The sequence below is a fragment of the Rousettus aegyptiacus genome, unplaced genomic scaffold (assembly GCF_014176215.1).
Source record: "Rousettus aegyptiacus isolate mRouAeg1 unplaced genomic scaffold, mRouAeg1.p scaffold_m13_p_13, whole genome shotgun sequence".
Lineage (NCBI taxonomy): Eukaryota > Metazoa > Chordata > Mammalia > Chiroptera > Pteropodidae > Rousettus > Rousettus aegyptiacus.
The window spans coordinates 44,210,509-44,354,687 of NW_023416288.1; positions in this window are offsets into that span (position 1 = coordinate 44,210,509).

The window sequence follows — 144,179 nt, forward strand, 5'->3', positions numbered from 1 at the left end:
ACTTGAAAAACTGCTATTTAAGTTGAGAACGAGCATATTCAATGGGCTAGTAACTCATAGCCTGTGTATTTCCTGGAACGGGTCTCACGCATGCTTAAAGAGACAGGAAGGAGGATTTTCATGACACCAGGGTTTGGAGTAGGGAAAGATGGAAACAGCCTTTTCATCTAGCAGAACAACCACGGAATGAATGGAACGGCAGGGAACATCTCAAATACATGGTATAATTCCATATAAAACAGTGCAGATACATCCTACAAGCTCAGAAACTACGATTTGACGAACTATATGATATACTGTATGAAATACAAAAATACGGAACTAGACTAAGTTTTTAAAATAGTTGTTAACTTTAGAGAGAGAATAGTGAATTAGGGAAGGATCCACTGGCATCTCACACGGTAAAAATTTCATTTATTTAACAATAGAAGTCTGAACTAATTATTTGCAAAATAATTATGAAATCGCAGTATGGCCAAATAGTTGCTAATTATACACTCCATTGGACTTTTCTATATAAGTGAAACATTTCGAGATTCAAAATAAAGAAAAAGAGTGAGAACTGGCAGATTGTTGGGTTAAAAAAATGTTCGAGGCTTGAATTAGATGGAGAAGTATATTTTTTACAGTAAGGGATCAATTTGTTAGTTTTGTATTTCCTTTGGTTTAAAGATAAGGAATTATCGAACATTGGAGGCTGATGTTAGTTAATGAGCCAGGAGGTAGATGTGGGATAAGTTTGGAGGCTGATGATAACGAGCCAGGAGGCAGATGTGGGAAACGTCGGGGAGGCTGAGGCATCCCCTGAGGAAGGCTGAGGGAGAGTGGGCGATGGAAGGGTGCTGCTCGCGGGCCTGGGGCTGGGGGACCTCGTTCCTAACAGACTGAGGCTCTTCTCTTCCAGGGTAGGACATGCTCTCAATGAGGAGGGGAGGATAAATGCACATCTAAGTTGTTTATTTAAATGTATTTATTTAAATTAGCTTCAAGTATACAGTACCTTGGTCGGACATCTATATAGTTCATAAAACGATCCCCTCAATTGCTCCCTCCCTCACCTAAGTTTTGCAGATGTAGTGGCCAGAAGACAAAGGAGATCCTGACTTAGATTTTATGGTTTTCTTTGAAATATAAGTGAGACTGTCTTCCTAAGAAAGAAGTGCAGGGCAGTTGTGTTCAATTATACAATAGCCACCGAAACTTGTGGGAGAACGTATTTGCAAGTTTGCAAGGCGGCACTGAGTGCAGATCTGCAGTTGGAATCATAAATTTACAGTGTCGCCATCACTGTATTCTTTAGAGTAATAGACAGACAGGCAGGAATGAGGCCAATGAGTGAAAATATGTATCGATTTTTTTTTTGACTAGGCTCTTTATTTAAAGTAATAGATGTACATCCTTTATAATTAAATTTTAAATCCTGAATTTTCTAGCTTTCTGTATATCTCCCCCTGCTCAAAGTCATTGTTTATTCGCATGTGTATTTATTTAATGGCATCTGCCTACTTATCCTTTTGAAAGTGTGTGTATCTTAATCTTGTGGACTTAGATATTAGACTAATTAATTTGCTTTCACATCGCTACTACTTTGGTGAGTGATTAGCCTCAATTACAGTGGATTAAGCAATGAAGAGTTTGGCTAAGTAACATGCTTCCTTGTTTCTCACGTTATGTTTTCGAGTAAAATGCGTGTGTAGACTTCCTTAGTCTTGCAGAAGGGGTGTAGCCTCGGCGGGCTGTGTAGCAGATGAACCAGGAAAACTCTTGTCTAAAGAAATAGCGATACCTACTTGTTCTTGATAGTTATACATGAATGCACTAAAAGGTGCAGGTGAAAACGCGCTTTCTACAAATAATCCTGAAACCGTTGCCTGGCGTTGATGAGTCTTGATGTCACTTTTGTCACTGCATTCTGATTTCGTTTTTTATGACTGTCCAGCACAGACAAGTCAGTATCTCCCTTCTAAGACTCAGTTTCCTCACCTGTAAAGGGGGCTGACTCATTGGGAGACTTGAATTCGACAGCTTAGGGCTTTTAGGTATAAAGGAATTATTGTATATGAAGTATTTCTTAAGGGAAAAGTTATACGAGTAGAATAAAAGTCATCCATGGATGCTAGTATGTGAGGCGGTATTAAACATTGGCAATAATTGAAGGTGAACTCTCTCGTACGGGCTAAAGAACTCCCCACATTTTACAAACTATGGTCATAGAAGAAGTACAAGAAACAAAGAAAAACGTTAAATGCGCTAAAATTTAGATGGTAGAGTTATTGAGTTTAATTTTCATCTTAATTTTTCTAAATTTTCTACAGTTAACATGTAATAATACTCCAATGGACAAAAAAGTAAGTTTACAACAAAAAAATAAAAGTTATGGCGGCATTCAAGGGACCGAATTAGCTTTATATGAAAGGAGCTTGTTGACTGGATTCTCACCATAGACACGATTTGAGATAATAGTTGTTCAATTCAGTCCATTTTAATACAAGAAGCAGCATGTGAAGAGACGAGGGAGCTCCCCCGCCCCCGCCCCAGCAGGAGCACACGCCCTCGGTGCGAGCCCCGTTTTAAGTGTTTCCATTTGCTCAGACACCTGCGGCACGTCGAGGTAAACAATCACCAGTGTGGAGCCCACCAGCCGCTACCGTATGGAGCTTGCAATCGAGTGAATTTTTATTTTTTCTTTTAAAGAGGAATTTCAAAGTTATGAATCCAATGAAGACCCTTATTCCATTTTCAAGAAGGTTGTATTGACCATACAAGACATAATAACTGCCGAGCCAATGGAGGTTTTCAGAACCCAGGGGAGAAATCAGACATTTCTAGAGAACAGCCCAAAGTTAGACACTGGGAAGAGAAAAAAAAAATATCTCTGACCCTAGGGGACCAGACTGAAAAAAAAAGAACTTATGTTTTGCAATAACTTTAGACATTAAAGAGATGGTGCAGGGCCAGTTTCAGGAACTTCGCACACGCCCTTGACCCCTCGTCTCCTGGTGACCGTAGGGCAGTCGTCAGAGCCAGGAAATTGGCGCAGCGAGGCGGTGTTTCCCCTGCTCATCTTCACGATCTCTGCGGGCCGGCTAGTCCCGCGGGGCCTTACGGACTTCGTAGCTCAGCCATATCTTGGACCACACTTCACTTTTCTGTAAGGTTGTTTATCAATCGTTATTTTTCCTAAGATTAGACGCCCGACTAGACCATCTATGCTCTGGAGTTTTCAAGCCAGGTTTGCAAAGGGAGAAAGCGCCCTAGACTTCAGGAAGCACGGACAGGAGTGGTGACGACTCGTTCATTTCCTCTGCCTCCGGCCCCTGTCCCCTCTACGGCCCGCTTTACATTTCGCGGAGCCGTTTCAGCTCTGCGGGTCGGCGCGAGGTCACCCTTCCGCCGGCTGGCCTGATCAACGAATGAAGGAACGACCCCAGATCAAATAATAGATGCACGAAGATGCTTTATCGTTCATCTTCGAATTGTTACTCCTTTTCAATACATGATCTTAAGTGACGGAGAAATCAATTTCAGACATTTCTCACAAGGTAAAATTGATTTGAGGTAGAATGTATACAAAGCAATGCATAGTTACGGTCATAATGACAAAATGTATTGCTGCACTGCATTTTTATATAGATATGACATATTGGCCCAATTCTAATCCCAGAAGCTTGACAGAGTCCATGCCACCGAAAAGGTGCACAGTGAAGTCACCAGGATGATGCACGCGAAGTCGTTTCGTCATGTGGGAAAGAACCTCGACCTCACATGGAGCCCGCATCGCAGAAGGAGGTTCTCGGCAGCCACACTCTTGGACGCTTATTGTAAAATAGAACATTTTGAGACCCAAAAGAGTCCCCTCTGAACACGGACAGCATCTGCAAAGCGGCTGAACATCAGAGCTGTTTCCTGTTCTCTAAGGTAGACTCAGCTGATGCCCACGGTTTCTGGCTGGTTTGTTTATTTCTATTTGTATGTATGTGTGTATGTATGTATTTCTTGTTTTATGATATAAGGAACTAGTCAAGCGAGCGTGGAAATAACATAAGGGACTCCTCGATGACGCACGTGATGGCTGGTTCCAGGTGGCACATGTGCCTCTGCTTCCTGATCGCAGAGGCCATCCTCGGAAGAACCTGCGCGGGGTCTCACCATCTATGGTTAGTTCACAGTCTCAGCCTCGAGTTCCTCCCACACTTAGTAAACCTGAAGAATGATCAGACCGAAAATGTGCAACCGGCTGTTCATTTATGTTGACAAATTTTTTGATGATGGTTCCTCTGCCCTGGTTATGAAACGAGGCTTAAAGGATTTAAACCACCCAAAAGCTGATGCTAGAGACCCGTCCCTCCTACTCACAGAAACACAGAGAAACAGCTGGTTATCTTTAACGGCCTTCTTTCCACCAGCCTAGCATAACCAATAACCCTGGCGATGGTTTTATTCTGGGAAAAGTAGTTAGTCGCACACAGACACAGCAGGGAACAAGAATTAGGCAGGAAACCCATCTTCTCAGATGCTTTTGAGAGAATGAGCCTTCGAGAATCTTCTCGGATTTTTGAAGGTCAGAGTTATAGCTCTTCTTTATATTTTTCTTACTAAAATATGTTTGTTCGGTTCCTATCCAGTTTTGAGCATAGTACAAATGACTAAGTATTTTGTACATACGCTATTAAATATAACGCTTTGAAAAACAGATAAAAATACTGTTACGACAATTAAATGTAGAATTAGTAGACAATATTAAGATTGGACATGACAATGGAATTATTTCATAGGATAATTCTAAGTTCTTGTTTACATGGACAAGATCTTTGGTCATCTGTGTTCCTTGGTCATCAGTGAAGCTGCAACTTCCACCAACAAAGGGAACATGTTCCTTCTCATTTTGATTATCATTGAATTTTCTACTTCTTTATGAACACGTAGTGGGATACATATTAATATTAGCCTTAATCTTCACATCCAGTATAACATTGATCCTATCCTTGCCTTCTATCTTTTTGAATATATCTAATGTATCTTCTGTGTAATATGTGTCTTTTACTTTTTTCTTAGAATGTCATAAGTAATTTTTAAGTTTATCTGTTGAGAATATTTTAGAGTCAATCTCTCCTCTGTGATTTAATCTTTCTTTCCTTCCTTCCTTCCTTCCTTCCTTTCTTCCTTCCTTCCTTCCTTCCTTCCTTCCTTCCTTCCTTCCTTCCTTCCTTCTTTCCTTCCTTCCTTTTTTCCTTCCATCCTTCTTTCCTTCTTTTTGCACTTTCTTCATACTTTGGACCATATTTCCATGTAGCTAATCAAATTCCTGAAACTTCTAAGTACCATTCACTTCTTCACTTTTATAATGTTACCTCATGTGTAACATAATTTTATATCACTTGTGTATCTGTGTGTAAGTATGTCTGTGTGTAATAATGCATTGTCTGTTTTGAAAATCTCTAAATCGTGTGACAGCACATTGCATTCAGATCTTGTAATTTGACAAAAATAATACTTTTTTTTTGAGATCTATTCATGACAAGTCTTGTAGTCGAGTTCCATTATTTTAGAAGCTCTCCAACAGCAGTGATCAAACTGTGCTCTGTAGATATTATATAAACATAAAAAGCGTTTCCAGATTCTCAACATCAGTATATGTTTTTTCTAAAAGTAATCCTCCTGGGAATAAGTCCTTGGTTAAGGTCAAGGTGTTCCTTCTCTCTATCGCCTTCCTCCTATTTTACAGAACAATTCTAAATGACTGTGTAGAATCAATACTCCCGAATCAGTTTCTTTTCTTTTTTGCTTTCGATAATGTTGAAGAAAGAACCAATGTGATCATTAAAAGTCATGAGTGGTGAGAGATCAGTGTGTCATTTTTGGCACATGACTCAGAATGAACTCAAAGAATCGAATGACAGGACTCCTCGCCTGTTTGTCTGGTAATTTGTGAGGATGTAGTGACAGCACCTGCCCCTAGAGCAACGATGCCGACCTTTGACTCTTTCAGGCAGCAAGGAGTGTTCCGTCAGGGACGCAGGAACGGAATTGAGAATAAATCATGGTTTTGCTCATTTAGACGTGCAGATGAAGTTAAATGATATTTCCATTTTTTGCGTTTAAATTTATTAAAATTTATAATACATTTCCATAGTATGGTCAACTTTTAACACTAGTCATTGTCATAACTCGATGCTGACTATTAACTTGGAAAAATACAGATATAGAGACTTTTTAAAAAATCTATTTTCATATATAACTCTTCAGGAGAGACATGATGAAGTGATTATTAAAATAATTTCAAGTATAAAATATGTCAAGATAGAATTCTGTGGGGAAAATGTAATGGAATTACATTAGAGGAGAAAAGATAAAATGTAAAATTTCTGACTTATAAGGAAATGCCTGTACGGTACAGGGAGTAGAAAATTGCTGCACCATTCAGATTCTTCTGGAAAGATTTCAAAGAGTAATGCAGCAGTTTTATTTTTAATGTTTTAGAAAGATTTTAAATTTTGCATATGAGGGGAGCAGGAAGGTATTTTAAGAGTGAGCAGATACTCAAAAAAAAAAAAAAAAAAAATTCATCCAGTAGAGAGACCCGAGCCTATTTTTCGGTTTTCTGGATGGAACACATCCTGATTTCTGAACTTATAGGCCAGAAATGCTGGTGAAGTTTAGGTGTGGAGTTAAAAAAAAAAAAGTGCTGTTCGTGCTCATTGCCGAATGCTAAAGATCCTCGTCACGCTGGTTGCGGCCTGTGATTTATTTTCCGTTGAATGTGCCGTGCGTTTATGGGAAATTCGTTCAGAGTTTATGACTTGGTTGCTACTTTGCTTTGCTGCTATGGCTTTTCATCTGTCCCTCCCCCAAATTTCAAAGCGTTTTTGTAGAAAATCGGGAAAATGTAAGCTAAAGACTTAGATACCATCGTAAACAGGTAGTGTGTACTGACATTTGCTGGTTCAAAACCAGCCAATATTCACACCTAGAACGATCCTTTACATTTCTAGAATATTTTTAATACTTAATTTTAATACAATAAAACCTTGAAAATATTTTTCTATATTACTGTCAATTTGAAAATACACTACAAGCATATGTAAAACATCTCAGATAATTAACAGTCATTATTTTTACTTCCCCAATGAATATAACGTCTTAATCTATCTTTCGTAGGAACAATTCAAAGTTAATTTCATGGTTGTCCATTCTTAAATGCTGTCATTATTATTATATTTTTATTAATGTAGGGCGAACTGCTCGGCTTAGGTTGTAACAAGGGCTTGAATTACTGTTGGAACCATAGAGAATTTAACAGTTGGAAGTCACAAGCTAAATGGCTGGGGAAAAATAATGTCATGTTGCTTAACTAGCTCGTGCTGCAAAATAGTTTATTTAGCTTTAATTTATACAGATAAATACCGCACACATGTATTTAATTTTCAAGTCAGATTTCTAAAAAGAAATGTTTACGAATTATTTATCAGGAGCAGAGCTGGGGAGGCACGAAGCCAATTCCAGAGAAGTGACATGTTGCGGTCACCGGGAAGTGTCCCCGCGGATCGGTGCTGGCGGCGCCAGCCGGTCCCCTTCGACGACACCCCGTTAGGAGGCGGAACGGAGCCTCATCCCGTGAGCGGCAGAATTAAAACGGAAACGGAATTACTAGCCTCTCAGGGTGTCTGCCGTTGACGTGAAGGCGTTGGCTGGGAAGAAACGGGCGCTGGGGATCGGAACGGGGACGCGCAGGCAGGTCCCGACGACACCAGTGTCCGCTGACCTCCGAAGATCTGCCTCCTCCCAACGCACGGTCACCTGGGGGAAGCTGGGGCAGAGGGTAAGACTACGAATGATTGGCAGCGTGGTGGGGTCCGCGCGGGGACCCCGCCTCGCTTTCATTCCAGCACTCTGGGTCTGGACGCCGGTTCAGGTCTGGGGAGTTAGTTACTGGGGGCCCAAACTCCCGGTTTTGGAAATTCGGGTTAGACTTTTGTTCCTTTGATCTAGAACTCTGTAGCTGATGCGGGTTGAGTAAGAATTCGGCAGAGGGCAGGTGTTCCACTCCTGGAGGCACTGGGTTGCTAAGCAACCCCGCAGGTCTCTGTAAATCTCTCCACCTGATAATACTGTCCTCCCCCAAGGTAGCCACGCCCACCCGCCCTGGGTGAATGGGTGTCCCCTGGGGCCCCGCCATCTCGGACCCTGTGATCCCCATTGCATTTAAAGATCCCAGCCCTGCTATCGCTTCTGAATGATATGATGAGAAAGGGCAGGTAGAAGATGCTAGAACTGACTCTACCTGAGCAACGGCAAATCGAAAGCCCTGCTGGATTCCTGGAGAACCTGTGTTTTAGGGGTCCGGACCCCAAGTCGCAGCCAGATCCCACGCCAGGAACTTTCTCTCTCATGTTTTCCTCTAAGAGTTTTATAGTTTTCGCCCTCAAGTTTAGGTCTTTGATCCGTTCTGAGTATTCACTGCCTTTGATCTCAATGGTTTGCAAAGTTAATTTGAAATTTCTGAGTGGAAGAAGCCTGTAAATTTTTTAAAAATGGATTATTTTATTTAAAATCTTACTAAACATGTCATGGTGTTTTGAAATGAAAAAAAAAATGCCGAAAAACATGAATAATTTTAATTGTTAAAGAATATTTATAAATTAGTAAAAAAAAAAAAAAGGAGGGAATTCATAAGGAGATAATAAAAATGTCCAATAAACTCATGGGCAAGCTGAATTAAAGAAAGAGATAGTATTTTCAGTTTTCTCTTTACTTAAAGAGAAAATTCTGTCTGCTTCTCCCCTGCAGTAGGCCCATAATTCTACAGCAGGTCAAGGTAGTTATCCGGGTCCGTTTATGTATGCATTAACTACCAGTTCTTAGAACGTCAGCTAGCCCACGGGGCAAATCCAAAGTCTATGTATACGAAAAACTCTTGGATGCAGCGTGAGCCTTTAGCCTGGAGGCCCAGAAAAAAGGCGGTGCTCAGAATAGGTTTCATATTTGCTTAACAAATGATAACACGCTTTTAAAAAAATTCTGCTTCAAACTTGTCCAGTTTCTAAGCTGTCATGTTTCAGACCCAAATTTCTCACCAAGGCGGAGTTATTTGCCATTTTTGAAGAAAGGACCTGGAGTAACATTCGGACTCCAGGTTTCTGAGACCTGTTTAACTCAGAGGACCAAAAAACCCCTCGCTAGGAATTGCCCTAACTGAAAACAGGTTCTGGAATATTCGGTTTCTTCGTATCATCACTCTGCCTTCCAACTTTCTCACTCCTAGATTTTTCCACTTTGTAAATGCAGGTGTTTCCCACTTGCCAAGTACAACATCCCAACTCTGACTTCATTTTCACCGCCCTGAAGTTCTGGTACGACGATCCGGCTGCTTTCCCGTCAAGGTGACAACTTCCTCGACCTGGAGTTGGGTCCCTGCGCCATCTGCCTTTCCGGCTTATGCACCTGGAATTCTGGGTCGAAGTGGTAATCAGGATAGTGCGATTTCCGGCGGGCTGAGGGAGCAAACCACGTGACGCAAGCCAGCCGCCTTTCCAGATGGACGGCGTGCTGTCCGGGCCCTCTGCCCTCGCCTGCGACCGCGCCGTGTGAGCTCACCTGGACGCGCCTTTCTCATCCTACAGAAGCCACTCCAGAGCGTCTCCTTCTCAAATCCAGACCCGTTTCCCCAGCTTTTCACTCAGCAAATCATCGAAAACAGAAAACAATAAAGGTGCCTCGCCCTCCCTTCTAGTCAAATTAATTGTAAAGGCGCAGGAATTAATATGCGTGTAATAGTAGGGGAATAGAGAGATAAATTGAGTTGACAAAATACAGGACCAACCACAGGAGGATCAGGTGGCGTTTGCAGCAGTGGGGACGGAGACGGATTGATCCGTGCACACTGTGACAGGGGCTGACGTTTGCAGGACAAGCTCATATCTGCACCCAAAGGAATTCCCCCTGAGTTTGGATTTCTTGAAATAACGAACTACTGTGGTTCTTGGGAAATTACTGTCCATGTCACATTTCCAGGCCCTAAATATTTTAATTCCTCTGCCTCGACTTCCCTTGCACGATTTTATCGTAAACCCCGCCTTAGCGTTCATCGCTGAAGTTATTCCCAGCTCCCTCGGAACAAGGTGCTTTTCCCTCCGATCTGGATGTGCCGTGTTGACGCTGCATCTTTGCCCCGTACGTGACAGGGGCTTAGCGATGGATTCATTTTGATTTGGAAAACTTTCATTCTACGAACATTTATTGAGTGTCTACTATAAATGGAGAGGACGGTGTGAGTTATGAGAGACAGAGTTTCGATGCTAAATAAGATCAAGGGCCTGCCTTGGGTGCCTTCATAGCCCACTGGGTGAGTATGCTTGATCTGCAGAAAAAATTTATTATATGTAAAAAAAAAATGTGGATGCGCTTACCCTGAAAAACAACCATTAGGGATGATTTAATAACAGAGTGTGGTCATGTTAAGGTTGGGAAAAAAAGATGCATTAAACATCTCTGTCTCCCTGAACACCCAAAAGGATGATTAAATGTTAAATGAAGAGTATGTTTCTATAAATACCTGCTATAAAAAATAGGTTAACTCAGGGTGCATGATGATCATGTTTGGTGCTATTTCAAAATAAGAATGAACTGACTTGCATATAAATTTTTCCTAACCAGGAATTGTGTGAAAATACTTTATTCCTTTGCATGTTATTTTATGCACATTTAATAATTTTAGTTTTATTAGTGCTTGACAATCAGTTCAAAAGGATATTTATTTGGCTTAATCTTGATATTTAATGATATCAACTTGAAAGTGAATGATAACACATATTATAAGACTCTCTTGTATAAAATATTTATGGAATTCTAAAATAGCTCTTAGACATTTATGAGTATTCAAATGTTTCTGTTCAGTTATTATACTAAAGATAACTGGAGAATGTCATTCTTATTCCAGGGGATTATATGCATACTATCTTCGATACAAAGTCACACTTCAACAAACTAGATGAATTCAGACCTTTAGAAATTGTGACATTTGCATATAAATTTAAACTCTGCCCCTGAGCTATAAGAATAAATTAATAATCCAATTTAAATATTTGACAGATACGTCTTATAAGAAATATGGTATTGAAAGATACATTATACTGGGAATATAGTAGGAAAGATATTCTTCTTAATGACATTTAATTTACTATCACAAAGACAAGGTATATGGAGTCCGTGCAATTTGTATTATAGATCCAAAATACACATATTTAATTAAGAAATTTGCCCTAAGGCAGAAGTAATACTCTCATTTACAGCTAAGGTTAATTCATAAATTTATTGATAGAGAAAGAGAATCATATTGTTTTTAATAGAAAATTAGGTCAAATTAAAAGAAAAAAACAACTATGTCCCTTTAGGTAGGACATCTATAAAACGTACATGCCTTAGTCCAATTTTAATTTGATACAAACATTTCTAGACTAGTAAGTTAAAACTAAGTTCAATTTTAAATCACCATTTAGGATAAAAAAAAGCACTGAACGTTCCTGAATTTAGATTCACTCAAAATGGTTGCATGTAAGAAAATGCTGTTTCATTGGTTATATTTGAATATATGTCTAATTCTATGTTGATGACATACATAGATTAGAAGAAGTACTCGACCTACATATGCGTACGGTGGGCACTCCAATCCCCGCATCGATAAATTGGTTTACCTTGAGATTTATTTCACTCGGTTCATCAACCACTGAACCCATATGTATGATTCTTCTGTAATATAATTGTAATCACATTAGTTTCTTGATATTTTACTTACATTTAATTGATAAATCATAGCTCAGTTTTGCATAATCATATTATAACCTCTAATTGAGAAAAGAGAAGAAAAAGAAGAGTTTATGTCAAATACTGGAATATTATTTGAAATTCTCCAACATTTTTATATTCATAATTTCTGTATATATTTAAGAGTATATATTCATATACTCTTGGATGACTGGGATATTATGTCTGTCTATCTATCTATCTATCTATCATCTATCTATCTATCATCTATCTATCTATCTATCTATCTATCTATCTATCTATCATCTATCTATCTATCTGATCTTGTTCCCTTGTGTTAAACTCCATTTGTTTATTTGACATAGTGAAGCATTGCTTTTCTTGCTTGTTATTTTGTGTTTATGGGAAGGAGACTTGCCTGCATGATGATAAAGCTGATCATTTGTTTCTTAATAACGCTTGTTCTTTTTTTTCTCTGTATGCAGGCAAACTGTCTGGAAGATTAAAAAAAAATTAAAGAAGCGTTCATTGGCTTAGGTATCTCCTGGAAAAAGGAAGTTACTATTCAAAACTGTTTCCAAAATGCTTGCTCTTCAACACTTAGGTTAATATTTCCTTTATATGTGCAAAATGATAGAAATTACATTTTATTCTTATCACGAATTACTTTACTGAAGTCCTTGGCCATTTTCCAGAGCACTTAGTGATACGCCACTGGACGGTGTGGGCTTTGATTAGTCCTTGAGCCGAGATGTCAGGACAGCTGTGGAATCAATGACGTGTGTGGCCGACTTCAGGTGGGCTCACACGGGAACGGTTACACTTGCAGGAAGGATATGAGCTGCTTTTAAACACAGCCATTGTTGAAATAAAATAAGAAACATAATTGACTAAACGATATGAAAAACAAAATTCATACTATTCAAACTATTTTCTTTCTAAGTCATGTTATATTTTACTATCATCTATGCTGTCGAGGTTACATACGTCTCTTGAGCCCGTGTGGCGGAAACAACTCACAACAGCTTGTTACCGCACGGCAGGTCGGTGGCTTGGAGTCAGCCACGGGAGGAACCGCCACACCACGGAAATCAGAACATTCTTTAAACCAGGCTGATGTATAGTTCTGTTGACTATATAGTCTTAAAAAGTGATAGAAAAATGCAATTACGTAGAATAAGCTTAAGAGTGTGACATGTCTGTAGTAATTATGTCATAGACAGCACAATATTATTTTCATATTAGAAAACTAATGTCCAATTTACCAACTCCTATTAATGACAAATAAGTGAAGTCGCAACATATGTATGTCTTCGTTATTTTACTGTTATTTTTTTCGTTGCTGTATGAAAAAAGCATTGACCAACATTCACGTCAGAACTACAGCTTTGTGTCAATGTCAACCATAATTTTGGTACAGATGTAAGAGCCTGGCAGTCACTAAAAACATTCTGTGAAAAGCAAATGGATAATTGGAATGATCGGAAGTATTTTATGTATCCCTTATGTTAAAATATTTATAATAAATATATATAAATTTAAGAATGCATAGAAATTTGAAACTTAAAATTATATGAATATTTAAAATATATCTTTTGTTAAACAATTTGCCAGTACACCATTGTATGGATAGAAAAAGTTATGTTCCAGGAATTTATCTGTCTCCATAGTCCTGTCAAGTATAGCCAATATTGTTCATTAAGACTTCCGTCTCTTTGACCAATCCAAGATCTTTCTCAAATAGAAAATCAGAAAGATATTAAAATAATACCCAATATCATAAACTCCAGCAAAAAGTGCATCTCAATGTATACAGTGAGATTTGCAAACAAGCTATTCTGAAGATATCTGGAATGCAATTTTTGTTAATCATGTGGCACTGATTCGTCTTTCTCAATCTCTTTGTTAAAATTAGCACCCACACGCAAAAAAGAGCAAGTGTTGAAATAGTGTTGTCATCATTCAATGAGGCACTGGATCTCATAAAGGATCACCACCAATTACGAAGAAGGGGCCACCGAAAGTGACATTTGGTACCTAGCTCAACTCTAACTATTTGAAAAAAAACAAAACAAAACAAAACAAAAAAACTTGACTGGAGAGGGAGATGACATGGCCTTCTCTCCCATGCCCATCCTCCAACTTTGTATCAGAGAATTAGACCTGAAAATGAAGCAGAAAGCATTGAATTCATCTCCCACAGAGTTTCTTGCCAAGAAACTCTAACTCATTTCCCACATCCACTTAGAAGATTGTAGCTTCAGGTAACAGAATAGTTTCAAGGGAACAAGAAGCAGAATGTACTACATGAAAGAGCGATGTGTAGGGTAAGATCAGAAACACAAAAAGCTGGAGTCTTCGAGGCATAGTTGTTGGCAAAAACTAACTGTGATGCAGCTTGTTTAATGCCATGGTGGACTAACATAACCCTTGATATGCAGGGGACAAATTAGTGTGACATGTGAAAACTGATACTCAGCCTAAGACATATAAAAAGCAATACTTATAATGCAAATGGCTTTCGCGGTTAAAAAATAAAGAAGATGTGAATTGAAAGTTTCATTAAGAGGATTGAAACTCAAAAATAAAATAAACTTTGGAAAATGAGAAAAATGACAGTAAACTTAAAAACAATTAGAAAATGGAAACTTGGTGGCAATTAATGATCAAATCAAAGACTATTTTAAAATAACAAATAAAATAAACAAATAAAACTTCAAAACATTAAAAGAAGGTAAAAATAAAGTATATTGGAATAATTTCAGTTAACTGAGACAAAATTTTACGTTGTACATTGGTGTTTTGAGAATTTGATTTTCTGTAGTAAATCATAAGAACTAATAATTCCTAAATTTATCTCAAGATGTTGGAAGAATTGAGTAGACAAACAAAACATAGTTATCAAACTGTCTCAGAAAAGGACTGGTTAGATGGTGTCATGAACTAGAAAAATATTAAAGCTTTTCATGAACAGATAATTTCCATTATGATAAACTTAAGTAGATGTTTTTTAGATTTTTGGGGACACAGAAGCTAAAAATTTGTTTTGTAAGACTAGCACAGTCCTGGCGGCCACAGACGAAAAGCAGAAGCACGAGAGGAAAGTGGCGGCCCTCAACGGTGACAGATACGCACATGACGAAGAAGGACTCTGCGTATCTAAATTTAACAGGTGATGATAACATTATTAAAACATGACATGAGTAATCATGCAGTATTAATCTATTAATACATTTAAAACACAGTTTCAGTTTACCATATGTAGAAAGTACTTGAAAATTTAACATCTCATAAAAAGTCAATATGAACGATAATAACAGAATTTTACTTCCTTAGTATGGTATTTTGTCAATAGCAACTATCACAGAAAATGCTGACACACTGTAGTCTTCACCATTAAAGCTTTAAGAAGACAAGTTCATTCATTCTCATCACTGCTACAGAACTTTTTTTTTTTTGTTTGGTTTTTGTTTTTGTTTTTGTTTTGGATGTAAGCCATTACAACAGGGTAGAAAAAAGTAATTAAATGTACTCAACAAAATTGAATAATCACCATTATCATTATTTGCTAGTGGAAATATTTTGTAACTGAAAATTCAAGCAAATCTACTGAAACACATTGGAATTCAAAAAAACAAACCACAAACAATTCATTTCGAAAATGACAAAATGAAGAGTAAAAATTATACCTTTTGTAGTATATATGAAAAAGCAGATTATAAAGTAAGAATCCTATTTATAGTAGTATAAAAATATTTTAAAAAATTAGGACCAGTTTTTTTTACCATATAAGACCCATGTGCAAATATTACGAAAAATGCCATTGGGAGTCATAAATAAATGTTACATAAAAAGACAGATAACTTTGACTAAATTTGCCCTCCGTGACACAATATTTCTGCACAAAAGAGACAAACTATACAATTACATTCTTCATAGAGATAGTATGAATTATATAATATGCGATTAACATTCATACATAATACATACCTTTAAAATAAAAGTAAATAAAAAGATTATTTGTTCAATATTGTAACTAAAATTAAACACAATTCACACTTGCTCTTAAAACAGTCTCTCTGAAGTGAGGAGGACTCTTAATTCTGTTCCCTCTTTGAAAACATATGTGAATAAACTGAGCAGGAAACCACCAAAGTCCCCACAATTGTATACCGTGACGCAGATCAGGTCACCAAGGGGAAAAACCATGTACTTACGGTTCTAGTTTTGGTTAAGAGTGTAAGATTGAAGACATTTCTCCTATGTTTTGGAAGAACTGACAAAATATGTCACCTGGGGCTATAGTTTTATTTGCGGGAAAACTTTTACCGATGAAATTGATTTCTTTCATTGATATTAGATTGTTTGGCATTTTTACTTATTTTTATTTCACGTTGGGAAGGTTGCATTTATTTTTGAAAAACTATGTTATCCGCTTTTCCTAGTTAATTATTATACAGATGTTCACCATAGATTCTTGTCTTTTTAACATATTGCATTTTTTGTATTCATGATATCGGTCATTGTGTTTTTCCACATTTTTTTCTTTAATAGTTTCGCCAGGAGTCTAACAAGTTTATCAGTCTTTTCAAATGGCCAACTTTTCAATTATTATTTTTTCTCTGTTTAACACATTTTAATGCAATTAATTCCTGCTTTTATATTTATTATTTCCCATTACCTATTTAATTTTTAGGTTTGATTCATTCTTTTCAGTTTCTTCAACTGGACATTTAAATCACTGATTTATTTAATGTTATAATTTCTTTTCAAATACATGCTTTTATAAATTTGCACTCTGATCACTACTTTTTCTGGTTCCCACAAGTTTCAATACTTTTCTATTAATATTCAATTTAAAATATATAAGTACATTATGATATCTTATTCAAATAATGGTTTATTTAGTAATCTCTTATCTTATGTCTAGAGAGTCGAACATTTCTTTGCTTTTATTTTTTATTTTTTGTTTGTTACAATTACTTGTATCATCTACCATCTTATTATTTCATCTCTGTCTTCCAGTGGCACCTTTTATCCTCAGCCAAGCCTAAGTTCTCAGACTCCAGCCTTGGAGTCTGACTTGGTAAATGTTAAGGATAAAAGATACTTCTGTGAAATGTTATTCGGTCCTTGTTTCTTCTGAGTTTTTCTGATGCCTTTAAACCTCTGATTTCATAATTCATCCAGCTTTTCTTGCTAGCACTTGAGAGATCATTGTTTCCTGTGGAGTCATCCATTCTACTTATAATCGAAAGCTTAGTTAACATTTTTATGCTACTCGTGTTAATTTGAAAATTGTGTCTGTCTTCTTATTTAAGAAGACATCCCGCAATGGTATTCATTTGTCCTTTTTTGTGATACATTCCTTGAACTAACCTAACCATATTTATTCCTTTCCTGACTGTAGGTTAAATTTGTCAATTTATAAATAGCTTAGAGTAAGGATATTAAATGGATTTATAGAGTATCTTTACTTTTGTTCACACTAGCAATCATTTTAAAGTTTCTATCTCTAAAATAAATTTTGGAGGAGATCATCTTATTTCTTCATAGGTATGAACGATTGATTGCTTGCTTTATCTACATTTTTTACTTGTACTTGGTGCATATCACTGACTAATGAAGGCTCATTACTCTTTTTCTTTTTCTGTTTTCTTTTTAAATAACATACATTTATTATTTTGCAGTGCTCCGATTTAGAAACGCCACACCAGTCACCAGGGGCTGTCATCCAGGAGCAGCTGTGGCTGCTGGACCCTTTCCTGGGTCTCCAGTGGAGAAAGTCCTCTTTTCTAGTCTCTAGAGGTGGTTCACGCCCACCTTCCATCTTCAAAGCCAGCAAATGAAAACAGTGCTTCCTTAGAAACAGCTGCCTCTCACCCATGACTCTTCCCCACACTTCACCTCAAAGGGATTTGCGTTCGTCAGTGGTCAATGGCGGTGGCAGCCTGGCGTGGGGTTGGGGGAGGGCCGTGATGTGGCCTATTGTATACGAAACCCTACTGTGCATCCAATTTAACAGTTTGCTCTGTCTGAACCACTTCGCAGCCCTACTATGTGTACCCTGAGACATTTCCACATTACGACCCTTTCCAAATGTTAACTTTTTCTGTTCTTTTCTTTTTTTTGTAAACGCATTGTCTCATCCCCAAGTCTCTGCTTTGTTCCATCATCTTTTTTCAGATCCTACTACGTGCTTTTCAGAAATTGCTCTTGTGAATTGTTCACCCTCTATCAGTTCAAAGATGTTCCTTCCTCAATTAAAACGTAATAACAATATATATTTTTTATTCCCACAAGGAGGCGTGGCTGTCAATAATTGTGAAAAAGGTGAGAAGGTGAAATTTTTACACTGCATGCAGACTGAAAAGCTAGCCTAGCAAACAGTGTTGCAGAGAAACAAGAGTTCTGAACGAGAGACGAATGCGCTTTATCGCTCCAAGTACAGCGGGAGCTGGAGGGTCAGCCTGCTTCTCCTGCTGGGTCCTCAGTCCCCGACAGCGAAACGAAGGGTCTCAGACCCTGCACACCTGTTGTCAGTGTCCCTGGAGAGAAACACGGACCCAGGGGGTCACCTCTTTCTAGTGAGTGAACACAAGGCTGCCCTTTGTCACCTAACCCCTCAAGTCTGCCCTATGGAAATACAACCTTGAGATCTGGGCCGGACCCAAGTGACTGGGTCTTGTCTTCCTCGAGCGCTAGCCAGGCACATGCAGAGATACTCAGGCTCACGGCAGGTGGCGTCTCCCAATGGTGTCCTGCAAGTCCAACAGACTGGGGGGTGGGGGGATGGGAGAGGGTGCCTCTCCCTGAGCTACAGCTTGTTTTTTCTCTTAAACTTCAAGTGTGAAGGTTTAGGGTATAAAGTTCATATTTCCATAAAGAAAGAAAGTCACTCCGTGTCCCTGGATTCAGTGTGATTTGGCCGCTGGCCTCTTCCTCGGGCTGGGGAAGGATGGCTTGGTCGTGCCTCGCCTGCTCATGCACCTCTCAAAGTTCCACATTTATTCTATCCGAATTGTTCATAGTTATGGATTAAAAATGTGCTTACCTTGAAACTCAAAGGGGAAGCTCATAAGCTTCATATAAAAATTATATATAAAAAATCCTTTCAATCTTTGATTCTGAAGAAATAGAAATTTTTTGCATTTTCAGAGAAAAATGAATCTAGCGAACCGATTACAAGGAATCACTCAGCAAAATGGAGGGCCCACTTCTGTGAAGAAGCATAAATAGACGTTAGCATCATAAAATGCTACCTGTTAAAAGATTTTCAGTCACTGAAAATCGTTGACGTGACGTTCACAGAAATGGTTACGAGGTACACCAGCTCTCGGAAAGCCCCTCCAGTTAGGTACCCACTTCTTTAAAATTAGGAGAATTAAGTCAAGGAATGGCACCGGAAGCCCGCGTTTCCGCAGTCACCTTCGCTCCTATTGGAGCCGTGACGTAACTGTCCTCGCATCTGCATTTATTAATAGCCGTAACAGGTAAGCCAGGAGACTCCCACTGGGATTCGTTCTACTCAAGATTTCTCGACGAAATAAGATGCTTTAAAAGATTTAACTGCGTATATTTCTGGACGGTTTTTCCATGGCCTACTTGACAAGCTTCGTCACCACAGGCATGGCACAGTTAGGGCATTTTTAACCTGTTAGAAATCTAAGGACATTCCTCCGACTCGCGAGCGACCTGCCGTTACTGAGGTGGACAGCTTAAATGGCACCAAGAATCCTCTCATGCCGCCCTTTCAAAGTCAACGATAAAGGAGTTTTCCTCTTTCTTTTTGAATCCCCCACAAAGCGTCAAACGTAGCAAAAACAAATAATTGACTTCAGTGAAATCAGGGAACAAAGCTCTGTATCAAAAACAGTAAAACAAACCCCACGAAATACTGATTAATTTGCGACAGGGCCCAGGAGGAAACTTGAGCTGATGGCGTATTATCTTGAACCTCAAGAAAAATACTGACATTCTGAGTGTTATTGCTTTAAAAGTCCTAACAGTTTGTTAATTGGAACAATGAAATACATAAACGGACTTATCACATGCAAAGCAGAGAATGGTTCAAAACTGAAATCAAAGTAAGTCCAAAGCACATTTCTTATCGATTACGACCACCAAGGGGCAGAGGTGAATTAAATAAGAATGGACCGTCTCACACAGAGTAATGATTTTAAACGCCCACGGGAACTAACAACACATGTGGCTTGAAGTTAGAACTGAGAGACCCGAATAAAAGGTAAAACCATGAAAGGAATCCAGGAAAAAAGCGTAATCTCATCCCTCACGAAAGACCCCTTGGTGATTTTATTTTCTGTCTGTTTTTACATCTACTTGGAATTTTTCTGCACTTACTGCCAAGAAATTAAAAAAAAAAAAAAAAAAAGAAAGAATCCGTCTCTCTTTAGCAATAGTTCTTTGTCTTGTTTCTCTTCTTCTACCATAAAGTTTCCGGTAGCCTCTCTAAATCGGTTAAGATGACATATAAAAACAAAATCACTTATTGAAAGTTTTTTCAGGGAACATTAAGTATTTTGACCAACTTCATTTAAAACCAGAAGGATTACCGTATTTCCTATGTATAATAAACATTTTCTGGGTTAACCCCTTCGAATTTCAATTTTTAAAAAAACATTTAAATAGGTTTTATTATGCACCTTAATCTCAGACTTGTACCTGACGGAACTGTGAGCATATAAATTTCCTTTCTCACGGCAGCCCCAGCAAACACACAGTATTTAAAAAGCTCCAATAGTCCATAAAATGCAACATTTTAAATAAAGTCATTAAAATGCATATAAAACGCTTTGGAACAAAAATAGCATCTTAGATGCCTGCGCATTAAAGCAATTTCAGGAAAAAAATACTGAATTATCCAAATAAACAGTGAAATATAAAAATGTTATTACATTAGGAAGACTGTTTTTTTGGAAAATTCTATATTTCACTGTTTAATGTTTTTAGTAACTGTTAGTTTAATAAAAACAGTTGCTTAATGTACTCCTTATATACTGTGATGCTGGCTCAGGGGATTTGGGCTCATTTTTACCAACAGAGAGAATGTCACCACTGCTTAGCTAGTTAATGTCGGTGACATTAAAGACAGAATCAAAGTTTAATTGCTTAGTGCCACAATCAGAAAGAAACTTCAAGGAATAAAGGACAAGAATGACATTATTCCACGTGAGGAAACAAACTTCAGCAAAGGCAGATTTCTGGCTCATCACACCAAGCACTTTTCGGTATGAGAAACTTAAAATTTGGGGGAAAAAGAAGAGACGCACATGCAGAATTCGACAACTCCATCTAAGATTCCGATAAGCAACGCCACTCATACGCGCTGCTAGAACTGAAACTGGGCACCGAGCCCGGAGCCTCGGGGACAGGTTTAGTGGCGGAAGACGACGAGATGGCAGACGGTGGTGGCTGCTGAGCAATCGCAGGAAATGAGGATGGAAGAAGCACGTGACTTACAGAGGGGAGGAGTGGCGAGGATGACGGTCGCACCTGATTTACGTTACACTTGCCACGGGCGCCGACGTGGCGGGGTGAGGATGGGGGCTTTATCTCTCATTGTGAGTACCATTTCCTCCCCTCAGAAAGGATTTGGAAGACCCGTCTAAAAGGGGGTGTGCATTTACAACCCTGCAAGAAAACCTACAAGAATAATATTTCAGTGAAACTGGTTATTTAAAGTATGATTATCTGCAGAAGGCCAAGAGAAAAGAAAAAAAAAAGGAAGCAAACCGTTGTTCCAGATCTCGGCCCCCCGAGAAGAGCAATTCCTGACGCGTGGGGTGGTGATGTGGACCAGACCGCAGTCCGGAGGAACCAGCCAGCGGAGAACGATCTGGTGTGAAAGGGTCACCATCACCTGAGGGCGAATGACGAACGCTTGCCGAGGAATCGCGCCAGGAACTCCCGTTGTATTTACCACGTACAGAACGGCCGCTCGCGTCTCATCAGGCCACACTGGACCCTCCGGCGAGCTGAGCGTGGGGACCAGCGTTGCGCGTGCCCGGTTGGTTTTGTCTCTCTGTTTTTGAGAATGAGTGTGGATGTCTTTTTTTATTGTTTTATGATTCACGGCATCGTCACAAAAATCGACCAACTAAAAATTCCACCGAGAGACATCAGTGCAAAACTGTGCCCGTGACCTAATTTGATGGATACGTATTTATTCCAAAGTTGCCTTCTCTTTCCTTAATAGGGAGGGTGGCGTGGCGATCGGCAGGAGGTTCACAGCGACGGCTTCGGAGTCAGAAGAGCTTGGCTGGGGGTCGAGGTCAGTGAGTCCCCAGGGGGGCGTCGGACAAGTTATTTCGTGTCTCGGAACTTGTCCCTACACCTCTGTAATGGGAGGGCCGCCGGCGCCGAGTGGCCCTTTTCTGCCCTGCACCGAATACCGTGCCGCAGTGAGCACATCTAGCAAGCTCGAGGACGTGCGGGGGGCTCCTCGCTCCTCACTGCCGCCCCCCGCTGCCGGCTGTCACAGCCTGTTCCCAGGCTGTCGATCCCGCCTCCTCAGTGGCACCTGCAGACTCTCCTTTAAGTACTGGTTTTTGTTTTTACTTTTTGTCTTTTTCCCTGACGCATCTGACTTGTTCCCCGCTCGGCGTTATTACATGCCGGCGAGACTCTGTTTTGACAACGAATTCAGCCTTCCCCTCTCCAGCAAATTAATCTGAAGCTGTTGACACGCTCTTGTCTCGGTGTTGTATATTTGCCCGATTTTGGTCGACAACCAAAATCTGTAGTGCAACATGGCCAGAAATTCCAGCAGCTGAGCTGTCGCGTGGACAGTTATAACTTCACCCGCTGGAGATCGGGCAAAAGGCTGCGGTAATCTTGACTGCCCTAGTAAAAGGGAAAGTGAGAAGCAGGGGTCACGTGAGGCAGGAATGGGCGTAAAACTAAACAAACCAATGAACAATGAAAGACGAGTCTACTGAAATTACAAATCCTGATACAGGCAGTGAGGATAATCCTAGTCACATACGTAACACCTAATAAGCTTGGGATGCTTACTCTGCAGCAGGCCCCTGGCTACCCCTGTATGATCTTGTTCTGTTTAATCTCCATAGTAACCATGTGAAGTCAGACTTGACTTTCTACTTCTCCGTGGGTCAACCTGTTTATCTTCCTCAGAACAGGCATACAATTTGATGGAATCTCCTCACTTTGCCGTCTTTTCTCCTAGCATTGTTTTGAAAGCTCTTAAATTAAAGTTGTCTTCTGTAAAAATTTCTTGTTACTCACTGCAAGAAGACCTCTGGAGAGACCAGATCTTTACCCTAAAAATCACATTTACTCACATTCTTAGAACGTGCTGAATGCTGCCTGCTCCGTGTCTGGCCGCTGTGCAGCTAGCTGATTTGAATTCCCTCACCCTAAGTGAGTTGACTGGATCACCTCAGCACCCCTACTGCCAAGACCATAATCTCTTTGCCAAAACAATTTACTTCCTTGAATCATGCACTTGGCTTTCTCCTTCAGCAACCCTTCTGAAGCTCTTTCTCGTTGTCACCAATTTTATTTTCATTAAAAAAAAAAATTAAAAGAAAGGGAAAACCAAAATGAAAATGGCAAACCATCTCAGAGCTGTGCCTGATTTTGCAAAATGGAGCTAACCGGTGTCTTGATTGTGGAAGAAAAGTCAATTTGGAAAGCATTGACTTGGAAGAACTTAATTGCTCATAAAATTAATTTATGGATAACTTTATCTGATGTTTGGAAACAGGAATACAAATGAACCGACCATGGTGTGTATGAATTTCCATGGCTAGCTGAAAAAAGGTAACTGACAAGAATAGAAAATTGAAACAGATGAGAAAGTAACGGTCGATCTCTCCCCTGAAAAGCTCCCATATTAGGTCATCGCAACGGACAGTTACAAAATAGTTCACCAATAGGAATCATAGACAAGTTTAAAATAAAAAAAAAAAAAATTGAATTATTTTACGAAACTCAGTGATTGATATAGCTTAAAATCAATATAGATGCATGTGAATTTATCAACAAAATTAAAGAAAATAATAGCTTCTGAAGAACGTTACGAGATGAATAATTTGAAATTTGCTAAAGCCCCAAGAGCCATCGAAGCAGAATGTTCCCGCTGAGACAGCAGATTTGTACTGAAAATCATCGTGCACGCAGAGAAGCGAAGTGTAGGTGAGTGTGCGCATCCCTCTCCGTCATCCTGAATGCTCCGAGGCAGGCATGGATTGACATCAGTAGGGAAATGAGCGCAATTGGGGACACTTCTCACAATGCGCGGGTATCGATAACATGGCCGTTGTGAATATCATCCTCATACACGATCGACGCCTATTTGACTGGTTGAGTTAATTCTCGTAGCGTCTTCTCCCCATTGCCCCAGTTGAAGACACTTTTCCCCCCGCAATGTGATTGGATGCTCTCTCCCCATGACCCCTGGACGTGGAGGGTCCATGTCTCACAGTGTCCTGGAGGTCTTTGGGGATGGCCATCCAACGAGAGGTGAAGCTGCACGCACCGGGCACCGCTGCCTCTCGTGAGGGATTGGACTGTGACCCGCAGGTGCTCGGGGTGCAGATGGCGTGAGGCTCAGGGCTGCGTGGGCACCGGCTGGAAGGGCTGCACACACGAGCCTCTCTCTGGGTGTTCCCGGGGCATCCACGCCAGGCGGCTCTGGGTGGAACGCTTACCCTGACCCCCTGGGGACGGGGCCCTCCCGGGACGTGTGCAGACGACGCCGGTCACCAGCCTCAATCCTGTCCCCATCATGAAAACGCACACACGCTTCTTCTCATCCCAAGGGCTGCAGGTCGCTTGGGAAGCCTTGCTCTCACGCTGGGTGGATAGTCGCCGCTCAGTTACACACGCCTTTCTCCCTGTTACTAAACGCGCACTTAAATACATGCGCACACATGTGCATGATGACGGTCACGCTGGAAAGCAGATGAGAAAATACAGCAGGGAGGGAGCATTTATTTGTGCAGCATCTGCCTGTGGAAGGCGCCCTCTAAGCGCTTACGGCAATCCTGCGCGCCCAGGACCATCCCTTCCGTCCCACGCATGAAAACAGTAGGATTTCTGAAGTTAACTTAAGGGAAAGTGAGCCGCAGAGTCGGGCTTCGAAGACGTCGTGTCCGGATGCAGGGGACGCGGGTGCGTGCGTGGGTCTGCGTTTCTCCTGTCTCTGGGGGCTGGAGTCCGGAAGGTACTGCGGGAAAGTGGTCCTTATCAGCGTTTACACCCAGCATAATCCGCCTAGCACGTCAAGTACAGCTGACCTTGAACGACGCGGGTTAGAACTGCCTGGGTCAGTGGAATTTTTTCAGTAAACACCTGTACTATTTTCCATCAGCAGTTGGAAGCCCACTGGAGCTGAGGATGCTGAAGGCCCCCTGTGCGCATCCCTGTTCCGGTTTGAACAGGGAACATGAGCATCTGCAGATCTGGGTGTCTCCAAGGGGTGCTGGAACCAAGCCCCACTGGATACCGAGCAGGGTGTGATGATCAAGTGGTATTTGTCCTTTATTTTTACTACTGTGTATTTCATTAAGTGATTGTTAAGTGTGAAATCAATCCTGCTTTCTTAAGATGGATCCCATTTGTTAATGGTTTATAGCAGTTTTTGTAAGATGTGGGTTTTATTTGCTAATATTGTTAAAAGATTTTTAATTTATTTGAATTAGGATTAGGTGTCTGGAGTTTTCTTATAAAATATTTGTCTTGCCTCATAGAATGAGTTAAAAAGTGTTCTCTATTTTCTGACATAATGCGAAGAATTGGTATCTCTTCTTTAAATATTTGATAAAATATAGCGGTGAAACCATCTGGACCTCAGTTTTTCTTGTGGGAAGAATTTTAATTGTTAATTAAATGTCTTCGCTTGATATAGTAGTCATACTTTCCATTTCTTTGTGAATCAATTTTGATAATTTACATCTATTGTAATTTACAAATTTTATTCTAGATGTTTAATTTTTGGCATAAATTAACATTCAAGATGTTAATTTATAATTATTTTAAATTTATAAGGTCAGTAATAATATCCCCTTTTTGAATTCCTGATTTTTGGAAAATTATATTTTCTCCTTTGCTTTTTCTTGGTTGAGGTAGCTGAATGTTTGCCAATTTTGTGTATCTTTCCAACAACATGACGTTAGGTTTTATTGATTTTTGTATTGTTTATAGTTCCTATTTCTCTGTTTTCTGCTCTAATTTTTGTTATTTTCTTGCTACTACTTACTTTGGTCTAAAGCTGTTCTCGTTCTAGTTTCTTAGAATGAAAGGTATCGATTTGAGACCTCGCTTTCTGATGAAGGTTTTTCGAAGCTATATATCTCTCTCTAAGGACAGTTTTAGCTACATACCATAAAATTTCATATTTGTGTTTTTATTTTATTTCAAAATGTTATTTAATTTTCTTTTTGATTTTTTTTTTACCCACTGGTTATTTTAAAATGTGTTGTTTGGTTTGTGAACTTTCCATTATTTTTTCTCATTCTTTATGTAGCTGTGTTATGGATATAGTTATTTAAATTGTATATGCTTTGGTTAATTTTTCTGATCCATTCTAGTTATTTTGTTTTTAACTAGCAGCAATTAGTCTATTTACTTTTTTCTTTTTATTTAAACAGAGGTATAATTGATATACAATAAAATAAACATTTTAGTTTAAAACCAGGTGAGTTTTGACATATGTATGTACCCACGAAGCCGTCAGAATGATCGAGATGATGAAGAAGATACCGGTCATCCCGAGAGTCTCCCCACAGGCTGCTTCGAGTTCATCCTCCTAGTCACTGGTCCCGGAGACCAGCATTGGCGATCTGGGTTTCGTCACTATAGAGCAGTTAACTTTTTTGAGGATTTTAGTTAAATGGAATCGAAACCTATGTATGGTTTTTGTACGGCTTCTTTTGCAAAGCATAATTATTTTGTGATCGATTCACGTTATTATGCGTGTTAAGACTTCAGAACCTCTCAATGCTCTGTGAGTAAGAAGAATCGATTATCTGCTCCCCCACCCCCACCCCGCAGGTTGTGGCCGTGACACAGTAGGGCTGCTATGAGCGCTTGTGCATAAGTCTTTGTGCGAACATACATTTTTCGTTTCTCTTGTTTGAATAGTTAGAACTGAAATATCATGGTTGTATTGTAATGTCTTGATCTATATGTTTATTTATTTGGTATCACGCTACAACTTACTGAGTTTCGATGCTTTTTAAAGAAATGGCAAAAATATTTGTATCACTTTCAAATTCTAACCCGCAGTTGATGAGAAGTTTAGTTGCTTCATATCCTCGGGATTGCGAGAAACATACACAGATTTAAAAATGGATGAAGAAAGACATGCCATGCGAATACTCATCGAAAGGGAGGCGTCGCAGCTGCGCTAATTTTGGACAGCGGGGGCGTCAAGGCCAGGAAAGGGCTAGAGGGAGGGCTGTGTAACAATAAAGGGGTCCAGCGTGCAGGAAGACGCAGCGGGGCTTGAAGTCTACCAGCCCATGGGGCTGCAGGAAGAAGCCGATGAGCCCGCCGTCCCCGCCGGAGGCTTTGGGATCCCCCGTCAGAAATGGATGGATCCGGCAGCAAAAACTCAGTCAGGACATGGCAGGAAACTCCAACGACCCAGACGAGCCAATTTCAAATATGTTCCCTTCTCTTCTTGTGTCCTTGAGAAGCTTGGGCTGTCATTATTCTGCTCCTTTTCCTATTCCCACTCCTGAGGTTGTCACTAATAATTACGACGGCAGCTGATGGAGAGCATGGACTACACGCCAGTCGCCGTCTGAATGCGTGAGATACCTTCGCTTAATGGATTCTTACACGAGGAAACTGAGACTCGAGGAAAATGGGTAGTTTGTTGAGGTTTACTACCTACTTACGGTAGATTTTGGTTTTAAGTTGTAGCAGCCTGTTACCAGAGTCCAATCTTGGAATTAAATAACTTCATCTGGAAAGTTTTTTTTTTTTTTTAAATGAAATTGAAGAAGCATACAAGAAGGGTACAGGCATGTTTTTTCCTATGAAGAAAAGATTGCTAGAAACAGACTTAAATTTTGACAAATTGTTCTCTTCTCGCCTTGTCTCTCAGGTTTCTTAGAACTACTATGGGAAATCTTATCCTAAGGTTCTCACGTCCGCTCCCCGGATTCTGCACAGGGTCAAGCTCGTCCCAGCCTCCCCGCCTGCCACCAGCTCTCCATCCCCCTGTGGGCATCTTCTCTTCAACAAAACTAAGACAGAACAAAACCATCAACCACACACTTAACGCAGAAAATACATCTGCTCGATCATCCTTACAAACGCTGCACAAGTCAATTTCTTTTAAATTCATGTCTCTAAAATTAAAGGAAGTATATCGCACTAGTAAGTGACAAGTTTGAAAACATCTCTGGTCGCCCCTAGCCACGGTTTTCATTTTTGCCTCCCTCCCTGTATTATCTGCTGTGCGGATTATAAATGGCTTCTGCATACGCTCTCTCTGTGGTAAAATTAATGCTGGTTCGAGGCAGGACTTTATCACTGATGGAACATGGTAATGAACTGGTTCTGTAACCTTGGGCAAGTAATGTAGAGTCTCTGCACTTTCATTTCCTCACCTTTAAAATAAAGGTGTTGCAACAGATGATCTTAAATGTCCCTCTCGGTTCTACCATTCGGTGATAAAGCTGTGAAATAAACTACCTCACTGTCCATTTACGCATGGCTCCTGTAAGATGACACACGTGACTTCCATTTACGGAGGACGTGACCTTGAATGGTCTTGAGCTGACGTCTCCAGACTCACACATTACAGCTAATAGATGTGTGTCCACTTAGCTCCATTTAACATTATGGCATCAGGGGAAAGAAGAACTGGCTTTGGGTCCAATTCTTGATATTTTATAATCCTTACTTCTAAAAATCTATCCCTAGCAATAACAATGCAATAAACACTTTTTTTGTGCCGCTCAGTTAAAAGTTAGTTCCGAGGGTGCTACAACGATGCCGTCTGTAAAAATAAATTTGACAACGAAACTAAAAAGATCAGAGAAAATGTCTGTTGGTATTTCCTTGGGGGTGAATCTGCCTGGAAACTGTTCCTTCTCTCTCAAATCTGAAAAGGCAGATAAACACCGTGAGGTCTTGCCAAGGAGAGAGAGCTCGTGGGTCCTTGGGGAGTGCGAGACGGGGCGTTGCTTACACCAGAGGCGTCCATCGGGGCTGTCAGCATCAGCTGCGAGCGTGGACCAGCCGCGAGCAGGGACCTGCGTACCATCTGCAACAACGACCCTTTTTTCCTATGATCTAGCTGGACAGAAAAAAAGGAGTACCTGTAGCTAAGTAAACCTGGGCTTTGCTTCGGAATAAAACAGGTGGACCGGCCTCCATGAGGGTCACAACGTGAGGCAGGCAGAGTGACGGCAGACCAGCAGATGAGGCAGCAGATTTCTCAGAGTGGCCACGAGGAAAACGCTACAGGAGAGAGCCGGACCGCGTGGGCACCTGCCGGGGACAAAGTCCGAGCTGGGGCTGGGGCACGTGGCCTTCGTGCCTGGATGGTGAAGGAGAGGAACATGGGCCTGAAACAGAAAGGACCACGCGGACCCAGAGTGGTACACAAGGGGCCACCGAGTCCTCGTAAGGGGACACAGGGCAAAATCTATCCAAGAGGAAGTCGCTCGGTAGTGGAGCTACGCCATCAGTAAGGACAGCTTTCTGTAGGGCAGGGTGATAAATTTTTACAAGGTGATTGCTGTGTGCAGAGCGAATTCGAGAACCACTGCAAACTGTCAGAGGGACTGAACCGAAGCCACAGAATGTGACAGTTTTAGGAACAAAATCTGACAGAAAAACTCTTTCCCATTGTTTAGGGTCCCTATTGAGAGAATAATATTAAACACACACACACACGCACACGCACACACACAAGACAGTGTCTGGATAAGACAGAGGTTCACAGAGTTGGGCGAGCAGCAGCAGCAGCAGCGGCTCCTGAGAACCTGCTAACGTGCCACGCCGAAGCCTCGCCCGCGGAGATGCTGGCCTCGCGGGCGTCCGGGTGGGTCACCTGCATTGCTGGGGAGGGTATCTCCAGCCTGTATTCATAAGTTGCTTGCATTCGCGTACCGTTCTCACACATCCGAGTTCATGCTCGTAGCGGCTGGTTTCTTCTGGACATCAAAAGGGGGACCCTGCATGAAGGGATTAAGACGAGGCTGGATGCATCGGTCACTCACGAGTGTGAGCTAGGTGTGCTGAAAAACATCACCCAGAGACAGACAGGCGTCATCGGGGATGTGCGTATGTGTGTAAACAGATCGGCCTCATTGGTCTACATCAACAGAATGAGGCAGAACTTCCTGGCTTCTCTCAAGCAATGTTCTGTTGTTCTTTAAGGCTGCGAAGTTTGAATATCCTGCCCTGAGCCCAGACAAGGACTACAGCGCAACCGGAGGTCATCGAGACGTAGCCCGGGTGTGGAGCCCAACGAAATGGAGCTGGGTCTGCAGCGGCTACACAGAGTGCGTTCTCCCTGTGTCCCGACTCGCATGATCCTGATGAAGCTATTGAAGTAGAAGTGAAGACGAGATCAACTTTCTGTAAGAAAAATGGCTGTGCGTTGGGGGCCTTCGAGAAATTACCTCCCCATAGCATAGTAGATCCGTCCTTTTTATCATTTTCATCAATTCCAACCACTGTAATAATCCTCGTGCGCCGTTTAACAGCAGCATCAATGAAGCTGATTGACCACATGCAGGGTCAGTTTTATCGCCCTTAAAAACATCCGAATTAAGGTATTTTTATCCCAACCATTAAACAAAAGGACTACTTCAATGTACGTTCCCAAAGGAAAAAAAAAATGGAGAAAGTTAACCTAATTAAATTCTTGATAAGACCTTTGAAGCTTGAAAGTCACAGGACGTAATAGAAAACCTACTTTTTAATTCAAATTTCCCCCAAATTACTGTAAAACCTCTGCAAGTTATACAAGTGCGATTCTTCCACGGCAGTAGCTATTTCGGGGAAATAACGTCCTGAGAGATGTTAACTCAGGTCGCTGAGGTATTAAAAAGCGTGGCCTCGCGGAGAACCCACGGGGCAGGCGTTACAGTGGGCACTCGCCGGCGTGAGGAGCCTGAGATGGCGGTAGCTCGAAAAATAAGACATTGAGGAACTAGTATCTGTTTAATGACAGGACGAGGAGACCGAGGCTGTAAAATCGCTTATAAACCAAGGAAAATCTGTGTACAAGACTAATGACAGCTTTGATAATAGAAAGGCTCTCTCTCAGTCGCCCGGTCCATTTCTGCCCCTGGACTGGTGAGTGCAGACACCTGTGGGACGTACTGAGTCTTTTAAAACTGTTTATTATTCCATTAGAGTTGGCATTCGATGTTATTTTATAATAGTTACAGGTGATGTTTGAACAACTGTATCGAAAAACTGAGATGTGCCAACTCCGAAAATGAAGGCAAAAAAAAAAAAAAAGGGCATGCCTACCATTCATTTAGTTCCTTATTTTTAGCAGAATATTCTGTTTGCAAATCATATTTTCCTTTACATATATATATATGTTAAATTATTTTCAAGAACCTACACTCTGAGTATTCTCTGCTTTAGGCACATTATGCTGCTTATTTGCCCTGAATACTTGGGTATTTCTCCATCTTTCTGTCGTCTGCGATTCTTTCATTTCTCTTGAATATCTTCCTCTAACTTTTTTTCCTGGCAAATACTCATTTATGCAAAGCTGTTTTTTTCCCCCAGAGTAAATTATCCAATCTCTTATAAATCAACAGTAATTTGTACAGCGTACATTTTAAAATTGTATTTTAAAATTATTATTCTCATGATTTTCCCCACTAAATATAATTTCTAGAGTGCGAGATTCCTACCTTATATCTGCTTGTAACTATCAACATTCTAAAATATATTAGCTGCTCAAAGATCAAATGGAACATATTTATCTTGAGGAAAAGATACCCATTAAATATATGCAGAAGCATTATTAAATGTGAAGAATATAACTAAGTGACATAATAAATGAGTTTAATTGTTGTATTTTTGGCTTCTTTTGAAATTAAAGAAAAAGAAAGAAAATTTAGTGGAGAACTCTTATTACCAGTCAGAAACGCAACAGAAAGCTGAGTCACCGCGTATTATAACGTTAACATCTCATGCTGCAGAACAATTTGGCAAAAGGTTTGAAGCCAGCAGAACTGTTGGAACATTCCTGCTAGCTGGTTACTATGGAAATAAAAGCAAAATGAAACAGAATGTTAAGCAGGAAAAAATCAGCAGGAATTATTTGTAGCTTAAGATTTGGGCAAAGATAATAGCTAAAAATCACCGTAAGGAGTCGTTCTGTTTTAGAGTAGCGTGTTGACAATAAGACCTGTAAGCATTCCTGTTTAGCATCTTGACAATCTTTAAATAACTTCTATGCAACTATCTAATCAATCAGGACTTTTATTAAGCATCAGTGCATTTATAATCTTAAAAAGTGAGTTTACTCGGATATGAGCCTAATAGTCACCTTTATATGAAAAAACACACACAGAGCACTGTAAATCAGTTATTTAAAATCTAGTCATTAAATCCATGCTAAATTACTTTTATCCATTTTTTTTACTTGTGTAAGAAAAATTTGTATTACACTTAACTAATGCAAATGGAAACTCTAGAAACCTTTTAGAAAAGTACCCACATAATACCTGTTATGTACTTTGAAAACATTTTATTTCTATCTGGTAATTAGATTAGATGCCGGCATAGAATGTCAGACTGTAATATTTGAGAAAGAAGTTCTACAGAGACAGTCTTAAAAGAGATAAAATATGAACGGCAAAGACTGAGCAACTACATAATTAGGCCGTGTGAGAAGATTATGCTACTTTTCCTGTACTTTGCTGGAATGATTTACAAATTTCATCTATTTCTTATTTCAGTTTGAGTGAGAAGATATAATCTAAGCACACCGCTATGGCAATTCTCTAAATAGTTCTAAAAGTTATTAAGATGTCTTCTTCTTTTAGGTTTTAATTTGCTGTGGAATAATATCTTAAGAAAATAACATTATAGCCCAATTTGTCATGATTCTGACCTGGGTTGACTTAAATTATATGTACAGCTGAGTTTGAATCATCGTGTAGCACAGCGTCAATATTTGTTTCTGTCATATTGGTGAACGGCTTCGAGTTTGACAGAGCGTGTAGTTCACAGCTCCACTTCAATCTCTACCTTACCTTAAATCTCACCTCTACCTCCCCCTCAAATAATAAAACGACTGAAAATGTGTTTATAGAAGTATAACAAAAGGAAAAAAAACACATAACAACAGACAGTAAAGTTATCATTTAACCTGACGAATACCTATGAAGGAAATCATCGAAATGCACGCTCCTACGTACTGCGTGAGAGTGTCAGAGGACCACGTCCAGGCTGAGTCTGACCAAGTGAGAGTGTGTCACACGACATGGCAGGATGTGAGTAAACCCAACTGCTTCCTACGCTGGATTTAAGAAGAAGATTCTAACAACGACCAAAATACAAGAGACAGGGCCCAGCACAAAGCAATCGTCACCGGCGACGATGAATGCCAAGTATGCAGGCATCCGTATTACAGGGTCAGTGAGAGAAAAACAAAATCACAACATTTGAAAATGAGCAAGGGGATCTCTGAAACACAAGTGAAATCCAAACTTCATCCTGGATAGTCAGAGGAAAATATGGCTTTGAATTTTTTCTTAGAAAAATGAGAATAAAATTGACAAAGCGTCCTAGTATGTTGGGTGGCATCATTTATGATAAAACAGCCAGCGTTCCCCGGCCACGGTTCTTGAGATTTGAGAACTGGGTGCTGGGTGGACAGACTCTTCCTGTTCTAGAACAGTGACAGTTTTGACAGGGAAGTTTGTGCAGTACGGAAAAAAGTCAAGAAGAATCTCTAGAATTTCCTCCCACAATGGAAAAGGGAAAAAAGCATGACAAAAAAAACCCAGATGAAGTTGACAGAATTGAACTTCACCTGAACTCTGAGCTCCTGGAAAACAGGTGTGATTAAAAAGTGCCCCTCCCCCATCTTTTTTTTTTTTACAAAGACCAATAAAGGAAAATTCAATCTAAGAATTTCAGATACTCCTAAGGGAAGTCTTAAATCAGAATAGGTGTGATATAAAAGCAAAACAAAACATCTGTAAGCTAAAAGAAAAGGAAACTGACTTCATAGATCTTTCTGCTGCACAAATACATTTCAAATAAGAAATATACATTAAAAAGAAAAGTCAGGAAAGCACTAGAAGAAAATGCGAATGAATGGCATACAAAGAGGACTCATTGTCAGGTCCGTCCTCTCCCCTGGCACACAGTCTCTGTATTCTATGATTTTCACCACGTCAGACAACTTGTGCGAATACAGCTGTGGAGCGGATTGTCTTCTTCAAAGCAGATTGGTTAGGAATGAAAGACAGAAGAGAAACTGAACAAAGAAAAAGAAAAGACCCAGCCGCGAAGGGGATGGCATCATTTACTTGACGGTCAGATAAGACCTTCGAAGGTCAAAAGTATCAAATGACACTAGTAAGGTGCGCTGAGGTGTTGGGGGACAGGCAGAGCCGCCATGGCTCCCCGAGGGCCTCTGTGATCTAGACACCGGAGGGTTCCCCCCCGTTATCTGTCCGATGACTGAAACTGTGCAAACATGTCATATAAAGCAGGTCTGCAGACTGGCATTCGTACTGGCTTGAATAATTTCTAGCAAATATTTAATTCCATTCTTCCCACCGACATAACCTCTGCACCAAGCAGAGTGCTTTCCACGCTCCAGTCGAGAACAAAAGCGAAGAGTCGTGCGGCTGACTAATCTGAACCAAGATGGTTTGAGCCCACCACCTGGTAGCTGCCACCACTTTATCTGGACGATTCACCTTGTCACGAATATGACTGGCGGAGGGTGACTTGATGGTTCTTTGGACTCTGGCTCAATACTGAAGGCCTGCTTTGTTCTTCTCTCGGGGAAAAAAAAAAAAAGAGAAAAATGTGATGCCTCCCGTTAGGTGGTGGCTTTGGTGACCCCGCCCCCCGGTCTGTTCGCATCCCAACTCATGTCACTCCTGCTCCTTTGTCACTCTCCCTCTGGAAAGGTCAGCCCTCGAGCACTGAGTTATCCCCCACCGGTTTCTTTCCTCCTGAGAGCCAGTCACAGGCCGTGGAGAGAGCGGCCGCTCACGCCTGCATCTCGGATCACTGATTAGCGAAGACAGATTGTTTTTGCTAATATTAAAAAGCAAACTTTCCCTCTGGCTTGGTTTGGTCGATTCGAAAATAATCAATATCTAATCTAAACTTGTTACAATGTTTGTATTTCTTCTTCCAAGAGGAGGAAATCATAACGATATTACGCAGGAAAATCCTGACGCTTCGGCTGACAGCTGGGTTGATCTTCGTCCCCCTGAACTTGATGTTTTTCTGATAAGCTGAGAGTGAAATTTAAAAATGCTTATGCAGTAGCCTCCTAAAGATTTCTTTTTAAATTAAAAAAGAAAATCAAAACAATTTTCTTGGGAAAATGATGCATGTACATTAAAAACAAGCACAGAATAAGCTGAAAATAAGGAGTTGATATACTCTTAGCAATGAAGGAAAGGTTTGGGCTTAAAGAAAGACGAGTTGTGGGGGGCCCTGGGAAAGGTGTGGGGACTCGTGGAAGCGAGAGCTGTTTTAGCGAGATGCGTCCACGCGGCCTCGTACCTGTGCCAGCCCCTCACGTCCCGTGACGAGGGTGGCCCTCCTCAGCCTGGCACAGGACACTGGGGAAGTGCATCCCCCTCTATGAAGGGGGATTTATGCCCTGTTTGGGGGTCCGCAAGGGGAGAAAAGAAAACATAGCAGAAGCAAGAACGGCCCAGGTCGGGGCGGCTGGCTTGCAAACGGCTGGCTGAGGGCCGTTCTCTGAGAGGGAGGCTCAGTCCAGTGGCCTGAAGTCTACATGGTCTGAGAATGCACGAGGTGACGCCTCACACAGAACAGTCACCTGTCCAGGACCCAAGACGGCAGAAGGTAGGACTTGCTCGAGGCCTTCCCCAGAGTCCCTGCTTCTCTAAGGCAGCAGAACCAGCCCGAATGCAAAGAAGAGGCCTCTCCCGCCCCGCACCCCCATTTCCAAGGGCCCAACCCAGCCATTAACGAAACAAGGGACAGCAGCCTGGGCCACGCGCAGGAGTCAGAAAATTAAGTTCGGAAAACTAAGTTTGGAAAGTTGATTCAAGAAAAAGGGAACAAAAACTTTGCATGTTGTTATTTTCGTTCTTAGTTCTCAGAAACGGAACCTTAGCAATGTTTTGACAGCAAGGAAAGCAAGCTCTGCCTGACAAGCATCCTGCTCGGTTTGGCTTCTAAACGGAATCGGCAAAACCCTGCTCCGTCCTGAAGAAGGGCGTGGCTTCCCGAATGCACTCCCAGAGGGCACAGCACGGGGCCGGGTGCCCGGCAGAGCCCCAGAGCGGAGTGGCCGACCCCGCCGTCCTCCGACTCAGACTCTCCAGTCTCTGCCACAGCAGTTTTTACACAAAGTTCAGAGAAAATGCCAGAGGATGTTTCACGAATGCAGGTTCAGGGAATAACTTCTTGAGATGATGAGAAAAGTAAATGAAATAAAAGATTGCTTTGTCTGACCACATTAAAAATTAGTGTCCGTGCCGTACAAAGACCCCCCAAATGGATAAAAACCAAGCAAAATGTGCACAGAGAATAAATAAACCATGAACACGTGTTGAGAAAATGGAAGATATATGAACCCTTAAAAAATTAGAATTAACTAGAGAGTAAAGTGGGATAGATCATCGATAATCTGGAGAGCAGAAACCCGAATGGCTATAGAACAGATGAAACGTTTCTCAACCTTAACAGTAAGCGTAAACATAAAAATAAACAACGGAACATGATCGGTAATATTTTTTTAAAGTTTGATTAATACCGAGGTAGGAAGACGAGAAGGAAATAGAGTAGGGATCACATTTCTGGTATATATGACCAGCAGCTCCACGTCTAGTTATAAATCCTAAAATCCATGGCTCCTGAGCGTGAAGGGGAGTGGATAAATCTGTTCCTGGAAGCATGATTTGTAAGGCAGAAAAATTAGAAAAAAAAAAAGCACTCGTCCATGAGTGAATGAATGAGTAAATAATTTGAGCCAGATTTCTAAAATGGAATTGCATATAGCAGGGAAAATAAACTAAAATTGCCTGTATTAACATCCGTCAATGTCAAAAAAAAAAAAAGCAAAATGACCATTAAATAATGTGAAGTGTATGGTGCGATCTTTATAAAATAGTAATAGCACATATTATGGACATGTAGTAATAATGTGTGGATATATAGATGGACGATACTATTTTTCTTCGAGGTTCTGGAAGGGGTAGAACACGGAGGTCTCTACCTGTATTTGTGCTGTTTTTATTTTTTGAAATGTAAATGTGGTAAATGGTAAGGTTAATAAACTAGATGATGGGGACGGAAAGATTTATTCATTCCTATGAAATATAAATACTGCATAACCAAAATGGCAACGGCACGTGATTACTACAGGAAGCCAACTTCTGGAGCAACAGTGCGGTATTCAGGCACCTGCAGTCGTAACGGCCGTCTGTGATACAACACTTGTGCGATCACGGGAAGGTCTGTCGGGAGCTGCTGCTCTGTCCTGTGCCCAGGGCTGAATGGGACTGAACTGGAGTAGACTCCTGACCTGGGAGCCAGCTGACTGACCCTGGGACATTTATTTGCTTTTCTAAAAAAACAGTGACTTAAAGGCCACACAGACTTGAAGAGTGATGTGACAAGGGCCGATAGGGGTAAATGCTCTATTATCACAGATGCCGAGCTCCCCAGATCTATCCGGGAACCTCGCTCCGTCACAGCCTGGTTTTAACCTCTCCAGGTAATCGGTGCCGTACCCGAGCATCCTTCTAGCAACACGGGTGTGTCCTGGTGACATCTATCACTCCTCTTCTGACCTATGTCCCTCTTTTTCGAAAACGGTTCCCCGGATCAGTGCTACAAAGACTCTGTATCGTTAGCTGCTGCCGCATAGCAAACGACCCCAAACTTTGTGTTTGCGAGACGACACTCTTCTATTCATTTATAATTATTCAAGTTAGTAATTTGGTCTCATCTCGATGGGAATTTCATGCACCTGCACGCAATCGAGAGCACACAGGTGGCTTTCCGGACCTGCCCGCGCCCCTCGCACGCCGCCGGGGGCTTCTGGTCTGACTTGGTTCTGGGTTGCACGGTTCCTCACTGTCCACAAGGCTGGCCCCGGGCTGGTGTCCTTGCGGGTATAAGCGGGATTTCCACGAGAGAGGGAGGAAAGCAAACCCGCGTCCTCCGTGCTGAGGCGGGGAACCTGCCACCTCCACTCCCGCCCCACCCACGCGCAGGGATGTCACAGGGCAGCCCGGACGCGGGAGGAAGGGGAACGGAGGGCACCCGGCGGCCCGAGAGGGGTCTGCAAACCGCGCGGCCGTGACCTCTGCTCCTCGGCCCTGTCCCCCCGATCCGCGTCACCGCCTGGCCAAAATCCCAGCACCGTTCAGATTAACCCCACGGCCCGGTGCAGGCTGCCATTTCCCGCCGGGCTTTTCATCATCCTCAGAAAGTCTGGCGGGACTTTCTCCAAAGCCCCTCGGCATCTGTTCCGAACTCCCCCGTCTCCCCGAACCACGCCTGCACCTAGCTTCCTCCGGCGGGCGACGCCGTTCACGGGAGGCTTTGGTCTGTGAACGCCGTCGCCGTTCCTCATCGTTACAGCTCGCCTATGGTACACGCCTCGCGACGAGAAAGCTATGCCAATTTTTATAATAAATGGAGCGTAATCTAAAAAATGGCATTATTTATGGTGCCAATCACCCGAAACTCATAAAACTAATGTATCATTTCAATAAAGAGGGAGTCTACATGCTTAGTGTAGGAAAATGGGGAAAACCCAGGAGTTTCCAGCTTTATAGTTTCCTCTCTCAATTATCTGCTGTGAAATGGGGACAAGGCATTATCTTCTCTTGGCCTCTGTTTTATTAATCCGCAGAATAAACAGGTTGAATAAACAGTAAGAAATATATATTCGACTAGGGAATTTGATCCGGAGATATAAAAGAAAACATAAGTTTAATGTTCTGCAGAAATAAAACAAAACAGACCATTTGATGTTTAATGGATAAATATTTAAACACACTCTTCTTAGAGATATTTTATTCATGTATCTTTAAAACTTCATTTCTTCCTTTTACTAAAAGCGCATTTAAAGAAAGACAAAATTCTTCTATAACAAATATCCATCTGTCACTTCTTTTAAACTTTGTTACAATCACATATTCTTATAGTTATAGCGTAACTGCTTCCCTGTAAACAATGACAAAACCACATTGAGAACTGCAGCAATTCGAAGTGGAGAGGGCACGGAGACAGCAAAAGTTCCAAATATGTAGAGTATAAAGACTGAGCTGTAACCACCTCTGAGCTTTCAGGGCGGTTCAAAGCTTATCTCACATTTTATTTGCGATACGTCACTCAGCTCTGTCTGAGAACCGAGTGCCAGGCCAAAGCCCAGTGGGAAAGCCCCGGGTGGGGTTTTCCTGCATCCTCCGCATGGAGCCTGACATGGACCCTCACACCTCCAACCCTCTGCCCGTGGCCACCCACACCTGGCTCAGGGGCAGCCTCCTCTCCCAAGCATGCCCTCACGTGGGGTGCGGCCGGGCAAGTTCTATCAATGATTTATTCCGTCCATGCTGCTGACTTCAGTTATTCATCCAAAATGGGGTTCAGAAACGGCTACCTTTCAGGATTTTTACCTTTATTGTCAGAATAAGGACTATATTTAGACACTTTTATTTAACAAGTGAACTCCTGAAAGTAAAATGACAAGTAAATATTTAAAGCGATGAAAGTCAAATGAATTCTAACCTCTCTTTATATAGCTACACTAATTTATCTTCGAAGGTAACAAGGCTTCTACCGAAAGCGTATCACTGGCTCTGGGACGGGCTAGCCTTCTCCAGCCTGTCTCCGCCTGGGGTAGAGACGGCTTTTCCAACAATTTCCATTCATTTGGATATTTCTCGGGGCGGGGGGAAGAAAATAATGTTGTTCTGGTTACTGTCAAACAGCTGATAAAATTTGTGTAGATTAATAATGTGAGAGCTGTTGTTTTTAGTAATGATTTATTAAAAACATAGGTTCCTCATCAAGGTACATGGTTTCATTATGACAATGAAGACACAGCTCTGTGATAGGAAAGGGAGGTTTTGCTACATCCAGTAATTTCCACAAGGGACACAGCTGGTGACGATGACCACAAAGGAGGCTCTAGGACCGTCCGAATCATCCCTAAGAGGGTTGATAGTGGCGGACGAATGAATCACGATTCCGACTTGTTACTGAGCTTGTTTCGATGTGAAATCAGAGGTGTCAGATTTAGTGATGTCTCTCATTTCTTCCGGCGCTGACCCGTCCACCCACAGACGCGAAGACACGCAGACGGGAAGACAGCAGGGCGCTGTCCGGCGAGCCGTCGGGGGGGACCCGGCCGGCTCCGTTCCTCTATTCTTATACCCAGTATCATCGACTCTAATGAGGAACAGCTTAGTTACTAACGGTTCTCACAACCGCGCCTCAAGGTTAAGTAACCCAGACTGGCTTCTAATTCGAGACGACCATAGGACATTTCTTGATGCACTCATTTTTAACTTTCCGTTAAATACGCGATCAAACACACACACACAAGAGGCGGCTCTGGGGCTGTCGCGTTCTGTTTTCCAAAGTGAATCCGGTGAGCTCCCCGCGCAATGTGTTGTGACAATTCTATGCGTGAACACGCCTCTACCCCAAATGCAGGACTGTTATGGAAAACATGTCAAAGGAAACAACGAGGAGGAGGCACAGGATCGCCTTCGCCCTCACTGTCCCGCTGAACAGTCACGGTTCCTAGAGCGACAGAAAAACGGCTCAGCGCCCCGGCCACCCCCCGGCTTCTGCCGCCTCTGCGGGCGCGATCTGGGGCAGGCTCTGCTTTCCCGCTGCCTGCGCTCGGGCTCTAAATTCCTCCACCGCCATCTAGTCACAGGGCGGTGTCAGTCCGGCCCCCGATGAGTTCGGGCCCACGTCGCAACCTGAAGCTTAGCTGCGATCACACTTCTGCCTGTCGCTCGCTCGTGTGGCTCATTTCGCCGCAGGAAAGACGAGGCCGGGGCTCCGTCCCTCTCCCCTCGCCGCCCTCCCCCCTTCCCCTCCTGAGCTGCTCCTGGCCGGTCCCCAGCGGGACGGGGGCAGGGCAGGAGGGAAGAGCGGGAAGCGACCACCCAGAGAATAACGGTCACGAACACATGTATGAATATAGAATTAAAAAGACCACATTCTGTGCACATACAACAAAAAAATGAATATTTCCACAATGAAAAGGGGGAGATTTCATAAATTTCTCTTAGAATTTGATTAATCAGGCAGGCAACATATTAGTAAGAAGACGGACACCTTGAAAAAGGAAATAAAGTGTTAAATTTAATGCACATTATATACATACACACAATTGAAACAGTAGGGCATTTTAAGGCCCAATTTTGAAGTTTGTGGTAAAAATGCATGTGTTAGTATTGAATAGGATTAAATCAGTTATTAGGATATACGTGGCTGTTAAGTATTTACACATGTATTAGGAGATGCGTGTATCTTCTGATGCAAGTCCAACTATAAGGAACATTCCAGTAAGCTGTGCTTGTATTTTCTCAGGCTGCGGTCAAACCAATCTATTGTGTGTCTTATGTTTGTGGACGCTCATTCCGCAGCGAGAGCATCAGGATTCAAGTCTCATTTTAAAACAAAGAATTTCGTGCAAAGCTGATTAAAATCTTTAAAAAAACAAAACAAAAACAAAGAAGGATGTTCAAGTGTCCTGGAAACAGATGCTCAGCATGATAGGAAATGAAATGAAAATTCTGGAAGCCTTATTTATGCCGTCACATTTAATTTAAGGGCCAGAGATGAGATAATTGCTGAGATAATGAGAAAGACAAGTCAAGTTTGGTCAAGAGATGGTAAAATGGATAATCATAGACAAAGCAAGAAATTGATTGATAAGGCATCTCTGTCAAAAAAAAATCCCACTGTACAGAATGAAATTAAAGATACAGCCAAAAATTTACATTTGCTTTTGCGGTTGTAAATATTAAAAAACACTCAGCATTATCTATTTTATACATTGATGAAATGACTCTTGCTGTGAACCAGAAAATCTTTCAGTATTCACCAGCGTGGGGGTGCAAAAGAACCCTTACATCATAGTACTCTGCAAATATTTGTGGATTTGTAGAAACGGATATTTAATTCTTAAGCAATAACGTAAACTGGAAGCAAATGCAAAGATCTGTCCAATAAGGAAGAGGCTTTCGTGTGCGTTTTATACGTGGCGTGGTATAAAGAGGGTCTTCTGGCCAACGACGTACGGATGAGCAGGGTGTCTGTGTGCCGAGGCGAGGTGACCGCCAAGCGCGTGAAGCACAGGTCACTGACTGTTTTTATTTCTTCTTAGCTTCATAAAGGTGAGGGTAAAGATTGAATCGAGTACTGTTTCATTTTGAAGTTCATAGAATTTTACTAAGGGAAAGTCTCTTATTTTATTGATACTGGAGACCTTCATTGACTTATTAATTAATCCTTTCGATGTGAGAGGCTTATGCCAGGCACGATATGAAAGATTGTTCTAAAAAAAAAAACCACATCTTGAAATAAAAATTTATGCAACAATCATTTAAATTATTTTGTGTAAGAGTATTTTGTCTCAGACCTCCCAGGAAATTCATTAAATCTTTTTGTTTGTTTTTGCTAATCTTCACATCTGTGTTTGAATTCTCTACATGCAGGCTAACATCAAAAAGTTAAAAGAAATCAACAATTTTCTCTGAGACACGGAATCACTGTGGCATGTTTAACAGAGCAGTGTGGAGCCAAATATCCTTTTATTACTGAATATCGTAACTATTTCAAGACTTCTCATTAGAAACTTTTCTAATGAGCTTTTTTGCAATGTTTAAGTGTGCTTTTACAACGTATTTATTTTTATTTCACAATTTAATTTGTAATTTAATAACGTTTTGTTACCTTTTATTTACGGCAAGTGCTACTGGTTTTACATTAATGCTAGAGATACCAAACTTTCATCTTAAGTATATTCATAACTATATAAAGAAAAATAATCTTAGGTAAATTATAATATATAAAGTCAGCAGTTATTGCAAGATTACATAATTCATAAATAAATAAATGAAGCTTGGGAAGTATTTTGCCATATCAAACTCTTAGATATTTTAATATTCCTGTTATATAAGAAAGCACGTAAGAAAAAGAACTTTTTAAAAATATATTAATTTTCTTATCTACGTTGGTGCTGTAGTTGGCATTTTATGTATGCTATTTCATTTCATTCCTATGACAATCTGATATTTATTTCTGTACCTCTAGTTTTAAGATGAGAAAATCAAGCCCAAATTAGCTGGTAACTTAGCCAAAATGACATTAATAATGAATCATATGGAACATGTTTGAATTTCAGGCTTTCTTGTGTACTGTACGTTGACGGGATGGTAGACATAAACAATATGATGTCTTTCTCCAAGACGTTATAAAATAATAATAAAATAAAGTTATTTTAATGATCTAGAAACATCTAAATGTCTAGAGGGAGGGCTCCAGGTACGTGCTGCAGTAAAGAAACCACCGTCTGGTCCAGGACTGGGGGTGAGGCTGGGGCCCTGTGCCTGCCAGCTCCGGCTTCTGGAAACTTCCTGCTGGGCCCCAAAGTGCTGGAAGTATTCTGCAGACAGTGACCTGGCAGCACCGCCTTTGTAGCAAAAATGTGTCCCACCGCGCTGAGAGAGAGGATAATAAATTGCCATTTTTGTCATAAACACATGACCGAGAGAGAGAGGAGTCGCGTCTTGAGTGAACTTCACACATTGCAAGTGTCAGGAGGGAGTTTTCTAGCAGCTGTGGAAGCTGCAGAAACAGATTAAATTCTGGCACAAGAGAGATCACTACAGATCTCATAAAAAAAGGTGGAGATGGGAACGGCGCCGCCTAAGCCGAACGTCTGAGATCGCTCGAGGTTCAGGGAACGGCAAAAAAACGCGAAGGGTCCCCAGCAGCAGCGAGGACAGCCCCCCGGGGAGCCCTCTGCCTTCCGGGCGGCGCGTGTCAAAGCCCCTCCATCCGCAGGAAGCTCCCTTCCGGGCGGACTCACCTGGACATGCCCACGCGTCTCCTGTTATAGGTAGTTCATTAAACGCGGCTGCTTTGTGTGTCCCACCCGTGGAGAAATTCTGAGAGAATCACTGAATATATTTCTATTCATAGAAATCCTAAGCTATTATTGGTTATGGGAAATGTGTTAATCCTCAGATTGACGAATAAACTCAGTAAGACATTCGTGGAGGCACCATACCAATTACGCTTCCAAAATGTGGTTGTTGTCGTCAGGGGCTGTTGGGGGTGGGGGTCGGGCAACACATCGCTTATTTTTATACCAACAGCTAAACATAGTTATGGCTTTTTTAAGTTGTTGGAAACAAAACAAAGCAAAACAATGCACAACAAAATTATTATACTTTGTGACATGTGACAGTTCTGTGGAATTCAAATTTAAGAGGACAGAGTGAAGATAGGGATATGTAAAATGACGTCATTTCAACCAAGCTGCTAAAATTATTAACATTACGAAACTTGAGGCATGACGAAAGTCTCTGTTCTTTTTCTATCTGGCCCAGAAACTTAAACTTTTTGAACTTTCTAGTCCTGCATCAGTGCCCGAATGTACATCTGGAAATGCATGCACCAGACCGCCAGAGAGCCCTCTGATTATCGCCCTGAAGGACTCAGGCCACCTGATATCCACCCGACATCCACCATCCAGACCCCCATCGTCTGACTGACTGATAAGCATCCTGGACCAATCTAGGGCTAACAAGACAGGACTAACCGTTCTCCAGAACGCACTTGTTACCACGAGAACTCACAACTTTCTTTTCTTCTTTGGCATACGTCTGTGTTTTTGCCTAGCTGTGTTTCCCGTTTATAAACTTTCAGACACTTGAAGAAATCTTTATCATTTATTCCTAGCCAGTATTCAGAATCTTTTTTGAGTTTATTTGACCAGTGTTTGCAAATAAAGTCTTGATGGGACCCGGTCACACTCACCCTTTGTGAACTGTCTATGGCTTTCACTCTGCAATGTCAAGGTCGAGTAGTTGTGACATTATGTGGCCTGAAAAGCTGAATCCCTTGCCATCTGGCCCTTTATTGAAAAAGTTCGCTGCATCCTGAGCTACAGCACTTTACCTGCAAATACTTTCATTTCATAATTGTTTCTTTTTATAAAAGAGAAAATACTTTTCCAATGACTTAAATAACTTTTAACATTTAATAACAAATAACATTTGACTTAAATAACTTTTATTACTTTAAGGGGGTATTTTTTTCTGATTCCTAAAGCTTAATACATTTAAATTAAAGATTGCATTTAAAATCAAGATTAAATGTTAAATTGTAATGTGTTATTTTTCCTTGGTTTATTTTCTGTACACGTGATTAAAAAATTAATAATTTGAATGATTTGTGAATTGTGTCTATAAACATTAATATCTCTGTACCTCATTTATTGTTTCATATTTTTTCCCTTAGATTATTTTTATGTTACTCCTTTTAAATGCTAAGTTGCTCTGTTTACAATCTCTACCTAGTTGACTGTATATAATTAAAGGTTTGTACTTTAATGAAATACAATAATTTTGTTATTTAATAAGTATAAAGCATTTTAATCTATTTAAATGTATTCTCATAATTAAACAATATCCATACTCTATCATCTTGTTTCATAATTTTTGTATGCTTTTTAGTTATTTTAAAATTGTTATTACTTCAATATACTACTTTTATTTGTACATTTCTATATGTATACACATATTCATAGAACCTTCATAATAGTCAAAAATTGGAAACCAGCTGAATATCAATTAACTGCTGGACTAATTAATACATTTCAGTATATTTATACAATGTCGTATCACATGAAACAAGCAAACAAAAAAAAACTGGAAAATAAACCAACTCATCTAAGATACAAAGTTAACTTAAAATATCCTGCTTTCATTTTAATTTATTCCATAGTTATTGGTTGATATATATTATCACTTTGAGGAAATTAAAAATGTTCTCTTCGTTATTTTCAGGAGGACATTTATATTAATGTTATCTAAAAATCTTAGTAGGTAAATAAAGAATTTAGAAATTGAAAACCATTTATTTTCCATTTGTGAGAAAATTTATAGAAGTTAGACATTGAGGGAACATTATTATGACATGAAATATATTTCTCAAGCAGATTAATTTTGCTTTAAATATCCATTAATTTATTAAACAAATATTTGTGAGCAAAATCTGTGCTCTTCTGGAATTTATAATTTAGAGGAGGGAGATAGATAATAAGTAAATATTTAAATCACGTATTGTATTAGGTGAGCCCTGTGAAGAAAATTAAACCGAAGAGAAATATAGGGATATAACTATATATCTAACTAAGTGACATATATGTAATATGTATTTATATATACGTTAATTTTATAGTGGTGTTTATCAAGAATGATAATTTTTTAGAAGTGTTTAAAGCTCTTAGAAATTATATATATGTATATATTTTTTCATTTTGGTAAGAACATGTACCATGAGATTCGGCCCCTTAACAAATTTTTAAATGCACAGTAAAGAATTGTTAACTGTTAGCACAGTGCCCCATAGCAGACCTTGAAAACTTACCCACCGTCTGTGATGGAAGCTGTTCGCGGTTGGAAAACAAGCCCTTTTCCTTCTACCCCGGCCCCTGGCAGCGTGTTTAGAGACCTCACGTAAACAAAACCATGCAGAGTTTGTCCTTTTCTGACAGGCTTATTTTAGGTAGCGTGATGTCCTCCAGGTTTATCCACGTCGTCGCCTGTGGCAGAATTCCATTTATTTTTAAGGCCTTATTTTCTTAGAGCAGTTTTTAGGCTCACGATTGAGAAGAAGGCACAGAGCTTCCTTGTTACCACGGTGCTCCCCACTCCCGTTGTCGACACCCCACCAGAGGGGTACATTTAGGTGCGTTGGGTACAATCCACGGACCTAAATGGACTAATCATAATCACCTTGAATCCATGACTGACGTTAGGGTTCACCCTTGCTGTTACACAGTCTGCAAGTTGGGATAAATGCGTAACGACGTGCATTCATTATGGAATCTTACGGAGGATTTTTGCTTTTTAAAACTCCTCTGCTCTCCGCCTGTTTACGCCCCTCCCCTGTCCCCCAGAATCCACTGATCTGCTTTAGGTCTCCATAGCTCTGCCTTCCCGAGAATGCCCCATAGTTAGGTTATTTTGTTTTCTGATGGGCATCATTCCGTGAGTAATATCCATTTAAGTATCCTCCAAATCTCTCTACGGCTTGGTAGCCTGTTTCCTCTTAGTGATGAATTGATGAATCACAGTTTATTTATTTATCCATTTACCTACTGAAGGGTTTCTTGGTTGCTTTCAAATTTGGGTAATTTCGAGTAAAGCTGCTATAAACATCCACATACAGGATTTTGTGTGGCCACAAATTTTCAGCTCTTCTGGTCAATACCAAGGAGCACGATTGCTGGATTGTGTAGTAAGAGTATGATTAGCTTCGTAGAAATCACCAAGCTATTTGCTGAAGTGACTGCACCATTGCGCATTCCTGTAGGCAGTGAGTGAGTGAGTTCCTGTTGCTCCACACCCTCACCGGCATTTGATGTTTTAGCCGTTCTAATAGGTGCGCAGCAGCATCTCGTTGCTTTAACTAGCATTTCCCTAATGGCATATAATGTAGAGCATCTATTCATAGGCGTTTTTGGTCATATGCATATCTTTGGCGAGATGTCTGTTAAGGTCTTTGGCTCGTTTTCAGATTGAATTTGTTGTTTCTTATTGTCAAGTTTTGAGTTCTTTGTATATTTTGGATTACACTCCTTTATCAGATATGTCTTTTGAAATATCCTCTCCCAATTTTGGCTTTTCTTCTCATTCTCTTGAGATTAGCTTTTTTGTTTGTTTGTTTTGCTTTGCTTTTTAGAATGAATAATATTCCACTGTATGCACATACCACGATTTCTTTATCTATTCATTTATTAAGGGATGTGGGTTGTTTCTGCACCTGGGCCATTGTGAATAATACTGCAATAAATATGGGGATGAAGTCACCCCTCAACTTCCTGATTTCAATTCTTCTGGATAAATATCCAGAGGTGGGATTTGGGGATTTTTTTAGTACTATTTCTTTTTTAACCTCCCACCGTCTTCTACAATAGCTCTACTGATTTACATTCCCGCCAATGGTGTACGAAGGTTACCTTTCCTTCACATCCTCACAAAAACTTGTTATCATTTTGTTTAATCATTACGGCTGCTCTAACAGGTGTAAGGTAATATCTCACTGTGCTTTTGATTTTAACGTTCCCAATTGTTAGTAATCTAGAACACCTTTTCATATGCCTGTTGGCCATTTATATTTCTTTTTGGAGAAATGTCTATCAGGTAGTCTGTCTAATTTTTATTTGGTTATTTAGGTTATTTTGTTTTTGTTTCAGATTTTTTTTGTTATTGAATATTGAGAGTTTATGTATTTTATAAATTAATTCCTTATCAGCTATGTAGTTTGCAAGTTTTTCTTTTTTTTTTTTTTTTGTATTCTGTATGTTGCCTTTTTATCTTGCTAATTGTTTCCTTTGCTGTGAACAAGCTTTTGAATTTGCTGTGGTCCCGTTTGTTGATGTTTTGCTTCTGGTGTCATATCGAAGGTATCATTACCAAGACCAATGTCACAAAGTGTTTTTCTTGTTTTGTTCCAAAATTTCATACTTTTAAGTCTTAGATGACATTCCAGTTTCATGCTTAAGTATTTAATACATTTTGAGCTGACGTTTTTATATGGTGTAAGATTTTGACCAGGTTATAGGGAAAATTTAGAAAAGAGCCATGCGAACTTCTCCCTCTCTCCCTAGCTGCGTACAATCACTTAATTGGAGGAAAGAAGCGCATTCCCTGAAAAATTAGAGTAAATCATTAAATTAGCAAAGTTACTAGTGTCCTCCAAAACTAAATTAAAATAACCCTCTCAGCACACAACTCTGAAAGTGTCAAACACATAAAAGTACTCATGCCGTCTAAACCCAAATGACAGTCTTTTTCATGCTGAGAATAATGAGATGATTCATTGTTTTTATGAGCGATATTTTATTCTGCCAAATAGCGCTTTTTAAAAAGTACTTCTCTCTATATTGCAATTTTTGAGTATGTGCTTAAAAAATCTGAAGTATGTTTGAATTAATAAGATATTATTTATTTCCAGTCAACAAGCTATAATCAAATGTTAACTTACTAAAGATAAATTTTAAAATATGTGAAATTTCAAAAGAATAAATTTAAAAATGGCTTTCCTATTTTGTAGTGAAAGGTAATTCGTATTTTAGTCTTGTATGATAGATTGCGAGCTATTTTGTCTTACACACTCAATCATTTTATAACATTTTTGGACTATGACACAAAAAATTTAGAAAACATCAATTATTTGTTATCACAGACCACACTCAGAATGCATCAAGTTTTTAACTCTTACTCAAAATTCCATGTATGGAGTATCACCAATTGTCTTCTTAGACTCTGTTGAGAGAATTTTTTTCCCCCTAGTATTTTTAAATCATAAATATACCTCATGGATAATCTTTGTGCATGAAACAACACACACATCTCAACAAATGAAAAATAGCTATTTGAATTTTTACTTTGTTTCTATATGAGATTGAAAATCTTTCCCTCGATTTGTTGGAACTTTACAAAAACTTAAAAGAATTACACTCTCAAAAAATGTTACTATATAAAATGGCATAGATCAATGAGTACAGTTGGCTCTCTATAGCCACAGAGTCCCAAGTACTGATGGAATTTCAGGGATTTATTGAAAAAATCTGCACATGAGTGAACCTGAACAGTTCAAACCTGTGTTGTTCAATGGTCGATTGTTCACATACAAAATAAAATAAGCAGTTCACGTAGGCAGAAATATGGCATAAACGTTCTAAAAACATCTGTTAAACCAAAAATTGTTTTTTGAGCCTGTACTCTGTGGCAGGAAAGGTGATAGCCAGTGATCATACAACGGGTAAAGAAAATAGGTTTATATCCTCATTGAGCTCACGATTTAATGGGTTAAACAGATTATGAAAAACTAAGCAATAAAATATAAACCCAAGACCATGGCAACAGAATGCGATCTTTCGTTGCCAACTCCTAAGCATTTTCAACTACTCCATATGTCATTCTATTTTACAGTCTACATATGGCTCTTGCAGTGCTCCAATTTGTCTACTAGACCAGCCAACATAGCTGGCTTTGTCCTGCAGCAAATAGTTAATCGAACTGAGAGCGCGGCTTGAGTTTAATTGTATACTTCAGAGTAGAGAAGTGAACAATTCCTCAGATAAAAGAGCAGTGACAGAGCTATCAAAGCGAAATGTTTATGATTGGAAGCGCCTAGGTAACTGATCGAATTGTTTCAGCAGCATTGGATTAATGCGAATGTGGCCACGGGAAATGAACCTGTAAAGACTGACATGTCGATATCGTCAACAAAAATTCCCAAAGAGATTCAGAAAAAGAGGCACTTTATTCAGGTGAACAGTTCGCAAACCAAGGGAAGCTCAGCCTCCAGTGGAAACCGAAAGGCTACTTTTTGTAGAGCCAGTTCCCAGCCAGGTTCCCAATCTGTCCAATTATATGCAGATAAGGCAGCCAAATTTGTACAGTCCTGATTGGTCCAAATTACACAGTTCTGATTAGTCAGTATCGTGCATTTTTATCGGTTGTTATGGAGCAGTTATGACTGGTCAGCATTGATGCAAATGAGGATGTAGTTGTGCGGTTCTGATTGGATGGGGTTGGTCTCGGTCCACTGGTGAAAAGGCAGAAACAGGGACTCCCTTATAATGGTCAACTCAGACAGCAGGGGGTGATGTCAGGAGGCCGACAGCTCAGTCTGTGGCTTTTCCCTGACATGTAGAATGTGCGAGAGGCTTTTCTCAGCAGTGCCGCTAGACCCGGGTCATGAATTTGGGTCCAGTACACCATGAGAAGTTCTTCTTGGCAGCTATATTTCTTCTTGGGGTTAACAATTAAATCATGAAAATAGCAATAGAAAAATGTTCAATCTTCTCTTATATGGGCAAGCTACTCACATAATTTGCTTTAAAGAAGTAATTTATGATTGATTTTAAGAAGAATAAAGAGATAAACAATTCTATGATTAATAGTTCACTATTCATAATAATCGAACTTTCAGTTTATTAAATATTTTTCCGCAGATGGTTTTAATTGGTCTTCAGAACAAACTGTTAAAATCAAAAGGCCATATTTTATTTATGTATTTTGTGATTAGAAAATTATCGTTTAAATGGCACAGTATTTTGAATAAATTTCTATTCCCGTAAAGGGATTCAAGAGTACAATTAGTAAAGTAATAGAACTAGTAACATAAAATTATTGTGTGAGTAGCAAAGCTTGCCCCATTTTAAAGGTTCAAGGTCTATCCCTGCTCTTTCCACTAAGACACGTGTACGGTTCAATTCATCCAATTGATAATGGTGCCAAATCTTATTTCTTAGCATTTTCGGATCAATAAAACTTAAATTTATGAGATGTATGTGTGCTAAATGTGTAATATTTTCTATGTATAAAATCTTTCATTTGAAATGAGGTATTAGTTGCATTGGAGAACCAGCACTGAAGAAAATCCATACTCATATAAATTTTCATATGCAATAAATCATACATTCCTATCTGAAAAATCTATGAGATTAAGAAGACGATTTTCCAATATGATAATGACCAAAATAAAACAATCTGCTTAATGTTTTGTTCTTATTGAGTTTTATCTCAATGGAATCCATAGAGCTCTTCGAATATAATCAATTATGGAAACAAACAGAAGACCAGATTAATAATACCTCCAATGTCATAGAAATCACAAAATAATACATTGTGTTCCAAAGGAAAATTCAATATTCTTTTCATTGTGTTTCACAAAACTCTGTAACGTAAGAAAATGATCTAAAACAATACATTGCCATCGCATTTATTTTTTATACCTCTCGAATACCTGTAGGGCTATCTCATCTAGAGCAGAGTGTAAAAGTTCCAATGTTCACTTCCGAGGTCATTCATGTTTAGATATGTTATTCCCATTGAGCCAAATTTCGAATCAAGACAATCTTTGTAATGTGCACAGGTGAAATATCTTATTTCTCAACTTAGTTGAAAGTTACATCTAGCTAAAACCATTATTAGTGAAATCATGGCTTGGGAAACTAAACCACCTGATCCCTTCCTGTTAGAACCACCTTAGGCTTTTGCTAAAAATAATAATTTCAATCTGTAGTTCGAGGCAGATGTTATATTTTGCAACTTATGTGGCATGTATTTTGAACTACATTTCCCTATGAATTTCATTAAGTGGAACGCTGTCTAAATCAATTATTACTTTGCTTTTAAATATTATGCCTTTCAGGCTGTATTGTTATTTATATCTGCATGTGCACTCGAAAGCTGATTTTTACATTTTAATTTGTTCGGAATATTTGTAATTATTAATATGCAAGTCTAAGTGCAAAATTAGTTTCAACCCCCTTGACCTGAGTCGTTAATTAGTAGTAATTCTTACACTGAACTCTGGGAATCCTAGATTTTACTAAATCCAGCAAGTGAACATGCTTATGTGGAAGGCATTCACTAGCTAGAATTATTTGTACGCATGCGATATGCCAACCAGTGTTTTAGACATTTCATGTACATTGTTTTTCTTTAATCCGCTTAACCGTCCCATGAAATAAATATCACCTAGCCAACTTTAGAAACAAGTGAGACTTAGCTATATAAAATAACTTGACCACATTCCATCGCTTAGAGTCTAAGCAAAGTTTCTAACCCAGGTGTGCCTACCGCATCCTCTGCTTGTCCTGCCTCAGCGATCAGGGGTCAGATGTTAGCCTCTCACTCCTGGAGGGTCTGGGGTTGTGTCATCTGTCTCCGCGGTAAAGAATTCTGCCTCTGGTCTTATTCCAACGCGTCACAGGTTAAGTTTCCCTTTGCTCTGAATTCTCAGCTCTCTCATTTGGTGATGACTAGCAATACCATCTCAAACTATGAGGACCGAAAGTTACCCGTCTGACAGGGATATGGGTGAATTTTTGTAAAAGTGTATATTAATTTAGCCTTAATTAATCAATACTGGTTGGTCGTGGTGGAAGCCTGGGCCTGAGTCCTTGCGACACCACTCAATCACGTGACCCCTCTGGCTGTCCCGCAGGAGAACTCGCCAGTGGTCGCGCCCCAGGGTGCAGAATAAAGTATGCAATGACATAGGCATGGATTTGCAAAAAGTGAAAGAATAGATAAATTAAAACACGCGGCGTTCAGAAAAGGGGACAGTTTCAAAGTTGAGTCAGCAGAGACTAAACACAACAGGTCTTGCTTCCTTTCCCCTCCCAGAGAGACCGCGCCCTGGGGCTGCCGGTCCAGGGGGTCCGCCACGCCCCTTTGGGATGTCACTTTCTGCAGCCCAAGTGTGAGAAAGAGGCCTTGCGTCTGGGATGCGGAGAGTAGCAGACTGCTCACTCCTTAGTAATGCAGTTGGGGGAAGGAAGAAGGAGCTTTCTGCAAACACCGCCTGCTCGGGCCCCGCAGGCCTTGGAGATGCTGGGATGCGAGAGCGCCCCCTGCTGGGACCAGGAACACACACACCCCGCGGGAAACGGCGCCATCCTCGCGCGAACAGGTTTCCAGGGCGATCAGGTGCCAACCTGAGCCGTGTTCAGACAGTCCGCTCTTTGCATCATAATGCCGCCTTTATTCTATCTGTAAATGGTCCCTGTAGTCCTAGCTGCCTTGCAGAGCCATTGAGAAGACTGAGTTAATACGTGAAGCAGATGCCTGAAAGGAGACGTAAGGGTCATTTAATGCCCTCGCCAATTTATTCTGTAAAACACGCCCATCATCCCAGGCACAGGGCCCAGACTGTAGCACATAAAAAGAATGCAGCCCTCAGCATATTAGCGGATACCAACGCTTTTAGTGGAATATGTCTTTTATTATTATTATTATTAATTATTATTTTACTGTTAATTATCTACCTATTGACTACTCACTGGGATCTTTGTTATAAAGAGTGACATGGAATAGGCTTTAGGGAAACGACGGGGTGGGGGAGGGGATGGCTTCCGGAAGTCCCGCTCCACAATCAGTGTGAGCCACTCCCTGTTTGAATGGCTTTGGGCAAGTCACTTACCCGCTGAGAGCCTCAGTGCCTTCATTTGCAAATTAGGGCAAACTTATATCCCGAGGTCATTAGGATGATAAAACTAGATGATATTCCAATGCTGTCTGACCCATCCCAGGGGCTTAATTAATGCTCCTTCCTTCCTTCACCCTGCATATGTTTAACAGTTTTCTCAAATGTAAAATTTGTTAAAAAAAAAAACAAACCCTAGGATTTATTCGATTTTAAAATGACTTAAGAAGCCAGACGCTTCGGCTATTTAGGCGAACCAGCTGTCTGGTGAAATTCCTCAGGACGAGAGCAATATCAGCGCTCGTGAATGTTTTATGAGATTGAAGTTGCGTAACAGACGCCATGGCCCGAAACTGCAGCGTTCGCAGTGAATTATGCTCCCTTTCGCGCGTCCGGCGGATTTAAGCACTTTTGAGTAGGATGCTTTGCATTCCGAAATGTTTCATCAAGTCATCTAATAATTTCTGAACGTTGGGAATCTTGCTGGTCAGTGTTGCGCTTCCCCAATTACCGCGGGGAGCTACGAAGCTACGCCCCCTTCCAGCGCCCTTCAGGGGACAATTTTCTTGAAGGAAAAAAGCCACCGCGCATTGAAAGACTCACGGTGTGAAAGCGCGTGACTTTCCCGAGGCTCCCGAGGCACCTTGGAGGAACGAAGGCCGCAGAGAACAATGGAATCGTCACACCGGGGTAGTCACTCCGCTGGCTGGCGCTGTAAGCTTCCTCAGGCCCGCCGGCTGAGGTCGCTGAACTAACCAAAGGCTTCGGTGCAACCTCCAGGCCAGGACAGAAGGGTGGCCCGGCCTCAGCCTGGCTTTGAACAAGCTGTCTCTGCGCTGCATTCACGTGGTCTTTTCCAGACTCACCACCCTTCATCCCTCTCCATCTCTTATGAGACTAAAAACATGTCCCTCCATGTACGGAGGAGACATAACAATTAATCTCCAAACTAGAACACTTTTGGGAGTGAAATATGGCACTATAAAGAACGCCTCAGGGCCCCCAGGGCTCCCTGGGCACGGTTCTGAGCAAACGGGAGGGTGTGGCTGGCGTTTTCAGGGGTCTTCGGGAAGTCGTCGGGTTGGTTTGCCCCTTGAGATTCACCTTGCCGTTCTTGACTTTTCTCTTCGTGTTCTGGCTACGCTGAATTGGCAAAGTGCCTTGAACGAGCTATTTCGTGCCATTTTCTCAAACCTCAGATGAGGCTAGCGGAATCTTTCATCTCAGATCAAGTCATTACGTCTCGGACCTCATCTCCGAGCTTCACCGAAGTCCCCGTCCAGCCCCTCTGCCTCCTCCCTCTGGGACACAAACTCCAGGCTCCTTCCTACTTCGAGCCTTTGCACCTGCTGCGCCCTCCGCCCCCCCCCCCGCCCCCGTGTGATTTTCCTCAAGCATCTTCCCTCTTATTTCCTTTAGGTCTTTACACAGCCTTCTCGGCGGGACCTTCCCAGGTGACCCCCTCAAAGACGGTGACCTTCCCCTCACTGCGTTTTCTATGCTCCTTCCCCGCATTTATTTTCCACTTAGAATTTATTTTCGAATAAACTCTAGATGTAAAACTTACAACTGTATTGTATTATTTGCTTTTGTGTTTCCCATATCTCCGAGAGCGTTTGGCACGTAGTTAACAGATAGATATTCGTGAATTGGAATCGGTCTAGGCCATGGCACCTCCCTTTGTCTGAACCATCCCATCTTGCTTTCTCTGTCTAGATCAGTTATATTGATTCTTAAACATTCTGTTCAGTTGTAACTTATTTTAGGAATCCTCCCCTGACTTCTGCTTAGTCACACACCTTTCTTGGGGGCTCTCATGAGCACCCTTTACTCTCAACTCACATCAGACTTATTAAAATTGTTCTTATTTGCCGCATTCAGTGCTAGGCTGGGGGCTCCATCGGATCAGAATATGTCATTCTTCTCTGTTCCTCTGTGAAACGTGATGCCTGCCAAGTTGGACGAATCAGGGTTGCAAAGCTCCAGTGTCAGGAAACTCACTACATTTAGAGTCAAGTCATTTCATCTTTCGTTGGTTCTGACGCTCACACGTTTCTCTCGAATTCCTTGGTCAACAGCTGATCACCTTTTCACATGCCTAATAGTCCCCGGGCCAATCGCAATTCAGTCTGAGGTTCAAATCATTGTGCATTTGGGGTCACATCTAACAGAGTCTCGTCTAACCGAAGGTCACGTAGACTCTCTCAGGCTTTCGTGCAGGACTTCTGCATCATTGGATCTTACATTTAGGTCTATGGTACACTTTGGGTTGTTTTTTGTGTATGGCGTGAAATAAGGGTAGAGAGTCTTCTCTTCCTCCTCTTTCTTCTTCTTGGTCCACGTGCAGATTCCCTTGTCCTGGCATTGTTTGTTGAAAGACGCTGCTTTCCCTGGTTGGATTGTGTTGACATTTTCGTCACAGAGGGACTGACCGAGAGTGCGGTCGTGAACTTCCAGACTCTCAGATCTCTCTCACTGACGACGCTCCTTCTTTCTCTAACACCACCGTGTCTTCATTAACTCTTTTGTCTTCAAAACTCTTTTGTCTTCTGGATTTTTCATTTCCATATCAGTTTTTTTGGGGGGTCAGCTTTCAATTTCCACCAAAACACAAAACAAAACAAGACAAACAAAAATCAACCCACTGGGATTCATTCTTCAAAACTGTAAATCAATTCGGGTAGAAAATGGTGTCTTGTTGTTTTTAATTTATTTTTCTTTTTAGTATATGTCATGAGAAATTTGTACTGACTATATCATTGGACAGCCCAATCGCCAGTCATTGTGCATGTATATTATAAACTATTTAAGGCTGACTTTCCACCTCACAGGTCCTATCTATAAGGCGAACATGCCCATTCTAGCTTTGTCTCATTTACTTTAACAAGAAACAAGAGGCCACCATATAAAGATTTCTTCCCGATCCTTACAAGAGCAAGATGAAGTCAGGTTTGAATTCAACAGAGTGATATCTCCCAAATATTATTTGTTTATGTATTGTTTTATAGTTTTCATGTTGCTTTTACACATAGTATCTCATTTGATCCTTACAGAAACTCTATAGAGGAAGCAAGGCATGCAAAATTATTCTCTGATCAAGAGAAGAGCAGGGTAAGCCTCAGAAGTTTATGTTCCCTAGTACTTGGCAAAATCTGGGTAAAAAACATCGATCCCTGACCTCTGTCTAGAGTTTAGCCCATGACATGTCCTCGTCTGGGGGACAGAATATGAAAGCATATACTGTCCCATTATTTGGGAAACTCTCTTTAAATAACACTTTCTTTCCATGACTTGAGAGACTTTCCACTGGGATGGTTATTCACAAAACAACATTGGACTCAGTAGCTGAATCATAAATTCAGTAATGTCATTCTACACTAAAAAACATTACAGTTATATTATTGTCCATTAAAAATGTATCAACTTCATAAAAGTACTATTGACTCTCCATAAAAATTCTCCTTGAGTTTATAAAGGTCTATGCATTTATTTTTATAAGAGTTAAGTTCAGAAATTAGGCAACGCTTCTAATTTATATTCCATGTAATCATCTGTTATCTATTTAAACCAGATAAAGAAAATGAGATAAAGGAAATGGGCACCGATTTACACTAGCTATTAACTTTCCCAGGAGCATGCTATTAGGACTAAAAAAAGCTTCGTGGAGACCGTCCTTCGGTGTAATTTCATTCAGTAATATCACTAATGACCCCATTAAGGACATTAAAAGTTTCCTTTTCTGATCAATCTTTAGGATATTGAACTCTATAAAGTATCTACTGACTAATCAGTTAAATAAATCAAGGTCACCTTTGAGATGGCATCCAAAAGCTAATTGCGGGCACAAGACACGTTATGCAATGTTCATCCAGAGGCGGTTTATTTTTTTAAGCATCGGGGTTGCACAAACTGCTTCCCATGCTTGTTCCAAAGTGTGTTCTGAGAGCACGTTAGCTCAGGAAGACGTGCACTAAATCAGAAGGAAAGATTCAGGTCATAACCTTTTTCGAAAGGGAATATCTCTTACATACGTTGTATCTTGGTTTGAATGTGGTTTACAGCCTAAAAGTGAATGTGTAAGCAAGCTGTTCCCTTACACTTCTCTGTTTTTTGTTTGTTTGTTTGTTTTGTTTTGTTTTGCTTAGATTAAAGTAGGGAGGCTGAGAAGAAAAGATAAGCTTTGTTTTAGGGTAGTTACTAGTCATGTGCTAATGCTGCCAGTTGTTAAGACGAGTCACCCAAGTTTGATCATGGTTTTGAAATTCAAAATTAATCCATTTTTTAATCTCTCGAACTATAGTTTATCTTTCTCTCTGATATTTATGAGCCCTTCACTGCATTTCTCTTTATTTTACAAAGGCAGACTAAATATTAAATAGTTCATGGATCAGAAAATATGTATTTGTGTGCTATTATTAATGTCTATATGTCAACCTTTGCCATGTTTAATTCGATGTCATTGACCCTTGAACCACACAGGCATGAACTGCATGGCTTCACACACAGGCAGGTTTTTCAGTAAACACCTGTACTGTTTTCAATTCGTGGTTGAGAGTTCATGAACAGGAATGGCCGACGGCCTCTGCGTCGACCCATGCCACTTTGTAAAGGGGATTCTGGTGTCCACAGATTTGGGTGTCCGCGGGGGTCCTGGAACCAATTCCCCATGGATACTGAAGAACAAATTACGTTTTAGAGGGGTCAAAAGTTAGAGGTGGGTCTTTGATTGCTTGAGGGTCAGCGATCTTAAATCCCTCATTGTTCAGGGTGTCTATCTATGTATCTATCTATCTATCTATCTATCTATCTATCTATCTATCTCTATCTCTCATCATCTATCATCTATCATTTATTGATCTATCAGCTATCATCTACCTATCATCACCTATCTATCCTCTATCTAGAGATGCCATCACATAGGGCTTGTATTATCTGGGGACAGATAAAAGCATGGATACTGACAGAATTTCTCAGTGTGTTAGGTCCGCCAGCAGGAGGAGCAGACCGGGGTGATGGCGGGCAGGGTGGCCCTTCCATGCTGGGACCCGCGAGAAGCCTGGAGACTGGGATTCCAGATTCGTACCAACGTATATTTTTTGTAGCATAAACGAAGTTGCTTTTGGCAAGAAAATCACAGTAAGCACTAATCGCTGGGAAGAAAGGAGGATTTTCCCAAGACCTGATGGCTATCTCTTGATCAGATTTTATTTTTATACATAATGGCAAACGCTTTCAGCTGCAGAATTAAAAGAAAGTAAGTCCTTAAGTCTAACTATTTGACCTAGGATTTTGAGGACATGAACAAATTTTCTGTAGCATTATGAAAGAAAAATATTAATAAGTGACCATAAGAATGCCATTAACAACCTCAGAAACATACAGAGAAATGTGATTATCGGCACGCCAGCATCCATGGCTCTCCCCATGATACTGTGGCTTTAGGGACAAACCCGACCGCCATGCCTACCCACCCACCGACACCAAGTAAACTTCCCAGGAGCCAGAGAAGGTCGATGTTTTTCTCACACTTGCCCTGAGTTTAATTCTTCCAAGAGCATAGATTGATTGCACACTGAGTCCTTATGTAAGGGGCATTCTTTCAAACAGAAGGATAATCACACCATGCTATCCTGCCGGTCACTCAGGAACAAGAGGAGGGACACAGGCCATGTCCCACACATCAGAGGAGTGAAGCGCCTTGGACATGTCACCGAACGTCCAAATCGTTTCATCTCAGGGTGAGCGGCTGTCAACTTAACGGCATGAGAAATGCCTTGAAGAGCCCAAGCAGAATCGATGTACTTAAAACACATTTAATAAATCGCAACTTCTGTTACAAAACAAAATGACGAATTTTCATTTATGTTCACCTAAGCTACACTTTTCCAGGATTCTTCACAGATTTGAAATTAAGAATATCTAATGTATCGGATTAAAATTAAAACTGAATTCAGAAATCAGTATTTCCTATGTCTCTTAGATAAACGTGTATTTGCAGGTCGGTTTCAGGTTTACAGATTGAACGCTGTCAATCGTAGATTAATTTACATGTTAAAATACGATTTCCGGAACTGATAAAGCTCTGGCACAAACAGTAGGCGTGGAAGTGAGTGTGGAGGTTCAGACTGACTCTCACTGTTGAATGTTCGAGCTCTTGCCCTACGATCCTAAGTCTCTGTGTGTCCTCGTTTCTCCAGCCGATGGCCGCAACTTTGTCCTCAGTGTCGTCTTGAGTTCTACTCTTCACAAGGCTGCCATCTATACAGCCACCTGAATGATTAGCCAAAAATATACCTTACATCTCACAAAAAAATAAATTCCAGAATGATGAAACATGGAACCTAGTAAAAGAAACCATGAAAGCATCAGGAGAAAATCATGAAAGCTTTATTTTATGCATTCATTTCGAAGTGTGGAGGTTTATACCATTAGAAAAAAGAAGACACAAAAGAAATGATTGCTAAGCTATTCCTCATACCATATTTTTAAATGCATGGAAAAAAAGGATCAGAAAGATTTTAAAAGCAAATGAGACACTAGGAAAAATATCTACAAATTTAAAACCCATAAAGGATGATTACCTTAATATATAAAATAAGTTATACAAATTAACAGCAAAAGGAACGGCTCAATAGAAAAATGGGTGAAGAAGACAAATGTATTAGAAACTGAAATGAACAGGATTCCTAAATATGAGTAAAATGCGAAACTTCTTGCATAATGTGGGAAATGCAAATTAAAAGTGCAATATACCATTTTTCAGCTTAGGCAAGATGCATAAAAGTATATGTATTTATATGCATATGTATAAGTGTGTGCATTATGTAGATATTTAGATGCTAGAAGGAGAGAGAAAAAAAGAGAGAAATTCCTCTCTACAATCTTCATTAGGAGCAGTTCGACGATAACAATGAGTCGAGTTGTTTATTCCGCCGACGTGCCGATAAGCGAAATGACATGTGCAGAAACGCGTTTGTGTGCTCCGGGGCGTCGTTTATATCAGCGAAGGATTGAAAACCCACAACCCGCAAAGCCTGCGGCGCTCGCTCGTTTCCTTCTCGCAGGAATCGCAGCTCTGCGTTTCTCGTCGTTTTCTGTGTGCGGCCCAGTTGCATGTTTGCTCCTAAGGAATGGCACAGAAGGTACCACTCAATCCATCGTGACCTGAAGGAGAAAAATTCTAAGGCTCTTTCATACCCGGAGAGTCTGGCCAAGTATTCGCATGTGTCAACTATCGGTTAGGAGAATAAATGTGATCATACCATCATCGCCCTATTTAAAAGCCTACAGACTTATAATTTTCTGACACCGTATTTAACGCACATGAGGATTGGATGGCGGGAAGTCGGTCACCCCCTCTTCTCCCCTCGCCTCTTCCTCGCGCTTCATGCTCGCCCGTGGTTTCAGCACCCCGCACTGTTTCTGCGTCCTGACTTTCTCCGGCACCCGCTGGGCCTGGGGCCTCCGCCGTCTCTAACACGCATCTTCTCACTTCTCTGCCGTGCTCTTCCTGCCCTTCTGCTCAGGCAGCACTCCCAACGTCACTCTATTATCAGACTTAACACATATTACCTAAAAAGTGGCTGTCGCCTACGACATACCCAAACGAACAAACGCCCCGCTGGACGCCTGACTCAGCCACGTCTAAGGCACCCATCCACTCGCGTAATCACGTCGCTTCCTGGCTGGACAGTGCTCTATGAGTGCTACTGTTTTTACATTTGCGCCCGTGCAATAAAACAACAGACTAATACTACCGTACTTCTGCCAATAATTTCTCTTAGGGAACAGGCGTCACCTGCTTGTGGAGCGGCCCACTTACCAGCTCACGTCCACCTGCGAAGACAACGTGCTCAGGACACGGCCTCCCCACGTCCCTGCCCTTGAACCGCCACCAGCCCCAGCTTCGGTCCTTGGCTCCTGTTTCGTAACTAGAACTCGGCACGAGGAAGGCCGGCGCCCGGTCTCAGGGAGACCCGTGTCCTTTGTCCCTCAGCTCCTGAGCTGACATGTTGACTCGCATCAGATAGGAAACCTGAACTTCTTTGTAACTTATATCTTTATTTGCAAGATGAAAAGATTCATCTTGGCCATTTGCTTTACAAGGCTTGGCAGATAAATGAAATTTTAATATTGGCACTTTAATATCTTCCACAGGGGATTACCTAAAGTCCCTGTTAGCGATCTTTTGTCACCTTTTCTTACATCTAAGAATGAATTTTAAGTACTTAAAAACGGCTATAAAATTATTAGAACTCCTTAAATAATGCAATATATATGTACTACGATACCTTTATACTCCAATTCATGAATAAAATTATTAAATGTTCCCAGTAATAGTCATATCACAGAAGACATTAAATTTTAATTTGATGTACCACTGCTGTGCTCCTGAGATGTGAGCTCATGGCATGGATTTATAAATTAACTTTAATGTTTGTCAAGGAAACCAGTGCTTGCGGCCAGGTCATCGAAAGGCACAGATAAGCAGACGGCGAGTGCTCAGAGCCTCGGGCGCAAGGCATGGGCCCCGCTCTTCTGTGTAACTCACCGTGTCTCTGGCAAAGGCGGCTGGGAGCCGGACGCCCTGCGCTCACCTTTCGAAGGCCCGTCGGCCTGTGGACAACATGCTCACGAAGTCCGAACAGTCTCCAGAGGCATTTCGTCCCATGCCGTGGTGGGAACAGGGGGTCGCTCGCTCCCTTTCGGCCCAGCTATTCCGTGGCTTTCTCCTCAAGGAGCAGAACCTTCTCTCCACAGCGTTTACAGCAGCAGTGAAAGCCTCCAGGTTTTGCTTGAGCCTCGGAACCAGCCAGCCTTTCCACACGGTTGCTATGTGGGGGTTCTCCAGAGAAGCAGAACCCACAGGGGGTGCAGCGCCTACGGCCGTTTCAATGAGAGGTCTAAGGATTGAATTTTTAAAGTGAGAAAACCAGGGGTCAGCAAGGTCCGGGTTCAAACGGACTAATTTGGGGACATGAAGTCAAGTCTCACTATGTATGTTTAGATTTAAAAGCCCCAAATATTTAAATATGAGCGATTTATTGAATGCTATATCTTGAAAGAGCTGATAGGTAGACATCCCCTTCGGTGAGCTTCTTTTTTCTTTTATAATCTATCAGATTATCACTGACAAATTAATTTTTTTAAATAGTTTTTTTAAAGAATTTGTTTTTTTCTCCGCTACATTTACTTTTTTAAAACATTTTTTATTAAGTTTCATATGAATTCAGAAAAGTCACATATCGTTACATACCTCTGTGGACCAGTCATACACATCTGGATGAATTTGCTAAAACTGAACTCGCTCAGGTGACTGACCAACAAGCAGATCAAGGAAAAGGACCCGCCCTTACCCCGTTTCCCTCCATTGCATTTGTCTGCAGACGCTTATTTTTGTTATGTGTACAAACAGACGGATTCGAAGTAAGAGGAAGCACTCCCACTTGGACTATAAGAAAATTTCTGACCAGCGCTAGCAAGTAGAATAAATATTACTTTTTCAAGATGATCGGGTTATAACTTTCATCTATGAAAAGCTCGCTAGTCCGATGCTAAGAAAAAAATAATAGCAATTTATTTAAAAAACAACGAAGATGGAAAACCTTGTGATAACCTTGTCGTACGCAATATGGTGGTGGATATTCACTATAAGAACTAGTGATATTGATTTTTTTTGGAATCGTTAAGGTGTTATTTATTTTTATGATTCTAATAGTTTTTAAATGAAAAATGGCTCAGTAGTGAAGACTTTATTATGGTCCATTTTTTTTTTTTTCCGTTAATGGAAGATATATGATATAATTCTCCCTGGGATATTTGAAGTTCAAATGAAGCTAGCGGGCCATTTTTGTGTTTGCCAAGGTTTTCCTGGCGTGCCCGCTGCTCTCGGCTTTACGTAAATCAAAGAAAATTCAAACACGTGTGTCTCCGAGTTTCTGGAAGTTTATCGTATTCCCTGCTCCCCTAACTGTGTGAACACAGACGGGCTAATTCACCTTTCTAAGCCCCTGTTTCTCTAGAACAGGGCGCCTGTCACCGCACCTGCCTCCAAGGGGTTAAAAGTATGGAAGGAGATGTCCCCAGGGCACAGGGCAGACGCTTCCAAAGGACACCGTTGCTAGTTTATTCATTATTTCTGTGTGATGCGGCGCGGTGCGTACTGGTCACTTAGCCCCCGGTCTGAGTGGAGCCAGAACGGGCCGAGGCGGCCGGGTTCGTGCCCCGCCCCAGCGGCAGCTGTCGCCCGTATATACACGCGACGCTGGTGAGTGAGGGGGCGCCCCTAGTGCCGGGGTTCGGACTGGGTCCTGACCTTTCCGTGACCCCAGTTGCCCCGGAGCCCTGCCCCTGAGCCGTCCTGTCAGTTTTGCGAGTTTTAGTCCTAAGGGGGCCGTTCATTCCCGCGCCCTGGACCCAAACGCGTCCCGTGTCCTCTGGACCGCAGATGACGGCGTTCACAGCGGCACCCGCCGCCTGCGCCCAAAGAGGCGGAACGGCCTACATCTCCGTTTCCAGACCTTCCCATTAATAAACCTGCAGAACCTTCAAAGCTCAGTCACGCGTTCTGAGCAGCCGTGTGAGCAGAGACAGCCCGCACTTTCCCCCGACTCCCGGGCTTACCGCGCACAACTGGAGAGGACGAAGCGCGTGACATCTTAACATAACACAGAAACGATTTTGTGGCGGATCATTCGAAAGATCTCAGGGAGAGGGTGCGTGCGTGGGAGGTCGAACAGACAGGAGGCGACCTGGAAAGAGGTCCCCACGGGAGGGGGGCCCTTATCCACGCCTAGCGTGCCGTTCGGGGGGGGCCGAGGCTTCTGTCTCGTCTCTGTCAGGATATACTTCTCCTTCTTGAGAGTTCTGGTGTTTAAGTGCCCTGAACCTCAACTCTCTGATAGGGTCAGAAAGTTACGAATTTGTAGATCGTCCCGTTTTTCTTTCGCATAGTTTTTATGGGAAAGATACCTTTACCAGCTGTCTCCAACTGTGCTAGCAGCTGAAACTTCTGGAAGTAATTATTTGACCTTACACTTCGGAATTCGTAAAGAGCGACGTACACGACGGACTTTTCCTACGTTTGCGGACTTGGCCTTAATGCCCCGCAACGCCCCGAGGTGGTCTTCCCAAACTCGGCCGCAAGATGCAGCGTTACGCCGACCTGGGCCTCGAGCTCGTGGGCTCGCCCTGATTCTGCGTTTGTCGAGACAGTTGGCGAACTCGGCAGACTTTCTTAATTGGCATCTTTAATTGAAATATAGCTCTATTATGGAAATAAGTATATTAATGTATAAGTGTCAAACTAGTTAATAGATTTCTTGTTACTATTCCTGGAAGGATTATGAATATAGCTGGAATACAGTTTGAAAATTTTCAATTTATGCTTTATTTTATTGAGAGCCTTTTAAAATTTTAGGTTAATCTAATTTCTTGAAGAATGACTAAACTGATAAGTACTTATAGCACATTATGTCTGAGGATTTAGAACTGTAATAACAGCAGGAATGAATAGATTCTGTACAGTATAATTTAAAATGGAGGGTGACAAATGAAACGTTTTAACGAAATATGCAATATGATTTGGTGAAATACCATTTGTAAATAAAAATCAATGTCATGGCAATAAATAATAAATTTAGGTCAGTTTATCAAAGACTATCAGAACGTCTCTAAGTGAAATTGGCAGTTTTGTAACCAGCAGAAACTCTTGATGTATTGTCTTTCAAGAGAAACTTGTCATATTACAAAGTAGTCCCTCGAGAAGTATTTAGCAAAGTGGACGAAATAGAAAGGGTTTTTCGAAGGTGGCTCAGGCGAATCCCGGTTCTGTGACGCGGACGCGAGTTTCCGACGACTTCGGGGCTTGGGTGGCAGAGGCAGGTGACTTCGTTCTTCGGCCCCAGAACCGCCTGGGACTGAGCGGGACCGGCGGGGTCATCCGTGCCGAGTCGGGTCTCGCGTTTTACCTTGGTAGTGCGGCCCTGAGCGTGCGCCCCAGGACTCCCGCGGCGGGGGTGGGGAATGGGGTGGCTGTACAAGTCCCCTGCCCCCCGCGCCCGGGCGGCGTGGGCCGCCGGGTATCTGCGCCGGGGCGTGGCCAGCTGCAGGTGTCTGGCAGGGGCGCGCCCCGGGCGTGGCCCGTACCCCTCGGCCGCGGCCTGGGTGCCTGAAGCCAAGGCGGAACGCGGAAGCCGAACCCTCACCTGGCGTGCAAAGCGCACCAGGTATCAGCAGGAGCGCCACCGAGCTCGGGTCTGACGTGTCGCTCGGCTCCCCTGTAAGCGAGCTGACGAGTGATAAATGGGTAGATAAAAATTAGTGAATGAGGGGAGTAAACATATATATCTTCGATCAAGAAAAATAAGGAACCATCAAAGCGATTCTTAGCAGCAATAAACCATACTCATAAATGTAAACCATTTGGATTCCAGATAAATTTCGTTTCTCAAAACAAATTTATCTCTGTCTTGCTGCAAAAATATGTGTAAACTTGCATCTCATATTTGAAAATGAAATAGCTACGTAATAATTTCTTCAACAGAATGGATATGGGGAAATTTTTTTTTCTGCCTTTATGTTTATATTTACTTTGGTAAATTTGTCCTGACATTAGAAATAATAGGATATGTTTTTATATTTTATATATTTAGTGCACATAAATATAATAAGTGTATATAAATGGTTAAACACTTAGATGAAAACATTCTGGTGCTCTCTTACTCACGCGGTGCCGGGACTAACTTTCTGAGAGCTGGTTGTCAGTTGCCATCGTTAAAACGTGGGCTCTGGTGACAAAGAACCTGGCGACCTTAGTTTGTACGGTCTCGTCTGACCTGAGACAACTTACTTAATTCAATAAGCCAAAAATGCATCACTATGGGCAGAAGGGTCCTCCCCTCCCGTCACTGACCTTCACTCGCCCAAGCGCTAACCCCGGGCCCTCAGACTATACCTGTACTTCCAGACCGAGTCTTTAAAGAGATGATTGCCTTAAAATGAAGTCATGGGACTCGGTCCTCATCCGACACGACCAGTGTCCTCCTAAGAAGAGGAACTCGGGGCACAGACGCACGCAGAGGACACAGGGAGGGGAGGGTGGCGTTTAAGCCCCGTGGAGAGGACCCGCCCGCCGACGCCGTGCGCTCCGCCTGGGGGCCCCCGGAGCTGCGAGGGAGCATCCTGTCCTGGGAGTCGCCCCGTCGGCGGGGACCGTGCCAGCGGACGAGGGCCCGAGCGCGCCCTGAAAACTGAAAACGCGGAAACGGTTCTGGCGAGGCAGGGAGCTGCCGTGCTCGCTGACGCGTCCTTTGGGCCCTGTCGCCTTTTCTTTTTTCTTTTTCTTTTTTTTTTTAATTTCAGCCATTGTATTTTTTTTTTCACCCCTAAAATGTCCAATCTGGGTCTTTTTATGTCTTCCATCTCTCTACTTAACAGGCTCAACATTTATCTTCTTACATGTGGAAGAAAGCCATGATAACAGTTTTAAAGTCATTTTGAATCGATTCTACCATTTGAGCCGTTCTGGGTCGGCGTCTGACGATCGATCTTTTCTCGTTTGTCCGGGTCGTGGCGTTTGCCGCTGTGGAACATCTTTATCTTTCGGTCAGTTGCCAAGTCCTCTGCGTGTTACTGCACGTGTCTGACAGGAGGGACCAGAAGCCTGCAGCCCAGGGCTCCCCTACACCGAAGCCCAGGCAAACACCCATCCGAGTGCGGGGCCGTTTGGCCTGGACTCGTGGAGCTGTCCGAGGTGCTGAGGGGGGAGCCGGGGCTGTGGCTAACTCCCCGGTGACCGCCCGGTGTTGTCCCCTCCGCCCTGCCCTGTCGTGGCCCGGCCGCAGGCAGCCCGCACACGCACAGCTGTGCACCACGCTTAGGAGTCACGCGGGCCCCTCCCTGGGACCCCGAAGCTCTGTCCCTGCACCTCTTCCCCTGTGGTCCTGTCTTGAAACTCCAGCTGCCTTGGATTTTTCTGGGCGCCCGGCTCTGCCTTTTCCATTCAGCGAGCCCCCCAGTCCCTGCCGAGTGTCTGCATCCGGGTGTGCGGCCTGGGGACCCTCTGCCCAGCGTTGTCTGGGGCTATCACAGAGCCCACTTCGTTACCCCCGACTCAGGGGTTGGGTCCCGAGCTGCCTAATGTCCAGGGCCTGAAAGTCCTTATTCTGCCTTTTCTCTGTGGCGCGAGGAAGCTCATGTGGGAGACGCTGTTATTGAGCATCGAATCTAGGCTAACAAGTTTCTTCTTTCCAGACTTTAAAGACATTCAATTTATTCTTGCTTCCAACATTTCTTTTGAGAATTTACCTGTCAATAAAATTGTCATTTTGTTTAAGATTCTATGTTCTTTTCAAGGCTTTTCTCTTTCTCTTTGATTTTCCAGCGGCTTTGGTGTCTCTAGTCCTGGTTTTCACCTACCCAAGATGAACACGGCTCCGTGAAAGTTGGCTGGACGCATTTCCCCAGTTTTGAAATATTCTTAAGCATTACTTACATTTTTTCTATTTATCTGATTTTTAAAATGAATTGGCTGAAAGTAGTTCATCACACGTCTATGATTTTTCAGAATCTCTGGACAGCCTGTGATTACGTCCCCATTCTCATTTTATTATAGTTTCCTTATTTCTTTCTCTCTCTTTTTTTTCTTGTTGTGTGCTTGGTTGTTTTTGCGAATCTCACCATAATTATTTCTATTTCACTCTTCTTATCTCAAAAGACAAACAGGTCATACTGTCTCTCTTTTTCATTGAATTTGAATTTCACTTCTTTGCTCTTACATTTATTCTTTAAGATTTTCTGCTATATTTTTTACTTACTGAGATGAATATGTAGTTTGTCGAGTTTTTAATAGACTTTGAGGACGGTTTTAGATTTACAGAATATTTGCAAAGAAAGTAAAGAGAGTTCTCCTATACCTGGCACCCAATTTTTGCCATTATTAACATATTAAAGTAGTACACAATTTCAGTTAAAAACAAACCGATATTGAGAGCCTAGCAACTGAGGTCTATACTTTGTAATCCTGCCCTCTGGAGCCTGAGTTCCTCTTCCCCGGTGAACTTGGCCTCCCCTTGCCTTAGCCGCCGGTCCCATGGTTTATTCCTGGGGCTATGTGATCCTGTTCAGTCCCTGGAAATATCGTCTCAGAAATTTCACTCTCCTCCTCCTGACTCTCGCAAAAGGTTAGCCACGAATAGTTTCCAGCGCATCGATCCTGCATTTGTAACCCCTACGCTCGCCCCCTTTTTTTCTGTATTTCCCTATTTATTAAGTTTTAATTCATCAGTCAGAACTTGTTACACTCCCTGGGCCCACGGCCAAGGGTATCTCTATCTCTGGATGGGGCGATCCCAACGTCTGTGGCCGTCCCCCACCTCATACTCCGCCGGATGTCGTGACTGAAGAAAAGTGCGTGGCGATGTTGAAAGGGACCCTTTCAAGCCCACAGACCCCGCGCTGGGCTGAGATTTCGATCCCGTCTGATGGTCGTTTTGTTTTCTTGAATCCTGGTCTCACCGTTTGGGCTCCTCACTGCCATGGACGCAGCCTACAGCTCACACTCCAGAAGTTTCCTACTTCTGAAATACAATGAGTCAGGTTCTCTGATCTTACCACGACGTGCTGTTTGTGTGTAAATAAATATCTACATAAATATAGATACTTATATTTAGTATATAAATAAATTATATCACTTAAAACATGTATTACAATATATACTTATAATATATATATTTAAAATATGATATATATTTATAATATTTATATAAACATATATATATATCCGCTGGGCTCCTGAGTTTTCGTGGAGCATTTCAGTCACAAGCCCACGTCTAGTCCACTGTCAATCCGTGATCGTGGATCCGTCCGGACCGCCCCGGCCTTCGTCGCCTTTGTTTTGCGAGTCCGTTCTCCTCCTCACGACCCCCAGCTGCCATTTGCGCCTCTTCTTTGTTCTTCACGTTCAGACATTTCCTTCCTGCTTTCTCTTCACAGAGGATCTCGATTTCTCTGAAGCAAAAACAGAATTTCGAGGCCGACGCTTCCGAGACGAGAGGATCGCTGGCGAGGTCCCCTCATGCCCCGGACGGAGGCGCCCCCTCCCCGGGCCGACCCCGCCTCTCCCTGTGCGGCCCGCGCTCCTCCCCGAGGGTCCAGCACCCCGGCCCTTGTGACCCTGCGGCCCGTCTCGTCCTCTCCTCGCTGCTGCTGCTGCTCAGCATCCTGGTTGCCGCCCTGGCCTCGCCTCGGCCCGTCCACGTTGGTGGTCTCCCTGCTGTGCGCCACACGCCCTCTGCTTTCCTCCTTGGTTTTCTCCTCGAGCACTTGGCCCCGGGTCCGTACCTTCCGGAGCCATCCGTAAACGAGGCCTCCTTGACACGCATCGCGAGGCGCTCTCTCGCGAAGCTCCTGCCGGGTGCCGTGACTGCCTTCCAGGCCCTACGTGGGTGAGCCACGGCCCCCTTAACCTGTCCGAAATCTTCCCCCTCGATCTGCTCTTCTGACTCCTGCCGTCATGAAAGTCGTACCATCTGCAAGTCTGCTGTGACTCGCAACAGGGGTATTCTCTTGAACCCCTCACTCTAATTTTTTTCACATTCGAACAACGTGCTTTGCAATTTCCATATCCTGTGAGGCTCGTATCCACTCACTTAATTCACTTCGCACTAACCCTGGCGCCATCCTCTCTTACCTAAATTTTCCAGCACACTTCACACTGGTCTTGTGTCCTCAGATACTGCCTTCCTGATTTACAATGCGTCCAGGCTGAACTATCTTTAACCAACACACAAGCAAGTTACTCTTAACACCCTGCAATGATTTCTTTAGCCTTCCAGTCAAATTCAAACTCGCCGACATGGTTTATAACGGTCCACGTACCCCCGCTTTCTTTCATTTCACAGACCCCCTCCCCCTCGAATCCCCTGCACGCTCTCCCCAGATGTACCAAAGTATCGGTTTAATTCTCAGTTACATCATGTTGTCATTTGCCTTTGGAATTTATTATGTACTTTACACCTGCCTAGAATACTTCTTCCCCTTCTCGCCGCCTTCTCACAGCTGGACTCTTTTACCGGGCGATAGTCAAGGTCCTGGGAATCAGATTCTCTTGTCGAGTGCTTCCCCGGCACTTGGCAGCCCCCACCCCATTTATCTTACTCGTTCTGTTTGAAGAATTGTCTGTTGAACCAACAATATTGCATTCCCTCTGAGAGCAGGAGCGATGCTTTGCTTGTAAATCATGTTTATCTTTACACACTGACAAAGAAGAGACATTCAATAATTAGTCGTAGGATGAATTAACTGATTTTTTTAGTTACTAAATATAAAACATATTAATCCAAAGAAGATATTTTAACTCTCCTGAAATATTAAAATAGCTTTCACAAGAAAAAATGAATTAAATTTATCGTATGGTTTTATAGTGCTTTCGAATCAGGATTAGAAAGCAAAATATATATGTATATGAAAATCAACTTGGATACAAGGAAGTATTCCTTAGGGGTTAGAGAAGCTGCAAACAGAATGGGTTAGCTCGGGGGTGAGTCAGCGCCCCCCAGATCAGAGGCCGGACTATGACAGTGAAGGAATAAAGTCAAGGCGATTCATGCTTAGCTTGTCTCACCAGGATGTCACCAAATTCTGCTGCGTTATGAATAGTTTGGAGGCGCTAAAAAGGGTCGAGAGTCACTTATATATTACCCAACACCTGCATTCAGTTTCGCCAAAGGCGGCCAGAGGAACAATGCCAGGAGCTGTGGCCACTTTATGTTAAGGCCCATCCCCCAAGGCTGCCACCGCGGGTTGAGAGGTCAGCCTCTCGGGAAGGGGGTGATAACTTCCTGCCCCCAGCGGGGACCCCTGGTTTTCATTTCACACTGAGCCCACAAAGTAAGTAGCCGGCACTGTCTAGAAGCCAAATATATATGTATCTAAAAAGTAACTCGTAATTCAAATGGAGCCAGTCGGTGACAGGCATGGGCATGCTTATGTGTACGAAGGTTGTATTTTGGGTTTAATAAAATACATTTTCATGTGAATAATCTGGGAAAGACAAATGAGAAGTTTAAATATATTAAAACAACAATAGATTCTGCAGGGAGGGAAATAGTTTAGCGTCAGAAATGTGAGGTATTATTCATGCGTGAGTTTGACAGAATGTTCAAGATATAAATATGTATTTTAATCCACCTGTTCGCAAAACGCCCTTGAGACATTTGCGGTGCTTTTGCGCTGTGACCCTTGGCTGTCTGTCTCTGAGCTTCGTGTTTCTTGGCGACATTATTCCGCGGGCGCCAGGAATCGTGGGTTAATTCTGCCTACAGCTTCTGCTGGTCCCCGTCTCGGGAAGATTATTCCAGCGCGTAAAGCGAGGAGTCGGTGGCGGGGCTAATATGATCAGTTCCGGCTTCTCAAATCTGGTTTAAAAAATGATAACAATTAACCTTTCATTCACGCTGCTCCAGATTCTCTTTTGCTTCTCAGGCCCAATCTTGCGTCCTCTCTGTCGACCCACCGTCTACGAGGCTTACGAGCTCCTGCATATCTCCAATGAATGCAAATAAACCAGGATTTGTCTGGATAAGATGCATGCCAGTAACTTTCCGTGAAATACTAATTGATTAAGTTTCAAGTGCTCAACCACGTTTTTGGCCCATTACCTCTTGGGACTAATTCATGGGAATTAAATGACACATTAACGTAGAGGTCAAATTGAAATGTGCCCCTGCAGGCAGGAATTTTCACTCAAATTTGCCGTTCTGATGGAAATAAACCTCCCTTCTTACATTTCAGCACTGAGTCTAATATCCTGGTTCCGTGGGGCCTGATGACATATCCTACGGGGTAGCAGATTCCCCCAGACAGGGGACCACGTGCAGACGTTTCCCCAGAAAACGCTACTGTACGTGCTGCCTGTTGGAAACGGCGGGCTTCCTAGCAACCGACGTATTACGCCGAGTTTGTCTAAATCAGGGTCAGCGGCCAGGTGTGGGCCAGTTTAGTTCGCGGAGAAACGACCTCTCTTACAATCGTGCTACTTCAACGCTTTCCGAAGACGATATCTACAGAGCTTTGGAGACGCGAAAGAAGAAAGCAAATGGAAGTTAGCCGAGACTCGAACACTTTCTAGGTGCATCTGAAGGGTTGGCCGTGTCTTTGAATCAACACGTGACTCGGCAACCCCTTTCCTAGTTAAATCATTAAAGGAATCCACGGACTTGTGCAGCGAGGGATTATTTTTTGAATTAGTATATTTTAAAGCAGATATCGAGCAGAAATAAATTCTCCAATGTATATAGTATTTGTTATTATTGTTTTCTCTAAAATTATGAGGTCGATCTCCTTGTTGGTGACAATTTACAGTCTATTTAACTTCAATTCCTGGTCTGGTATTATTTGCCGTGTGTGCTTTTTAATTCAAATACACGGGAAACAATAGGAATGAGTTGTCGGACGGCATTATTATGGCACCCGGTGAAGTTTACGATTGAAGTTAATATATATCACGAAGAAAGTCAACATAGCAAAGTTACTCTCACGTGGATATTTGTAATATGAGCAGAGAATGACTAAGACAATACATTTTACCAATCGTTAAGATGTAAAACAAGGCAAGAAAAAGACTATGGGCGTGTGACATTCCGGCTTATACATTCCTTCTGCCATCATTTTCCCAGTACTGACAGCCATACGGGAGGAGTCGCTGGCCCGTGGATGTGGTATACGTTCTCCTGGAGGCAGCCGAACGGGATAGGAGCTTACAAAGTATAAGCCGTGGTATCATTTTAAACTAATGGATCATCTCTAATTCTCGTTATGCTACTCAAAACGCTATCAGTCATTATGGAATATTATGCGTGGGCAGATAGCCATTTAAACGTCTAAGGGAGGGGCAAGCAGCAGCAGCACGACAACATTTACACAAGCGAAACGGGAATTAAACTTCAAGCACCGTTCAGTTCGAGAAGCTACTAAACCTCCATGGCCTTCTATTTATTTCTCCATAAAAACAAGGTCAAGAATCACTGTCTTTGCGAGCTGCCGGGAGGTTAGGAATGGCGAACGTGCCCTGAGTGGCGCGGAGGCGGGCAGACCCTCCGGGAGGCGCGGCGGCGTGTTTCGGCGACGGGCGTCTCGGTGCGACCGCGCGGTTAACCACCGGCTCGTTTCCCCAGCTCCGCCTTTTACGCTTTCCCGGAGCAGCGCGAGGAAAACGCTGGCCTCGCCTCGCCCGCCACCGCCCCAGACAGCACCGTGCATGTCACCTCTCAGGCCTGGGACGGCCTCGCGCGATGTGCTAAGCCTCCCTCCTGTCCGCCCCGGCGTCCTCTTTGGGGCTAGAAGAGGCCTCGAAAACCACGCTGGCGCTCGAGGACACGCTGCCACTCCAATCCGGCGGCGCCCCATTTTCTGCGTTAAATTCTTTATTCTGTTCGTGTCTCATGAAACCCTTCCTGGCGTTTTGCCTTCGCAACTATCCAAGCTCCGTCTGATGGCTCCGCCCTGCGAGCTGCATCTTTAACGGGAGCTGGCGTTTGGGTTCCTCCCGATCTGCGCTTTGCTTGGCATCGAGATTTGGCACGTGGTGATCCCACGCCTGCAGCGCCCCGTTTGACCTTGTTCTCCGTTTCTCTCCATTATTTTTTAACCTTAGTTTACATGTCGCTTTTCAAGGAAGGCTTTCTTACTGTTAGATGTTATTGGATGACCCATCATGTAAAAGCGTAAAGCAATGCAGACATAGAAACGACCATTTTCTAAGAATAAGGAGGAGTTCGAGGAATAATAAGATTAACCGCAAGGTTTTGGCGATGATGGAGCGCGCATGTTTTTGTGTGATTATGGTATCAAATATATGCTTTAACTGCATCGTCTTCTTCAACCTTTTCACTTAAAAGTCTTGCAAAAATATCCTTTTCGCAGAACTCTAGCTTTTGCTCATAAAGCTTGATGATATTTAGGGTTGTGTCCTGCTTTTTGGGAGAAAGAAGAGGAGTTCTATTAAAAAAATAGAGCGTCCCCACTGCGAACAGCGTTACGCACTATTTAGATATTTTCAGCTATGTATTCTGGTCGGGTCTCATATAATTAGATAAGCATGTCATCCATGCCATCCATAATGTGATTAAAATGTTGAACAGAATAAAGCTAAGGATGTTAACATAAATTATCCCACAGAGAATCCCATTTAGTCGGGCCTTTTTTTTTTACTCATCACTATGGTTGTTCAAGACATTTTTTGTTACTATCACCACAAGGGTGACCACAAATAAGTCCTCAGAATCTCAAAAAATCATCTCGTTAAAATTCAAATAAAATAAAATGGATGAATTTACGAACTTGTGCAAATTTCTTAAAATAGATATGAAAAAAAAAACCTAACAGAATAATTCTAGCTTTAGCTTTTGTTTTTCTTTTTCTTTTTTTTGCAAGATTTAAATGAGGTCTATGCAGTCAGCTTTCATTTTGCTGCATTATTAATTGCCAGCGTTAAAGGGTACGTTTTGCAATCAGTTAAAAGTATGTACTTTCTTATATCTGGTATCATAATGAAATTCGCGCTGACGTTACTTTTCCCTGTGACACTCGTGAGCTTCCGTGTACACACAGCGCCCGAGTCTCACGCACCCCGAGCCGGAGAAGCGTCGTTTGTGATGCTGATGGCACGTTACCCCCGCCCGCGGCCTCCGTCCGCATCATCGCTTTGCAATAACGCAGGGAAAATGGTTCGAAGGGGTCACAGGCCTCGCGTGCGGAGCACCATAAACAAAGACTGCCCACCGAGAGTGCTCATCCACGCTCGTTAATTTCTGAATTCACATTCTGCAAGTTCATCCAAAATTTATGAACCGCATCAGAGTTTGGCTCCCACGGCAGTAGAGACAGTGAAACAGGGCTGGGGCACAGAACGGAGTCCTTGGCAGGGCCCCCGGCCGGGGGCCGGGTGAGGCGAAGCCCATGGACCCTCCACGTGGCGTGAGAGTCACAGCCCGGGGCAGAGGAACGCTTCCCACGGCCTCCGAAACGTGAAAGGGGTCGCGGACTCAAGGTCAGTTTGTCCCCAGGAGAACCTCACTAGTTCAGTGGGTTCTGTGTTTTAGGGTATCTGTCTGCATGATCACTTAAATGGTGTAAAATCCATCAAACTTACTTTTCTTTCTTCCACGTATATACATACTATGCATAGCCGTGTATGTATTTATACGTGTATTTATACGTTGACCACTATTCTAATATAGTATGTAAATTATAAAAAATACAAAATCTATTTCTAACAACAAAGGTATATTTATAATTTGACAATGGTATACTCTTTTGACACTAAAATATTAGTTTAATAATCTTACTTTTAAGGGAAATAAGGTGATTGAGTATAATCAAATTTTCAAAAATCTTGGTTTAACACAGTTATAAATACTAGACTGGTTTACTTTAATTTGGTACTTTTCCCCAATAATTGTCTTATTAGAACGATGATTCGCAAAGATGAGGATTCGAATGGAAGACTGAGTCATGAGACGTGATTTTCCCATAACACACATCGTTGTGAAATAATTCATTGAAATTTAGAAGTATCCATCTTCAATGGAGTCCATTTTTTTAATCCAAAAAAATGGAAACGGTTATTTGACAAAATAAAAATGAGCACGTAAAACGCTTTAATAAGTAACTTCCGAAACAGAGGAGGATCATGGAGCAGCTGCCGTGCGTTGGGCTCTTTCCGCGGGCAGCTCGTTTACGTGACTTCGTCCACTGGGGACTCGCACTTGGCCCCAGCCGCAGCAGCTTTGGTGAGATCCAAGCTACATCCCCACCCGCAGCCTCTCCGCCGCCCTCATTCTCCTGGTTTCAGTTTCTTACGTACCTCATGCTGCTTTGCCCTCGCTACCCTCACAGAGTCTATTTGCTGTTCCTCAGTTATTCTGTTCATTTTGCCACCTGGCCACTCATCCCCTGGGAGGAGCCGGGCCTAGACGTCTCGGCCTGAGTGGATCCACCTGACTTCCTCCCAGGACCCACCACGACCGACCCGCTTTGTGAGTCTCTGCCCTCACCTCAAGGGGAGGGAGGACAAGGCTCCGGTCTGTCCGCTTCCCCGAGGGTCCCCGCTTCCTAGTGCAGTGACTTGTACTTAGACCGTATGAATGGAGGTGGACAAATTAATGAGACACCCCAAAGCTAAGAAAACGTCTTCAAAGACTGAGATGATTTACATTTAAAAAGAAAGCAGCATTCGTAAAGATATGAGAGTCTAAAAAAAGTTCCCACCCAGAGTAAAACAGAAGGAATAACCTGTATTCTTAAAAGAAATTCTTTGATTCAAGGAATGAAAGAAGCGGGAATCCATTACTAGGTTTTCCTTAGGGGGAGTCTGGTCCCTGCCTTTCTCTTAGCTCCTGGTGTCACCGGCGGCCCTCGATGGTCCTTTCCTTGCAGGTGCACAACCCCCACCTCCGCATCCTCCGGTACCCGGGATCCTCCCTTTGTCCCTGTATCTTTGCATGGACATCTTCTCATCGGCTCATCTGCCCCAGTCATAGTGGATTAGGGACCGACACTACTCCAGCGTGACCCCAACTGAGCTCATTACATCTGCAATGGTCCTCTTTCTAAACGAGGACACGTTCCGAGGGACAGCGGTGAGGATTTGAACACATCTTTTTAGGGGATGCAATTCATCCCTTAACAGTAGTTTCAAGGGTCATAACCTTATTTATTTACAAGCATACAACGAGTCCTGAATCTGTCCCAGGACAGGGCAACTCTACCTTGCCCAGTTAAATGCTGCAACTGGGGAGAAGGGTTGGAGGGAGAAAGTAAGGGAAATCCAGGGCCCGAGGAACACAGCTCATGTCCGCCAGTTCAGTTCATACGGTCTGCGCAGAGTGTCAGCGGCCAGCCCGCAGGACATGGACGTGGGAGAGCAGACGGGGGCACCGGCGGCTGGCGAGGTGTGACAGCGACAAGGTTCCGATCTCCTCTTCACCCCCCGCCCCCAAAATGCGTGTCCTCCCCACATGCAGAACCTGCTCACCCCCTCTCAGCGTCTCCTAATTCTTAACCCCCTCAAGACATCAGCTCTAAGTCCAAATTCTCATCTGAATACAATCCACTCAGAAATCCCCGAATTTCATCTTCTAAATCATCGGCATCAGATACAGACGAGACTCTAGTTACGGTCCATCTTGGCGGGCGGGGGCGGGGAGATCCTTTTCATCCATGAGTCTGCGGAAACGAGAAAACAAGTACTCTGGTTCCGAGAGAAAATGGTGGGACGGCTTCGGGCCAGATGCACCTGCGGCAAAGGGAGAACTCGGAATGCTGAACACAGATGACGTGTCTGAAGCAAGTTCACACTCAGCAAAGCAAACTGCGTTCTGCTCCAGGGCTTGAGAATACTTCCCTGTCTCTGGGCCCTGGTGGCCCCAGGCCCTGAGCCCTGGGCAGCGGCCAGGCCCGAAGGAGTCAAGCTGGCGATCACCCGCTCTGTAACTAAGGATTTCCTGTCGCCCGGCCCTGGGAGTCTTCTTCCTTCATTTGAACTCGTCTCTGTGCCGTTAGCCCAGGCTGACGATGTTGCTGCTGGTAGAAATTTCTCCAACACCTGGTTGCTTTTCTGTGGGCATCCAGGGAGTGCGCGCTATTGGAGGCGAGATCCTCGCAGGCCCTTCCTGGATCACCACATCTCTATTTTGGGATTCTTTCTGCTGAGATGGTTGACTGGACCCATAAGTCACACACTTAATCTCATCAGCAAATGTTTCTCCAGCCGCAACCTTGGCCCTGTTTTCTGAGGAAGCATTTGGATATGTTGAGAATTTTCCAAACCATTAAGCGCTGTTTTTTTTTTTTTTTAAGTTGTCTTGTTTTTTTTTCTTCTCACAGTTTCCTATAAGCAGAAAGGAGAAATCCATATGAGCCTGTATTTGATTAATAGAAAGGACATGCACTTTATGCAAATATTGCCCATAAAAGTTTTTTTTTTTCTATAAAGGAAAATTGAGAGATTCCTTTGGACTTTTGAAGCATCTTTTCAGAGCATAGTACATTTAAAAATAACAACACACACTCACGACTTAAAAAACTTCTTTGATTGATCAATTAGAAAATATAAATGGAATTATGTCACCCATGTTCTTCGGTGCCTGGCTTCTCCCACCTAGGATGACGGTCAAGGCTCCTGCATGTTGTAACGTGGTCCAGCACTTCCTTCCTCTTCATGAATGAATATCATTCCGTCGTGTGGATACACCATATTTTGCATAGTCATTCATCAGTTGATGAACACTTGGGTTGTTTCCACGTTTTGGCTATTAAGGATAATTTTGTTCTAAACAATTGTGTACGAGTTTTTGTGTAGACATATGCTTTCATTTTCTTGGCTATATGCCTGGAGTGGAAATGATGGCTCATATGGCAAGTCGGCGTTTAACCATTAGAGGACGAGCCACACTATTGTCCAAAGCGGCTACGTCATTGTCCATGACAAAACAGCAGTATTGTGAAGGTTCTGACGACTTCACCAGCACTTGTAATTTGCTGCCTTTTTCATTCTAACCATCTCTGTGGGTGAGAAAGGATGTCTTATTGTGGTTTTAATTTGCATTTCCCTAATGACTAATGATTTGGGGCATCATTTTAGGAGATCGTTGGTCATTTTTATGTCTGAGTGGAGACATGATTGCCTATTTTTTAGTCGAGGTATTTGTCTTTTTATTTTGGAGTTGTATTCTTTTCAAAATCTAGGTACGAGACCCTCATCAGCTATATTATTAGCAACTATTTTCTCCCATTCTGCAAGTCGTCTTTTCATTTCTTAATAGTGCCCTCCCAAGTGCAAAAATTTTTAATTTGGATGAGGTCCAATTTACCTATTTTTTTTCTTAAATTTGGTGTCATATCTAATCATTTACCAATTGAAGTCATAAAAATTTACCTCAGTTTTTTTCTCTAATAGTTTTATTGTTTTACATCTCATGTATATATATATATGTACATATATGTATATATATTTTTGGTGGTGGCCATGGTGGGATCCATGTGTCTTTTAATTCTTATTTTACTATGTTTCACAGTAAGTGTGAGGAGTAAAAACAGTGATAGAATAAGGAAAAGAGTGAAGAGAAAAGTATCTTCTAAATTCCTTGAACTGTTCTTGGCCAGTATCACTTTCTCTTCACTTTTGGAGGCTGTTATTCAGCTTACGCAGTTGTCAATCTTTTTTTTTTTTTTAACAACAATTATTATGGGTCCCTTTTACTGATCATCCTGTACATTCATTGTGTCTTCCTAGATATATGGAACCCAAATATCCTAATCTGTTGAACTTCAAACACTGAGAGAGCATCTAACACAATACAACAGATAATGTACAGTCGGCAAGCAAGGTATTTAAATATTCATGAAAACACTACACTCTCAGATCTACCTGCTTCAAGTCCAGCTAGAGCACGCTGAGTTTATGGGACATGAGCAGAAGTTACTCCCGAGAGCTTAAGGTAAAGAAACAGAGATAAACATTAACAGCAAAACTGTCACACGGCAATAGTACCTTACTCTCTGTGGGGTAATCCAAGAGCTTTGTGGAAAATTGTATGAACATCAAAATATTCAATTAAATTGATCTAGGGGTAAAATAAGGAAGAAGAACTAGAATGCAGTTAGAATTAGGAATCAACAGTTTAATCAACCAGGCCAAACTGAGGAAGTGTAGGTAAAGGAAGAAGAAAGCCCGGAGCTGAATTTCAAACACGAAAATCGATGCGTGTCTGGGTGTTGTCTGTGGCAGAAGGCGCCATCAAGTTCCAATTTGATTGACAATAACTTCCTTTTTGTGATGATGGGCTAAGGAATTATCAAAACTCAATGCCTTTAGTCATGCCACCTAAAGACTACGCAAGTTTCGATTCTATGCCGGCTCGTTAGTTTTTGGCAATGTGGCTTCTCTCTACCCCGCACGTCGGAGGTGAAGGGCTGCCCAGTCTGGCAGACTTCCAGCACTCATACTGGTTACAGAAATGAGGTAAACTGCGCGCGTAGAGATGCATATGTGGACCCAAGGGTGGGCTTCCAGGACTCCTCACTTCCTGGCTTGTTATCAAACTCTAATATACTGTATAACGCGCATTATTCGTATAATCAAATGATGGTATGCAACGGAGTATTTCACGCAGGAATAAAGCAGAGATTTTATAAAGGAGGCTTGGGTGAGAAATGACGAGTCTCACGTGACTGCAGGGCACGGCTTCGATTCTGCTGCATTTTTTGTCTCTCCGGAGAACGCTTTTCTTCACTGGTCAGTGTCAGGGTTTTTTTTTTTCTGCACGCACTGAAGTATTTCGCATTTGTTTATATCTCTATGGAAAGAGGTAAATGCACTATTTTTAACTCAAGGTTATTGTGAAGTTAAGGAGATGCATCTCTTTTACGAGCTGGCTGTTCTCCTGGTTTCAATGATCTTTTCCCCTGTTATTCCCTAAAGCGCAAAGCAATTATAATGCTGTAAATATTTTAGTGATAGGATTTCGGAAGGCCATTGTCATGGATCATAAGTGAGTAATAATGAGTCATCCAAGTGACCATGGAGAGAAACAGGTTCCCGGCTGAAATGAAGAGGATGGTGCATTCGCGGAAGGGTCGCCTTGCTAAGGCGCTCAGGGGCTCCGGGGCGGGGGGTCGAGTGAGGAGTCGGAGCGCGTCTCTACTCCGCTCATATAAAATGCTGGCCTAACGCGGATCTGAACCTCGACCGCTCCCTGCCCATGGAAGTTAGTCACCTAAATAAATCATGAAGCAAATAGGAAGAAACCACATTTTGTGTTTTCTGTTATCAGTCGGCTTCCAGGGACCACCTGAGAGAATGGGTCTTCTTAAGCACATGGGCAAAAAATGTACTTAAAGCGCCAAAATAAAAAGTGACGCCTCAGAGATGCCTATAAAACCACGCTTTCGTTATGATGCTCTGTACCCAAAACGAAACAAAAAGGTTTTAGAATTGTAGGTACAGTATCGTGTTAGCCATTTAAAAGTATAAAAATATATCGAGGGATACGCGTCAGATTGTATCAGCTGTGCCTTTTGTTGGTGCGAAGGTGTACTTTTCTGTTTCTCACTGTATCTACATTTTCCAAAATGCAGATAAAATGTATGTGAAATTAAGTGTTGCTAATGAAAGAAAACAGCAGATAAATTGAAAATCTTAGAGAACTTTAACATTGATGGTGCTCGTGACAAAGCAATATGACATTGGTGTTATCAGAGTCGATCTCGACGCTAAAAGGATTTCCAAACATTTGACTTGTCCCTGGACAAATTTATATTTTTTCAAGTATTTGATGAGCCACCGGAAAAGAGTTGCTGGAGCTTTGTGAGGAGGTGGCTTGGCCAAGGCTTCACAGGCTGAACTTGACCCACGAGAGCTTCCCGCCCCTTGTCATCCCATCTCAATAAGCGACACTCTTACATTCTCTCTCCACGTCTATGGCCATTTCGTTAGTACGGATACGGTCATCTTACTGTGGGACAGATGACCTTCCAGCTTTTAGTCCTTTGCTGCTCTCTATGCAGAGGCAAGAATGAGCTTTAAAAAATAAATTTGTCATGTCACACCCATTTAATTCAGTTAACCCATTTCGTTGACTGTTTTTCTCTGTACCAGAATGAAAGCGTAGCACCCTAAGAAAAGCAAAAGCTTGAAATCCTTGCACGCCAGCACCCCTGCCTTTCCAATCTCGTCCGATACCGGTATCTTCTTGGTCCCTATCACTCCACCGATGATGGAGGCTGAGAACAAACAGTGCAAATACTTTAAATAGAGGAGCATTAGTTACGATTTATTTAAAATGCATTGGAAGCAAAGTTTAGAAAATTTTCTATAAGAAGAAAGAAACCTCGGAAAAATAACAGTAAGTTTGGAGAATTAATATCAGTGAAACTGCTCAAATCTATGAATTTGTCAGCAGTTTTTAGAATTTGTCATAAATTGGTTAACATTTTTTCTTTGGGAAATATGGAGAGAATGAGTCGATTCTATCATCCTCATTTTATTAATAATAATAATTGGATTTTAAGGTCACTATCACCCTCTGAATTCTTGAGTGCAGATTGCATGCATAGTTCAAATAGACTATTTTATTAGTAAAATAATCACTTAATGGAAGCAGACTTTACCATACAGAAGTAAACTGCAAACAATTTTTTAAAATTCCCATAAATCACAAGACTATAACTATGTCCTCTTAGTGTAAATATGTCCATTAGTTTCCATTTATTGCACAATAATACTGATGTAAATTGAACCTATGAATAACTGGGCTTGCATTACAGTCGTTCAGGTGTACATAATCCCCACTAACCTAACTCATGTCTCCCAGTGTTCAATCAGTAAGCCACCAAGAAGATGGCATAAATTTAGAGCATTTTAATTTTTCTAGAATCTTAGATTCTCTAATTTATGAACTTACTTTTTAAAAAATAGCCCCAAACTTACGTTGTGTTTTAATCTTTAACAGCGAAGGAGCAGTCGGACTCTTTGTTTTCCTTGTCCTTATTTATTTCTATTTGCCCGAAATGCACGCACAGATTTTAAGTGCTCTATAAGTTGTGCGTCCCTTTGCAGGGCCTTCAATTGCATTCCGTGATGACAACCATCTGCTCAGCATCTTGCTTATCTTTTCCACTGAAGCCACTTGAAATTAAAATAGACAGTGATATTCTTCTGCAGGCGTTTACCATCCCAGTGAATGTCACCATCATCCGCCTCTCGCCCGAAGCGAAGTTCCGGAAGTCGTCCTTGACCCCTGCCTCTGTCGCCCACCGCCCCGAGCGTCTAGACTCCATCGCTCGGCGGGAGGCAGCTCCCCTGCGCTCCAGCCCGGATGCTGCCGTGCCCACGCCGCGGTTTGCTCCGTGTCCTCTTTGGCCTTTTTCATCTACTTGAAACCAGAATGAACATTTAAGCAACACACGCCTATCACCACCCTCCTTAGAACTTTTAGCTAATTTGCTATTTGATGAAATATAAAGATCAAAACGATTCAGAGCAGGCGTCAAGCTCCGTACCTCCGCGACGTGGACGTACCTCCAGCTCGGCCCAGCCTGTGTGTCCTCTTTCTGCTTCTCGTAAGAAACGTGCTCCCTCCTTGCTCGGTGGCTTCTCTGCCTGAAATAAACGCTACTGACGTCTCTTTTTTTTTCCTAATGACGCCATTCTTACCCCTCTTAACCTGATGAGAATCCTGTTAATGATCTCATGGGTTTTATCTCATCGTATCTTTACCTACTTGCTATAGTAAGCTCACTATGCTGTGGCTTTGTTCCATTTCTTCCTCTTTTGATCACAAATTAGCAGAGGGACGGCCATGGGGTAGATACTCGGTCACCATGGGTGAAAGAATAAACAAACGGTGACAGGTGAAAGGCGCAGATGAAGTGTCTGAAGAAATACTTGTTCTTTTGGGAACTAGGGAAGTCAAATCCATTTTGATTTCTGGCCTACTATATTCAGGAGTGTGATTTAACTGCACACGGAACAAATTATAGTCGTGCATGGAGGATTGTTTGGTTCTTATTAATAATGCCCAGTGACATTAAAACGGCTTGCAAAATCCTAGAAACCCCGCGGAGGCCCCAAACCCTGAATGTCATATGCCTACGCTCCGTAGAGACTAATATCAAATGATTAACTATTTCTATATATAAATCAGGGTTTGACTCAGGGAACTGCTAAGCTGTATTTGAAGCCAGCACCACAGAGCGAAGCCTAAGGTGAGGACAGCGAACCCACGTTATAGAAAGAACCCGCTAACACACACTCTGAGGGACTCAGGGTGTATCCACAGGCACGATCCTTTAACGAGTAGGCGATCAATTGTTAATCGACTTTCCAATGCTCAGTTGCTATTTCTAAAAGATTTAGGAGGTCTTATCGCTTACAGTTAGATGAATCACGTATTATGCGAAGCGTATTTGCCACTTTTGAATTTAAGTTTCACGGAAGTGCCGCAGAGGCAGGGACTCCCGTCTGCTTTGTCCCTTACGGCCCCGTCGGTACCTGGGAACGTCACGGAGCCAGAGCGGTTGCTGGTTGTTGAGTGAAATTATTTAAATTAAACGACCGTGCTGTGCATGCGGGTGTTCATTCACGTAACACAGATTTAGCAAGTGCCTACTACGCGCAAAGAGGGATGTCCAGCACCGACGTGGAAGACAGAACCGCATCCTTCCCACCCTCGCGGGTCCCACAGTCGGTGGGAGAGATAATGACGCATTCACAGTGCAGAGACGGATAGAGCGAATTTTGATTCTTTGATGAGCGGAAAACAACCGTTACGCGCCTTAAAGGAAGAAACAGGAGCCAGGAGGAGGAGCAAAGCCTGGAGGGACAGGTGTCTGCGGCAGGAGCCGAGCCCCTGAGGAAGCGCAGAGACCGCCTGCTCCCGAGGCTCATGGTCATGAAGACCTGTGGGTCGGTTTGGGTTTTAAAAACCTCACCCCGGGGGGCGGGTCAGAGACCAACACCTGTCGGGGAGGTCGTGGGGGCAAAAAGGACAGTGAAGGCACCGTCGAGATGACGCGGGCACGAAGGGACGCTGGCCTGGGCGGAAGGCGTCGGGCCTGGACTAGCTTCGGAATAAATTAAGGAACGGAACTGACCGTGCTGGGGGAGAGTTCGCGTGTAAGCGTCGGGGAGTTACGGAAGACTTCTCGGCTGCGCGAGTAACATCTTCGGTGACCAAAATTCAGGGTTTAAATGCAGGACACTATTGTAGGGGGGTTGGGGGATGTTCCGACCTGGATATCTGATTTCGGAGGCTAAAGATTGGGAGAGAAATCCAAGCTTTAGGATGGGTTCGACAATCGCTGGGATAGAAATGAATGAAAATTAATTCGGAGGCAGAACCTTGGAAATAGGACGATTGAAGCCACATGCGAACATTTTAAGAGGCAGAGGCCAGTTTTGAATGAGCATATTAAATCTGATGCCATAGGAACCAAAGAGAAAAAAACTTTTAAGAAGGCAGAAATCTTCAACATAAATCTAAATTAATGTAAGTGGATATGATAGAAAAGAGATACGGCTTTTAATGTTCGCTAGACAAAGAGAGGGGTCGGAGAATATATGAGTTTAGATGAAGTCATGGTATTATACAGTGACATAGTATCTTTTGAGCAGAGAAACCTACCGTAAATATCGAGACAATGTTATTCTCTTAGATTTTTTCTAATTCTCTAAAATGAGAATTACACTCATCTCAAGTCTTATTGGGCTAGGAATTATAATCATTGAGCAACTGAAAATGAAGTAACCTTTGAAGAAACAGTTATTGTTATAGTTTTAATAAAAATCTCAGAGAATTCTTTAATCTGCAGTGCAAAATTGACAGAGACAGAGCAAAAATGATTCCTCTTCTCGCCCTTTTTTCCTTGGTTTCTCTCCTTGCTCGTTTTGAAGCTAGAAGGACTGGTAGGTCAATTTCTATATTTCTTGTATCATACTCTGTATTCCTTGCCTACCTCAGTCTGCCCAAGAAGCTGTAGGCTTCTCATGCCATCCTGTAATAAATGAATTGTAATATAATTACCCCTGACCTTATGTGGCGTCATTCATCATTCACTGGAAACTTTTAAGCTATGCCAGAAGGTACTAGGTGTTCAGGTACGAAGAAAATATAGGGTTGAACTTGAGGGGCTCACAGTCTTGAGGAAGACAGAAATGCCAAGTGAAAAAATAATAATGAAAAATGAAGATAAGATAAGTCAGAAGAAGAAGTCTGAAAGAAAGAATGATTCAGGCTCTCCTCATTGGGAGGAGAAAATAATGCTCAGAGGGAGATACTTTTTGAGTTTCATATAAAATCTCAGTAGGCCTTTGTTTTGCCCGCGAGGGGCAGGTGCTGGGCCTTATAGAATCCAGGCGGTCGGCCTCAGCATCCGAGACAGTCATTGAGGAGTTTAGAAGGTAGAGAGGAGAAACAATATTTATTTTCATATATGTGACTTTTTAGATTTGAACCAGGTTTCTAATAATTATAGCTTTTTACAATCCGAGTGGTGTTTAGTACATTGTGCTTGTCTTTCGAAGAATCCGGGAAATATCCTAATAAACTGAACTTAATTTATGCACATATAAATCATGTTTTGCTTTTTAAAAAATAATCCCAAAAATTCTCTGTCGGATCATTATTCCCTTCTTATTAAATGCTTTCTTAGCCCTACTCAGAATACGTGATATCTGACATAAACACATCTTTAAATTTTTATTTAATTTGATAAAAAATTGAGCAAATCTGTTTTTTGTATCGTGCTCCCTTTATCCTCATAGTTGCCCTTTGATGAAATCATCAACCTTGTAATTATAGTCGCACAATTGATTACCGATGTTACTTTACTAATGATAGATCTCTTTGTTTTTAATAGGGCGATCACAGTGCAAATATGGGCTTCAGGAGCTAAAAGCCCAGGTAAAATATCATCAAAGAGCATTACTAACGCTTTGGCATCAAATGAGGAGTTTTCTGGGCTTCGGGGAACGCGGCTTGGCCCATGGGCCGGCCTGGAGATTTGGTGCCTTGGTCGGCAAGCCAGCCCTTTCTCCAAACTTGATCTTGGTACTCACCTTTATGAAACTGAATTCGGCATTTCTTCTAAAACCACGTCTAACAAGGATGCAGCAAAGAAAACTGGCTTGAATTCGGTGTCAGGCGCAAACAGCGTTATGTAATGAGGAAAACACCGGCAAGTGCCTCTAGCTCGGTAACACTCTTAATTACCGTTCAGCCCTCCTCGGAGCCTGTGGACTTTACTGATGCCCGGCCACCAGCTTCAGCCAAGCGGGCAGCCTCGCGGATTCCTGTTGCCTGGTTAAAGTACACACGCGCCGCTTTTCCCACCGTGGCTCCAAGAAAAATAAGTTTTGCTCATAGTTTCAGAGGCAAAGCCCTTTTTGTTCTGAACGGGCCCACAAAATTACATCATAGCTTCTGCATACCCTGTGCATCCTCGTGTCTGGAGCACACAGGTGCTTTGCTAAGTTCTGCTCAAGGAAGGAAGGTCACTCGCACGCGCACACGATGCAGCCTGTCGGTTCGGGGTGAGCCTGGCTGATGGCTCACAGGGTGGGAATGCGAGTCCTCTCGCCCCTCCCCCGTCCCGGCCCTTGCCACGCTCCTTTCCACGTCAGCCCTGAAACGAGGGCTGGAAGGGGGGATGGGTGGGCCCGGCCGGCGATCTCCAGGCTCCCGGTGACATTTCTCTCCCTTGGCGCGTTTCATCTGTGTTTGCTAAATACACAGTGACAAAGTAAATCAATGACAAAATTAATTGCCATCCCCCTTAGGCGTTTTTGTCCGCCCTCCTGCAGGCTCCTGCCTCCTGCGGAAAGGGGCCGGTTCATCGATCACGCCGGCTCTGGCCTCACCTCAGCCTTTCCGCAGGAAACGTGGCGAGGGGAACAATGGAAACCAATTAAAAGATGATATTTACACTTCCTCTTTTCTTTTTTCCCTTATGTTTCAGGTTTAAATCCTCAGCATCTCTGGCCAAGAGGAAGAGGCCAGTCGGCAGAGCGGCAGTGAAGGGAGTCCCTTAATGGAATAAGTGAGTCGCTTAATGGACCTGTCCAGACGCGCTGGGACGCATCAAGTGTCTGCGTCTCCGAAGAAGCATCGAGAGATGCAAAAAAAAAAAAACCATCTTCTTTGGTGCCAATAACTCTCTCTTGAGTTCCTTCATTTTTGACACAAAGGGACAAATGGTTTGTCAGAATTTCCCCCCCAAAAGGTAACATTTCCAGAATCCGCAACATTAGTAAAGAGATGTTTACTCAACAGGCAATTGCCATTAAAGCCTACAGCAACACGTCTTCCCCCCAACCCACCCCCCGCCCCCTAAAAAGCAAAAAACTCTTACAAAAAACAGCACTCAGGGTTTGCTGGGAGGAGCCAATCTGGGCTCAGCTGTGCCTTCTCCCTATCGGCAAGTCACTGCAGAGAACAGTCTGCTCTCAGAGTCAGGAATTCCTCTTTCCTATTTTCTCTGTTCATTGAAATATGATTTTCTCAGAACCAACCTGGAGACCACGTGTACTCAAGCAGATGCCATTCTTACATGACTCAGAGCGTATCCCATTCTGCATGTAAAATTTTTAAACATCAATATTTAGAGTTTTGTCTGCATGAGAGGAGGATTAAGCAAAATGTTTACTGTAGATTTATAGATATAATTACATTATCCCAGGGCCTTTTAAAAGTTAAGAGGTTTTCTACTTGCATCACGGATGAACATTTTTAGGATTTGTAACCGAATAACTGTAAAAATTGCAAAGGAAAATATTGCTTTTATATTCTAATTTGAAGAATTTGAGGGATGCACTATTTCGATGGCGTTTGCTTTTGAAGCCGACATAGGCTTCGCTTAAAACCAAATGTCATTTTTATGCTGCTGTGTAGGCGAGTTATACGTGCTCTTCTTTTCCTCAGTGAATCGAGGCTTTTTCTGTGTTCGGTGGTAATATGGTATTCAACATGTGGCTGGCGACGGAGTCTGGTAAGCGGTCTGTGGGGTGGAAAAACCGCGAAAGGAAAAGAGCGCACACCGGAAACTTTCCCCAAGGCTCGAGGAACTCTTTTCCGTCTCGGCGCGATCGTAGCGCAGCACGGATGCTCTGCTCGGGCCCCTCGTCGACTTGCACGGTCATTCCTCTCGACTCCCGCTTCTCCGCCGTAGCAGAACGACAGCCACAGATAAAATGAGGTGACGCTTTGCGTTACTGGGTTCGTCGGAAAGAAGAGTCTCTACGCCAAGTCTATTTTAGGTCGCAATGTAATGAATTTCTATAAAAAAAATACGCGTAAGAGTGAATAAGGGTGAATAAAGTGTTACGAGCTGAGGCTGATCGTTACGTGCAGTGTGAAGATGCGCCTCACACACCAGCCCAGGTGATGCCTGCGGGTGGCAGGGGGGCCAGGTGCATGCGGGGCGGGGGGCGCCGCCTGCTGATGTCTGGAAAGGCCGTTGGCAGGTTTCGAGGCCAAACCTCTCATCGTGGCCCGCCATGGCCCGAACCTGCGCTCCATAAAACTCCAGGAGGTCACGGAGGCCGAGTCTGAATCCCGAATCAGCAGCACCTGGTGAAGAAATTGACTTTTCCTCTGAGCAGTGATAAGGATGAAACGTAGATGACCGTCAGATGGAAAAGTCGAAAGGAGAGATGTGTGTGTGTGTGTGTGTGTGTGTGTGTGTGTGTGTGTGAGAGAGAGAGAGAGAGAGAGGCGGGGGCGGGGCTCAAGCTCCAGGTCCCACCTCCCGGGCCCGGGTGTGTCCCCATTTCATTGAGGAGCAGGTTCTCACCCCAGGGCGGCGGGCTCCATCAAAACACCGGCTCTCCTGTGACCCGCGAGCCATCGTACATCTTCATCCTCATCCTCGTCATCATTACCCTGCGTCGATTCTCTGAGCGAAGCGAGGCCCCTCCAAACCGAAGGCGCTTCTCACCGGCTACACGTCACTCTGTTTTTGTTTTCATGAAAAATTGTGTAATAACTTTGTTTCTTTCAGTTTTTATTCAATTTCTCAAACAAATTATCGAATAAGGTTTTATATTACACACATTACATAGTCTGTAGTACTACGAGGTTAGGAATTTGTTGGAGAAGCAACGAGGAACAACATTTTAAAAAAGATTGTCTGACGGCGCTGGCTGGGTGATGGCGGCGGCCATTTCTAAATCTAATATCCTATCGTTAATAGTTTAAATTTGTTGAATAATTAATTAAGCAAGGAACTTGTTTTTTCGTTCAAGGTCATAGAAATTGCAAGCAATAAAAGTAAAAAACAAACAAACGAGTAATAGTATATGACTATCACTCAGACATTGTATTGATGTGACATGCTATGAATTTAAAAGTCAAATTCAGGAAAAATGTTACTATAAGTACTAACTCATTTGGCCCTAAAATGGGTTAAAAAAGGAATAAAGAGGATTTGAATGGTGTTAGTATTTTAGCACTTTGAAATGAATGATTTTAGGTAATATATTTAGATAAATAATTTTTTCCCCCAAAAATTTGAGAATCAAAGTTTTTATGACTGAACGTGTTATTATTATTATTTTTTTCTAGAAACCATTCACAGCACTGGTATCTATTAAATAATTGCAATGTATTATCTCTTTGAATTTTTTTGTTTATTTTCAAGTTCCAAAGCCCATAGTATAATGTAAAAATTATAGAGAGGACCGTTGACTACTATAAAAGAAAGAACGCAGAAACCGACTGGGGTTCAGCATTCCATTTGTAATGCACTTCTACCAGATAGAGGGGCAGGACGAGAAGCTTCTAAGGAACTTGCTTCGGCTAGCGGTGAGGCGGAGAAGCGGATTTCCAGAGACGAGGATGAAGCGTGCCTGGGGAGGGTCGAGCAGGCTCTGTGACCCGGGCCTTCCCTGTGTCCGTGTGCGCACCGCGTCCCGTTCGTGGCGAGGAGGTGAGGGACGGGCACCCCTGGGCTCTTTGCTCTAGGGAGTGACGTCTGGGCCCAGCAGGGCCTTTCGCTGCCGCACTAATGGATCGCGACTTGTTGCCCAAAGGAACTGTTGACTTCAGGACAACCTTTGATTAACCCGCTCCGGTCGAAAATACCAAAAGAAGAAACAACAGCCAAGAAAATCAAATGTTCCCGTGAGGAAATGTGGGCGCAAAGATCAAACCAACAAGGCTTTCGACGCTCAGGCTCCTCGCTCTGTGTGCACAAAGGAACGGACAAACTCAGGGCACCGCTCGGCTGTGAAACACACTCGGTAGTAGCAGCTCATGTTTGGGGAGACCCCACCAGGCCATCCACAAAGGGCTGTTGAGTGAACATGTGCGACTTTACAGTTAAGTACTTCACAGGCTTCAGAAATCTGGAGATATTCCTATGCAGGATATATCGTTAAGAGGATTAGACAAAGTGTGGAATGGGTTAAGGGTAGAAAGCATTTCACATTTGTACACAAAATGGGAAATTAAAATCTTTTCATATCTATTTGCTTATTTTTGCTAAGAGCAATGAAGGTTTTTCTCACTAGGACATAATTACATACTGGGGTCAGGGGACGACATGGAGGTGGCAGGTAGAGAAGCAGAATTTTCCCGAGGCTGCTCGTTAATTGAATTTTCCTTTTGAAACTTGTAAATTTGTGACACGTTCAAAAGCATAAAAAAGCAAATCCTAAAATAAAATAGAAACAAATTAACCTAATGGCATATCAAATAGGTATTATATTTACCCAGAGAAGAAATAATTTCAAGAAAATGGAAAAAAATAGTACGATGTCCATTCTTAGCAGATATATGTTTCAAGAATTAAAAAAAAAAAAATTGCACATGAATCCTAAAAAGCACTCAGAAGGCCTAGTGGTGAGAGTTATATTAGTTTTGAAAAGTAGGTACGTTGATGGATAAAAAGCATAAATAAATGTACTAGTGTCGTTAGAAATCCAGGTCTCACTATAGGAGAAAAGCCAGAGAATAGAAAATCAGAATTTTGGAAAGAGCACGCAGCAGCGAACCTGAACTCCAAACGTCAATACTAATTTATGGTTTTTAAAAATACATTTTCTTGCACTACTCACCAAAAGGACCTACAAAGATAAGATATCACAGCATTCGACATGCCTAAAGCCTCTGTTTCTTAATCTTAATTTCTAAATCTCACTTTCCGCTAAAAGGAAATGGGCTTTGTTGGTGAGTCAACTGGTGAATTTTGATTTTTTTTTTGCCACCTGAACTAAAATCATTCCACGTGTTTCTTTTTTTCTTGGTAGAAGAAAACTTAAACTTAGCATTTCAAATTGACATAATTTTCAGATACTTCTGATTTTTAAGATTCCCATGTCTTCCCGTCTTTATTAAGATGTAACTGTTCAGAACTTTATGTAAAAAATGCATAAAAAGAGATGTCTTATCACAGATTGGGTGATATTTTTTTCTTTAAAGATATTTTATACTGTACTTAAAAATAAATGCCATGTAGATTAAATGTAAAAAGGAGAAGAAAACTACAGGAATGTTAGATGAAAATATGAGAAAAATTTTTATTTATTTATTTTAATCTATGGATTCATAAAGCTTTCTGAAACCAGGAATATTCTGAGGAGAAATCAAATAATAATTTATAATTTTAAATTATGTTACAGGTAAGAAGTTATAAACAAATTTAAAAGATTAGGAGAAAATTGTTTTCAATAGAAGAAAACATGGAAATATTAATATCCAAAATATTCAAAAAGGCTTTAGAAACTGTAAGGAAAAAAATCAACCCAGCATCAAAAATGGACAAATGATATGGCCATTTAATTCACAGGAAAAAAAAAATTAACAATATAAGGTTAGTTACTTAAACTCTCCATTGACCAATGAATGCAAATTTTTAAAAAATGACAAATCAGGGTCTTTTTACTTATTTAATCAGTCCATTTTTTCTAAAAGAGTAATCACATATAGTGCTGAAGATGGTATGAAGAATCAGTCATTCATATACTGTTGATAAAATTTCATTTTGGAAATGTAATCTTGCAAGATAGTTTGGCAGCATCTAACAAAATTATAAATAGACATACTTTTGAGCCAGCAAACAAAGTTGGAGTTCATTATGTTGTAATGATCATTCATGTGGAAACGAAGATCATATAAAAAAGATAATATAAAACAAAGATAATATAATATATAAAATATGAAATAACTAGTAGTTATATCCGTGCTTTAAAAACATCAACATGGCCCAGTTTTGTAAGTTTTCAATTATACATCCCCAATTAGACATCGGGGACAATTATAAGTGTATCCCCGCAGGCAGTGGTCCTCAATGTGCATTCTTTATACCCCTGAGAGTCTCAAAACCTATTAGTGGGATGCAGCAGAACTATTTTCTCAGGAGTACTAGAAGCTTTTTTTTTTTTAATTTTCTTGCTGTGTTGGCATTTAAACTCATGGCACAGAAGCAATGTGGGTAACACAGCATGGCCCTTGTCTGCACTGGTAGTTACATTATTCACCGCCACAGTCGTAGTTGGAAAAAATGACAATTTCACTTAAAATTTGTGAGATAAAAATTGTTAATTTTTTAAATTTAAGCCTTTAGGCTATATGTCTTGTGTGCCTCAAGGTGGAATCATTTGAGTGGCAAAGTGATCTAGCCAGAGTGCGTCTGAAAAGGAATTACGAGATAACTAGAAATCAAGGCACTGAGTCAGGAAGTCAACTGGAATTTTGCGTGTTAGAAACGGCAGCTGGGGGAGTCTCTGGCAGGCACGTTTTAATGTGTCGGATGATCAGCAAGGTCTCATTGGCCCGGTGAGGACGTAATGCATGCTTTAGATCAGTTCCTCGGGAAGCAGCTGTTAAGATGCTCATCGTCTTCAAATTTTAAAGATGGGAAAACAGACTCCACATTAAAAAATAACGTGAATCTGAAACCACACAAAGATGCCACATGTCGGTTGCCCTCAAATATTTTGGCGTCAGAAAACGTTCGCTCTCTTGAAAAATAGGGAAATGCTTGTCCATGTTCACCGTATTATAAATTATTGTGAGAAATTTAAACCGTATGCATTAACAACGTGTTTTAAAACAATAATAACTCGTTAAAGTAAAGCACAAAAGGCATCCTTGGTGAAAATTAACGGCACGTCTCAAGGAAAAAAACACACCGTGAAGAACAGCTTTATTCTGTGCCAACCTGGCTTCATCAAAGACGATTTGACTCTCAGACCTGCTCTGCTGTTTCAATGTCATCATAGGCTCTGGTAAAGTCCGCTGTCCACTTGTGAGAGAATGAGATAAAAACAAACAAATCTGATTATTTAGAAAATAGTTTTTTGCCAGAGAAGACTTCTGGACGAGTCCTTGGAGACCCTGGGTTCCTCCGAGTATGCTTTGAGAAGCGGCACCCTAGCGTATCTCTGGAGCCGGACAGGTAGAAGCGTGAGCAGGTGAGGCTGTCAGCTCTGCCGGTGACGTCGTCACGCCTGTGCTTGTCATCTGGCCAGGTAAATCGCTTTTACAAAAGAATCCACGTTTGGTGAAGAAAGGAGTAAGTAAAGGAACAATCAGAGGACATTATTAGTTGAAACGGAATTCTCGACCGCTCAGAAACGATCCGGCGTGACATGCTGCGAAGCCACCCTCCCCCCGCCCCCCACGACGTTTCTTCCATCTGGTGTATTATTTTCCCCTGTTGACATGTGTCGGGGCGCAAGGCTTTAAATTAGCCTCATGCTTCCCTGCTGTCGCTGGCCCGTCTAGATGACTAAGTAGCTTTGTGTTCAGAAGAAACTTAACAACCCCTCGGTTTCGCGGCTCGGATGCATTCGCCTGGCCGTCGAAGGCAGTTCCTGTTTGTTCATAAAATGTCGGCGACACACAGCGCGAAGCCACGACCTGGACGAAGAGCTCACCGCTCGCTTCTTTGTCAGGACCCCCAAAACCAGAAGTAAACGTGATGAAGGACGGAAGGATTTACCCCCGATTCTCGCCCTGGCCATAGTGGTGCGTGTATAACCCGAAATGCCACAGAAATGACATGTACGCTGTTGGTCTCTGACTGCCGGAGGACCGAGCAAGGTTTGGGTCCTCTGACTCCTGGTGGGGGCCACCTGGCGGAATTCGCTCCAGCTGGCGCTTTCTTGGAATTATTTTTCTTTTTTCTTTATATAAAAAGACATTTTAAGATTATGTGCAGGGGGCGGGGAAGGACCCGACGATTTTTGCTTATTCCTGTTGACACGTTTGGGTAAAAGACTCTGGAATAAACAGGTAGCTTAAAACGTTCTGTGAGAATTTGCTCACCTCATTTCCGCTGACTTTGCATAGGCTTCATGAGAAACAAAACGAGCAGGAAGGGTGCCGGCGGCTCAGACTCTCACGTTTGATACGGTTTTTAGCAGCCAGACGAGCCCTGGGACTGCCAACTTCTGAACAGAAAAGTCTCCGAACGCAGATCGTCATCTACGTACAACTAAAGAGGACATGTCCCCCTTTTAGAACTTAAGTTGGCGGCCAGAGTCGTGTGCACGTGCAGCTGACACCTCTAACCTAAACTTATTTTCCCTCAGAATGAAATTGTAGTGGTGACGATGATAATAACATCTACCATGCGTTGTTGCTAAATAGCTGACTGCCACGCTCCCGGCCTGCAGCGAGCGACCTTACTCACAGAGTGAGTGCGGGGCCTCGGTCTCGCCGCGGCCACCAGCCGCGTCCCGAGTCCTCTGCCGAACGCCGGCACTTCCAAACCCGAGCGAACCCCCGGCCAGGCGGGGGAGCTGCCAGCACATGTCACGGGGACCCCCGAGACGGCCCGCCCTCCCTTCCAGCCCCAGCGGCATCCGAGGACACGGGTCCCCAGATTTCACAGTGAGGCACTTACCCGCCCTCACCACTCATATAACGCCTAATTTTCTAAAATTGTCTTAATTCTTTAAGAAAGGACTTTCCCGTAAAAATACATCTCTGCATAGCGTCACAGAGGTGAGTTGGGCTGTGCCATTTCTGATTTCTCTTCCACTCTGAGGTTAGCTATTGAAAGATTTACCTGTTAAAGGCAATATCCATATTTTCTAGCAGGAGAAATAATTGACCCACCTGCCTGTCAAGGGTTTGACTTACCCAGTGTTTCGGAGGCCGCCCCGGAGGGCGGCACCTGCCCCACCCCGACCCTGGGAGCTTATTAGTCACGCACACTTTCGTCCACACCTGACATCTACCGATTTGGGGAATCTGGGCTCGAGAGCCAAGGATCCGTGTTTTAACCAGTCTTCCCGGCTATCTGGGTGCGCTCTAAACTTCGAGAACCACTGGCTGAACCAACACACCCTACTGCGGGGACATGGGTCGGAAATGGAATATGGGCAGTTGCGTGGGGCTCCGGGGGGCTAGTCGAGCCTCACAGCTCATTCCGAACACTCCACGCATGAGACACACAAGGACGCGGCCTCTGCAAAGCCAGCGCAGGCCAGAGGCTGGGCGGGACCCTGCAGAACTTAGGCCTCCGAAGGGAGAATAAAGCAATACGAATTTTCTGACTTCAGCAGAAGGCTGTAGAAAGATTATACTGAGCGAAGTGATGGTTGTCACGGGACAAGGCAGACACAAAGCACGAACTGAAGCCTTCAAACAAAGGAACCCTAACTTCAATCTCACCTGAAAAAATGAGGCTGAGAGAGAGAGAAGGAGAGAGACATTGAGATAGATGTATGGAGAGAGAGAGAAGAGGAGAGGAAAGGAAGGAAGGAAGGAAGGAAGGAAGGAAGGAAGGGAGGGAGGGAGGGAGGGAGGGAGGGAGGGGGGGAGGGAGGGAGGGAAAAGAAAGGAATTTGGCACGGCTGAAAATATCGCAGACCCAGGCTCATACTCGGACAAAGTTTTCATCCAGAGCAGTTTCTCCATTGGGACCAATTGCGCTCCTCACCCCGGGGACATTTGGCAATGTCTGAGTCCTCTGGGGTTGTAATCGCCGGACGTGGGAGATGCATCTGGTGGGTAGGGACCGGGGAAGCCGCTGCACACCCACAATGCTCACGGCAGCCCCGACGACACAGGACCATCTGGCCCCAAATGTCAGCAGTCAGCAGGTGGACAAGACCTGATCTAGCTGCGCGTATGTAGTAGATATGTAAATCAAATTTCGCCATTAGCTCTGTATCTATCTCGTCTGTTTAAATTATTCTTCCGCGATTCTTCCATCTCAATTCACAACTACTGTGAATTTCATAGATAAATTTCTCTAATGTTAATCAATGTCATTAATCAGTGCAGGCGACTTGAATCATTGGGCAAGCATTAATATCAGTAAAATATTGCTTCGTATCTGTGCAACTTGGCCTGAATTCAGGGGCTTTTTTTCTATCTTGCTTTTCCATTTACTCTTAAAAGTAAAAATATAACCTCAGAAACACACCTCACTGTTCGATTTATTAGTTTCAGTAAAAGAATAGGATGACATGGGCAAGCATGGTTGGAATGCATTTGACTTTTAGCTCTTGCTCATTTAGCTTCAGCAACGATAGGAAAAAAAGTTAGAAAGAATTTACTAAAAGCAGTTGGGGACCGCCTAGCTTCCTCTTTATCACAGAAATTGACTTTTAGCCAATCCTTCACTCCCGTTGGCTTCTATTACATAAGAATTAATTTTGCCTGGCACGGTTAGCCAGCCCATACTTAAGGTATAATATTCTCAGATGTTAGTAGTAATTCATTTATATCGTGTCTATTAAATAGACTTAAAGCTATCCCGAATTTAATTGGTAGGCCAATTTTTTATGCCACTGACTGGTGAATCACCATATCCTTTTCCAACTAAGTTAAAACATATCTTATCGATGCTACAACTACAGATGCTGCTTTGCATGCTGACTGTAAATGAGGAAGAGCTATCACACAGGACCTTAAAGTAGATCTTTCTCTGACTATCTAGCTGAAGATAAGAATGCATTTTTTTAGTCGGGGCCTTTGAGACACGGGCGACGTATTTGTTGCGTGGCTGTTTATTTCCCGATGAACGTGTTAAACCGCATGTCTGAAGTCACGTCCACTCTTGCAACTGAAATTCTATAATTTTTTGCCCTATCTATGTCAATTATGGGCATTATGCTATAATGTCATATTATAAATTATTGCATATAATATACAGGCTATACCTATTGCATTATAATTAATAGCGAGTTCTCAATTTCAACGTGCAGATAATAAAACACCGATACTGGTCTTCAATGGTCTTAAGTGGCCCTTTACTTGTATGCGTATTTCGGGGTCTTGCACACCCACAAATGTGAACTTCGTTCGTTGACTGGCGTTCCAGGTAATCCCATAATTTTATTGGCGGTGAGTGAAATAAATATCCACTTGTCACATATGCAGTCACCCCCCCCACACACACACACACGAGAAAGCGCAGATTTATACACTGTAGTGAGAAATGAGATTTCCCAGAAACCTTTTGGATGGAGACAATGATTCTAAACAGGAAGCAGATGTTAGGCGGATGTCTTAATTACGAGTTTGAACGGAGCCTTCCTCCCGACTACAGAAGACGCAGTCATTTTCACCAAGTTTGGATGAAAAGGTTTCCCAGCCTCTCAGCAGAGCAAATGTATAAAGTACTGATATTTCACACTGGTTCGAGGCTGAACCTTTAGCACTTAAAAATCTCTACTGGGAGTTGCAAATATATTGAATACTCCTGAAATGTTTTAGAGTATTCTAGTTGCCTTTGTCATTAATTTCTGGCTTAATGTCTCTGTGGTCAAATAAAATACTGTACATTAATATATTTCGAGTTTATTGAGACTCGGTTTACATGGGTCATATTTTGGTTAAATTTAATGGTCTCTTTAGTGTGCTTAAAAGAATGTGTATTATGCCAGTGTTGGCTAAAAGATCATGGTTGGGTAGATAATGAATAGATAGATTTGTAGTATTTTATAAATAATATCGTTATACCTATAAACATGCCACTTATCCTTGATGTCGTTTTCATGTTGATGTTTTTTTTCCCTCGTCACAGTAACCAGATGAGGAGGCCACCGGCTGAGGTGGCCCTGATGCCCTCACAGCTTCCGTGAGCAAACTGAAGCCTCAGCCCACGTTGGCTCCTGTGAACGCCTCACGGGTAAGAACAGTCGCGTGGGGCCAGCCGGGCTTCTCAAATAAGGTGACGGCTTGAGCTGCAGCCAATCAAAGCAGTGCCTTGCTCCGCGTGAGCATCCTCTCTGCAAAACCTCTCCCCTGGCCTCGGCCGGGCATCAGGCCTCACCATTCCCAGGCGGGCACTGACCCAGGCCAGCAGGTGTATGCCCGGATGAACCCCTGAAGAGTTCTGCGTGCCCCCTCTCTTAACGCCCTCTTTAAAAATCACTAATTTCACTTTAGGAGCATTATTTTCACTAATCTCAGAAACTACACGTTCTTGCGAAGAAAATAGATGAACAAATTATAATCCAATTACAACCCAAAAAAACAAATTACACTAAACTCTTACGACCGAAGAACAGCTTCACTGCTAACTTCCAATATTTTTCCTTTTGTAAACTTCCACGCATACATGATTTAGTAAAATGAAAATTATACTAGACAGCTTTTTTCAAGTGTTATTACCACCAATACAATTCTGTGAATATATTTCTATGACAACCCGGATTCATGTAATCATTCGTAATGGGCACGTATCATTTCGTATGAATTTAACATTCTTCCCTCCTTTAACAATGATGTGTAATGAGCCAAGACAAAAGAACAGGATCCTTAAGTACAGCGTGAGGCTATTTTTTACATGTGCGCATGCAGTGAGTGTGTGTGTGTGCGTGTGTGCATGCAGTGTGTGTGTGCGTGCGCGCGTGCAGTGTGTGTGCATGCAGTGTGTGTGTGTGTGCGCGCGTGCAGTGTGTGTGCGTGCAGTGTGTGTGTGCATGTGTGTGCGCATGCAGTGTGTGTGTGTGTGTACTTCTATAGTGTTGATTGCAATGAAGCCTGTTTTTTAAAAAAATAAAGGTTATATGAGGTGATATGTCTGTTCCCTGATTCCTCAAGAAAATTATATTCTTACATAACGCACCCCTGTCTAAGGCACTGTGCTTTCCGTAGTCATGTCCCTTTCGCTCCCTCTCCTTCCCTGGGGTCCGAGCGAGGCCAGCTCATTTAGAGTTGACACCACACAGAACACAGCTGAGAAGATGCGGCGAGGAAAGGAACGCGGAGGATTTATTAGGTTTTGAGTCCTCGTAACTGAGTGGTAGTTCTGCCGGTGCCATGCCCGGCAGCAGCTTGTGGGCTGGAGAAGAGGCGTGTGTCGCGAGAAGAGATTGAACATGACTGACTGGAGAGAGCGCAGATGACTCTCCTATATGCCGTGAAATAAATTTATCTTGTTCTTTTTTTATAGTCGAGCGAGAGCGAAGCACATGATTTATCTTGAGAATACCACAGAGCATAACGTTTGTTGGGGGAAAATTCTCTCTTTTTGTTTTATGAGAAATTACGAATGTTCTTTAGAGAAAGAAAGGTTTACATATTTAAGCTCTAATTATTAGATATTGAGAGTTGCTATTTATCGAAACACTAGCATTTAATTTAGTGTATTAAAATGTTAGTATTTTCTTAGCTGTTGAAAAGTAAGCACATGAACAAACTTAAAATACTGAGATTATTAAAAAATGATAATCTAGCTGTCATCGTTCTTTAAGATTTGTTAATATTTCTTTAAAAAGTTATTAGTGATCATTTTTAAAGTGATTCAACATATTCAGTCATCGAACCAAATCTCTGTCAAAGTTTTCGGTCCCACCTTGCCTTTTGTGATGTTTTTCATGAGAGGAAAATTCAGTTGTAACCTTTAAGTCCTGGGATCCTCACCCTAAATCTCCCTTATGGCCACATAAAGTTGACTAAAACGTGAAGAGATGATGGTTCCACATTTTGGGGGAATTAAAAGCTAACCATAATCGTTAATGCCTCTAGCACAAATTATTGGCAGTAAATTGGCTTTGAAAGGGGGAGATTCAAAGAGGGATGCTATTTGCACGGTGCCAGATAATAAGCTATTTCTTTCTCGGTGGGAATTTGTTGTCGGGGAAACATGAAAATGAAATAATTGCAGTTGCAGTGAGACACAGACGCTTCTATATTTTTTCATGTAAATCGTATTTGTCAGAAGGCGTGACAGCAGACAAACGTGATTTTTTTTCAGTGTTGAGAGATGGTGATGGGGTCCCCTGAAATCCCACTGTAATTACTTATCATAAAATAATTTTATGCTAAAAGCAAGTAAAAGATGAGCAAATCTCAAATTTCTGAGTAACATACTCTTTGATATGTGTGTGTATGTTTTTTTTTTTTTTTACTTGTGTCTCTATATTGTTAATATGCAGAAAAGGATCCCAATCTGAAATCGCCTATTATGAAGTATCCGGAGGAAGTCAGCACGGACATTTGCACAAGACTTACACCATGGACGTTACATTGTAATACAACTTCAGAAACGATTCTTCTCATTCAACAACCTCAGGGCCGTGAGGACTGCGCGATAGGCTCCTCCCCGCTGTACACCGGTCCTTCCGCGGGATCTGTCACGTGTTACACGTGGATTGCATTTTCATGTTGTTGAACCTCAGATTGCTTCTAATTTTCACAATTTCAAATGTTACATCGGTGAACATTCTCAGATAATTTTTTGTTAATACAGTCAAACAAGTAGAATAGTCTGTCCGAACGTTTAAAAAATTATTCGTTGCTATTGACAACTTTTTAAAAAAATGTACCTACTTGCACGCCTACTATCAGCGTAGAGTACGTGAAAATGGGTACCTCCCTGAAAACCATCATTCTTACAAACCGGGACAGAAGGTAAATATCATCCTTTTTTCATATGTCTTTGATTTCTAGTGTTTGAAGACAATGGTACCTGGCTTACGCATTTGCTGAATTGAAATTCTTACCAGGCCTTCGACTTTCTTTGTGGGGAAAGGAATAATGGGAGAATCTAATTTTCTCACGCTGAAGTCTCCGAGCCACTGAAAAACCATTTTCCTATCAAGATTGTCATATATTTCTTGGTGATGTTTATGAATATATACAATCACCATATCCTTCTTATCTTGTTGGGGAGAGTTCATTTCTCCCTGAATTCTATCAAGATGACAAGGTAGATGTTTTCTATAATGAAATTCTTTTCCCTGAAGCGAAACTTCGTATTGAAAACTTCTCTTTCTCGTTGTATTATTTCACTTCCATTGTATCCTGTTGGCTTCATTATGTCATTTCCCCCGATTTGCTTGCTCTTTTTCTTACAGAGTTTAGCTTGTGCTGGAATTTACTGTTAAATGGCATTACGCGAGCCAGTCCTAAAATTCCCCTTGGTCTCCAAGAGAATTAAATCTCCCTACTTTTTAATTTGAGATGTGCACAGTGTGCAGCCAAGATTTCATGGCCTCCTACCTCTTCCTTCGTTCGGATGCTTTGACATCATGGGACGTCTGTTAATCTCGCTCCCCCATCTCATAAAAGCTCTTTTTCCTTCCAAATAGTCCAGCAGCTGAAAAGGAGCTTTGTTATCTGGCCCCGTATCACTTCCTTTATGTCCTGCCTCCCCCCCCCCCCCGCTGTCTCGGTGCCTGATTTTCTGGAACCATTATCATCTCCCAGAAAGTGCCACAAGTTCTCTCATCTCGAGGCATTTGCACACGCGTATTTATCTATCTGATCGAAGCTCCATTCCACCGCGTTTTTTCTGATTAAAATATAAACTGACTCAACTCATTGTCACTTCTCCCCTGTTTTTTTTTTTTCATTCCAAACTTTTTCCCCACAGGACTTGATTTCAGACACTCCTCTATGTTCTCATAGTGCCTTCTATTTTTTTTTTCTATTTACATTTGAATAAATTGTCTTCAAATGACTATCCTTTTCTCGTCTGTCTTCTACTGCATTTCAGATTCTAGACCGATCATTGTGTTATTCAGCTTTGGAGCTCAGAGTAAATCCTAACCTCTGGCCTATGGAGGTGCTCAGTAAATTCTTTGTTAAGAACTTAATGCGTACCGTATTAGCTAAGGAATTTATTCTTGAGCAAGCCATTCGTTGCAAATGACAAATTAAGAAATAAAAGGAGAAAGTATAAGTATGCATGTATTATGGTCGCTAACGGCCCTGGTTGACATGCTCAGTCACACTTAAAAGCTCAGCAGGTGCACACCGAGTGAGAACTGCCCTGTGGACAGGGAGAACGGAAGACCTTCACTGGCAGGTCAGGCAGACTGCCCACCTGTCCTCGGTGGCTATGCAACGTGGCCCCAGAAACACTCATCGCCGTTATCTCTAAACGCTTGATGTCTTTCCCGACATCATTTACCAGAATGAAAGTTGCTTGGACTGCCTTCACGTACCGTCCTGAAGAGAAGTATCGGGCAGGCGCATAATTGCAAGAAATTGTACGCCCCGCTCAGAGATTTTGCTGCGGGGGGGGGGGGGGGGGGGGAGGGGGTGGGTGGGTAGGAAAGCAAGTCTCTGGCTTCAAAGATAATGGAGATTAAAAGATGTTCTTTAGGGGAAAAAAAAGCAAGTGGCAGCCATTTATCACGTACTTAAAAATTGAAAGAGTGGTTCTCTTCTTACTCAGCCGAATGAATAAATTAAGTCTAAGAAATAGCTTCTCTTTCTTTCTTTCCTTCCTTCCTTCCTTCCTTCCTTCCTTCCTTCCTTCCTTCCTTCCTTCCTTCCTTCCTTCCTTCCTTCTTTCTTTCTTTCTTTTTTTCCTTAGAGGCGGCTTGTTTCCAAGCGCACACCTCTGAGAGGAGCCGCCATCCACTTCTGCGCACAGGTGATACCTCCGTCGAACGGCTGGTCACCTGGCAGGGGGCCGAAGGAGCCGCGTTGGGCTTGCGGAGGAAGCGCATCCCTTCGCGGCGGCGGCGGCCGAAGCCCGTGGCGGGCCATTGTGAGTTCGGCCCCGGCTTAAGCGCAGGCTCCGCACCGAGGCGCTTCGTTTCGGGTCCATCGCTGCCTTACCACGAGCCTCCGGCGGGCTTCTTACCCTCTCTTTGCCCGTTGGTAAATTGAGCACCAAGAGCAGCTCCGACGTCACTGGGCCGAGAGGGGACGAGCTCAGACGAGGCGCTGAACGCGACGCCCGGAACGTGGTCGCACTCGTCACCGCGCGGCACGCAGCGGTCGTGACGAGCTGCAGCCGGGTCCGCGTCTCCTGCCGTTTCCCGCGTGTCCCTGTCGAGCGCCCGTGAGTCCTGCACACGAGCCTTCACCCGCGGGCGTTCCAACGACGTGGCGGATCGCCGATCCACGCTGCTGGATGCGGGGGCCTCGGACTCCCTCCACATCGTCACGGACGTTTCGGTGCAGCAGCCAGAACAGCGAAGGACGCGCTGTCCGCTGCGGCTCGATGTACCTTTTCTCCCGGCGCGACGACTTCTCATCTGTCACATTAAACACACCCACGGCCTGACTCACGGATTCTCAGAACTTATCTTTCTAGGTACCTGCCATGGACAAACCGGCGCCTGAGTCGGAGCGATTCTTTACCCCCTCTGTGCGGGACGCGTGTGGGGCTTCGCCGGGACCCGGGCTGAGCTCACACGCGTCGCTTCCTCCGGGCGGCAACGGGCTTAACGGGACCGGCCGGGCCGTTACTTATCCCCATGTGAAGATCTTGCACGTAACACTCAGGGACAGGCACGAGGCCATTAGAATGAGCGAAGCTGTCATTATTGACAGTCTCCCGACCAAGATTTACGCATTTGTGATTGTCACGGAGCGTGATTGTGGTGCCTAACGCCCTGCGGCACTTGGGGCACGCAGGACCAATCTGCACCGTAAATACAGATTTCTTAATCTGCGGGCGAGCGGGGAGCCGCTCCGGGGTTTGCTTCTGTGCTGGCCTCTTTGCACGTGTATTTTTTTGTTTTCTCCTTATCCAGGGCCTCAGTGTCTGAGACTCTCTTAGAAGGTGCCCGCCCCCAGGCTACGCTGTCGTCCGACAGGGTCAGCGGCACCTGCAGCTCCCAGGTGGGCGAGTCATGCCCCAGACACACCTCCCGCTCCTTCGCAAATCTCAGGGGTTGGCCCGCGCAAATGTGCTTACTAAACGCTCGCTGGAAACGCGACCTCTGAGCTCCCTGCTCTCAGGGGCGCCGGTCTCTGCCTTGATCACAGCAGACGTGTGCGCTGCCCAGCCGCGCGCATCTCTGTCTCCCCCAGACTGACACCGCCGTCCCCCGGGACCCCCACGAGGAGGGCGAACTGCACAGTGAAACGGCATTCGTCGTATTCTCTCTTTTGCCCAGGATTCGTTAAAATTACTTCGGAACAAGCATAAAAAGACTGTCTCCCGGGACCGATCGATAAAAATAATAAAAGTTCCCGTATTGTTTATTTTTTACTATTCTGTATGTTATGGAGGTTTGACTTCTCACAACCTTTCTGGCTGGGGAGAGACCGTTCTTCGCAGGGCCGGCCCGTCATCGGACATGGCGAAAGGCCGAGCCTGGAGCTCGCCACACTAGGCGGTCTGGAGTCGTGTCTCCTCTGTCCGGTCCGTACACCCGCAGAAGCAATGTCCTCTGCTCTAATGACCCCAGGGCGGGGGACATTCAGCTCCAGGATCACCCCTCCAGCCTGCATCTGTTCAAACCACCAAGTCGTAGCTGTTTGCCCACCTTTCTTTCCCGAGAAAATTCCTGACCTTGGCTTTCCCCGGGCCCTGTCTTTGACTCGTGACCAAGGCCCGCACTTCCCCACGTGGCCCTGCGTGCATGCTGCGCCTCCTGTTTCGAGGGCCTGTGGATATGATACACTTTCTCTTTGGGAGCCTCCCCTGCATCTTCTCTCGAGGCTGCACCAGACTGACTATCCTGAAGAACAACGCGGAACAGTCACCAAACTCAGTCTGGGCAGATGTATTATGGGCAAATCCCCTTTCGCATGTCAGAGAGGTCATTTCTTCTCACCGTATCTATTCACTTCTCCCAGACCGATCTTCTCTTTGATTTCGAGCGGGATAAGGCCCCCGAGCTTGCTCCACTCGAGGACACATTCAAGGCTAGAATGAATCGTGGAGTTAGCCGGACGCGTGACCCTGTGTGGTGGTTGGTCAGGGCCGTGCGCCAACTGCACACAGGTCACTTCACAAGCGGCGACTCTCAGAGTGTGGACTCAGGCACCTGCTCTTTGATGGGCCTTCCCTATAGGTCAACTTTTGGGAAAAACACATCCAGTTGGAAGAAAAATAAATTAAAAAAAAATTGTATCCACATTGATCTGCGCTTCAGAACCTGAAGTAAAGGAGAAAGTGAACACTCAACCGTCTCGTGAACTTCATTCTTTATAAGAAGGCATAAGCGGAACACTTATTATTTACTGAGATGTCAAATGCCTAATAACCTCCACATGTTTGTTTGCATTCGATTGGCTTATATTCATTATTATAACTATGAAAGACGATGGCATCGCCTGAAAAATAACATTCCTTTCCAAAATTGTTTTTAGCCTGAAGAAAAATCACACATAAAAAGTCATGCTGAGAAAGCATTTTACTTTGGGTGTAAAACTGTTACTATGACTCTAAAACCTAGAAAACGTCTTTCTTTTTCAATAAAGAGAGTTCTTAAAATGTAATATTTTAAGAAGTTTTACTTTTAAAGAAAAGTGTTGAGAAAAAAGCTACTTATAATCTTAAGTTAACGTCGTTTACTTAGAAGTCACGTTCATTCTTTCACAATATTTATTTGCTGAAATCCATGCATTCTTGAAATACATCAATAGTAAGTTGTAAATGAAACATGCTCCATACTTCACTACCTAAATATAAAAGCAAGTAGCTACTTGTTTTATTTTATTTGACCATTATTGTGAGTTTTTCTACATTTGCAAAGAAAAGGATAAAAACTAAATCTTATTTATCCCAATCTTTTATCAGTAAGTAGAAAGTCAAAAATATAAATAGGTAAATAATTTTTTTTTCACTTTGCCTCAGTCATTCCAGATAATCACATTTCTCATCTTTTCCCAAATTGGCTCAGTCTAAAAGGCCTTTTCCCTAAAATCCATCATCAATCTCACTTCACTTTCTAATGCTCCGCAGGAAGGACTCCCACCAGAGCGGGGAAATCTGGGTCGTAATTGGCATTGACAATAAGCAGGGATAATGAGAGATTTGTTCGCCTCTTTCGCTGCAATGAGAACAAAAGTGTGAGCTGCTCTAGAGATGCCGGAATGCGACGGTTCTCCTGGAAAGGGGAGGCTGTCTTCCCGGCTGTCACTTGCCTCATGTCGATTCATTAGAAGCTTAAACATATTCCTCACACGTAGAAGATGGATGAACTCAATGCTATCCGCAGAGTGACACTTGAGTAGAACCGCGGCTAATGAAGAAATATTTGGGCTTATTCAGAGAGTTGGCACCGGCAATGTTTCTCTGGGTTGGTAGGCAGATGTTTTTAATACGTCTCGTAGGATGCAGAAAAGATGACTATAAGTGCATTTGAAAATAGAACACAAGCCGTAGATATGTTTCAACAACTTTCTGTTTCTCCACACCCTGGGGCAGGTGACGAACTTGTGACATTATCGAACAAACATTTCTCCAGGTAGTGTTCATCACTGCTTGCAGATTCACATTTCATGCATGCAACCAACCAACAAATGAGAGGATTGCTATTTATTGTGAAGTTTTAGCATCCCTGTTCCAAACTGTTCTTTTAGAAATTTCTTAAAATACATATCAAATAATTGATTGCTTTACATTGTTTACTTTTTATGATATCGTTCCACTCAAAAATGTGAACTAAAAATTAATTGTAACATTTAGAATAGAGCAAAGAGAGACTCAAACTAGTAAGAGTGCATCACAGACATTAAGGGAACGCTCTCTAATAAATACTGTGCCCACCCCAAATCCGAAATAACTGAGGCTCCTGACAAATGTGTTCGTTTCTTTCTGGATGCATCTGCTGGAAGATTCCAGAAATTTCCTACCTAAAATCCAATTTGAGAACATACATTCTTCAAAATCCTTCAGGGTCTATCATTTCTACAGGAAATGATAAAATTGTTTTTTTTTTTTCTATAACAGGTAACATTTAATCTTGAAATTCGGATCTTCACTTAGATTCACAGTCTCTGACTTAGTTACATTATTTGTTATCCGGGAAGTTGGTCATTAACAGACTGAAATTGATTTTCCTGAGAAAATTGCAAGTGCACGGTCACCTTAATATCTGTTGCAGATTTAATCTGGAGACGGCTCTGGAGCTGTCCATGGGCGCATAAAGTCAGCCTGTTTATTTATTGCTGAAGAACGTTCACCTGAGTGAAATCGTGAACCAACAATAACCGGGACTGACTCCGCCGTTTATCTGTCTCCGAAGGTTCCAGACATCACAGGTTTGCCATCGTGACTGGAAGCCTGCACTTATGAAAACGTCCTTGCTTTTTCACGGTCGTAAAGATTAAGTTGTTTAGTCCCTAACGACGAGGGTCTATAACTAATAAAAACAGCCAGACATTTCAGCTCCCACTAGTACTTCCAAAGACTTCCGAAGTATTTCTGTGAAAGGACGCTTAATGTCCACGTGTCTTCGTGAACCGACATCTGGGTGCACGGCTGAGCTCCCAAGAATCTAAGACATCTGTCAAAGCGGGCGAGAGACGGATGTGGGTATGAAGCAGACGCCTGCACATCTTACGGAGAAAAGCCCAAGGACAACAGAGTTTTAGTTTTACCTCTCAGAGCCACGAGGAAAATATCACTACGCGGGAGACACCCGCGGAAATGCGGGGCAGTCAAACGGGGTGCACCTTGAAGGCAAAGGGACGTGTGGATGGCAATCAATCAATCGATCAATCAATCAATCAATCAAACACACCCGGCCTGTTTCCGTCCGAGCACGGAGTGGAAATTTTCGGATGGTATTACTAGTATTAATAACTCACTTTTAGAAATTTTAACTATTGCCTATTCTAGCAAAAAAAATTCTGAGTTGAGTATGTATGTATATATATATAATATCCACTAAAATTACAGTTAACAGATATATAGCATGTATAACTTCCAAACTGGTAGAGGAGAAAAAAATCGAATAAGATGGAAAACACCAGTATCAGAAAGAAAAGGAAAAAAATAAGGAAGGAAGGAAGGAAGGAAGGAAGGAAGGAAGGAAAAATAAATAAAGTAGAATGTTTTCTTAATATATTAAAAAATCCAGAAAGCGGGAAAGTAATTTAAAGAATAAACAAACAGTAAATATAGAATGATAAAATAAATCCTAATATATTAGCAATCATCATAAGTAAAAGCAGATTTAAAATATACAACATTAAAAAAGCGAGAGAGAAAGAGAGGGTAAAATTGCATAAAGGAGGATGTTATTTGTAGAAAAACTTGAACGAATAAGCACAAAATATGTTAAAGAAAAATCTGAAAATATATTAGGATAAAATTAAGCAAAATATACCTATGCATAAAAATCTGATTTGAGACAAAAGAGTTTTATATAAAAGTTTGTTACAGAGAAGTAAACATATTCCATGTTTTAGAGACAGACATAAAACAGACTAAAAAATCCAGAAATAAGAGGACAGCCCCAGCATGAAATTTTTATACTTGAGAGAAGTCAAATTGCATATCTGTGGGAGAAAAAGTGGATATTCGATATATGTACAAGGTAAATTTATTATTCATATGAAAAATAATATTAGATTATTTCACAAAAAAATGAAATTGATTAATATAATCTAAACAAAAAGTTTGTAAATTTAAAAATTAATTTTTAAACAAATCTTTTGCTATTTAGTTTTATTTGTAATCTTGGCTAGGCTGTGTTATCAAGTGAATGAATCTAATTAACGCTGTGAGACATTTTGTAAATGTGGCTAAGGAACGTCTGCAGCCTGTTAACCTGGTCAAAGTAAAGATCCTGTGTATCTCCCTGGCTTTGTTTTCCTTTAGAGAACTCTAATACAATGCTGGGCGATGTAATTTTGTGACCTTATAAGGATGCATTTCATATATACACTATGGAAAAGTATAAATCAGAAAGGATTAGGTAGACATTTTTTTCTGACATTAAAATTATTTTTCTGTATGTCAGAAGCTACGAAAATAAGGAAAAAATATTCAGAAAGAAGATATTGGCATCAAATTTAATGAATTAATTTTTAATTTACGTGTTGTCTTTTTGTATAGTCTTTATAGACAAAACGAAATATTTTTAAAAGTACGGACAAAAGAAAAACTGATGCCAGCAAGAAAATCCCTACGAAATTCCAAAAATGTATAATTAATTGAGTCAACGATTTAGCCTTCTTAAAGGCTGCCATTCAAAAAAAATAGTTTCTGGGTTACATTACATACATTCTAAACATTAACTTCTTGCTTGCACGGACACGTTATCTAAAGCAGCAGCTAACGACGTGGAATTGAGTCCAGTATTTTGAAAGCGTGCGGAAACGTACCAATTCGTCACGCTTTACGTTAGGTGACTACCGTGCCATGACCCTTGATGAGTAGTCGATGATGGATCAAAATGGCTTTGTCAGCATTATTCGGGAAATAGATTTTGGAGCATTGTTACATTTGTCTCAAAACGACCTTTCGCGGTCCTAAAAATTGGCAAGGAAAATGGAGGCGGATAATTAATACTGCGAGCGAACACGTGATTAGGAGGCTCTGATACATTCACTTATCTGTTTGTCGTAAAGATAACGGAGATACAGATAGAGGTAGCTGGAGATGGAGATGGAGGTAGCGATGAGACAGAAGCAGAAATGGAGATAAATATTATATCCTTCTTCCGCCGAAGGATGCTGGGGCCCAGGGGCCTTAAGCACTGTCCCCATAATCAAGTGTCTCCCACTTGGCTGCGGTTTTTCGACCCGCTATGAACTATAGCCCCCTGCTGAACTGTGGTCATGAAAATTGCTGGTTTTTACATTGGGATATGATTGTCATATACCTTTATTGGTTTCAGGTGCACGACGTAACGATTCGATACTTGTATATATTGAGACATGACCACCGTGGTTAGGCCTAGCTAACGTCCATTACCAGACACGGTTTCTTTGTGTGTTTCTTAAGATCTGCTCTCTTAGCACAACTCAAACATACAACACACTATTACCAGCGATCGTCGCCATACCACACGTGACATCCTCATGACATTTATTTTGTAACTAAAAGTTTGTAGCTTTTGACCATTTCCCTCGTCCCATTGGCCCACCTTGTGGTCGGAACCTAGCAATTTGTTCTCTGTATCCACGAGTTTTGTTTTGTTTTTAGATTCCAAATGCAAATGAGATCATGTGGTATTTGTCTTTCTCTTGTCCGAGTTAATTCGTGTAGCGTAATACCCTCCAGGTCCATCCGTATCTTACAGAAGGCAAGTCTTCCTTCTTTTTTTATGACTGAATAACATAAAAGTTGCTATTGGACATTCATTGCATATGCATTTATTTGTGTTATGTTTATGTGAATTGTGCCCAAGAAAAATACATATGCCGCACGCAAAAAGCAAGTTTTCTTGATGCTGAGGCTCAAAAACTTGCCACCGCCGTCCCCTTTCCTATTTATTTGTTTATTTATTTATTCGTTTGTTTGTTTATCTGTAATTATTTCAGGGCAGGGAGGGTCCTAGGACAAAACCGCGTCTTAGAACGGCTCAGCTCTCCAAGCCTTGACTCGGCTTCTTTCTTCACGCTCATCCGAGGCAACTCCATAAAGATAAAGATGCATTCCAGAAGCCGTCCAGCCAGCACCCACTACTATGTTAGAGAGTTCCTCTCGGGCTCCAGTTCAGGGGGACATTTCTCTACCCAAAGCGTCGGGACGGGGTGGCGAGAGCACGTACATGGAAGGATCGTGAAGTTGGAGGAAGCCGCGATGGGGGGCACTGAGCGGCAGACGGATTGAACGCGGATGGAAAAATACGGACGGTCGGTGCTTTGCTGTAAATTTGATAGCATGCTGTCTACTCTCGCTCAGCTTGTTTTTCTGAATTTAGGGTGGGGGTTTGGTTTCAAGAATTATGCCCTTCGGTGGTCATTGCTATAGGAAGTTTTAGGGCAATTATATTTTGGAGAGCACTTTACCTGTGATTCACGGATTTCCAGCTAATTATAAGGTTTTGAGAAAGGGAGCGTGGTTGGCATGATCTGAGTCCCCACGGTGTGCAAATGTGATCCTTTTTCCCAACGCCTTTGGGGTGAACTGTGTTCCCATTTCCCACATTCACTGGTATTGACAATTCGAAAGCAAGGTATAACTATGACAAATGATAGCATGTGTGGGGAACATAACGACCAAATCCGAGATTTAAAATGGAGACAATAACGTTGAAAACACACACACACACACACACGCACGCACACGCACACACACGCACACGCACGCACATCCAAGCATTGAACTTGCATTTCGATATTCGTAATTGCCTTATCAAGACTTCGAATTCTTTGAGATACTAATATCATTCTTTCATGAGTAGACTATGTAATTTTAGAGAGAATCACCTCCTGTCGTTCCTGGTTTTAAATATTTTAAATATTTTTTCTAATAAAAGTAGCAGTTCCTAGGCAGCTGAAAGACACGTAAGTGTTGTTTTAGAAATCACTCATGGCAATTTGAAATAATTTCATAGTGTGAATGCTGCGAGAATAATGTGGTTGTTTCTCTTTAAGTAAAATCGAGTGTGAGCATTATATGTGGTCTATTCAAATGGGAGTTTAATTCAGGGGACCTGCCTTGCATTAGCTGGCAGCTTCCCAAGGCCGAGCAGGGACATAGAGAAAGGCAAAAACCGGAGACTTGGCTCCAACCTCATATTTTAATAATATCACATGAAAAATCATCCATTTTCAAATCTCCAAATCCCAGATGGCCTATTCAGTCCTCTGAAAATGCTGCCTTATAAGTCTTTTTATCTTTAATTGGAGAACACGGTCTCTTTTGGATGTGATAAGCATGTATGAACGCCCTCCAACTCACAAATAGGTTGTATTTCAAAGATTGTTTTAATAAATTGAATGTTTGGAGCTTGTAGCCATTTCCCCTGGAGACAAGTTGTAAAATGATGTTTGATTCTTATATCAACCATAAAAAAATGAATTTTATCCATTGTGTGACTGAATCCTTATAAAGAGGAGGATGTGATATTGTACGTAAGATAGATTTTGTCAGGATATAAACAATTCTCTTACTTTGTTCTGACAATATTTTAAAAGCAATTTCATGTACACTCATACCGAACTCCGAAAATATAAACAAAAAACGGCATGCACAGTGTCTTGAAGAGCAGACGTTCTGATTGATCAGTTAGTTTATTATCGCTTGAGGATTGCAATGTATTCACGCGGACGGTTTTCTCACGGCCTGGCCTTCCGTCGTTAGCCAGCGGCAGTGAAGTCTGTCTTTAAAGAGTCACGCTGACTCGGCAAGTGCTTGAAATAATCGGCATCGTCAACCTTATCTCAGTTATATTGGGGTGCTCAGGATGCTCTCCCCGGCTCCCTTCTTCGGGCTGGACTCCCTCTACCTGGTGATCGCATTGATGTGAATTTCTTGTATATTAATTACGTACTATAGGAAACCCCGAGAATGCACGACGATGGAGAGCCGAGGCAGGGTCACAAGTTGTCACCTTGGCCCCTCATGTCCCTGCCGGCCGGAAGAGCGGGGCATCCTGGAGGGGTCAGAGCTCGGTGCTCGCAGCAGGCGAGGCGCGGGGCCTTGACGGGCACAGGGGGCAGAAGCCCCCGCAGCCCCTCCCACTGCGGCCGGACCCGCGGAGTGGGGGAGCGACGGGGAGGATCTTCACATGGAAGGAGAATGTGGAGTTACATGGCGGTTACATTGGACGCGATCTGAGAGTGGCCGAAATGTTATTTATGGCTTGAGCATGCCTGAAAAGGCTGGGGAACCTACCAGAAAATGCCGTCGGAGGGACGAGGGTCCGTAGACGAAGGCTTAAGACGACTTGTGGGACAAGACACAAGTCTGCTCCGCAGCCGCGCCCTGCCAGCGCACCTACCAAGCGCAGCCTCGCTCGGCGTTCTCAGCCCTGGAACTCGGGAGAGAGAAAGGAAGACCGTCCGGGTCCTTCCGCTGTGTCGCCGGCCTCGCCTCTCGGGTTCGGTCGGGCTGCCTGTCCGCGCAGTTTGTTCACGGCGCTGGCCTTGACCCGCCTTGCTGGCCGGCATCTCTCCTGGCTCTTCGGCAAACAGTGCTGCTGTCTCACCGAAGGAGTCGTCGTCTCCTGCCTAAATCACTGGAAAAAGCAGATTCCGCCCGTCCATCCAATTTATCTTCCCTGGTAAGGTCAAAATTGTCTTCCCAAGAGTTAGGCAGTGTAACTGAACATTCTCTAATGAGTAAATAACCAAAAGAAAAAGAAAAAAAGATAAAAGTTTTTCTATTTTGAATACTAGAAAAGTAATCCATTTTCTCATCAAACAAGCATTTTGCAATATGATCGATATTCATATTGCCATAATGGGTTTTTCTACTATATATGCATTTAACGTGGATACTTAAAACACTTGAAATTAATCGATTTTAATGTCTCCATAGTAAAAATATTTGCGAGATCTGATTTCCAAGGGCAGATTCACATATTTAAATATAGAATTTCTATAAAAGTTGTAAGAAAATAAACAAACAAAATCCTTCCTCTGAAAGCTTGTAAGCTAGAAGAACAATCCGGCTGCTGGTGGAAATGCTACGTACCACCTGGGGAACCAGCTCTCGACTTTCGCTGTAAACAGGAAGTCAAAAAATTGAAGAGGTTATGAAAAATGTATGTTTCTCGGCCAGACCTGCAGGGATCCTGACATTGCAGGATCTGCGTTTCCGACGAGCACCCCGTTCGTTTCTGGGCGAGAAGTGAGAAGCACCATCATCCGTCTTATGCCTTGTGCTTTATTTTGTCCCTGACGCCCTTGCTGCTTTAACCGCGGTTCGCAGTTACAGGGCGGATCTGTATGACGTGATAATGAGTCGTTATCCACTCCTCTGTGATGGCGTCTTACATCCCAGGGACACAGCACAACGATTTGCACGTCTTCAACAGACAATAGGTATTTGTTGTCTACCTGAATGACTGAAAATGACAAACCAACCAAAGCCAATCTCTGCGTGATTATTTTCTGGTTTATTCAAATTGTTTGAAAATTTTAATGTGAATATAGACCGTTTGTCTATTTTAGGCTCTCAGTGCCAGGCTATTAAGTTATCAAACTGCTCGTGAGTCGTAGAGGAAGAAACTTTAGCGTGTAGCAGCAGTCATGTAAGCAAGCAGCCTTTAGAAATGACCAAACTCCTCTTTAACCGCGAGGAATCAGACGCCCAGAAACACACAGGCCTCGCCTGGTCTCGACAGCAGCGAGTCCAAGGTCCACATCTCTGCCTCCCCGCTCGATGCTGGCCCCGTTTAAATTCCCATGCTGTTGAAATCTTCAGGCAGAATCCCAGCCTCCTTCTTCTGTCCTTCACACATTTCCTTTCCTGCTTTGGTGGACCCTCTGCCAGTCCTGGACCCAGGGGATCGTAAATGTCCCCCCCAACATAGTTTATCAGCAATAAGCCTTCCTTTCGACAGACACGTATGGACTAGCTCTTATGTTCAAGAGTCAAAAAAATGACGTTAATTGTTCTATTCATTGTAAGTTGCTGTAATTTAATGAAAGAAATTATATTTGCCACATCCATTTCTGATCATCTTCTCTGTTTTAGGACTTTGTAAGCATCACTGCATTTTATTCCTCAGTACAGGTCTGTGGTAAATATATAATCCCATACAATACATGGCTGGGGTCATCGACTTTCAGACGGGGCTAACTTGCAATAATAATCTGCAAATTGGCATTTGGATTTTTATTAATTATAGAGCTTGTAAATTGTCCTTCTTAAAGTTACGTTAGGCAAATGAGAGCATATGTAGCACAAGGGCAAGTCTCCAGCTTCAAGTAGCAGAATTTGTGTCATTTACTGGGAAATTTATGTCCGGAACTCTCCCAGGTTAAACTTGCGAATCACGTTGCCCGGCCCTTCCTGGGGCACGGGCTACGCGTCTGGGTTTCGCTGACACACCAGATGCACCAGGACGGTTCTCACCTTCCATCCTCACCTTACGTTTAGTTAGAGTCTACTTTCCCTCTTTCCTCTCCGACTTTAGTTTCCTTGTCCCCTTTCTCAATCTCAGGTTTTGTAAAAAAAAAAAAAACAACAAAAAAAAGATGTTTCATGCATCAGTCTGGTTCCAATGTGTCACATATAAAGGAAACGCCTGGCCCAAATGCCATCGGCAACTCTTAATAAAATTCTATCTTCTCTCCGATGTTATAGCACTTCAAGAATCGCAGGAAACTATATTCTGTTTTCATAAAACTAGTTAGTGGATTATCTTCCTTCTCATCTAAGAATATGGCTTTTTTGATGTATTTCCTTTCCCGAGGGCTTTTCGAGACATAGAGTCAACTTATTTCAACACCGCCTTGCCCAGGCTTCCCAAAAAACCTCTTACCTGAACTTAATTAATCGGTTTTTCTTCCCCTCTTGGCCCACTAAATCTGTTCCCCTTTTCTTCTCATCCCTGATTAATGAGGACAAGTAATACGCATGCATTCTCACAGTGGCAATAAAGCTCCTAAGTATTTATAAATAGCTCATGATTCATTACAGCTCAGTGTTGTGCAAACTTCGCTCAGATGCTCCTGAGTTTCCACGGCGCCGGGCTGGACCAGCTGAGCATCGCGAGATGAAGACAGAGCATCAGCGCCCTGCTCTGTCTGCGGATTACACATTTGAGATATAAATTGCATTCGCTGCCCAGCACGCTTTCTAAAAGCAAGGATCTCTCAGGCTTTCTGGATTGAATCCAACACTCACATAGATGGCAATGTTTTTCTGTGTCCAGCTCTTTCTATCCCAGAAAAGATAATACGCTTGCTTTCCCCCCAAAGCCAAGGGCAAGAACTGCTACATTTGTTACTTGATGTCTCTCTGAACACGGAGACCAGGGGTCCAGAGACCACCTGCATTGTGGTCCTCTCTTTCGCTGTGCGTCTACCTTGGCGTGGGCCTCCATCACCTCTGACCTGAGGAGAAATCACCCCCCGCCCAATGTAGCAAACGTAACTTCTATTAACACAGTGTCTACAACCTCCACACAGAAGTGTTCCACCCAAACGGCCCAACTTACAGAGACATCAGAGAGTGTGCGTGTGCACGCCTACACGTGTGTGTGTGTGTGTGTATGTGTGTTGGGCTGAGCGTCCTGGGAGGTGTGAATACCCATAAAGGGAAACGAATAGAAGCAAATCCTCTACGATCAAATTCCATATGGAGGAAATAACAGAGCATCTCCATGGGTGATCAGTCAGAAGTAGAAAGGGGTGAAGTTTTGCATCGTATGTGTCTAAATGCGGATCATACGATGTTGTGAATTGTCTCTGACAAACGGGCTTAACTCAATTTTGCTTCACACGTGCAGCACCTCCAGCCTCTGCTAGAAGAAACGCTGTTCCTGCCCTTCCACAAACACGACACTACATCCCAGAGAACCCACAAAAATCACAGCTTCCCTCCACCCACGAGAGAGCCGAGGGCAGGACACCCAACTGGGGAAGGACCACACGTCTCCAAGGAGGTGAGTAGCACCCCCTTGCTTACCTGGAGCCGACCCAGATGGTGTGTGTGCGGGGGACGTAATTCTGCTAAAACTTACAGTGAATTTAAGCCAAGTGTGGGCCAGGGTGAGAGTAAAGGAATTCTAGCCGCTGTGATCACAGGGCAATCGGTACCTCCTCACAGCCTGTTTCCCACACGCCTCGTCACAGTTCATCCTGAGAAAGACCGGAACGGAGGCCGAGTGAGGACTGGAAGGAAATCTTTGTGATAGAAGCACGAGGCGGACCGGCGGCGGCCAGGGAAAAGCAAAGCCTCCTCCCACTCTCTCCTCGGCAGCGAAGGTGTGTAATCCCATTCCGTCCTTCCCACCGAATTTCATAGATAAATATTCTGGCATCTTCCGAAAAGACATGCGTGGTTTGATGGTCGACGTATAATCTACCTATTCAAGATACGATCAACTGAAGGCAGTACAAAAATTTTAACAAATACAAGTCATTTGTTTTGCAATAAAAAATAACATCTATCTGATAACCTGAAAAGACATTTTTGACAGAAATGGCATCTGCTGTCAGATTTCAAGACAAGGGAGAATCGTTAGAGGCAGCTCGGAGGATGGAATCATTTATCCAGGCCAAGGAGTGTGGAGGCCATTAACAAGGCGTCAGGAGCCCGTGTCGGCCGGGGCGGACAGCGGACAGCGTGCTTTCCGGAGGTGGCGTGACGCCGGCGTGGTTCAGATGCCCCCACGCTTAGGTCCTGAACCAGTTCGAGGAACTCATGTAAGGGCATGGTATCTGGAGCATGTGTATTTATTAAATAGCAAGAAAGTTCAGGTGTTAATTCTTTGGTGGTCAAGAGAGACTGGTGATAACCAGATGTTTATGAAACACCGCTAAGTCTACAAAGGTCAGTCGAAGCCTGAACTAGCTCAGTGCCCTGGACGTGAAAAAGAGGCCACCTACGGAAGAGGGCTCCACCCAGGCATTTGTACCTCCACCTGATGGCCTGCAAAGTGAACGGTGCCCCTTCCAGAAGAACGTTAATATCGTTGAAAAATAGCTATTTGTTTTTTGAACGTATGCTCTTCCTTCAAAGTCACAGGTAGGAAGACAGAGGCAGTCTAAATCTCGAGATTTAAAGAGATCTTGAGCTGTGTGTCCAGACGAAGCTATAATCAACCAGACATTTTGAGCACAACGTGTCATCAATGAGAACATTCTATTCTCTCCATCTATTATAGATCAAATTAAGCTACATGTTTTTTTCAAAGGCCTTATTATTATATTATTGTTGATATTATTAACACACACACACACACACACACACACACACACCAGAATCTGACATTGAAAACGATAGTACTAAATGTGCCTGACACATGCTTGAATAACGTCGCATACACAGGTACAGCAAAGGAAAGAGAAAATTAAGGATCCGTCCCGAGAAAAGAGGGGGCGAACCGAATTCAGCAGCCTGATGCGTGTAACGTGAGTGTCTACTCAAGTCTCGAGGGAGAGAGCCTGCTCTGAAGAGGTGGCCAGGGAGAATGCCGAAGGCGAGTGCTTCAGGGGCCCTCACAGGGGTCCAGCCGACAGAGCCGGGGGCAGGAACCCAGGAAGACCCGTGCGAGGCCATGAGGTAAACGGTAAGGGAGACGAGTCCCTGGCCGGATTGTTCCATCTCCCAGACTGTGGCCAGCGACTTCCTTGTCTCAAGCTGATCATTTACGACATTGGAGAAAATGGTCATGAATAATGCTTGGGACAAGATTGAGAATCTGTTTCTTTCGGTGAATTGTCTGCTTCATCTCGACAGTGAAATTATTGGCAAAAATCTGTGTCAAATATTATTTTGTCATTTTCAATGTACCGGTTCTATAGTGATACCATTTCTTTCTTTCTTTTTATCAGTAATTTGTGTTATTTCTAGCATTTTCTCTAGTGTCTTCAAGATTTGTCCAGCAAGAGATTTAATTATCTCAATAATTTTAAAGGATCAGCTTCTGGTTTCCTTATTTTTTTCTATTGTGCTCTATTTTCTATTGTTTATTTCTGTTCTTTATTGTTAGTTCTAGCTTTCTTACTTAGAGTCTAATTTAATCGTCTTTTTTTTAATCTTTGGTACATTGAAATTTGCATCATTGATATTAGTTCTCTTTTTCTAATGTAAGCATTTAAGTAAAAAAAACTCAGAGAACTACTTGAATGGCATTTAACGAATTTTGACATGTTTTATTCTCATTTATTTTAAAATAATTTCTAATATGCTTCGACATACACATCATTTAAAATGTGTAACTTCATTTCCAAATACTTATATATTTCGTAATGAATATTTATGTAATCGATTTATGACTTAGTTTTGTTTTGGACAGAAGACGTATTCTATATGGTTTCACTACTTTAAATGCAGGTCAGTTACCTGCTGCACGAGGCCACCATGGCTGGGATTGGAGGGGAGTCTCTAGGTGATGAGAGAGATCCCTTAAGGCAGGAACAGCACAGAGATCTCAGTCCTGCACCTTCCAGGGTCTGGATTTTGCCAATGACCTGAATAAACCTGGAATGGGGCTGTGAGGCTCAGGTGAGCTTGCGTTTCTGGCTGACGCCTTCAACTTAGCTTGGTGAAACACTGAGCAGGGGACCCAGTCAACCTACGTCCGACACCTGGCCCTCGGAAGCCGGGGTCATAGATGTGTGTCGCGCTGTTTTAAGCGACTACTTTTGTGGTGATTTGTTACACAGTGATAGAAAAGCAGTGAGGTCTTGCTGCATCCTCTCCTGTGTGACATACTTAAATTCTAGAGTAATTGTCAGCAATACCTATGGAAGTACAATGCCCGTCCTGAACGAGGAATTTTACAAAAAAAAAAAAAAAAATTCGCATGAAAAGGCACATCTGGGGTGTGCATAAATCTCAAATACTCAGACATTGAGAACGGAATATAATCACTGATGATTTAGTTCAAGACACTACAATCTGATTCTTTTCTAACTTCATGTTTTATCATTGTTTTATGTCATTAGCAGTGACCTCTACAGTTTCATTTATTTTACGTATGATGTGTGGTTTCTGCTACTTTATAATTCAACTCATAATGTCCTGCTTCAAGTATAAAATAACAAAATCAGCACTACCTATTTTTTTGAAATACCTAAGCAAATTCAGATGACAGGTGTAAAAATTGCATGACTAATTCAGAGGGTATGGGATGGAAAAGCTATATTCCAGTTGGCCCGTAAGATATTTCCATCATATCCAATTCAGATAGCAAAGCCCTTAAAATCACCTTTTATTAGCAAAATGTTTGAGGACTGATGCAAATTTGAATAAATGGCAAAGCAATCTGTCATAGATCAAAATGTCTTTCCTTTTTCCTACAGAGGCATTTAAAACCTTCTTGAATGCTGATGTTCATTAATTTCACTCCATGGGCATATCATGCCATAATAAGGCATTGGGGAAACAAAACAAAGTATTTAATAATTACATTAAAATGTTTACAAGCTGTAAATTGATTTTTTTATTTAAATGAGTTTGTCTAATTATAAAAAATAATAAATATTCATTGTAAAAAAGTGGAAAATATATATAAAATAAATTATTAGCAGTATTTCTAGAACTCAGTTTTAAATAGTCTTAGTAATTTAGAATAGATCTGTAACACATTTGAAAATAAGTAAATGACAGATTAAAAATAAAGGCATTGCTCACATTTCCATATTTTTGATTAATAGTAGAATTGAACTTTTTTATATAATGCAAACATTATTCATTTTATCCTGCAATGTTAAATTGAAAATGTTAAAATATTTTACTTTTTTTCTAGTGAGATATTCATTATCAAATATATAAGAATATTTCCCATTTGTTTTTCTTTTTGTTGTTATTTTAACTGTTAATTTCTCTGTGTGATTTGATATTTAGAATTTTAAAATGTTAATATAGTAAAAAACAAACAAACAACTGACCTAGTACTTTCTGGTTTTGATCTTTGGTTTCATGCTTACAAAAACTTTCTCCATCACGAAAATATATATAAAAAAATGCTGCCATTCCTAAAAAAGTAATCAACACATAGAAAGCCCTTGAAAGATTCTCATTGGTTTATTAACTAGTAAATTCCATCAGTAAAATTTGCAAAGGGTTTCGCTTAGGGCCAAGCTTGTCGATTGTTCCTAAGAGCTGTGTGACAAATCCACTTCCGACCTTTACTTTACAACCATGGAAGTTTTTGTTGATGTTCTGTTTTTATTTTTAACCTTGAAGTCTTTGATAAACCTGGAACTGAATCTGTAGACTTTTTAAAGTAGTAAACCAAGAGCTTTTCCCTCACAAATATATTTTCTATATTTTATTTATTTAAAACTAAATTGAATTCTAAATACCCTTTTTAATTCAAATTAGCTAGGTGTTATGGAAGGCCTACTATTCTGATTTTCTATTAATTTTTAATGTATTTTTTTTTACTGTTTCACTTGAATTGCCAACAAGTATTTAGAGGCTTTTTACACAATGCCAAATAACTGTTCTAAATCAAAGAGCTGTTAAGGAGAGGCACACCCCAATTTCTGCCTCATACTCTTCCGACACAGCAGAGGCCTAGAGAATCTCTTAGGGTTTCATTAGAATGAGAGTCAAGAAAGACACAGGTCTTCTGAATGGTCCAACAGCTCTCTGATCATTGCTTCGACTAAACAGCCATTTATTTTTTAATATTCTTGGTATAAATATAAAACTCTAAGCATTTTGTAGAACATATAAAAATTCTCTAAAATAAAAAAAGAGGAAAATCCATCATAAGCCTACTACCTAAAGACATCCATTCTTCTTATTTTCTTCTTAATTTTTACTTTTCAATTAGAGTTGACGTTTAATACTATTTATATTAATTTCGGCTGCAGACCATAGCGGTTAGACATTTATATAATTTACGAAGTGATCCCCCAATTAGTCTAGACGTAGTTATTACAATACGATTGACTATATTCCCTGTGCTGTACTTTAAGACAATCACTCTTAACATTGGCCAGTCTAGAGAGGCAGATAAGGTGAATTCTCATGCTGTATTTTTTTTTTTTTTGAGAAAAAGTAGGATTTATTGAAAGCACGTTTTAGAAGGAGATGGGCCGTTAAGCAAAGCTTCAGCCCTGTGGAATTTGGGGGATGAGGAGATGAGAGAGCGCACCCCAAAGGAAGGGGCGGGTTTCCAGCAAGGAACACTGTGACCTCACACTGTATTTTTGAATGGGTCCCGCAATACTAAGAATTATTGTCATTGCAATCATCATCTTTATTATTATTATTACTACTACTGTGAAACTTACTTTTCTTTATCTGGAACTGTATAACGGGAATGACAAAAAAAAACATTTTTTTTAGTGTTTTTGAGGCTGTTTTGTTGTTAAATTCTATAAAAGAAAACCATGTTCAGCCTTCCCTAATTAACCCTTATGCAGTGCATTGATCTCTTGCTTACTTATCTCTCATCCTTAAAACAGTTTCTGAGTTATAAAGCATGTTCTAGAAATATTTTTAGAAGAAATGATGACTTTTTATAGATTTATGAGAGCTTGTTAATTTTACAGAAGGGCCATTTGGTAAGAGATATATCTGAGGTAAAGGGATGGAATGTTATTCAGCTTGTATCCAAAGCACAAAGCAACCAACTTTTGAAAATATTATATCACAAATGTTTAACATGTCTCAATGATAGCCAAATACCCCTGGAACTAACCCTACAAAAATGCCTCTTCTGGGGTAGTAAGTAATGTGGAAAATAAATGGAAACTCCAAGCTTTATAACTGCATTTATGGAACACACAGGTTATTTTCAAAAACTGGTTTATGAAATCTGTTTATGAATTACAGAAAATAGGAGTTTTCAACCCTCTAAGCGATAAACCAGTCTTTGTGTTTAATTAGATGTTGTTCGCAATGAAATCCCTTTAAAAATCAAGTGTCATCTATTTACTAAGAAGTTCGCATAAAAACTGGTATAAAAAGAATCCCTAATTTGAAAGAAAAAGAAAGTAAGTAGAAACATTTAGACTGTAAGTATTAAAAGTCTTTATTCAATTAAAATTCGGTGTTGAGGATAACGGAATAAAACTACTTCAGCTGTGTGGATTAATTATGTGAGGTCATTTGTCACTGGTTCGGTGATGTTCACACAAATTAATAACGAACTCAGCTTCACAAAAACTTGCATTAAGTGTGATAAATCTTTTAAAAACTCAAGTTTAAAATTAATTTTCTTCCTAATAAATCAAAACTGACTATTCTTATTTTCTTCGGTTCTCAACCATCCTTCTTTCTTCTGTAAAAACTGGCCCGCAGCATCTGGAACATACCAGAAGGGTTTAGACCGGCCCGCTGCCGAAACCGGCTCCCGGGTCATGGGGCCTGAGCCCTGCGCGGCCGCACCCTGTCCTCACACGCTCACGTCTTAATGTGCGCGGAGCTCCCATTTGACCTCGCTTTGTTGACGAGATCACCTCTGTTTTTTGTTTGTTTGTTTTGCTCTTTTCCTCTTTTTTTTTTTTCTTTCTTGCTATTCTACGTCTCCGTTTTATGAGGGCATCTGGAGAAATATGAAATGCTTAGTCCCCAGTTCCATGCGGTCACCGCCACGCCTGTATCACAAGGTGCATCTTCAGTCTTAAAGGTACTCTGTGCTCTTGAACAGTATTCAAAAAAATTTTTGACAATTGTTCCCCCCGCCTGTTTCTCCGAGGAAACTCGATGTTTTCTTGCCTAATTCTTCTGGCTCGACTTTAAGTGCTCTGTTGAATAAATGGAAGTGGAAAAAGTCAACGCCCTTGTGTTTTTCCTGATCGCAGAGGAAAAGCTTTGTGTCTTTCGTCATCCGGAGGGGCCGCTGCCATCCTCCCCAGTTTAATCCCTGACACCTGAGAGGTTCGAAACCCGTACTCGCCACGTGGGCCAATTCCGTGTGCCCTGGGAACACGTCGTGTGGCTCCATCTCACGCTCTTCTCATCCTTTAATCTGGTGTGTGGTCTCCTCCTCATGCAGCATGGCTCTTGGGCTCTGGACCAGCTGAGGCTCATGCCGCCCACGGGCTCTCCTCCCACCTTAGCAAAGACGAGCTCCCCCGAGGCGGGTGTGCTTTGTTCCCTGCAAACTCCAGTTGGGGGCCGAGACAAAGAACTCCTTACACAATGACCGATCAACTCGATCAATGTTTTTCTTTCTGATTAATGCGAATTTTGCTTTTTCATAACTTTTCTTCCTTCCTGTCTTCTGCAATTAAAAGAGTTTAATCCATTATTTATTTTTTTTAACAAATAGAGTCTTCGAAATTTCGGAATGTTATTATAAATGTTCTGTTACTAATTCCAAGACTAAACACATTCATTTGTCTCTGTGACATGATTTATAGACTCTTCAATATCCAGTCACCATCTCCTTAATGTATTATAATTATGCTCATCTGGTGTCATAAAACAGTATAGACCTTTCTGATTATGCGATTAAATGGAGAAATATATCAAGTTCATGAGTGGAAAAATGTGATATTATAAAAATGTCAAATTCATCTGCATTCATGTAAAATTTCAATAAAATTATAATCTCAATATATCATTCTAAAATTGAGATGGAAGGATAAATGCCCAGGAAAAACAATAACGTTTTTCAAGAAAGAGCAAATGTATAACACCAAATATTATTAAAGTCTCATAATTAAAATAATTTCTTATAGCTCAGAAATATACAGTTAATCTGCATAAGAATAAATATGCTTATTGTGATAATTATATTTATATTAATGTGATAAAAAGATATTTCAAATCAGTGGCAAAAGAAAATATTCCTCCATATGTAGTGTTAGAATATTGAGTGCTTGTGGAAAAATAAACAGAACTCGATTCAGAATTAATCTCATCTAAAAAAATAAATTTCAGAGGACGTAAAAACCTAAACATAAAAAAGGGAACATCCAAAAAAAAGTATAATTATAGTAGATCCATTTTTCAGCTCGTGTCTTTAATCGACCTTCTCGAGGCTTCACGGACTCTGTCACTGCAGTGAAAGTCCCTTCAGGCGCCTGATCACCGTGTTTATGACAAACATACGTGACATGTCACATACACTTAACGTTCTTCCTTAAGCCCCGATCCCTCCAGTACCTGCTAGTTCTCTTCTCCCGCGTAGAGCGTAACATCTTTAGAAACCTCCTTCCTCGTCGGCTCCTCACAGCCCTCATTTTCTCTCCCACTCTTTTCAGCTCCTATTTCTTCCCATTTTCTGCTGTGCATCCGCCTCCTCCCCCGCCCCCCACACACCCAGACAACGGCCATCTTTACTTGTTTGCCTTCGCCGAACACTTTGGGCACGACACAGCCCTATTCGTCAGCGGTGACCCGGGAGCACATGGCGTGGTTTACCATTCCCTCCTCCATCATTCCCGTCTCCACGTTCTCGCGACCCACATTCACCCGGGTCCCCCTCTTCGCATCCTGGACATCTTCACTTCCTTCCTTTGAGTCTGACATGCCCCAAAACTTCATTCCCAGTTCTTTTATTTTCCTGATGTGCATTCTCTTCCGAGGTGATCTCACTCGATTTCGTGGTTTTAAATATCACACACATACCTCGGACTTCCGACTTGAGTTTTGTGTTCGGTTGTCCCTTAGCCCTCTCCAAGCTAATGTAACACCCTTCCCTCACTGTGTCCCATCTCCAGAACCGTCTGCCCTCTCTTTATGAAGTCATGATCCAAACGTAGCTGTCACTCGGGATTCTTACCTTTCTTCTCCTGCTACATCCAAATCTAACGATAAGTCCTGCTTATTACGCTAGATAGAACAATCCTTGAGCGTAGCTCTTCTTCCAAGTTCTACAACTAAAATCGCGCATCGGCCGCCAACTCTGTCCTGGGGCACTCCACGACGAAAACCAGAAAGAGCTCTGAAAAGAGAGGAGACCAGCACGGTCTCCGAAAAGCGCCAGCGCCGAAGCCAGATGCCCGGATTCGAAACCTTGCCAGCCGCCCCCGGCGTCAGACTGGGATCGCCCGCGGCTTCTCTGAGCCCGAGCCTCTGTGCTTGCTTCTTTATCCGAAATATGCGGATTAGTAACAATGCCTATGTCCTCGAGTTATTCTGGGTATTAAATGTGTTTAATATATAAAATATGTAGAACTACACGCACACACACACACACACACGCACACACATAGGCAGTGCGTGATTTTGCGCTCTGTAAATGAAGGTACATTCTCTAAATGTCACCACTTAAAAATAACATTTCTATATCATAAAAAGAAAAGCCTTAAAAACAGACCTCTGTTTTTCTCTCAAAACAGCAGTGGAAATAGCTGGTCTTTTAAATAAATTATACCAATCAACTGGATATTTATGTTGAAAAGAATATCCTGATTTCTAACCCACAAGACACACAAAAATCAATTTCAGATGGATCGTATTTCTAAATCAAATCAAATCGATATTGGAACATAATATAGGGAAATATGTTAATGCCCGTGAAGGAGATAAAGATCTCTTAACCTGGTTGCAAAGACACTAACCATAAAAATAATGAGATTTATTAAATGAAGATATTATAATCATCATTAAAACCATAAAAGATAAGCAAGCAGAGTAAAGCGAGAGTGAACATTTGCATATATAAAATTGACAAAGAGCATCATACATAAAAAAAAAAACTCAAACAAACCAGTAAAAAAGAAAAACAAACTTATTAAAATGGATGAAATACTTGAAAATGTACTTGACGAAAGAGGAGATCCAAATGGGCAATAAATACGTGAAAGAGGCGCTCGGCATCATCAGAATGTCATGTGCACCCCGTGACATCCCGGGGGTGAGTGAGATGGAGGCCTGGGAAAATACAGTGCTCGGCGGACGTCGTAATGCTTACCAAAGGCGACTACGTGCCCCCCTACGACCCAGCAACTCCTCGCTCAGCGTGCGTTTTCGCACTAAGCCATGTACAAAAGAATGTTCACAACAGGCTTATTTGCATTAGTCAAACACTGGGAAAAAGCATAAGCCCATTTTTTAAAGGACTAGGCAAATGAAAGATACGATTCTTACAGCGACAAAAATGGTTTAAACACTTCACAGGGTCAACGTCCCAATCGCAACAGCAAAGAATCCGAATCAGAGGACACGTGCGTGTGATTTCATTTATGTTCCTTACAAACACAACGTCCCCCCCCCCCCCAAAGGTGGATGGCTCCCCTTGGGAAGATGAGCGGTTACTAACGTCAAGAGGAATCTCAAGGTGTTGGTAATGTGCTTTTTGTGGGGCGTCGTATACACGAGCTGTTCTTAGCGGAAGGCCATCAGCCATACACATAACGATGCACACGTCCGGAGCAAAACACATTTAACAAATAAAGACAGGTTTTAGTAAATTTGGGGTGTTTGACTGAGAAAGCAATCCAATAAACAGAATTGTATCAGCTACGGGGGGAGATGAGATCAAAGACATTTTTTTTTTCATTTTGTTTGTCTTTATTTCACAGGCCGTCTATTAGAAAATGTAAAGCAAATTATTTAATGAAATGAAAAGCTAATGGTGCAGGAGAAAGATGAAGTAACAGACCCAAGTGTTAGAACTTCGAGAGGGCGTGGTATCCAGAGATTGGCCATTGAAAAGAGGAAAAATATGTTATCAACTGACAGAAGGAAAGAGGAGAATGCATGTAACTTAGACAAATTAATATAAAGCGCTGTGTAGTAATAGAGGTTTGTAATTAAAATATTTTTAACATACAAAAAGACCTTAATGTAAATGAAAGGAACTCCTTTAAATGGAAGCATTCCCCGAGGTGAGGTTTCTAAGTGTGTGCTCTGAACTTGATTTCACACACAGATGACGGCTCTAAATTCCCTGGCCTTCATTCTTCTGCATGAATTATTTATTCCTGCATAGTTTCTCTCCTCGGCCTCAAGTATAAAAATACTTGTTTATATTTCCTTTTTGTTCAGAGACGTCTCTGTAGGACAGCGGCATCTTTTAAAAAATAGATTCTGACTTTTACTTCCTTCTAGGCTTCTCACCTCCTTTATCTAAACTTCATCTTGAACCGCTGAGTTTCTCTGACATCCCTAGTCCACCTGTCAGTTATTTAATTTGATGGGCAGATTATTTTGTCATCTTCTCTTGCATGAGATAACACTGCTAAGTCAGCTTCTGATGGTTCTAGAAATTTCTCTATTGTTCCATCTCATTACCTCATCTATACTCATCACTTTTCTGCAATTTTTTTTTTTTTTTAAACCGAAGTTCGCTCTTAAAAATCTGGGTTGTCAGCCAACTGGATTTTTAAGCTGGAAGGCATATTTGAGTTTTGTCAAGTTTTATTTTAAACATTATCTTAACACTCTTGTCAAAGTTTCTTAATGCAAGTATCTAGTGTCTCCTTCATTAAGTTGGAATTTTTCTCCCTAATTAATTTCTGCCTATACTACAGGTCTACTACTATTATCTATACCTTGAAAAAATATTTTGTAACTTGTTTTATTTGTGAACATTAACTTGAGCAAGGCCTTTTTAAAAACTTTTTTTTTGACTATCCATGCAATGAATCAGGAAATATCAATCCGCAAATTTGCCTTTGGTTTTCTGCATCCTCTGCTAAGGATTTCCTATAAAACCATCTCATGACTTAAAGTCTTCATATTTTGTAAAACCAGGACTTTCTCATACCTACAAAACAGCTTGTGAATGGTTTGTATCACTCGCTATTGAAACTTGGCCCATCTTCTCGTAAGAATTTTTAAATGAACGATTAGGGAAAATTAAATGTGTTTGCTGCAAAGAAGGCAGAGCGTGTGCCTCCACTCAGAAGGGCAAAGAATCAATCCAGCCTTCAGATTCTGCCTGAGCTGCAGAGGGATGTGAGACCAGACGGATGTGTTTTATTTTGTTTGAATTTATTGCCTAGGCCATCTATTAGAGAATGTTTACATGTAAAGCAAATTGTTCGAGGAAATAAAAAGTTAATGGTGCGGGAGAAAGATGAAGTAACAGACCCAAGCATTAGAAATTCAAGAGGGTGTGGTGCCCAGGGATTGGCCAAGATGTAAGTCGACTCTCTAGCTGAGAGCTGGTCTGGGTAGCCGAAGACGAGTGGTCCGGGTACCTGGGCGCTCTGGCCTTAGTCCTTCGGGGGAACTAAGAGTTTTGTCTGGAGGCCTGGTATATTTTGAGGCATTGACGCAGAACTGAAAAGTTCAAAAGTTTAAGTTCCCAGGCTAATTTAATTATGGGGTTATTTTCTCACTCCTCAACCTACTTGAGTTTGGTGATTTAGCAGTTTGACTAGTGCGACTCCATTTTATTTCTTCACTCTACTCCCCAGCTACCACCAGTTATTTTAAAGTTACACTAAATTATCACCTGCTTTCTAAATCCAAGATGCTCGGGACAGTGTGGCGGTGAGGACAGGCTGCTCTTCTGAATAAAAGCGAGTCCTGACGGATGAGAGAGCAAGAAATACAAATATTTAGCTTCCGCTTAAAATATTTATCTTACATATTCTGATCAAAATGTTCTCCTAGGTCCTTCGTATACATATTTTAATTACTTTTTAATGCATATGTCAAATATTGAAACTCTTCATAGCAATTTCTATGAGCATGCGAGGCAGTTTGTATTTTAAAGCTCTCATGTAATTTTCAAACAAGAAATAATTTATTGACAAATACATATTTTGACATTAGTGATTAAAAATAGATTACTCAATGGGAATGGGTTTGGTCAAAGATGCTAATTAAATTTGATTGTGAGGCAAATTAACCTCCGTCTCCCAAGTTGAGAGACCGCTATAGCCAGAAGCTTCCAGATGTGCCAGGTCCCAGGGGACAGAGCTTCCCTAGGTCACTTCCCTGAGGCTGACAGGGGACGGCCTCTTATCAATATTTCACCGACTTCTCATTTCTTCAAAGAGCGCCGTTTCTGCCCGTTTTCCAGTCTAAATCAGTATGCCACACGGACATGTCAACGACGCATTTGAAAGTCTTTTTGTTTCTCTGGCTAAAAGTACCTGAGTCCACCTACACCTAAAAGTAGTGTTTTATTTAAAATTATAGTACGAAAGAAATCGTTGGAAACATATTAAAACATCACTATTTATCGTGCGCTGACATGCACAGATGTTGGGATAGGGGACCAGATGGTTCAGCCACGGGAAGGAACTGCGAACTCGGAGTGGATTAGTTTGATTGTAATGGGACACTCTATTCTATGTCACCTTCCTTTCAACGGCAGTCAGTTCTCCAGCAGTGATGCTTCTGACCAGCTGGCCAGATTTCATGGCAATTTGATGAACATTTAAAAACAGGTAGCGTGTTGTTTTAACACTTAGAGCTTGGACTATCTCCAGAGTCCCCTTTGACTAGAGCGATAGATGCACCTATTCGCGTAAACAGATGCATGTGTCTGAAGGATGCTCATGTCCAAGTTACTGCCGCGCTCATTCATAAACATTCTGAACACATTCCCCGAGGCTCCCGTCGCCCCGCTAGGAACTAAAAATAAGAAGAGACACTCTCTTTCAGATGCTGCAGCGTCTACCCAGAGCTGCAGGGAGCAGGCATACAATTCCAGGACTGTGAGGGTAGTTTTCGGTGAATCCTGTGAAGCATGCTATCCATCTGAAGATTAATTAAAATTGCACAGTCAAAAAAAAATCTGTTATTAGATTGTCACAAATTAAAATATGAGTTGTTACTGTTGTTGTTGTTTTTTAAAAAGAAACAGTAATTTAATGATCTAATTCAGATTTCCACGGTTCATTTCATCTTTATGCAGTATCTCTATTTCAACTGGAAGTGGTCATAAAACACATATTGTCAAAGCTGAACTATTACACTCTGCTTTTGTCTTAGAAATGGCTTTACTTTAGCACAATCTAAATTTTTGCATTCTACTTAAATGATAGCTTTACAATAAACAAAACAAATCTTTTAAAAAAATGTTTGCTGTTCTCTTTTACATATTATAGATTAATGTCTGACTGTATGTCCCCCATTCTAAAATAATAATATAATCAGCTCAAAATATATACTCAAAACTACATAAAAATAAGTCAATATGCACAGAGACATGTTTTAAAACCTCTAAAACATGTGCACCGAATTTGTAAATAAATTTAGCTATTTTTTTCAATCAGAAGAAAAAAGAAAATAAGTTATGCAATTTTTTTTTTTTCTGGAAAAAGTGGACTTATCAGGTCATCAGGAAGGTCAAAACTTGTCTTGATGTCAAATTACAAAAATAATATATACTATAGTAAACGATCTTTAATGCTGTCTAAGTAAGACACAGATATATTATTTATTTGACTATTTCTAGTACTGACCCTAAGCAATAGATGAGAGTAATATGTAAATTTTGACTCATTGTTACAATAAGATGAACTATTATAATGCATCAGTTTGCAAGTAGTCAATACCTTTTGGAATTCTCCCTTTTAGGAGATATAATAGCAATATTATATTTATTTAAAAAGAAAGACTGCATTTTATGAAGTCTGACAAAATTCGAGTAACTCATGAGAAACCAGTTATTCTTTCCATTCAATACCACCATTAAAAATAATTCTATACTGTTTTTATTTCGTAAATTTTGTGAAAATTCCATTGAGATACTTAATATATAGCACAATCGAAATTCTGCATTTAATAAATTGATAAATTTTACATTGTATGGGCTTTACCTTTTCATTTCATTAAAATCATCTTAGTTTTCAAAACTATGGTTTTCCAGTTTTGAAAAAAGTCCTTAAATTTTACACATAATGAGTGCTAACTTACATTGAGCAACAATCCTTCCAGAAACTATACTAAAAGCTTTATGCACATCCATCATTTAATTCACAGAAGAATCCTATTAATCTTAATTTAGAAAAAAATAAAAAGGAAAAGGAAAAGGAAAGCATATGAAGATTCGGTAACTTTCCCTGGCTACATAGCTCAATTACGTCAGAGCTAGAGAATACACCCAAATCTAGTTGTTCTCAAAAAGCTTATATTCTTAAGTGCTAAGTATATTGCAATAAAGCATCACTTATTTAAAGTTTACCCTATAGTGCATGCTAAATATATAAGAAAACTATCCTTTCGTAAGTAAATTTGTGAAAATCAAGTAAATGATGCTTTCTAAATAATGCTGTCTAGAGTGTTTTAACTGAGAATTTCCAATTAAACAAGTGAGTTCAGTGATCTTATTTATGAATTTCACCAGAGTAATATTAATGATTCATTCTGAGCTTTTTAAAAAATTTTTTTAAAACACTAGAGTAAGCAAATGCCTTGTTAAAGACAAAATACCACAGGTGAATTTGTGAGCAAACTAGTGACTTCTCCTTTCTTGGATTCCAGAAAAATACCACAAGCAGAAAATGTTGCTCTCAGAAGGAATTCCCATGCTATTTCCCTTTGCAAGGTCTGGAACAGCAGGAAGGTGACGAATTAATTCTCTTTGAATCCTGAGGGCTTCTTCGACACCTTGTGCATGGTGGGTGCTCAATAGTCTGTTTGTTGGATGAATCGTACATTAAGTAGCCAATGAACAGATGTTTTCTCTACAAGAAAATCATCGATCCTACTGTGCCAAAGACTGCTAAGTGTTCACCAAATTCTTAGTCCTTCCCTTCAGTCTACACAGCTAGGCCCCACCTCTCAGACCGTTGTGGTGTATGCTTGGGGCTGTGTTTCCGTTCAGGCAGACTCTGCGAAGATTAAAAGTTATATGTGTCTCTGTTAAACAATCTCTCTCTCTCTCTCTCTCTCTCTCTCTCTCTCTCTCTCTCTCTCTCTCTCTCTCTCTCTCTCCTCTCTCTCTCTTCCATTCTCTCTGTAGCTTTCCTTCTGCTCCAATGATACAAAATTGTATAATTGTCAATAATCTAACTTCACACAGGTAGAACTTTCAAACACTTAGTTTTTGTATCTTGCCTTTTTCCGTGTGAACTCAAAGTGAATCAACTTGAGTTTACAGTACAGGGTTATCAGCATGTGCCTATGGACGTCCAGGGAGTTTTTGTGCTTTACACTTGTGCAGCATTACTCTTCCTTTTTTTAAAAAAACAACAACAACAACAACAACAAAAAACTGTCCGTACATTTTACATCTAAGAAATACTTAGCTATGCCAGGGACAAAATTTTTTATCCCATGTTTTCTTGTGTACGTTTTTTTTGTTTTGTTTTGTTTTGTTTGTTTGTTTTTGTTTGTTTTTGTTTTTTTAGGGATTTGTATATGCCTGAGAAGGCACACACAATAAAGAAGGAATTCCGGGGAGTGCTGAATGGCTGGCAGTCTACACTTCATGAGAAGAAATATGGTAAAGAGAAACTTAGTCAGAAATCCACCTGATGAATATTGTGGAAATTACCCGACCTCTATGGAAAGAGATTCATCATATCTACGGGAGTGGAAGAGTCAGGCCCCCACAGGCCAACGGGACCACTAAACATCCCTGCCCGTGTGTCCAAGGCAACGTATAAATGACAGTCATTGTCACATTGTTTATAGTAGCTAACAAGTATAAATGCCCTGAATTATTAACAGGTGAGTCAATGTTATAAAACTGTTTACATGGCTGAGTACTATGCAATGTGAAAATGAAATAGTAAAGCTGTATCGATACAGAAGAAATTATGTTGTAGTTAAGGTTTTTTTAATGTCAAAAATCTCAGTTTCAGATATCATGTCCTTTTGATCCACTTCAGGTCAATTTTTTACAGAGTGAGAGGTAAAGATTGAGGTTTATCATCATCATCATCATCATCATTATTATTATTATTATAAGGATGACCTGTTGTCTCAATGACCTGTTGAAAAGAGTAGCCTTTCCCTGTTGGATAAATCTAGCAGTTCTGTAAAAAATCGATCGGCCATAGAAATGTTCTTTATGCATCTCTACTGCTCTGTCTGGCCTTAGGCCAGTAACACACTGTCTTGAGAATTGTAGCTGTACAGCAAATCCTGAAATCAGGCATTTTAAGTCATAATGCTTTGTTCTTCTTTTCAAAATTGTTTTACCTATTTTAGCTTCCTTACATTTCTGAATTGTTTTCCAGTCTGTTTTTCTAAAAATATATCTAATGGGATTTTGATTTGAATTGCATTAATTTCTGAAATTAAATTTGGGAAGCACAGACATCTTAAAAATATTGAGCTGCCTCATCATGAAAACAGTTAGTGCTTCTTGGCTTTCTCTTAGCGATGTTTCATAGCCAGCCATGTCCTCGTCTTGGCTATACTGTATAAATGTATGCCTAGTTACGCCAAGTCTATTCTTTTGCTATTAGAAATGGTCATTCTTATCACTTTTCAAATTGATGAATTTTGTTTTTTAGAGCAATTTTAGGTTCTCAGCCAAACTGAACAGAAAGTACAGAGAGTTCCCAGGTGTCCTCTGCCCCCGACGCAGGTGATCGCCCCGCTCCATCATTCCGTACCCCAGTGCTGCATGCTTTAGCATCAGCAAACCCACACCAACAGGTCATCGTCACCCAACGTCCACCGTCCACACGGGGGGTCGCTTGCTGTCCTCCAGCCCGTGGGCCTTGAGAGACGTGTGATGCATGTACCCATCCTTCTGGAAGCCATGCTGTAGGGGTAGTTTCTCTGCCCTAAACATCCTCTGTGCTCCACATCTTCATCCTAAATAGAAAGACATTTTTAAGAGCACAGTTTCTGTTTGGCGAATCAGTTGCCTGCCAGGAAAAATGCCAACAGTTTTTAAAGGACGTTAATTATTTATATTGTTCTTGTAGCCTTTAGCTTAGCAAAAATCATTGATTGGTCCTGGTAGAGACTTTGAGAAAGCCATGAGATTTTCTATGCACAAGATCATTTTACCTAAAGATAAAGGCAATTTTACTTCCTTCTAAATTCTCAACATTTTTTTATTTGTGTTTAATACACAAGGCTGGTATCTATTTTTTTTTTTCCCTAATGATTACATGTTTTGTTATGTTTTAAAAGTCATCATTTTATCTTATTTTATTTTTTTAAAAGCTCTCCCAAAAGCTAGTACATAGCAATATAATTAACTTTTGTTCATTTAACTTTCATTCTTCTGGACATATTAACTTAAAGTTTTAGTAGTCCCTTTGTAGACGATTAGAAATTTCTATGTATAAAACCATGTCTTTTGCAAATGAGCCATTTTTGCTTCCTACTATTTGGCATGCCGTTCTTTTGTACGTATTATTATTATTATTATATCCAAGCACTGATTGATGCGTTGTGTAGCCCTGTTCCAGCGCGCCGTGGACAGAAGGGCTGAGGGCGGGCGTCCTCGCCTTTTCCCGTCTCACGAGAAACGCGTCCGGTCTTTTGTCATTATACGTGATGATGCCTGTATGCATCTCGCTCACGCTCTCTGTCGCGTTTGGTAAGTTCCCTCATGTTCACACATGCTCAGAGTTCTGTCACGAATGGGCGTTTAATCTAATCAGATTCTTTATGTGAATCTATTAAAATGATCACATGATTTTCTTTCAGTTCATTAACCTGGCGAATTTCATTGACTGATTTCTGATTATAAAACCAATCTTGGAATAAATTCCACTTGGTCACAGTATGTAACTGTTTTTATATATTGTGTCATTTGTTTTTCTAATAATTCGTTAATGATGTTGGAGTTCATGATATATTCTCACAGGCTTCTGTAGCTCTGCTTTTCTCATTTTTAGTCTGGCTTCCTCTCTCTCTCTCTCTCTCTCTCTCTCTCTCTCTCTCTCTCTCTCTCTCTTATTGCTTCATCTCGGATATTTTTCATTACTATTTCTTGAAAAACACTGATCTTTTCTATTGTATTTTCTAATATGCTGCTATTCCCATTTGGTATTTTTTTTCTGATTTAGAAATTCTATTTTTATGTCCTCCGTTTTTCCTCTCGCGAGGCTTACGTGTGCACATAAACTCTGATCTATAATCATTACTTTAAAATCCTTGTATCAGCATTTTTAGTGTTGAGTCTATGTGTATGGACTAATTTTTCTCCAAGTCGTAGGTCACATTTTGGAACTTATTTATAAGTTTAGAAAATTTTGATTAGATGCCAAATACTGTGAGTAATCTGCATTCTGCTGTCTTCCTTTACGGTGTTAAATTTTGTTCTAGCAGGCAGCTAAATCACTTCCTGATTATCTCGGTCCTTTCATTCTAAGGCGAGTTTTGTTCTACTATTAAGACACGACCTTTCTTGTGCCTCTTCTAAATGCAAGTGCTTAAGTATTCTTTTCTGGCTGATGGGGTCTCGAGTCTTGGGTAAACCTCAGCTTAAAGCTCTGCAGTCCACTTTCCCAGGCCTCACAGTCTCACTTGACACACAAATAGCTTCGTTCAGCTGTCCATTTAAGAGGACTCCTAGGCAGATATTTGAAAATTATTCCCCGCATAGCTTCCTCTTCTCTGCCCACAAATTTTATCCATCTCAGTCTCCCCCAGGTCTCAGCCCATCCCCTGAAATGGTCACAACCACTATGCTGCATTTAGATTCATCCTAATTCATGAACTTGTAGTGGTTCTAGACAGAACACTTGTCTTCACTGTGTAAATAACTGTTTCAAATATTTTGCAAATATTTCTAATTTTTTTTTTTCTTTTATGGCTAGAGAGTAAGTTTAGACTCCATTGAAACTCATTCTCTGTGGTAAATGTTTTCAAGTTTTTTGGGTAAATACCCAGAAGAGGGATTGCTGGGTCATTCATATGGTAATTTTATTCTTAATTTTTCAAAGAACGTCTATACCGTTTTCTGTAGTAGCAGTACCAATATTCACGGTGGCCAAGACATGAAAACAACTAAAGTGTCCTTCAACAGATGATCGGATAAAGAAGATGTGGCATATATATGCGATGGAATATCACTCAGCCATAAGAAAAGATGAAATTTAGCCATTTACAACATGGATGGATCGTGAGATTATCATGCTAAGCGAAATAAGCCAGACAGAAAAAGTTAAGAACTACATGATTTATTCCTATGAAGGATATAAAACTGAAAGCAACAACCAAACATGACAAACAAACAGAGACTCGCGAACATGGACAGTGTATTAGTGGGTGCGAGAGGAAAGGGGGAGGGGAGGTCGCTGGGGTGAAGGGGATCGATTCTACGCTGACAGAGGAAATTTGACGTTGGGTGATGAACACACAATGCGATACATACACGACGTGTTACTGAATTAAACACTCGAAACCTATATTATTTTATTAACCAAAGTCAGTCCAATGATTTTAAATAGATAGATGGATGGATAGATAGATAGATAGATAGATAGATAGATAGATAGATAGATGATAGATAGATGATAGATAGATAGATGATAGATAGATAGATAGATAGATGATAGATAGATAGATAGATAGATAGATAGATAGATAGATAGATAGATGATAGGTAGATATGAACTTAGTCACTATCCTGGCTAGAAGAATGAGTTCTAACATATGCTTTTCCCCCTTGGTAATATTAACTTTTTTCCTTTTATTGATCTAAGAAAATTGTAACTCTCAAACCTGTTTACCCAGTTCGAACCACTTTTCTCAACTTTCTTCCACATTTCTGACTCCCTGTAAGGTCTGACTTGAGAGGCGGAGGTTTGAGTGAAATAGGTAAAAGTAGTCCCAACGCACAAGCTCCTAGTTTAAGACCAAAACTCAGTCCTGGGGATGCGCCGTACAGAACGGTGGCTGCAGTCAGTGATGATAGCGGACTGCATATTCGGTCAGCGAGTAGATCTCAGAAGTTCTTATCACGAGGAAAGTAATCGTAGCTACGTGTGATGATGGCGGATGTTAACGAGACATTGTGATAATCATCAGTTCATGATCTATATATACATAGATATCATGTCATCATGTTGTACATCTGAAACTAATATAATGCCATATGTGTATCAATTACATTTCTGGAACCTAGTTTAAGCCTTGGATCTCCTGGTGCAGCTAACCGTGACTACATGGTGGCTATTGGCTCAGTCAAAGGTTCTAGAGCTGTGCTGCTGGGATTTGCAACCCAGTTCTGCAGTTCGCCAAGTCTGTAGCCTTGGGAAAATGGCTTCATCTCTCCGTGCGTCTCTTCAGCGGCAAAGCGGATGCCAGTGACAAGACATTTTCATTTATTCGCAGAATAAATGAGTGTGTATAAAACAAATATGATTATAGCTGGCAAAGCAGAATAAACAAATAAATGCTCAAAAAAAAACATTTAAAATTACAGGGTCCAGGATGAAGCCCCTCTAAAAAAGCATGCAGATTTTAGCTTAATACAAATTTAACTTGCATATAGTGTATTTTCTGAAAAAAACAACACCAATAGTGTATTATATATCACCCACAAGAAGATATGAGATCAAACGCATAAAAATGTCTACAAAATGCACTTTTTCTTTCTATAAATAATTTCCTGCCTAAATTCAAAACCATTATATTCTTATATCACTTTCATTATTGGTCTCCCTGACACCAAATTTTCTCCACTTTTTCTAAATTTTATTTCACACTGAAATAAAATCAATTTTTATATAATACGATTTCCCTGTTTATTATACTTAATGTTTTTTGTTTGCCAAAATTTTTAAACTTCCTACCATGACACATGCTCTTAATCTGATCTCCACCTACCCTCCAAGATACAGTGATTAACCTTTTTTTCTTTTTGTATCAAATAAATTGCCATTCTTGAACTGTAACGTGCTCTCTCACACTCCTGTGTATCTGTGCTTATTTCCTTATTAGCTCCTTCATCTACCCAATAATTGCAATGAATAACTTTTCAACTCTTAGCTTGGACATCTTCTGTGCTTTGCAGTTTTTCTTGACAGTGATTTCCCTGCTAGTGTTTTATCAGATGCAAATTTTCTTTGCATCCACAGCACATTTTTATATAACAGTTACAAATGTATATAAATATAGAAAATATATACTTGAGTTATTTGCTTACTTTTCATAAGAAACGATGCATTTTTGAGAGCCTTTAATTTTACTTCTCTTTCCAATGTTTATAATGTATTCTCTGTGTATAGCACAAAGATTTGCCAAACCAAAAGTTAATTGAATATCCACTAAGTTTATAAATGGAAGAATAAGTTTTGGGATGATAAAGAGTGTTCAGAAAATAGCTAGCATTTATCATGGGATTAAGCATAATTGCAGATAGTTCACTAGAAATGACCACGATTCTTTCAGGATAGAAATATCTCCTTAATTCCGACCACGAGAATTACCAAAACACACACACACATGCAGATGCAAACATAAAAATGTTAAGAAAAGGAATTGCTTTATTCCATTTGTCTTTCTGAAGATAGGATATGGCATATAGATGAATATCTATTATTTTGTATAAGTTCTGACATTGTAATAACCTCCAATTAAGTTATGATAAGAAACGTAAAAGATCCAGCCAGTGATATGGAATATCAAGTTGTTCAGAAGAGACTAACTCGAGAGAGTAGAACAGTGATTTATTAACTACTCACTCTGTGGTAAACACGAACAATAAAGAATATATTTGTAACAATGTGCTGACAAGTAAATGAACATTTAATTAGATTAATGAGTTTTCTTTTGGTAAATTAGGAAACTTTCAGTGGAAAAACAAATAGCTCTCTTTCCCCAACTAAACACAAATGCAATATATTAAATCAATCTGTGAAGCGGTATTTACATAGGATGTTGTATTTCCGGAAAAGCAAATGAAAGTCTCCACGAGTTCTTTCTGTCACTGCTTGACTAAGCTATAATTTTCGGATTACTAGCTCCTGACTGCTCCATCATTTGACTCTCTGGAGAAAGCTGAAGATGATCTTATTCGCTACTCAGAAAAGACAAATAAAACAAAATAAAAAATCCCTCCCAGAAAGGTGGTTTTGAAAGTTCCCTGTAGAAACAGGAAACAGGTATCATGAAATGTATCTGTGTGTTTCTTGCCTCGTCGATTTGTTCTTTGACTGTCTTATCTGTTGCACATCCTTTTGGCAGAGCAGTCACTTTCCCAGGGGACTGTGCTGCATCATTGCCAAAAAAACGACGGGTGTGTCCCTACTAAGCCACTTCCTGGAAACATACAAACGAACACAGTTTAAACCAACTATACCGAGAATTTCTTCCATCAGAATTACACGCTGACAATGCATTTTTTCATAATTGTTTATTAAATTTCAAAACAAATTTTACCACCCGGAACGGAACTCCACCCCGTCTACCCACCCACAGACGCGTTTGCGACGTGCCGCCGGCTAAGCCGATGAATCAGACGTGGGCTGGGTGTCGTCTAGAACATACTGGAGGTATGAAGAATACATACTATCGACATCCCTCCAAGGCTCTCGCTCTCTCGCTTGCCCTCCATCCTCAATCCAAGAGCCGCCACCGTTCAAAGAGCCTGCGGACCACACAGAAGCCAGCGCGGGGTCCCTCCCAGGCCGGGGGATGAGGCCGAAACCCTCCCAGGAGGAAGCGAGGACTGAGTGAAATGCCGGGCTCGCCGGGCTGGGAGGGAAGAAAGCGCGTTCCAGGTGGAAGGGACGTCCGTGTGAGTCGCACCTGTGCGCAGGTGCCTCCGCGGGAGCCGCCGGCCAAACGTCCGCCGAGGTCAACGCGGGCTCTGGCCGCATCAGGGCAAAAGCATGGATTGTCCAGAGGATTCGGGAGTGACGGCGCCGCGGCCCGCGGGACACGGCTGGGAGGCGAGACAGGCGCGGCCCGCAGTGGAGCCCGAGGCCACGGCCGGGATGCCCGGCAGCGAAGGCAGAAGGTCAAGTTTCCCACGAAGGCCGTTTCCCAGGGAGATGCCTTGGGCGCGGGGGCAGCGCGGGCCTCTCCGAACTTGGGGAGCAGAACGCGAGTGGGGAGAGCCGAGGAAGGCGCGAGACGCGGGCCGTTAGATCAGAAGGTCATCGCCGGGGACGTCGCGTGGGAACGAGGCCAGAAAAACGCTCGAACAGCGTGTGTTATTAGCCTTTTCATGAAACCGAGGGCGAAGTAGACGGGAACGGGCGTGACGCGTCACCGCAACCGAGCCGTCCCAGATGTGCAGCCCTTTCGGCGACAATCGGAGGTGGCCTTTCCCGCTGTCCGACGGCGCGTGTGGGCCGCTCGACTTCCTGTCAGAGCAGAAGCTGACCACAGCCCGAAGCGTCGCCACCGCAAGGTGAAGGAAATATCCATTTATATACGCTTATAATTTTGTTTTTGGAGAGCATCAGCTTTCTCATCATGGGACTGAGCGGAACTTTCCTGGCCGTTACTACTTCGTATGTTTTACGATTCGTGACTTTAACTTTGATAAACACGTGTGTGTGTTGCGGACTGGGGTTTCTGTCACCAAAGACACAACCCTGTCGGATCCCCCGTCCACGGGTGGGTGTGGGGGCTCCCTCGGTTGCTGCCACCGATGAGTGTTCTTTGGGGTGAAAAGAAACCCTCTCTGTTTACGCCGTCCGGGGTTTTGTCGAGAACCTGCTCTCAGAGCCTGCGGCAGGCCTGGGCTTCCCCTGCTCGGAAGGTGGCGGGTCAGCCGGCCATGCTGCTCAGATGCGGGCAGAAGACGGGAGAACCCCGGGCCGGAGACCAGGGGCTACGTTACTCAAGGTGCGGCAGGCCGTCCGAGCTTCCTCGCCCTCGAGCGTCTTTGGGGAGACGTGGGGTGACACAGGCAGGTGTCGCCTACACAGAGGCTTAGGAAGAAACAAAACGTGAGAAACCCTCAGTCTTATAAGGGAGCTTCTGGCAAATCTGCCCACAGGCTGGTCTGGAGAGAGGTGTTATCTGCTCCTCACGGCCAGGAAACACAGCCGCCTTCCACCTGGGAGGAAGATGCTCCGTCGCTGAAATGCATGTCAGCAACCAAACCTGTCAACACCTCCTCGGAAGACACGCAGAAACACAGAGATTGATGTGGATCCCCCAGATCACCCCTAATTTTCCTCTTCACATCGTAAAAAGCTTGCAACATTTGACCAATAAATTTTAAACTTCAGGAATGCTAGGAGGATATTTTACAAAGAATCAACTTATAGTGGACCCTACCTGTGACAGGTGTGGACAGCGTAGGTCCATGGGGCCGCTGTGACTCCCCACCTCCAAGAGCAGAGTTTCTCAAAGCATTTTCTGTAGTCTTTTTTTTTTTTTTTTTTTGGCCTATAAGAAAGCACCAAGATGCAAACAGGCAAAATTTAATGCACTTTATCCCAATAAAATTCATGTTCCAGAGTCCTCGTTTGGTTTCTAATGATCAGTCTTAAGGCGAGGAACGTATATTCGCGTCTGGTTGAAACACACGGTTTTCATCACCACATCCCTGCTACCTTTGCCGCACAGATGGAGGCAGGGGGGCTCATTACCCCGACGTCGCTACATCCTTCGGAGGTGGGTGACTTAGTTTAGGCTGCACCACAAGTAAAACGTCCCATTGATCGTCATCTGCCCAATGCAGATCCGTTCAGACGCTGCTGAGTTTCCCACAGACAAAGTCCAGGTCGCCAAGTGTGCAGTGAAAGTACAGCCACTTCACTCAGACCCCGGGGGAGGGGGGCTTAAAAGCCCGACACTTTCAAAGATATTGTTCGCCGTTTTAACTCTAAGGAGCCACCGTGCTGTGAAGGCCTGAATGTGTGACCCCAACGTCCACGCGTCGAAATCCTCCCCCGACAATGCGATGGGACTATGAGGTGGGGCCTTCGGGGGCTGATTAGGTCACGAGGGCAGAGACTTCACAAACGAGGGCGACACCTGCGCCTTCCGCCAGGTGAGGACGCAGCCGGGCATCGCCTGGAAGAGCATCCTCAGGGAGCCCGGACCTGCTGACCTCCGGTCTG